We start from the raw sequence: 144,179 nt of genomic DNA, 5'->3' as shown, positions 1-144,179 counted from the left end.
ATAGTTCCCTATTCACAAGGGTGTCTGGATTTGTTTGAGACAAGAGCCATGGTGGAAATAAGCTTAATTCTTCTCAAGAGTGCCAATGGTGTCTTTCATTTAGGGGAAGGTGGAAGTGAGGGGTAGGGAAATTTTGTTCAGCATTCAAATAATGAGTTAGGTTTTTGGTTTTTTTAATGACTCCATTACACGGAACATAACATGTCTGCTCACACGAGTCTTAACCAAGATGTAAGGCCAACAGAAAGGAATCAATAAGGTTTCTTCTGCCATTGTCATTGTTTTGTGACCTCTGCCTAGTGACCTCACCTGTCTGTGCCTCAGCATCTAGAACAGGGGCAGGGCACCTTGTCCCCTACCTACCTCACAGGGATGTTGTGAGGACTAATATGCACTAATTTCTGTAACACACTTCATGACTTCTCAGAAGGGGCTTTTTGGCAGTGGGCACCCCTCTGTTTCTCCCTTCAAAGATGGGGGGAAGAAGGCTATTTACTCTAGCTCAGAGCTTCTCTCATTCACTTCAGTCTCACTCATGACTCATATGGAAAGTCAGACCAAGGGCTTTTGAAAACTTAGTCTGTTTCCAAACACTGTCAAAATGATTGAATGCAAAGGAGAAATACACTTACCCACCCACATAATGGTCAGATAAGCAATTGTACTGAATTTTTCATTGGATTGGCTGTCAATCAAATAATTTAGCACAACGTTAGGCCCAAAAGAAGTGCTCAGTAATTCTTTAAGATTTCATTTTCTTGCATGCAGATATCAGGGCAAAACAAATTCAAACAAAAACCCCAAAAGCCAATGCCAACTAATAACTGAGGCAGAACACAAATTCATCAATTAGGACTCTGTTTATATATCTATTGCTAAGGATAATTGTTTTTTAACTAAGGACTATCTTTATTAAAGCAATTGATATCTGTGTGAATAAATGATAACACATTTGATTTTCCACACTTGGATAAAAAGTATTTATAGCAGTAACTAGGTCTTACTTACTTTCCTAACAGAAATGTAAATTGAGCCCCATTCATGAATTTGTTCATTGTGCTTCCCTAAAGCCAGGGACCACTTTTTGGTCTTTAGCCATCCCCTAGAATGGGTCCAGAATATAATTTCCTTCCCCTAAACATCCAGAAACATCTGGATAAGAGATATGCTATATTGATTCTACCGCTTTAATGGAGAAATCCATTATATACCAAATGACCTGACTTTTTGACTCCAAACCCTGAGATCTTTACTCTTCCTGCAGCCAGGCATGCCAGAAGGGCTTGTAAGACCATAATCCACTAGGGCATCATTTCATTTCATGACACCCAGGGTGCAATTGGAAGCCACCCTGCCCCATATTACTGACATCTGTCTATATTCCCTATACTTGTTTCTCATTAGTACAAAATTTCTGCATGGTATTCCGAGTTATCAGGGCCTGTTGGATTCCTGAACCCAGTACCACAAAGAGAAAGATAAAAGCCCTCATGGAACCTAACTATAGTGTTGTGGCAACATCAGTGAATTTGGATCAATGACAGGTTACCATCTGCTACACTTCTGACCTAGGGCAAATAATTCTCTTCATTTCCTGGGACCTCAATTTTCTCCTTTGTAAGAGGAGGTTAGACCAGATGATCTCTAAGTCCTTTCCAGTTATAAAGTCAGTAACTTATTCTTTCCTTACACATTGCCACCTGAACAGAGATTCGATTAGCTCTCTTAGGAAGTCAAGTAATGTTCTTACAGTGGAAGATTGGTACACACTTGCATAATTTCATATCTGGGTATAAATGAGAAAGGCAGAGCCATATCTAAGAGTTGACTGTGTGACCTTGGGCAAATCACTTACCTTCCCTGGGTTTCAGTTTCCTCCTTTGTAAAATAAGTGGGATGGACTCAATGATCTCTGAGGTCTCTTCCACCTCTAGATTTATGACGTGAGGATGGAGCGCCTGGATCTTTGCCTCCAAGGGCCAAAATTTAGAAGGTGTGGAAAACACCATCCAGGAACATATTTATTCCCTGCCTCCCACCCCCTGGCTTCACCCTAATTAAACTACCTTCTTCCTCTCCCAAGTGCAAAAATTCCTAGTTATGGCTCTGGAGAAAGGGGGAAAGACTCTTGGAAACTGGTATGGCTTTTCAGAAACTGTTTTCCTCCCTAAATTCCCAAAGTAATAGTATATGAGGGAGTTCATGAGCACCAAATGTCAAACTTACTTTCTTGAGCAACTCAGTTATTAAGCATCCAGGGATCTTGGACATCCACTGGATTTTTTAGACTATGAGATCCTGATCCTAATTCCAATCCCCCCATATCCATTCCAGGACTATTTTAAGCATTTTGGAGCAAGGAAAGTGAACCTCATGGTCCTTAGGCTCCAATAATGCCAATGGCACTTGCCTTAAAAGACAAAGATAATTCACTGGCCCCACATCCATAAGGTTTGGAATGCTTTCTCTGATCCTGGAATCTGATTTGTGCTAATGAAAAAAAACGGCCTCCCTTGTCCCAGAAATTGAATGAGGTGAGCTCTGTCTTTCTGGAGAGCTGTGCGGCCAAAATGCCAGTTCTTCAAGTCTGAGGGGAGAGAATGAGTGGGTAAAGGAGATCAGAAAGGAGATCGTCGTGACATAAATTTGGAGCCAGAGGAACTGGAGCTGGTGATCATGGCTGCTATTTGTCAGCTGGGTGACCTTCTGGGCCTCAAAGCTTCCTCTGGTAAAAAAAGTAAAAATAAAAATAAAAAAGAGGAGGATTGGACTGGATCACTTTTAAGGTCCTCACCAGCCCTAAATCACTCGATCCTCTGAGCACCGGGAAGCAATCTATGTGTGTCTCTGGACCAAAAGCCATTATGATGGATGTGACCTGGATCTCCAAGTGTAACAAGGTGTCTGTATCCAGAAAAGGAGATGTGTGTATGGATGTGTGTGTTTCTGTATAAAGTACAATCTTCTTTGCCTGACTCCGTGTCCATCTTTGGAGAGAACGGGAATGATTTCTCAGGACAGAGAGAGACACTCATGAATCCTCCCAAGAGAAATCCACCTGGGGTCAAAGGAAAGTGATGTCACCTGCCCTGCTGAAATCCACTGGGTCACCAGGCTCTCAGTAGCCCCGTCTGCCCCGGGCTTCTGAATGCATCCCTTTGTCTACACCTGAGCTATCTCTTTGGCGTCCAGTGAGTCAGGACAGTCATCATCAGATGCCCAGCAGACCTGGCACCAGGAGGCCAAAAGGGATGACTCAAAGGTGTGGGTAGCACTGAAGACAGGTCATACTGTGGCCAACTCTGCATAGGTGACTGGGGAGGAAGGGGGAGTTGAGCCAATATTCCCACGGGAGCCCAGTCTTGGAAGAATTGCAGGGCTTAGCTAAGGAGTCAGAGATCAAGATGCAGTGACAGAAGCATGGAACAGGAAACATTTTTTAGCTATCACTATGTGCTAAGCACTATATTAAACACTGGGAATACTAATAGATGCAGAAAGATAGTGCCTGCCCTCAGGGAGTTTATATTCTAATGGATGAAGACAAGACATTTAAAAGAGGAGGAAAGGGAAGGAAGGGGAGGGGAAGAAAGGAATTTGAAAATGTGGAGTCAGGAGTGAAGCCCCCAAAGGAATAAAGATATGATTGGATTGAGCATTTTCCTCAAAATGGATTTTCCCCATCCAATCAGGTGACCCTCCAGGGCTAGAAGCCTAAGAGCAGAAGTAAAGTGTTAGATTTGAACCCAGAAAATCTTTTTTAGGAGTTCTATCTCTGCTGCTTGCTGCCCATGTGACTTTCCTTCTTCCTTCCTTCCTTCCTTCCTTCCTTTCTTTCTTTCTTTCTCTTTCTTCCTTCCTTCTTTCTTTCTTTCTTTCTTTCTTTCTTTCTTTCTTTCTTTCTTTCTTTCTTTCTTTCTTTCTTTCTTTCTTTCTTTCTTTCTTTCTTTCTTTCTTTCTTTCCTCCCATGTAACTTTGAGCCAATCACTTCCCTTTCTCTACGACTCAGTTTCCTGTTCTGTAAAGGAAGAGTTTAGATGAGATAAGCACAAAGGACCCCTCAACCCTGGAACAAGGGAAAGAGTTTTGCCTCTGATGCTTACTGCCTGTGTGACCTTAGGCAAATGACTTAACCTCTCTGGGCCTCAGTTTCTTTGTCTGTTAAATGAGAGGGTCTATTCTCCCATGATTAGGATTGACATAGTCCCTCAACACTGCTCTGTGGGGGAGGGGAGAAGCTCTAAAAATGGGCTCCAATGACAACTGGGTCTTGATATGTGAAGAACAGGTTTCCCCAGCTCAGCTTGAGATTCACTTGACATCTGGGGAGCCAGGACTTTGAAGGATGACATAGTTACTAGCCCCACCAAGCAAAGAACACCCTGAATTTCAGAGGCAAAAAAAAATAAAAATAAAAAACAGCGAGAAGACACAACAATCCTCATCACTCCTCATAACAAACTTGCTTTAAATAGAATTCAGGAATTTCTGACCCAGAAGCCTGTGTTTACTCCCGAGAAGGGGGACTAGGGAGGGGACAGAAGCAGCATCTAACTGTCCCAGCAGCTTCTGATAAGCAATGTCAGATGCCAGATGTTCCCAGGGACTAGGATCCATCCCTGCTGAAAAGCAAGACCTCTGGAGAGTTATCCTGTTCATTTTTTTTTTCTTTTTCTTTTTCTTCTTTTTTTTTTTTAGTGAGGCAATTGGGGTTAAGTGACTTGCCCAGAATCACACAGCTAGTAAGTATAAGTGTCTGAGGCTGGATTTAAATTCAGGTACTCCTGAATCCAGGGCCAGTGCTCTATCCACTGCGCCACCTAGCTGCCCCTATTTTTTTTCTTACTTTTAAAATTTTCAACATTTGTTTTTATTAAATTTCTAGTTCCAAATTTTTCTCCCTTCCTCTCTTCCCTCCCCCTCTCCCCAAGACAGCAAGTAATCTGATGTTAGGTTCATATTTTCTGACAGCCATCCATATCCTTCAATTCATTTAGTCATTGCCTAATCTACTTTGTTTCCCAGAATTCCTCATTTATGACAAAGGAATAACTTCCTGAAGGACCTTGGAAACTCTCCAACAGGGCAGATTTATAGCAGCTCATCACCAAGTCCAGTGTTGGTTATATCCATTTCTTCTAGAGTCTGTGGTTTTACCCACATTCTATCTGATTGAACAGGTTTTTTTTTAAATAATAAATTTATTTAGAATTTTTCCCAAGTTACATGTAAAAACAAATTTTCACATTGATTTTTTAAAACTTTGTGTTCCAAATTCTCTTCCTCCTTCCCTCCCTCGACCTCCCTAAGAAATCAAGCAATTCAATATAAGTTATACATGTGCAGTCATGCAAAACATGTCAGGTTGTGAAAGAAAACAGACAAAATAACTTTAGAAAGAGGAACTACCAAAAAAATTATACTTCAATCTGTTGCTTGAACAGTTTTTAAAAGTCATCACTTGACGATTAGTCCTCTGGTGATAAGCCTGAAGCAAGAGCCCCCGGTTTGGAATCAGGGGACCTGATTAGATACCTGTCTGGACACTTACTTACTACCCATGACTTGGGCAAGTCCCAAGAGAACAGGGAAACTGATGCCCAAGATAAACAAGGAGATAGTCATCGATCTTAGGGGGCACAAAGAGGGGCATAATTTCCAGAAAGTGGGAGGGGAAAAACCCCTGTGCTCTGTCCTAGTTAGACCCCATCTGGAGTTTTGGGCACCCCATTTTAAGATGGCAGCCATGATGATAAAGAACTTTGAGTCCGTGTTAAATTGCTGCTGTTGTTTGTCCTTCGTTCTAGAAGAGGACCATGACATGAGGAGGTGATATCATGACTTGCACTGAATTGGATTTAAGTGAGGGAGGGCTATGCAAGGTCACCAACTTCACTCTCTCCTCCAGAGCCATCTGGGCCCAGTGGCAAGATATGGATCAGGACAACTGGAGACTCCCCACCCCCTGCCCCAAGCACTATCAAATGAAGTGGGAATCTTTTGCTGGAGAAGAGAAGACTCAGGGGAAATGTGAGAGGTGTCTTCAAGTAGTTGAAGACCTCTCCTGTAGAAAAGAGATTAGACTTGTCCTTCCCCCCCACCAGGCATTAATAATCAATTTATTAATTAGGCTAGCCAATAATCAATAAATTGATGGTCAGTAGAGGGACTCTGAAATACCTTAAATCAGGTATATGCCTTCCGACAGGGAACTCCCCTGACAAGTGAAACTCAAACCTGATTGGTGGACATTTAATGAGGAGGTGGGTTAGAAACTTCTAGTCCCTCCCAATCTGGACCCAGAGTGCAGGAGCAGGAGCACAGGGTTACAGTTCCAAAGAGACCTATCTAGGCTTGATATTAGGGAAAGTTTCCTAACAACGAGAGTTGTCCCAAAGTGGGATGAGCTGTCTAAAGAAGTGGTGAGCTCCCCAGGCAGAGGCCAGATGTTTTCTTGCTAGGCATCTTATAAAGGGAATTCCTTTTGGGTATGAGTTGGCCTTGATGGAGCTAAAGGTCCCTTCTAACTCCAACATTCTGTGATTCTTCCAGTCTCTCTGGGCTTCAGTTTCTTCAACTGTAACAATAATGATTTTTTGGTTGTTGTTCAATCATTTCAGTTGTATTTGACTCCTCATGATCCCATTGGGGGTTTTCTTGGCAAAGATATTGGAGCAGTTTGCCATTTGCTTCTCCAGCTCATTTCATAGATGAGGAAACTGAGGCAAACACAGTTAAATGATTTGTCCAAGGTCACATAGCTAGAAAGTATATGAGAGGGGCAGCTAGGTGGTGCAGTGGATAGAGCACTGGCCCTGAAGTCAGGAGGACCTGAGTTCAAATCCAGCCTCAGACACTTAACACTTACTAGCTGTGTGACCCTGGGCAAGTCACTTAACCCCAATTGCCTCACCGAAAAATCCCCACCACCACCACCAACACCACCACCACCACCACCACCAACAACAACAACAAAAACCCCACAGCCTGGAGATTTTCTCATCATTTTAATACTAACTCTTTTTCCTCCTCTAATCTATTTCTCATTGGGGCACCCAGTGAAAAAGTAAAACTCAGGTATTGTTTTCATTCTCAACCTCCTTTCCAACTACTTCATTTGGGCCCCATCCTTGGGTCGGCTCTTGAAAGCCCCCAAGAGTCCTCGGTTCAATCCCAAACAAGCTATTTTTATTCTCTAAAATGCTGTTCTTTGTTCCCAACTTGCCTTACAGCATTCTGGGCATGCCCAGGTCTTATTACTCTCTCTGGATAATCATCCAGTTTCAGAAATTTAGGACACCGGCCAGGCCCTTCTCAGTATCTCTCAATTCTCTTAACTCTTGAGAAAACAAAGTGTGTTTTCACTAAACTGGTGTCTTGGACTATAAGTTGAGGAATCAATCTTCCAGGAGACTTATAGAAAATGGTACCTAGTGCAAGCTGCAAACAGTCGGTTAGGTCCCTAAGTATTGTTGCACTCCGCCCCTTTCATGCCCCCTCTTAAGAAGAGAACCCCAAAGGGGAGCTCAGCTATGGCTGTGATTCAGACAGAACCTGGCCTTATGGTTCTCATCATTGCTCCCTCCACACTGGGACATTCATGCATGTGTATGGTTGTATGGGGGGTGGGGAAGAGAGGAGGGACAGGTATTAGAAACTGAGCCATCAGGGGCAGTTAGGTGGCATAGTGGATAGAGCACCAGCCCTGATTCAGGGGGACCTGAGTTCAAATTCAACCTCAGACACTTGACACTTACTAGCTGTGTGACCCTGGGAAAGTCACTTAACCTTCACTGCCCTGCCCCAAAAAGGAAAGGAAGGAAGGAAGGAAGGAAGGAAGGAAGGAAGGAAGGAAGGAAGGAAGGAAGGAAGGAAGGAAGGAAGGAAGGAAAGAAAGAAAGAAAGAAAGAAAGAAAGGAAGGAAGGAAGGAAGGAAGGAAGGAAGGAAGGAAGGAAGGAAGGAAGGAAGGAAGGAAGGAAGGAAGGAAGGAAGGAAGGAAGAAAGGAAGAAAGGAAGAAAGAAAGAAAGAAACTGAGCCATTAACCCCAATGAAGATAAACACCAGTGCAAGCTGGCAGTGGTGAAGCACTTCTGTAATCCAGCCAGCAGGGAGGCTGAGGCTGGTGGATTGCTTGAGCTTGGGAGTTTTGAGCTTCAATAGACTTAAAGCCAATTGGATGTTTCTACTGAGTCCTCCATTAACAAGAAAACTGAGGCCCAGTGAGCAGCTGCTGCACTCCTGGCCTGGGTGAGATGAGTTTTTAAAAAACAACAAAGAAACAAAAAATCCTGTGTACAAATACTCTTCTCTTGCACTACTCCCCACCCCCACCCCCAACACTGTAGGAGCTCATGAGCTCCTAGCTTTCTTCACACACTGGCCCATCACACTTAGGCTTAAGTGTGCTCTCCAAAGGCAAACCTACCACCATTACCTCTTCTTCCATACCCCAGTACTCACTGCTCCCCAAATGGCTTCTAAGACCCTCTTGTGGTATATACCAATCTTCTACTTACTCACTGAGAGTCTGGAAAATGCCTGTGGCATTGCCACAAATCAATCCCACAATGGAGAGAGGCTAGGGAGGGAAGAGAATAGAGTTTTACATGTTTCCTTCTTTTTTCAGGTCAGCGGCAACCCAGTCTCCTGAAATATCCCATCCTAGGGAAAAGGCTTGGGGCCTATTCTCTATAAAACCATATTTCCTGGAGTGCCACAGTACCAGGAATCATCCAAGTGGTTGTACTATTAGGGGCTAGAGTCTTGACCCCTTCCCCCTCCCTCCCCCTTACTGGATCACTAGTTCTGTGGCCAGACTGGGCCCCTAAACTTGTGTCTCCTACAGTACATAGTCCAGACTTTTCTTCTACCTCAAAGTTGAATAAACTCCCAATGATAATAACCAAGATCTGGTATCCAACATGGCGACCATGACATCTCATTTCCCTCTAAATTCTAACCATCTTTCTGTTCGTAAACTCTCTGGAATTTGGCGTATAGAATAGGCTGACAAAGCACAAAAGCATAAAAACACTTAACTCACTCCCATGAGAATCCAGGTGCTGTGGCAGGAGACCTGAACTGGGAGTCAGTCAGAAGATAGGGACTCTCTTGCTAGTTCTGATACTAAATAACTGTGTGACCAATGACAAGTCACTTCCCCTCTCTGGGATTCAGTCTCCTTCATCTGTAAGATGGTGGGATTTGGATTAAAAATATTTTTAAAGCCCCTCTCACATTGTGGTTCTATTACTATATTGTCTCAAGTTACCTTTCCAAGTTCTAAGATCCTTTATTGCCTCTGATTCTGTTCCAAAGAAAGCAGACAAATTGGTTATAAGGTTATGTGAATTTCTTTCTGCTTTCTATACCTGACAATGATTTTTTTTGGGGGGGGGTGGGCTGGGCAATGAGGGTTAAGTGACTTGCCCAGGGTCACACAACTAGTAAGTATCAAGTGTCTGAGGCCAAATTTGAACTCAGGTCCTCCTGAATCCAGGGCCAGTGCTCTATCCACTGCATCACTCAGCTGCCCCTCTGACAATGATTCTTATGTCTTATAATAGTGCTTCTCGAGGTTTTTAGTCTCAAGACCCTTCTACAATATTGAAAATTCTTGTAGATTCCCCAGAAAGCTTTTGTCTGTTTCGGGTATCTCTATATTCACTGTATTAGTATCTTGGTATTTTTATGAAAAAGCATCTTAGGAAAATAGTTTTGACCTTGAAGACCCCTTGTAAGGGTCTCAAGGCTCCCAGTGAGTCCCCAGACTACACTTTGAGAACCACTGTTTACAGGTGACCAACCAGCTGGGGGGGGGGGGGTCTGGCCAACCTGTTATTCCTACATGAGCCACTAGGTGGGGGAGTGAGACATCACACACCAAGTAAGAGGTCCGCAGCTAGGACCCTTGCCCCGAGGTTTTCAATAACCTAGATTCTTAAACTGTGGGTCTTGACCATCATATGGGGTCATGTAACTGAATGTGGAGGTTGTGAAAAATTTGGCAACAATAAAAAATTATGTATACTCATTTTATATCCCTATATGCCTGGAGTTGCGTAAAAATTTCTTGGGCAAAATGGGGTCATGAATGGGAAAAGTTTAAGAATCCTTGTTCTACAAGGCAGTCTCCCTTTCAATCTGTGCCTGAATTTTCAGATAGTGATTAATGAATAATTATTTTTCATTAGAAGAGTTATTCATTGGACAATTTATAAGTAAGATTCCAAGAGATTTCTGAATTTCGAAGTCAATTTCAGTGTAATGCTAAGGAAATTTCATCTTAGATTCAGAGAGGAATTCTAGAAAGATGGCCATCAGAGCTGAGAGGGCCTTAAAACACAGAAAGCCAGAGCTGAAAGGGCCTTAGAACACAGGATGTCAGAGCTGGGAGGGCCCTTAGAACACAGAATGTCAGAGCTGGGAGGGCCTTAGAACACAGGATGTCAGGACTGGGAGGGGCCTTAGAACACATGATTTCAGGGCTGGGAGGGGCCTTAGAACACATGATTTCAGGGCTGGGAGGGGCCTTAGAACACATGATTTCAGGGCTGGGAGGGCCCTTAGAACACAGGATGTCAGAACTGGGAGGGCCCTTAGAACACAGGATGTCAGAACTGGGAGGGCCCTTAGAACACAGGATGTCAGAACTGGGAGGGCCCTTAGAACACAGGATGTCAGAACTGGGAGGGCCCTTAGAACACAGGATGTCAGAGCTGGGAAGGCCCTTAGGACACAGGAAGTCAGAGCTGGGAGGGCCCTTAAAACAGGGGTTAGAGCTGGGAAGGGCCTTAGAACACAATATCACACATGGGAAGATCCTTAGAACCCAGAATATCGAAGCTGGGAAAACGTCAGAACACAGACTATCAAAGCTGAGATAGTCCTTAGAACACAGGATATCAGCTTGGGAGGACCCTCAGAACAGAGGATGCCAGAGCTGAAAATGACCTAATAGCCCATCTAGTTAAAGGGTTCTTAACCTGTGGTCCACAGATCTCCTAAACCCAGAAGGCCCATGAACTTGCCTGGAATAACATTACTTCTTTTTTCATTGACCTTGGGTTTCCTTGGTAATTCCATCTTATTTTTATGCAAGCACTTAAAAAAATATCCCTCTGAGATGTACTTCATAGCCTTCACCAGCCTACCTAAGAAGTCAAAAGATAAAGAACATCCATCTAGTCCAATCCCCTTCATTCTTCAGATAAGAAAAATGGGGCCCAGAAGTGGAAGTAACTTGACCAAGGTCAACCCTGTAATTAGTAACAAAGCTGGGACTCTTAGCCCTGAGCTCTGCCCACTATACCCACCCCACCCCCATACTTCCAGAGCCAAGCAAAGGGGAAAGCAAGTCAGGATTTCTGGATTGAAACAAAGGACTCTGGATTTTTAATCAGAGAACTGAGGTTTCAGGGTAAGAAATGTAGTCAAATTCATGGTGGAACCCAGATCCTCACCACAGCAAGCCGACAAGTGACCGCCCGCCTTTGCTTGAAGGTCTCTTGTGAAGGAGATGGGAGCCTTCCTCCCTTGGGACAGCCCATTCCCCTTTGGAAAGGCTCCTTGTTGGAAAGTTTCCAAACTGAAAGGAGCCCCTTTGCAACTTCTTGTAAAATCAGGAACCCAGTTGCTCCTACTTCTGCTCTCTGGAGAGAATCAGAATAAACCTAATCCAATCAATCAATAGACATTTATTAAGCACCTACTATGTGCCAGGCACAGCTAAGCAATATCATAGTGCACAGAGCACTGGGGCTAGAGTCAGAAAGACCTGAGTTCAAATCCAGCCCCAAACACTTAGTAGTTGTGCGACAATTTAATGATAATTCTTCCACACAAAAGCCTTTCACTTATTTGAGGCCCACTGTCATATCCCATACACATCTTCTATTGTCCAGGGTAAATGTCTTCATTTCCTTCAGCTGATCTTTGGATAGCATGCTCTCAAGGCTCTTGAGGATCCCAGTCACTGTCCTCTCGGCCCTTTCCAGTTTATCTATCAGCATACATTACAAGATGTGGTAAAGATCTGCTCCCAGTATTGCAGATGGGGTCTGACCAGGGTAGAGTCCAGAGGGAGTAACACTTCCCTAGGGGATGCAAGGCCTCTCTTAATAATCACATTGACATTTTTGGGCATGCCATACTACTGACTCATATTAATCTTGTAATCCTTGTTCTCTGTCCTCACAGTGACCTTCTTTCCCTCCACACCTCAGATCTCTCCCTGGCCATCACCCCTGCACTGGTTGTGATCTGCTCCCTTTCTCTTGATGAACACATTCAAGTCAACATTATCCTCCACCCTGGATTCCCACCCCAACCCCTGGTCCTATCGCTGATCATTCCTTGCTGAGCCTTGTGGAAATTTATTTTGATTTGGGGACCCTACCTTTAGGCTGAGATTAGAAAGCCTTAGGCCCTCAGGGTCTCTCGCCCTCCTCCTCAGCTTCAGCTGAGCGGAAAAAGCCCCGTGGGCTGTGCAAGACGCCAGGTCAGACAGCTGGGGGGGAAAAAAGCCCCCAGCTCCCTCCGACCTGAGAAGAGCTTTCCAAAGATCCCGGATAGCCTGTGCCGAGGCACGTGAAACTTGGAGCGCACCCACACACACACACCAGCCACAGCCCTGGCTAGCGGATTAGCTTGGTCTGTGGGGGCGAAGGAAGCCCCGAGATTTGAATGGAGAGAAGAAAAGGTATATATAGAGCTGGGAGTTAGATAGGAGGGGGGACTAGATAAAGGAGACTTGAGAGACGGATTAGAAAAGGGAAGCTGACTAGGAGAGATGGACTAGATAAAGGACAGACTAGAGGACGGGCGGAGGACGGACTAGATAGACTAGAAGGGCTGCCTAAAAGAAACAAACTAGAAAAAGGAGGAAGGAGATGGGGAAAGAGACGGACTAGATAAGGAAGGAGACTAGGAGGGGGACGGACTAGATAGAGACAAGATTGGAGAGGGGTGACTAGAAGGGAGTGCGGACAAGGACGGAGCAGAAGACAGACTGAGCGGGAGGCAGCGGAGAGCACAGAAGCAGGTCAGCACAGGGTACAGGTTGGAGAAAGGGAAGATTAAGAGGAGTTAGAAGAAAGGAGCTGAGCAGGGAAAGTGGATCGTGCCCTGAGGCCAGAGGCAGCTAAGGCCCTTATTGTATTCAAGAAGTTCCAAGCACAGCAGGTGGGAAAGAGACGCAGTGGAAAGAGACCGCAGGAAAGCAGTCAGGTTGTGCACTTTATTTCCCCGTATTCCTAATTTGAAATAGTATTTCATAAATGGACTCTGTCTGCTTGGATTGTTTGGTTGAGAGGCTTCTTAGTCCTGTGCTTGTCGGTTTGGGAGTGGAGCAGTGTGGTGGAGCTTTATCAACGGCCCATATTAAATTAAACGCAGTCAGATAGCCAAGTAGTCAAAAGTCCCCAGATTAGTCCTCCAGTCAACTTCAGCCCCCAAAATTAGGCTAGTCATCAAAAATATTTCACAGCCTCAACCATCAAAGCAGCTGAATGAAGCTAGAGAAATTCACCAAATTGTGACTGACCCCACTACACATTTAAATTATCCAATCTCAATAGGGGCTCCCACTGCACCAAAGTGAGCCTTCTATTCCTCCCTAATAAATCTGCTTTCCTACTCTTCACAGGTTCCATAGTTGCTCATCTCCCCATAAGCCTCCAATGGCACCCTTTTCCCCTCACCCTTTCTGGGAGAAACTTGTCTGGAAAAATTGAGGACAGAGCACCGTCCCTGGATTCAGGAGGACCTGAGTTCAAATTTGGCCTCAGACACTTGACACTAGCTGTGTGACCCTGGGAAAGTCACTTAACCCTCATTGCCCCACAAAAAATTTTTTTTTTAAATTGAGGACATTCACTAAGAGCTTCCTCTTTTCCCCTCTTCTATATCCCACATTGTTCAGATATTTTCCCCTAGTATTCCTTTACTCCAGTCCAGATGAAGATGTGGTCCTTCTCTTTGTCAAGACAAATCCCTCTATATTCATAAGTGATCCCATCCCCTCTCAATTTCTCCATCTCCATTCTGTCTCTGTCTCTCTGTCTCTGTCTCTCTGTCTTTGTCTATCCTTCATCTTTCCTCTTTTACTTTGCATCTGCTTACAAATAGACCTTACAAAAAAGTATGTTCACTCCCTTATCTGTTAAAAAAAACAAAACAAAACAAAAAAACCCCTCACTTGATCCCAACATACTAGCTAATTATAATCTTTCTCTCCTCCCATTCTTGGCTAAACTCCTTGAGAAAGCCATCTACAACGAGCCTCTTCCCCTCCTCTCCTCTCATTCTCTTCTAAACCTGCTGCAATCTCTCTTCTGAAGTCATCATTCCATCTAACATCCTCTCTCCAGTTTCCAACAATCTGATTGCCAAATCCAAAGACATTTTCTCAATCCTTATCCTTCTTGCCCTCTCTACAGCATCTGACAGTGTCATCCACCCTCTTCTCCTTGGTACTCTCTCTGCTCTAAGTTTTCATGACACTTCTCTCCTACCTGTCTGACCCTTCCTTTCCAACTGACTGAGCTGGTTTTTCACTAAGATTGTGGCATTAGACCATATGACCTCTAAGGACCTGTCTCCCTTCTAAATCCTGATTCTATCATTTCAACCTCCAGGCTGATGGCTTGATTGACCTGAAGGTAGTTTCAAAGGAAACCTTACTATTATTTACCTTCCTCCTTGAGGTACTGGGGGCTCAATTAACCACCTTTGCCTAACACTGGACCATGAGAAATCAGAAAGGCACTGAGTGAATGCAAAGTATTTTTATGGTCCATTATTCTAACGGGCAGAAAGAAAACCATCAAAACCCTAATGAGACCAGCTGTGGGACTTTGAAAGACTCTGGTGCTAGAGAAGGAAGACAGCTTTTGTTCTTTTTGAATCAATTGATTTAGAGCTGGGAGCGGGGAAGAAATTTAAAATACAGAATACCAAAAATGGAAGGAAGAGGCTAAGGGAATATGGAATGCCAGAGCTCAAAGGGCTGTTAGAAAAAAGGGTGTTTAAGCTGGAGGTACCCTAGAATGTAGAATACTGGAACTGGAGGAATACCCAAAATATAGAATGTCAGAGGTGGGAGGGCCCTTAGAACACAGAATGTCAGGGCTGGGAGGACCCTTGGAACACAGAATGTCAGAGCTGGGAGGGGCCTTAGAACACAGGATGTCAGGGCTGGGAGGGGCCCTTGGAACACAGGATGTTAGAGCTGGAAAGACCCTTAGAACACAAAATGTCAGAGCTGAGAGTGCCCTTAGAACACAGGATGTCAGAACTGAGAAGAACCTTAGAAAATAGACTTTTAGAGATGGAAGAGCTAGACAGGGGTATTAGTATCTAGAATTTCAAGACTGGGAAGGAAATCAGAGATCTTTCAGTCCATGGACCCCTTTGACAGACTCCTTCTCAGAATGATACTTTTAAATGCATAAAATAAAATACATAAGTTCACAAAGCTTATGGGCTTAGCACAGTGCCTGGCAAAATAGTAAGTGCTTAATAAATGGTTAGCCTCACAAAAGAAACCAATTAAATTAAAATCTAGTTATCAAAATAATTGGGTTTTTTAAAGTTGATAGACCCCAGATTAAGGACATCTGCTCTAGTCCCCACCCCACCCCCTTCACTTTCCAGAGGAGGAACAGACCTAGAAACGTCAGGTGACTTGCTTTTCCAATCTCAGTAGCAGAAGGATGAAATCATGGGCTAGACAGTGGCAGAACAAGAATGTGAGATTCAAAGACAGCCATTTTTTCCCCAGACACATCTGTCTTTCTAGCATGTTGCTGCTGCCTTCCACCCTGGTCTGAATGCCCCAGGGCAGAGCCAACACTGATGCACAGTTGTGGAGGTCTGGAGGCCCTGTGAACGGAGGTCTTTGGGAGGTGGAGGTGAAGGAAGAAGGTCAGAGTTCTGTTATTTCTCAGTTCTCCCAGCATTCAAATGGTTTCACAGGAAGACTGGGCTCCCACAGTGACTGTTTCCATGATATGCCCATGGCCAAGAACTCTGTAACAATAAAAGCCCCTCCTTCTTATATTGGGAGTCACACTCAGCCCCTCTCCACCCCCACAGAGTGGATCCAATTGGGCTAAGGGCCTCAGGAATGTTCAGCTGCTGATCCAAGGGCCAGGGCCATGGTCCTGAGCCTTCTCTCCAATGACAGAAAGAAGACTGAGACAGAGTAGGTCAACATTTCCAAGGAAGTCTTCAAACAGTGTCCTTTTGCCTCTGCTTTCTTGACTCATCATTTCAAATGAATATTCCATATTTCTTATAGAGGTACCTGTGTGTGTGTGTGTGAGATCAATCAATCAATCACCTAACCAGTCATCAAGCATTTAAGAAATACCTATTAAGTGATAGGCATCATGCTAAGCTCATAAGCTTTGTGATCTTATTTTATTTTATGCATTTTAAGCACTGGACATACAAATAAGAAGGCAAGATGGCTCCTGCCCCTCAAAGACATTACATTCTGACTGAAGAGACAACCTATATATAAACACTATGGGTGATTCGATATTAGAGATAACTAAATAAATGCCATATCCTCATACTGTGAGCCCATGAAGGCAAGATCTAGAGTTATAGAGTCATGAATCTAGAGTTGTAGGGTCATAGATCTAGAATTGCAGTCGTTGAGCTAGAGATGTGGGGTCATAGAGCTAAAGTTATAGGGTCACAAGTCTAGAGTTATAGGGTTGTAGATTTTGAGTTACAGGGTCATGGAGCTAGAGTTATAGGATCATGGATCTGGAGTTAGAGGGTCATTGATCTAGAGTTATAGGGTCATAGACCTAGCATTGGAAGGACTTCAGAGGTCATGTAGTCCAATGCTTTCATTTTACAGATGATAAAACAGGAAAAGAGAGGGTGACTTGCCCAATATAACCCAGAGATGGGACCTGAACCTGCTTTCTTCTGACCAAAATCTTGTGTCCCCCCCATCACACCTTGCTGCCTACCTATAGAAGACAATGTCTTCTCTAAACTTTGTGTCTCTCAGTCCTGAGCACAGGGCTCTGCATAGAGCAGGACCTTAATGAATGAACATTATTAAATAATGTGCATTTGTGAGAAGAGGCAGCATGTTACCATAAAGAGAGAGCCAGCAAGGCCTGGGTTCACGTCCCAACTGGGACCCATACCAGCTGCATAACCCCAAGCAAGTGAACCTCTCCGGACTGGAGGAAACTCTCTAAGCCTATAAATTGCAGAGAAAGTGCCAACCTGTATTGGTGCAGAGAATTTCCTCACCTGGGAGTGACCAATACTAGTGAAATTCCAGGTGCAATACTGTCCTTGTTTACATTTGTGAAACAGCTGATGAGGAAGCATGATACATCGGACAGAAAACCAGATTTGGAACAGGAGGACTTGAGTTCAAATCCTGCCTCTCCTTTCTACCTCAGTAGGCCTCTGCTTCCTCAGATGTAAAATAGGAAATTAGACTCAATGATCTCTAAGATTCTTTCTATCTTTTAATCAATGATCCTATGAAATCACAGGTATAACACTTAGCTCTGAATATATCTGAAGGTGCATCATGGTATTCATGGATCCACCACTCTCCAGCTGTATGACCTTGGGCAAGTCACTGGTCCCTGGGTCTCAGTTTCCTTATCTGTCAATTGAGGGGTTTGGATTCGATGAGCCTAACATTTCCTCCATTGCTCCTCTTTTATGACTCACTAATCACTGCCCCCGGGGCCATAGTGTAGCCTCCTATCTTGGAATGTTTTCCTCCCTGAGCAATAAACATAAATGGGAAGCAAACCTGTGACCTTAGTCACGTAGCCCAGTGTCTTCATCCTGGATGGTGTCCTAGAGAGACATGCCTTGGTCACATGATGTCAGAGCAATCTTGTCAAGTCAGATCTCCCCAGTGGAAAAGCCCAATGCTTCAACATGGAAGCAGTGAGGCAGGGTGAAGAGAGCTCTGGACGTGGCATTTGGAGAACCAGGTTCAAGAACCAGCTATGCCGTTTAGGAGTCATGTGATCAAAGGCAAGTTGATGCACCTAGAACCATAACGAGAGTGGGACATTGGGGCTTTGTTCCAGCCCAGAACACTGTTAGTCACAGTATTTTTCCTGTTTCTAGAGCAACAACTGAGCTCAGCACTTAGTAGACAAGATAAATTAAAATAGGAAGTAACCAGATGGTGAACTTCCCTCCCCATCCCACCTCCTGCTGGAGCCATACCCCAGCCAAGTTCCTCTGGGGCTCCTCCTGCCCTACAGGGGCCAGCTTTTTGTAAAGGAAAGGAAGGTGGTTGCCTGAGGGGATTAGACAAGATGGGTGCTAGGAAGACTTCTCAACGTAAAACATCACCAAGCCTGTGCTATTGGTTAAAATGCCACACTGTGAGAACAGATCGGGACACTGTTATCTTGGGCATCATCATGATGGGTGAATCTCTGAACTAGGAGGATGGGAAGAAGGTGTGGGAAGAGAGACACAGAGACAGATATACAAAGAGAAGGGAAAGAGAGAGACAGAGAGAGAGAAGAGGAGGGAGAGAGGGGAAAGACAGACAGAGACAGATGGTTAAAAAGACAAGGGGGAAGGGAAGAGAAGAGAGAGGGGGAAGGGCAAAGAGAGGCATAGAAGGAGAGAGGGAAAGAGACAGGCAGAAGAAAGAAGGGAAAGAGGGTGAATGGAGAGAGGGGAGAAAGGAGAGGGAGAGAGGTTCGGGAAGAAGGAAGGAAAGATGGAGACAGACATTGAGAGATTCAAGTCTCAATTCGGTCAATAAATTGTTGTATGACCTAAGGCAAGTCATTGAACTGCTTCCTTCCTCCACCACCTACCACTCCATCCCTGGAACTTTATTTCCTTGGTTACCAAAATTGCTAGCTGCACATCTGCTTTCAGCTCTCTAATCCTGTTTCTTCTTCCATACAATGGACACAATCACACTTGCATGATCTACATCATGGGCTTGTGAGACCAGGGCTTTAGGCTGAAATGATTTGTCATTTTGATTAAATCTGAGTACCCCTTCTTGTGACAGGGGGAGGGGCTGGATGTTGGGTCAGTTACAAGGAGAGAGACAGGATCTGGCTAACTTTTCCTTCCTTTGATCATCCAGGTGGCATATTGAAACTCTGAGACTTCCAGTAAGTCTTGGGGGGGGTGGGGGAAATGCCACCAGTTGAACTTGGCCCTGGCACCCTGGCAGCTTTTTCCATTTTACACTTCTTTTGAGCACCAGCCTCAAAGGGTACAAGGAAGCTGACTGGTGCCAAGGGAAATCTCTTCACCAGAGAGGTTGTCCAAAGGAAAAGCCCCAGTTTACCAAAAGATACAGGCTTTGAGGAAGACAGTGAAGAACCAAGGTGAAACATAAAATGCTTAGTCATGAGTCCTACAAACTCTTTTATGTTCACGTAAGTTTTAAGCATCAGCTTCCCAGTAGATTGTGACAGTAGTTATAAGTTAAGTTACTGAATCCTATTTTAAGTTGTTTGGTCAATGCATGCTGTAAGTCTTTTACATTTAGCAATTCTTCTATGTAAAAGAATAAAACATCTGCCCCATAGCTATCATTGAGTACATTTCTGCTACCTTCTTTTAGGAGAGTTGTGCACAAGCTATAATCTTAGCTTTACATAATTTGTCCCTGGGTAACAAGCCAAAGAATGTAAGGAAAGTGAGCTTAGCCCCTCTTTCATTAGAGTCTCCCTAGGATTGGACCTGGAAACGATTGTGTGCCTGGGTCTCCAGCCGTGGGGATCTCTTAGGAAACGTTACCATTGGCCCACTGGTGGTTTTCAAATAACATTGAGATGAGGATCTCATCTGGCTTTTGAGGGGCTGATTCCAACTAATGCCCAAAGTTTAATCTCTTTTAGGAGCCTCACACACATTCAGAGCTTTCCTGAGTTTGTTTTCTTTCTTTTTGAACAAAAGCCTGCTGTTTATTCTATCATCTGGTGAATTTGGAACTCCATATACAGTGAGTACCCTTCCCAGGACTGAGCCCAGTAAGGAGTTTATGCCTAGGTCAAAGCAGAGGACCCTTCACTGGAGAAGAGAGAAGAAGCGAGTGACTTAGCCCATTGGGTACAGCAATGGTTTCTTAAATTTAGATAAGTATATATGAAACTAATTAAGTCAATTAATTTATACACACTTATTAAGTATGTTCTGTGCACCAGATGCTTGTGCCAATCACAAAAACTAAACAGGCTCTGTTTTCAAGGTGTTTACATTCTAATAGGAAGAAAACATGTAAACATATAGAACTTATCCAAATGTAAATGACACTGTGCCTATGAAAGGGACAATAACCTAGACTTCTGTCTTCCTTTGAGAAACTTGATTTGAGAAGGTCAATTTAAATTTGCTTAGGATTTTAGCTTTATTCTCCTGAATTCTGAAGGACAATAAAAATGGGATGTGGCACTCTGGAGGGCAATGATATGACAAACTAGTACTGAGAAAATTAGTTTGAGTTTCCATCTAGCCCTTTGGCCCAATGCAAACCTGTAGAGTTGAACCTTCTCAGTTTTCACAGTCTCAGGGAGAAATTATTTATTCCTGTTCTCCTACACAAAGAGACAACCAGATTGACCTCCAGTAAGTCACTCCAATGTGGTGTCTACTAAATCCAGTTCCTATTTTCATTTATTCATACACCAGGGGAACCAGAGGGGACAGAATCCCAATTTTCAGAGTTTGGAGGGACCTCAGTGGACAGCTAACTCAAGACAAAGAATGCCCCCATTCCAAGTTAATATCAATTCATTTTGAAAGGCATCTATGGCACATTGGAAAGAAAAATGGCTTTCAAGTCAGAATACCTGGTTTCAAGCACTACCTCTGTCACCTATAGCCTGAATGGCTTTGAGTAAGTTGTGACTTCTCCCAATCTCTATTTCCTTCCATGTGAAGTGTGTGTGTGTGTGGGGGGGGGAGGATTGGATGACCTTTGAGACCTGTTCTAGCACTAGCTCTATGAGCCAATGAAGATTCCTTGAAATGCATCATAGAAATCACCCTCAGCCAACTCAGCCCCACTCAGGCAGGTGACACTCACTGCACATGACTGTGCCTTGAGTCCTCCTTGTCTTTGTACAGGTAAGTTTCAGGTAATAATAAATCACATTTCTAGAGCATCTTGTAGCTAAAATAAACTTTACAGATATAGTCTGAGAGTTGTGGAAAGAGCACTGGGAGGGGAGAGGAAGGACCTGGGTTTGAATCAGAGCTCTCCAAACCAAAGGTCTTGTCATATTTGGTTAGCCCAGCCCCTTCTCTAAACTCACCAGGTATAAAACAGGTGGAGTGGTCTAGGTGTTTTCTAAGGTCCTTCTACCTCCCAAATCTACAATCCTACATACAATATATGGGACAGCTTGGTGGTACAGTAGATGGAGTACTGGTCTCAGATACTTACTAGCTGTGTGACCCTGGGCAAGTGACTTAAACATTGTTTATCTCAGTTTCTTCATCTGTAAAACGAGCTGGAGAAGGAAATGGCAAACTGCTACGATGTCTCTGTCAAGAAACTCCCAAATGGGGTCATGAAGCATTGGACACAACTGAAACAACTCAACAACAACAACATACAGTATATAATTTGATTTCATTTCGATCATATCAAGTCAATTAAGCACCTACTAAAGACTGAGAATACAAAGAAAGGTGAAACACAGTCTCTGGTCTCAGGGAGCTCACAGTCTTGTGAGAGTCATTTCACAACATGAAAAAAAATAGCTAGAGGTACAAATAGGATAGATGGATGGATGGGTGGGTGGATAGAAAGATAAACAGACAAATAGATATAGATATATATACATACATAGATATGCACACATATACCTGTGTGTATACACACACACACACACACACACAGGACATGCAAATAGATGATAATCAGTAGAGGGAAGGCACTAACATTAAGAAGGATGGAGAGATGTTTCTTGTAGAAGGCAGGATTTTAACTGGAACTTGAAGAAAGCCACAAGGCAGAGATGATAGGGAGCATTCTAAAGGGAGACAGCCAGTTAAAATTCCTAGAATCAGGAAATGGAGTGTCTTGTTTGAGAAAGAGCAAGGAGACCGGTGTCCCTGCATCTCAGAATATATGTATAAGGGATAAAAAGACTGCACAAGTGTGGGAAAAGGGGCAGGTTATAAAGGGCTTTGAATGCCAAACAGAGAAGTTTATATTTAGTCCTGGAGGTGATGGGGAGCTAGTGGATTTTATTGAATAAGGAGATGAAATGATCAGACCTGAACTTTAGGAAAATCACTTTCGTGGCTGAGTGTAGGATGGATTGGAGAAGGGTAAAAGTTGAGGTGAACAGACTGCTACCCCTCAGCAGCCATTGCGATAATCTAGGCATGAGATGATAAAGACCTATACCAGGGGATGGCAGTGTTAGATAAATGAAGGGGTGAGTAAAAGAGAGATGTTACAATGGTAAAAATCCATAGGTCTTGGCAACAGATAGATCTGGGGGGTGAGAGTGGGGAGGCAAGTGTGACACCTCGCTTTCCAGCCTGGGTGACTAGGAGAATGATGGAGCTCTCAGCAGGACTAGGGAAATTAGGAGGAGGAGAGAGTTAAGGGAGAAAGATAATGAGTTCAGTTTTGGATATGTTGAAGAAGGAGAGAAGTCCAGAGAATGAATTGAGTTTGAAGTGAATCAAGAGAGATGTTCATACCAATATTCTCCTAATGGTGCTTCCTGGTAGTGAATCCTAAAATACTAGTCTCTTGGAGCCCACTCTCCTATTGGTGATTCTATGGCAACATCATCATTTTATAGGGACTCCTCAATGAGCTCTCTCCTTGGACCACCCTGCTTCCCCATCAGCACTTCTGTCCCCTACCTTCCCCACTCCCCTTTATGCTTTGTCTTCCCCTATTAGGAGGTAAGTTCTTTGTTTTTGTTGTTGTTGTTGTTGTTGTTTTGTTTTGGCGGGGCAATGAGGGTTAAGTGACTTGCCCAAGGTCACACAGCTAGTAAGTGTCAAGTCTCTGAGGTGGATTTGAACTCAAGTCTTCCTGAATCTAGGGCCGGTGCTTTATCCACTGCGCCACCTAGCTGCCCTTAGGAGTTAAGTTCTTTGAGCCTAGGGACAGCCTTGTTTTTGTTTTGTTAAATATTTGCATTCCCAGTACTTAACACAGTGTCTAGCACGAAATAGCTTTAATTTAATAGATTTATCAATTCATCCATCTAGTTATTTATCTGTCATCTATTCTCTGTCTGCAATAATAACTCACACTTTCATATTGTTTTTAGCTTTACAAAGAGAATCAACACACTCGCATCTGAACATCGAAACCACTCTGGGAAATAGTGTTCTTATTGTTCCATTTGACAAAGGAGGAAACTAAGGACTTAAGTGACTTTCCCAAGATCATACAGCTAGTAAGTATCTGAGGCAAAATTCAAATGCATGTCTTCCTTTGCCTGAAGAAGCTCTTCAGATAGACCACGTGGGACCTGCTCAAAAAATGCAGCCTCACAAAGAGAAATCTCCCAGTTCCTGCACTGAGGCAAAGGGGAAAGTCGGTTCAAGTTCAGGAAATGCTGACCACATCTCTCAGCACTTTAACAATGGATTTCTGCTCTTCCCAAAAGGACTTGTTTGACCACGTGACAGGCAATGAGCTGATGGAGATTTCCTTTTTCCCTGCTAATGGGTGTTTCACTGATTTCAAGGGGGCAAGGGGGTGGGGTAGAATTAAAAGCCTTCAATGAGAGACTGGACTCAGATTGTGCTGAAAATGTTCTTTGGGGTGAAAAGGTGTCCAGGCTTAAACTCAAAGAATATCAGAGTTGCAAGTAGCCTTGGACAACAGCATATCAGAGCTGGTAGTATCCTTAGAAGAGAGAATATCAAACATGGGAGGGCCTTTAAAACACAAGATGTCAGAGCTGGGAGGGCCCTTAGAACATGGAATGGCAGAACTGGAAGGGGTCTTAGAACCCAGGATGTCAGAGCTGGGAGAGACCTTAGAACACAGAATGTCAGAGCCAGGAGGGCCCTTAGAACACGGTATGTCAGAGCTGGGAGAGCCCTTAGAACATGGAATGGCAGAACTGGAAGGGGTCTTAGAACACAGGATATCAGAGCTGGGAGAGACCTTAGAACCCAGGATGTCAGAGCTGGGAGAGACCTTAGAACCCAGGATGTCAGAGGAGGTAGGGACATTAGAATATAAACTATCAGAGGAGGGAGGTACTAGAACATAGCATTTCAGAGCCAGAAAGAGCTTCAGTGCTGGTGGTAATGATAACATTAATACTTTCTCACTTCAATGGATCTTTGATCTTATCAATGTAAGTCCTTTCTCATTAGAATGTAAGCTCTTTGAGGGCAGGAACTGTCTCAGTATTTTTCATTATTTGCAACACGGCACATAACAAAGTGCTTGGCATACAGTAATCACTTGGTAAGTGCTTGTTTTTTGAGTATATAAAAAATAATTTGACTCAGTAGGGAGAAAGCATAATGGAGTACAGTACAAAGGAATCAGCCTGGGGAAAACGAAGACAGGGCTGGTGGGTGGCCTGGGAATCCTTTTTAAATGGAGACTTGGGGAGGAGCTCTTTGCTCAGTACCCCAGCCCTCCAATCAGAGGGGAGACAGCACTGATTAGGTGTAAATCCTAAAGCAAGAGACAATAAACACAGTGAGATTCAACAGGTATTAATTCAGTGACTTCTGTGTTAAGCACTTTCTACAAATATTATTATCTCTAAACCTCACAACAGCCTTGAAAGGTGGGTGCTATTATGATTCCCATTTTACACTTGAGAAAACTGAGGCAAACAGAGGTTAAGTGACTTGCCCAGGGTCACACAGATTGTAAGTGGCTGGGGACAGATCTGAACTCGGATCTTCCTGACTCCAAGCCCAGTACCCTGTCCATTTTGCCACCAAAAGTAGAAATAGGGAAAGAGGGGGCAGCTAGGTGGCGCAGTGGATAGAGCCTCACTTACAAAAAAAAAAAAAAAAAGAAATAGGGAAAGAGTAAATTCCAAATATGAGGGATGACTAAAGCAAAGCTATGGAAACAGGAGGTAGAATGTCCTTTGTGAGGAATAGACAGGACAGTTTCACTGAATTACAGGAGTAGTATGATGTCCAATGACACTGGAAAGATAGGTTGGAGCCAGATTGGGTAAGGCTTTAAAAATTAAATAAGTTGGGGCAGCTAGATGGCGCAGTGGTTAAAGCACGGGCCCTGGATTCAGGAGTACCTAAGTTCAAATCCGGCCTCAGACACTTGACACTTACTAGCTGTGTGACCGTGGGCAAGTCACTTAACCCCCATTGCCTAAAAAAAAAAAAAATTAAATAAGTCTATATTTACCCTAGAGGAAATAGGGGCATAGGGAGCTCCCAGGGTCACAACTTCATATTAGGGGTAGAAGACTGGGCATTAAGTCTGTGAGAAATAATTATAAATAACCTGTATTTGGGGGTACCCAGTGATCTCCCCTTCTTTCTTAGTCCTTTCTCCCTAACCCCCATTCCAAGGTCTAAATTCTCCTTGAAAGTAAGATTCATCTGGGTCAAAGGATTCTTTGTCTAGATGGTTGAAGGACTTTACTGATGAAATTTGGCTTACAAGAACCAGTTTTAGGTGGGAGGCATTGTGCCCCCATCAGCTTGAATGGGGTCTAGATTTTTTCTCTGATGTCATTCTTTTTTTAATCATAAAAGTATTTTATTATTTTCCAGTTACATGTAACAATAGTTTTCAGCATTTGTTTTCATAGGATTTTTAGTTCCAAATTCTTCTTCCTCCCTCCCTTCCCTCCCCCCTCCTCAAAACAGAAAGCAATCTGATATAGGTTATAGATGTACAATCACACTAAACATATTTCTACAGTAGTCATATTGTGAAAGAAGAATCTGATGTCATTCTTACCAAGATTTAAGTGACCTGAGTCACATATCCCCAACTTAATTTTACTATAACACACCTCCAAATCATGTCAACCAATTAGATTTGATTGCTCTGTGATGGACATCCTACAGTTAGAAGGGTATATAAACTGAGACCCCACCACCATTAGGGGTCTTTGGTCTGAGAAAGATGGCCAAATGACCATCTGTTTATTTGCAATTTTCTGGACTATTACTAAAATTATTAAATTACCCAGAAACTATGTCTTTCACATTTTTAATCATCACAAGCCCAATTTTTATGAGCATGTGTGTAGCATGATCTGGTGATAAAGGTCCCATGTATATTTCAGAGCATGCATAGGAAGGAAGGAAGGAAGGAAGGAAGGAAGGAAGGAAGGAAGGAAGGAAGGAAGGAAGGAAGGAAGGAAGGAAGGAAGGAAGGAAGGAGAGGAGAGGAGAGGAGAGGAGAGGAGAAAGAAAGGAAGAAAGGAAGGAAGGGAGGAAGGAAGGAAGGAAGGAAGGAGAGGAGAGGAGAGGAGAGGAGAGGAGAGGAAAGGAAACAAAAGGAAACAAAAGGAAACGAAAGGAATGATCAATCAACAAGTATTTATTAAGCACCTACTATTTGCCAAGCATTGTACTAGATGCTAGGGATCAAAGTGAAGGAGGAGGCTAAAAAGGGTTAACAGAGGGAGGCAGCTAGGTAGCTCAGTGGCCCTGGATTAAGGAGGATCTGAGTTCAAATCCAGCCTCAGACACTTGATACTTACTAGCTGTGTGATCCTGGGCAAGTCACTTAACCCTCACTGCCCTGCAAAAAAAAGTGGGGGAGGGTTTAACAGACAACCTAATACCTAAGCTCTAAAAAGGGGTTAACAGATAATCTAAGATCAATAGTAGTTAAAAGGGTTAACAGAGAAACTTAGGTTTGTGTTCTTACAGTAAACAAGAGGGTTTGAGTCCCTATCAACCAATGCCATCAACAGAAACAGCAATCAGGGACCATTAACCATTAATAGCCATTAATATTCCTAGATGACAGAGCACCTAGAAACCAGATCTTAAGTAAAGAGATATCACAAACACAGCGACCCTCTGGGTCTGACAAGTTTAAGCCTGTCTTTAGGAACATGTGCAGAAAGGATCAAATGTGTCCTTAGGTTCACTTTATGACGTATATCCCCCAAAAACATACCTTCAAGGAAAAAGGTACCCACCTCGGAGGTTGTTTTAGGACCCCAGGATGTCCAAATTAGGATAAGACCTCCTGTGTACCTCCTTAAGGAAGAGATTAAGATAATGAGGAGATAACCCATTTTTCTCACTATAAATATAACCATTTTCATCTCCCTATTCGAGGCACCTATCTCCTTTGGGTTCTTTTCCCTGTGGCCTCACAGTATTTTACTAAAACTTAGGAAACTGAGTCACCAAGTCTTGTAATTCTTTTGGGATATTTCAAGATCAATTTGATCAATTAAATCCATAACTACTACTACTACAAACGTACAAAGAATGAAACAATCTTTACCCCAAACGAACTTACACTATTAATGGAAGAGACAAGTACACATAAGAGATATGCAGCATAAGTATAAAATTAATAAATACATATTATATATGCATATATATGTGTATATTATGACTATTAAAATATGATATACAGTTTCTGGGTAGTTTAATAATTTTATTAATAAGGGTTATTAATAAAAGGAGGTATATGGCCATCTCTCTCAGATCAAAGACCCTTCCTGATGCTCAGGTGTTGGTTCCTATACCCTTCCCACTGTAGGAGGTCCATCACATAGCAATCAAATCTAATTGGCTGACATGATTGGAGGTGGGTTATATTAATACAAAGTATGGGAGATGTGACTCAGATCACTCATCTCTTGGGGAAGATGACATCCCAGAAAGAATGTAAGACCCCCCCACTCAAGCTGATCAGGGCAAAATAGTTTCTACCTAGGTGTGATTTCATCTCATCAATTCTTCAGCAATCTAGACAAAAGGATCTGTCTCGACCCAAGATTCTTTGTAAGCTTGGGGTTGGATTGGGTTTGACCCAGATGAGGAGATTTGATGGAATCTCTCAAGGAGACCTTGCCTTCTAGTCTGGGGGAAGGGAGAAAGGACTAAGAAGGGAGATCTCTGGGTCTCCCAAGATATTTATTATTAATAATCATTTCTCACAATATACAGAAAGAATAATAGAGATGAGATTGATCTTAGAAGGTTCTTTTTTAATAATTTATTTTCCCCAATTACATGTAAAAAGAATTTTTAATATTTGTTTTTTAAAATGTTGAGTTCCAAATTCTAACTCCCTCTTTCCCTCCCCTCCCCTCCCCCTCTCATTGAGAAGGCAAGCAATTTGAGAAAGGTTATACATATGCAGTCTTGCAAAACATATTTCCATATTATTCACATTGTAACAGAAAACAGACAAAAAAAGAAAAATTTTAAAAGTTAAAAAAAGTAGTATGTTTCAATCTGCATTTAGATGCCATAAGTTCTTTCTCTGGAGATGGATAGCATTTTTCATCATTAGGTTCTTCAGAATTGTCTTGGATCATTGTATTGCTGAGAATAGCTAAGTGATTCACAGCTAGTCATAACACCATATTGCTGTTATTGTGTACAATGTTCTGGTTCTGCTCACTTCACTTTGCTTCAGTTCATATAAGTCTTCCCAGATTTTTCTGAAAGCATTCTGTTTGTCATTTCTTATAGCACAATAGTATTCCATCACAATCATATACCACAGCTTGTTCAGCCATTCCCCAATTGATAGGCATCCCTCAACTTCCAATTCTTTGCCACCACTAAAAGAGCTGCTATAAATATTTTTGTATATATAGGTCATTTTCTTTTTTCTTTGATCTTTTTGGGATACAGAGGTAGTAGTGGTATTACTGGGTGAAAGGGTATGTATGGTTTTATAGCCCTTTGGGCATAGCTGCAAAGTGCTATTCAGCATGGTGAAATCAGTTCACAACTCCACCAACAGTACATTAATGTCTCATTTTCCCCACATCCCCTCCAACATTTGTCATTTTCCTTTTCTGTCCTATTAGCCTATCTGATAGGTATGAAGTAGTACCTCAGTGTTGGCATTTCTCTAATCAGTTGTGATTTAGAGCATTTTCTCCCCAGATAACTATAGAAAGTTTTGATTTCCTCATCTGAAAACACCCTGTTCATATTCTTTGACCATTTACCAGTTGGAGAATGAGTTGTATTTTTATGAATTTGGTTCAGTGCTCTATATATTTGAGAAATGTTGTAATTCAGGTAACCCTATAATTTTCTCTTCAATCAGAGAAACTTGCTGTAAAATTTTTTACACAGTTATGATTACTGTTTTTCTCTCCATCCTATTTTTCTCCCTTTATCCTTCTCTCTCTCTCTCCTTTCACACCATCCCTCCTCAAAAGTGTTTTGCTTTGGGGCACCTGGGTGGTGCAGTGGATAAAGCACGGCTCTGGATTCAGGAGGACCTGAGTTCAAATCCGGACTCAGACATTTGACACTTACTAGCTGTGTGACCCTGGGCAAGTCACTTTGCCCCCATTGCCCCACAAAAAAAGAAAAAAGTGTTTTGCTTCTGACCACCACCTCCCCCATCTGCCCTCCTTTCTTTCAGCCCTCCCTCTTCTCCTCCTACTGTCCCTGTAGATTCCTATACCTGACTGAGTGTGTGTTATTCCCTCTTTGAGTTAATTCTGATGAGAGTAAGATTCAAATGTTGTCCACCCCACCCCCTCTTCCTCTCCACTACATAAGCTCTTTTGCACCTCTTTTATGTGAGATAATTTACTCCATTCTTTCTACCTCTCCTTTCCCTTTCTCTCAATGCCTCCCTCTTTCTCACCTCTTAATTTAATTTTTTTTATATCATCCCATCAAGTCAACTCATGCCCATGCCCTCTGTCTATGTACACTCCTTCTAACTGCTCTAATAATGAGAAAGTTCTTAGGAGTTACAAGTATTATCTTCCCTTATAGAAATGTAAATAGGGACAGCTAGGTGGCGCAGTGGATGGAGCACCAGCCCTGGAGTCAAGAGTACCTGAGTTCAAATCTGACCTCAGACACTTAACACTTACTAGCTGTGTGACCCTGGGCAAGTCACTTAACCCCAATTGCCTCACTTAAAAAAAATTGTAAATAGTTTAACTTTATTGAATTCCTTATTATTTCTCTTTTCTGTTTATGTTTTTATATTTCTCCTGAGTCTTGTATTTGAAAGTCAAATTTTTTATTTTGCTCTGGTCTTTTCATCAAGAATGTTTGAAAGTCATCTATTTCATTAAATATATATTTTGAGGGGCAGCTAGATGGCGCAGTGGATAGAGCACCGGCCCTGGATTCAGGAGTACCTGAGTTCAAATCCGGCCTCAGACACTTAACACTTACTAGCTGTGTGACCCTGGGCAAGTCACTTAACCCCAATTGCCTTACTAAAAAAATAATAATTATATATATATATATATATATATTTTTTTTTTTTTGCCCCTAAAGGATTATACTTAGTTTTGCTGGGTAGATGATTCTTGGTTATAATCTTAGCTCCTTTGCCCCCTAGAATATCATATTTCAAGCTTTCTGATTCTTTAATGTAGAAACTGCTAAATCTTGTTATCCTGTCTGTGGTCCATGATAAATAAATCACTTCAGATTTGGTTTGGTTTGGTTTTGGCTGTTTGCAATATTTTCTACTTCACCTGGGAGCACTGGAATTTGGCTATAATATTGCTGGGAGTTTTAATTTTAGGATCTCTTTCAGGAGATAATTTATGGATTCTTTCAATTTCTATTTTTCCCTCTGGTTCTAGGATATTAAATGGTCAGTTATCCATAATATTTGGGGGGGGGTGTTTGGTGGGGCAATGAAGGTTAAGTGACTTGCTCAGGGTCACAGAGCTAGTAAGTGTCAAGTGTCTGAGGCCGGATTTGAACTCAGGTCCTCCTGAATCCAGGGCCAGTGCTTTATCCACTGCACCACCTAGCTGCCACCAATAATTTCTTGAAAGATGGTGTCTAAGCTCTTTTTTTGATAATGGCTTTCAGGTAACCCTATAATTCTCTCTTCAATCTATTTTCCAGGTGTGTTGTTTTTCCAATTAGATATTTCACATTTTCTTTTATTTTTTTCATCCTTTGAGTTTGTTTTGTTGTTTCTTGTTGTCTCATGTAGTCATTAACTTCCACTTGACAATTCTAACTTTTAAGGAATTATTTTCTTCATTGAGTTTTTTTTAACCTCCTTTTCCATTTGGCCAATTCTACTTTTTAAGGAGTTTTTTCTTCAGTGAACATTTGTACCTCTTTTTCCACTTGGCTAATTCTGCTTTTTAAGGAGTGTTTCTCTTCAGTAGGTTTTTGTGCCTCCTTTATCATTTGACCTATTCTGTTTTTTAAGATATTTTCTTCAGGAATTTCTGTGCTTCCTTTACCAAACTGTTGAGTTTTTTCATGATTTTTTTGTATCGCTTTCATTTTCCCCCAATTTTTCTTCTACCTCTCTTACTTGATTTTGAAAATCCTTTTTAAGCACTTCTACAAATTGTTTTTGTGTCTGAGACCAATTCACATTTTTCTTTGAGACCTTGCATGTAGCTGTTTGACTTCATTGTCTTTAACTGATTTTGTGTTTTGACATTTCCTGTCACAATAGCAATTTCCCTAACTCTTAACTTTATGTTAAAGTTGGGCACTGCTCCCAGGGTAGTGGGGGCACTGTCCCAAACTTCAGGTTTTCCTGCTACTGTTTTCAGAGTTATTTCTGGGGGTCTGTACGTTTTCAGTTCTTCCAAAATGATATGATAATAGGAGAAGTACAATCACTACTCTCCTAGCCTATGTTCTGGTCTATAAGTAACCATGAATACTCTTCTACATTGTAGAGCTATGATCAGACTCCCTGTTCCCCCTGCAGCCACACACACTCTAGTGTGCTAGTACTCCTCCTCACTTTGAGACAATGACCCAGAACTGCATGTGGACAGAGTCCTGCACCCAGTACCAGCAAAGGGTCCCCTGTAATCTCCTTCTGACCAGTAGTCTGACCCCCTTACTATCTGTGGGTTGAGAGCCCCAGAAACCATTGCTACTGATTCAGTCACCCCCAAGGGCTGCCACTTTACTCTCATGCCAATGAGACAGACCTTTCCTACCAACTTTCTAAATTGTCACGGACTAGAAAATTCTTTCACCCCAACATTCTTTTGGTTTTGCCCCTCCAGAATATATCTTGGCATGTTATTTTAAAGTTGTTTGGGGAAAGAATTTGAGAGAGCTTAGGTGAGTCCCTGCCTTTACTCCATCATCTTTAGAAGGAAGTCCTAAACCTTTGTTTTATTCTGGGGCCTTTGTTTTTAAATGCAAAAAATACATAGGATTACATACATATATATTTGGAAGGATTACCTTCCTTCCTAAGGAAGGAAAACAATTGTGTTGAAATAAAATTATTTTTAAAAAGGAAGAAGTTCACAGGCCCCAGGATAAGAGCCTCTACTAGAAATATTGAATGTGAGACTATTGGAAGATAGAATAGAATAGGATAGAACAGAACAGAACAGAACAGAACAGAACAGAATAGAATAGAATAGCTGGGAGGGCCCTTAGAACACAGACTGTCAGAGCTGGGAAGGCCCGTAGCACAAAGAACTGAAGAATTCTACAAAACACTAGGGGATGGGGGCAACTAGGTGGCACAGTGGATAAAGCACCAGCCATGGATTCAGGAGGACCTGAGTTCAAATCCAGCCTCAGACACTTGACACTTACTAGCTGTGTGACCCTGGGCAAGTCACTTAACCCCCATTGCCCTGCAAAAAACAAAAACAAAAACAAAATACTAGGGGACCATGAAGTAGTCCAACCCCCTCATTTTACATATGCAGACCTAGAGTCTGTGTGGCAAAATCACACTTTTTTAGTTGCAAAGACAATGAGTTAGTTGCAAAGACTGGTGCTCTTGCCACTGTCCCACACTCTCTCCCCTATATGGCCGTTGCTCTCCGCAGCTCTGCCTGTGTCTGACCTTCTTTCTTGATGCCTTTTTGGGACATCAGCCTGTGGAGTAGAGTCCAGCTTTATTTCCAACTCTGCTTCCCTCTGGAAGCAGTACCCTTGCTTACCGACTGAAGGCTCCTTCAGATATTTTGGAACAACCCTGGGTCCGGAAGTGAAGAAGATCAGTAAACAAAGCAAAGTCATCAGGGGGGATTTTCAGATAATGGTTTGTCATTTCCTGAAATGGAGTTGCACAAGGCCCCAGGTCCAGCCAATGAGAAGCACCCAGTTTTCTAATGAGGACTGCATTCTCATAAACTTGTAAGGATACTTTATAGTTCTTCATAAGGCTTGGCAAGTGTTTTACATGTTTCCTGCTTGATCTCCACAACGACTCTGAGAGGTAAGCGTTATTTTCACCCCCATCTTACAGATGAGGAAACTGTGGCTGACAGAAGTTAAGTAGCTTTCCCAGGGTCACACAGATAGTATCTGAGGCCGTATTTGAACTCAAGTCTTCCTAATTCTCAGCAGCTAGGTGGCGCCATAGTGCATAGAATGCCCTGAGTTCAAATATGGCCTCAGACACTTACTAGCTGTGTGACCCTGGGCAAGTCACTTAACCCTGGTTGCCTCAGTTTCCTCATCTGTATGATGAGGATAAAAATAGCGCTTACCTCTCAGAGTCATTGTTAGCATGATCCTAAACTGAGAGTTATTGCAGTCTAGAGCTTCAATGATATATAGACGCTATATATAACTGAATAGGAAGTGTGCCTCTCTCTGCCTGCCGTAAAGTCGTGTATATATGAACATTCAAAACTTACCCATCCCTTTTTGCCAATTTAAATCAGCAGCAGTCTTGGATACACATCATGAGACATCATTGTTGATGGATATACATACATACATATATATATATATATATATATATATATATATATATATATACACACACTATATACATATACACATACATATATATACACATATACATACATATATACATACATATATATATATATGTATGGGATATATATATATATATCCCAGGACAGGATTCTGTCCTAGTCTCTTTTCTCTTTTCCCTCCAGACCAAAGCTTCGTAAACTGTGTGTCACGTAACTGAATGAGGGGGTCATGAAAAATTTGACAATAGTAAAAGGTTATGTATACCTATTTTATATACCTATATACCCAGGGTCACGTAAAAATTTCTCATGAGAAAAGAGGTTGAGAGTAGAAAAAAATTTAAGAAGCCCTGCTATAGAGGACAACACCACCCTCCCAGTCCCTCAGGCTCCCAATCTAGGTGTCATCTTCGACTCCTCCATCTCTGAGAGAGGGAGAAAAATTTGGAACTCAAAATCTTATAAAAACAAATGTTGGGGTGGCTAGGTGGTGCAGTGGATAAAGCACTGGCCTTGGATTCAGGAGGACCTGAGTTCAAATCCGGCCTCAGACACTTGACACTTACTAGCTGTGTGACCCTAGGCAAGTCACTTAACCCTCATTGCCCTGCAAAAACAAAAAACAAATGTTGAAAATTATCTTTACAGGTAACTGGAAAAAAATACTATTAAGATTACAAAAAAAAGCAACTTACAATCTAATGGGGAAGAGAACCTGTAAACAAATATATACAAATAAGCTATAGGTCTTAATAGTATTTACTTTTTCTCCCTCTCTCCTCCGCAAAATGGTGAGCAATCTGATATAGGTTATATATGTACATTGATCGTAAGTTTTTAGAAAACAGAAACTGTCTTTTTCCTCTTTTTCTCCAACACTTAGCACAGTGCCTGACACATAGTAAGTAGGTGCTTAATAAATGTTGATTGCTTGATTGCTTGATATCCCTTCTCCCATGGCCTAATGGGAATAGAACTGTGCAAATTGAAGTTTGAGGAACTAGTTTCAAATCCTGACTCAGCTGCTCACTACTTGAGTGATACCGGGCAAATCATTCCCCTCACTAAGTTTCAGTTTATCTGTGAAGTGAGGAGGTTGGACTTCCAGCTTGAAATGAATACTACTCAATCAAACAGCAATTATCGAAGATTAAAGACCATCAACAATCAGTAAACATTTATTAATTACTGTGTACCAAGTATCATGAGAACATAAAGAAATTTTGAAAATAGTCCCTGGCCTCAAGAAGCTAACATTTTTTTTTTTTGGCGGGGCAATGAGGGTTAAGTGACTTACCCAGGGTCACACAGCTAGTACGTGTCAAGTGTCTGAGGCCAGATTTGAACTCAGGAACTCCTGAATCCAGGGCTGGTGCTTTATCCACTGCGCCACCTAGCTGCCCGAAGCTAACATTCTAATGAGTTATTAAGTAAATTGTAAATTATAAATTATTTCCCTGGAATAATTTCACAACCAGGAAGGACAAAAAAACACACTTACTGAGCTTCTACTATGAGTGGGATCCTGTGAAGGTTAAAATTACTACTGTAAATCTCAATTCAACAAATATTTTTAAAGTACCCATTACATATGAGAAACTCTACCTAGAATGGTGAGATGCATAGACAAAATTGAAAATAGTTCCTGCCCTCAGGGAACTTAAATCTAATGTTTCAGTTGTGTGTCTGACTCTTTCTGACTCCATTTGGAGTTTTCTTGGCAGAGGTACTGGAGAAATTTCCCATTTCCTTCTCCAGCTCATTTTGCAGATGAGGAAACTGAGGCAAACAGGGTTAAGTGACTTGCCCAGTGTCTCACAGATGGCAAGTGTCTGAGGTCTGATTTGAACTCAGGGCTTCCTGGCTCCAGGCATGGTACTCTATCCACTGTGCTACCTAGTTGCCCACAAAGTATAAACATTGTAATAAAAATAATTTCAAGAGGGTAAGAACATTAACATCTGGGAAGAAAAGGAAAGGCTTTGGAAGGGAATGTAGCATTTGAATGAGGAGCTAAAGAGAGAAACCAAACCTCTTATTTTATAAATGAAAACCATCCGCAATCAGCAAGCATTTATTAAGCACCTACTATGTACAGGAACTGTGCCCAGCAATGGAGATACGAAAACAGGAGCTCTCAAGGATCTTATGTCCCACTGCTGGAGATAATAAGAGCTAATACCAGAGGACAAATTTGGGGAAGTGACTTGTCCAAGGTCACAAAGGTAATAAAGCACTAAAGGTTATATAGCACTTTTAGGTTTATAGCTCACTTTATTTTTTTATTTTTTAGTGAGGCAACTGGGGTTAAGTGACTTGCCCAGGGTCACACAGCTAGTAAGTGTTAAGTGTCTGAGGCCGGATTTGAACTCAGGTACTCCTGACTCCAGGGCCGGTGCTCTATCCACTGCGCCACCTAGCTGCCCCTATAGCTCACTTTACATATAATATTATACCGTTTGATCCTCACAACAATCCTGAGAAGGAGGTTTTATGGGCATCCCCCGCCCCTATTTTATAAATGAGGAACCTAAGGAAGTAAGGGTCTAAGTCAGGATTTTGGCTCCAGGCTGGAAATCCGGCACTTTCTGGTACATCTAAGCAAAGAGACTGCATGGGGTCAGTGAAAGGAGTTGGAGTTCCGGTACCAAAGGCAACTTAGACTAGCTGGGGGGAGGGGGAGGGGGATTTTAGTGTGAACATTTATGCCTCCAAACTAGCACTTGATTTGTTGTTTTGTCAATTACCAAATAATGAGAAAATGTTAGCAATGCAAATCGAAGTTAAAAGTGAATCATGGGCACATTTTTTTCCCCTGGAGAACCAGTTGTTAAACACTTAGCCACATCCTCCTACAGAGCCCTGGGCCTGAATCTGGCTTCACTACCCATGTGACCCTAGGCGAGTCACTTAGTCACTTCATTTCCCTGGCCTTCAGTGTCCTTATCCCTAAAAGGAGGGATGGCTGCGAAGGGCCCTTCCACCTGGCATCCTCTGCACTCCTCTGGGCTCTGATTCCTTCTTCTCTCGAAGGGAGAGCTGGGCAGGAGGAGGGAGGGGGCACCAGGGGCAATGAGCTCTCGGGTTCCTCCCACCTCTGACGAACTGGATCCTTTCAGTTCTGGTTGGGGGCCAGCTCAAAGCAGACTAGAAACAGAAAGTGGAAAAGGGCTGGAAGGAAGCAGCAGTTTCCAACCAGAGCTCCAAGGGCAGCCTTTCTTCTCAGGGTTTCTCTCACACAGTCTTTACACAAAACAGATTTGGAATCTAAATAAGGGGCAATTAACACAATGGTCTGGTTTTTCATATGCCCATCGCCCCCCCCCACTTCCCCCACCAGTCATGCTTGGCTCTGTAGCATCAGCCCTCTCTTAGCCCAATGTATGGCATGGAGCAGGTGCTTAATAAATGTATTTTCATTCATTTATTAATTTATTCATTCATTCACTTACCTCCAGTTCCTTGGCCAGAACTATGAAATTGCTTAGGGGGTCTAAAGCTTTTAGGCTCTCTCTGTCTCTGTGTCTCTCTCTCTCTCCCTACTCAGCATGAGGAAACCACAGAATTCTATAGAAGACCTTAGAGATCATCTAGTCCAATGCTATCCCCTTACTTAACACATGAAGAAACTGAGGCCCAAGAGTTTAAGTCAGTCAACAAGCATTTATTAAGCATCCACCATCTATCTAATTTTCTAAATCCTAAAACACAACATACAGTAAATGTGAGCTGTTATTCAATCAAGCTGTGTACCAGACTGGGGTTTTTTGTTGTTGTTGTTGTTTTTAGTGAGGCAGTTGGGGTTAAGTGACTTGCCCAGGGTCACATAGCTAATAAGTGTTAAGTGTCTGAGGCCGGATTTGAACTCAGGTCCTCCTGACTCCAGGGCCGGTGCTCTATCCACTGCGCCATCTAGCTGCCCCTTCCCAGACTGTTTTAACCTCCAGGAATACAAAGAAATGTAAAAGCCTGTCCCTAATCTAAAGGAGCTCACAGTCTGTTGGGGAAGACAACATGCAAACAACTGTACAAAAACATTGTATACAGTACGGAGCTATTCAGTAGAGGGAAGTCACTAACAAGGCAGAATGATTTGCCCAGGGCCAAATAGATAGATAATATCAGAAATGGTTTTCAAACCTAAGTTTTCTGATTCACAGATCACAGATTTAGAGTTCAATCTGGAACTCAGAGGCCAATCAGTTTTACAGACCATCACATTTTACAGAAGGAGAAACTGAGCACCTAAGAGATTAAGTGTCTTGTACAAGTTGATGCAGGTAAACACAGAGATGGGAGTTGAACTCAGGCCCCCCAACTTGAGAGTCTATCTCCAAGGCTAGCACATTTTTTTTTTCTAGTGAACTAAGTTTCATCCCTGATTTATGATGGACTTAGGACTCTCATCTTCACCATCTCTTCACCATCTCTACCCCAGATGTCCAACCGAGATGAAAAAGAAACACCAGACCCAGCAAGCCAACTTCTCTCTAGATCTTTTAAAAATATGTCTTATTGATGATTTTTGTCTTTCTACCATAATTATTTCCCATCCCCATAGCCTCAATTAATCCTCCTTTGTGACTAAGACAATCAATTAAATAAAAACATTTGATACAGAAAACATATCTAACAATAATGGAATATTTTGTCCTGGTCATTCCCTCTCTCTCTGCTGTGAGGAAAGTTTATTTCATTATCTTTTCTCCAGGGCTTTCACTGGTATTTCCATTACTCAGAGTTCAATTTCCTTTTGGAGAATTTTCACTTACATCATTACAATCATTGTGTATATTGTTCCACTGGTTCTGCTTGTTTTGCTCTGCAAAAGTTTGTATAAATCTTCCCAAGTTTTTTTCTGAATTCCCCGTATTCATAGTTTCTTGTTGCACAATTAATCTTTCATTACACATATAGACCATAGTTTTTGGGTTTTTCCAGAATTTCCCCAATCAATCGGCACCCACATCATTTCCAGTTCTTGCCACCACAAAAAAGGGTACAGTGAATATTTTGGTCTCTTGGTGTCTGTCTTTGATTTTCTTGGGGTATATGCCCAGTAGTGGAATTATTGGAAAGGATATGGACAATTCAGCCATTTTTTGTGCATAGTTCCAAATTGATATCCAGAATATTTGGGCTATGTCATGGCTTTACCCACTGGGTCCCTTGGCCATTGAGTAAATGACAGACTCCACAAGGGTGGTGCCAGCTCAGACAGAAGCTAAGGAAGCACTTCTGTCCCTAGGATTGACTCCCAAAGGTGAGATCTGTACACTGGTTAAAGCACCTAAGAACTGTAGTCATGGATTGTATGTTCAGTGAAACCTGAATTGGCTGGAAATGTTTCTGGGCTTCACTTGTAGAAGAAAGACAAGAATGGTAGGAAAACACTATAATATTAAGTATGGGGGTGAGACAGCTAGGTGGCACAGTGGATAGAGCACTGGCCCTAGAGTCAAGAGGACTTGAGTTCAAATCTCACCTCGGACACTTACTGGCTGTGTGACCCTGGGCAAGTCACTTAACCCCAATTGCCTTAAACATCCGGGGCCATCTCCAGTCATCCTGATGTATATTTTGCCACTGGACCCAGATGGGGGAGAGAGTGAGGTTGGTGACTTTGCACAGCCCTCACCCCGATGTCATGGTCCTCTTCTGGAAAACAAAGGACAAAAAACAATAAGGGTATGGGGGCAGAAGACCACTCTGGGGATCACCGTAGACTCATCACAGAGAAGAGGGGTAGGCCTTGGATTTGGAATCAAGGGATCCAATAGGTGGCAGTCCTAGCTCTTCCATTTAATGACTTGGTAACCTTGGGCAGATGGCTTTACCTCTCAGATTCTTCCTCTGTGAAATGAGAAGGATGACTTCTTCCTTCAGAGTTCTAAATCTATGATCCTAGGTGGCACAGTGGATAGAACGCTGGCTCTGGAGTCAGGAAGACCTGAGTTTGAATCCTGCCTCAGACACTTCCTGGCTGTGTGACCTCAGGCAAGCTACTTAACCTCCATCAGTCTCAGTTAGCCCATCTGTAAAATGGGGATAATATAGCAACCACTTCGCAGGGTTGTTGAGAGAATCAAATGAGATGAGATTTTATATATATATATATATATATATGTGTGTGTGTGTGTGTGTGTGTGTGTGCGCGCGCGTGTGTGTATATATGTATGTGTATATATGTATGTATATATGTGTATATATACACACACACACACACACACACACACACATATATATATATATATGTGGTGCTTTGCAAACCTTAAAGCGCTATATAAATGCTGGTTATGCTTATTCTCCCATCTGTTGCCTTCCTGTTGCATAATCAGTATAATTGGGGAATTGGGGAATTGGGGTGGGGGAAGAATGGGGGAAGTGAGAGATCATGTCTCCTGGAGATGAGTTAAAGTGTCTGAGAATGTTCTGTCCAGATAAGAAGCATATTTGGGGGAGAACATGATAGCTATCTTCTATTATTTGAAGGACTGTTAACTGATAGAGAGATTAGATTTTATTCTGCTTCACCCCAAAAGGCAGAAATTGGGGTGATAGACGGAAGTTGCAATGAGGCAAATTGCAAACTCAGTGCGTTGTCCAGAGTGACTCAGACTTCAGGTACACACAGGCAGTGTCCAAACCCTGTTGGGGAGGGGGTTCTGGATCATGAATTTTATTTTTTATATTTTTGCTGCTTATCTACACCTGGAATTACTTCAGTAAAATCTCTAACATACTAACAGTGTAAATTGTGTCTAGGTTTCCCCAAGTGTGGGTAAATAGATCCCACTGAAGTAATCAAGGTACCAGATGCTTATAGGGCACAGGACAGCCTTTAATTCAAACCACAGAAAATGTAATACATGCAAAGGACTCAGGAGAGCCCATAAACAGATGCTCAAACAGATAAAACATTCAAATAGTCCATCAGTGCCCCCCTCCAACCCAGTCCCCAAGAAGGGATTTGATCTTGCTTCCCTGAACAGTCTTTTAACATTCTAGTGAGTCTCCTTTTCCTACAGTCATTCACAGTCCCCATCTCAACCCTGTAGTACCATCCTGTGGTTTAGACCAGGGCTTCTTAAACTTCTTCCATTTGCAACCCCTTTTAACCAGAGAAATTCTTATGCAACCCTGGGTATATAAGTATATAAAATAGGTATACATAACCTTTTGCTGTTGCCAAACTTTTTTTACAACCCCCACATTTAGTTACACAACTGCATATAGGGTTTAAGAAGCTTTGGTTTAGACACTGCCTAGAGATTCAACAGACTGCGGGTTGCAGAACAAGCAATCCCCTCCCACTGGATTTACACTGTCCAAGGCTTTGCTCTCCAAGCAGAACACTTTGCAGGAACCCTAATTGTGATCTTCCTTCCCCAAAGAACAAACTGCATTAGAACATGCCATGTTTCCCCTAAAGGGTCTGATCCCCAAACTCTCAAATTTGGGATTACTCATGAGGCACTGGCCAGGATATATGTCTTCATAGATTCTAGGATCACCTGGCCTGGGGAATTTACAACCCCCTCTTCTCAATATAAGACTTTGGGGTTCACAGACATTGACCACAAAGAACCATCTCAGGCCTAGTGGGCACGTACATGCCGACATCTATCATGTTTCTCCAAGAAAATTATCAGTGCCCTGCTTTTGTATTTTACTTTATATATGTTTAGTTCAGACTTATGTGTATACATGTTGTTTCCCTCAATAGAATATAAACTCCTTAAAGTCAAAGATTTTTTAAAAATCTTTATCTTCATATTCCCAATGCCAACCACAGTACCTGGCACCAGACTTGGCACATAATAAATAAATTGTGAATTAAATAACTGATTGATTCATATGTTACTTCCGAGATGTCATAGTGGGTCTAAAGTGAGAAAGGCAGGTTCTAAGAGGACCACATTCCTGATCCAAATTTAGACATTTAATGTAGCCAATTACTTTTTTATTTATTTTTTTCCTGATAAAAGTATTTTATTATTTTCCAGTTACATGTAGAGATAGTTTTCAACATTTGTTTATATAAGATGTCCAATTTCAAATTTTTCTCCCTCCCTCCCCTAGGCAGCAGGTAATCTGATATAGGTTTTATATATGTGTGTGTGTGTGTGTGTGTGTGTGTGTGTGTGTATGTATAGATAGATAGATATAACATTAAACATATTTCTGCATTAGTCATGTTATAAGAGAAGAATCAGAGCAAAAAAGGAAAAACCTCAAAAAAGAAAAACAACAGCACCAAAAACAAAAGAAATAGTATGGTTCAATCTGCATCCATATTCCACAGTTCTTTTTTTTTTTTTCCTGGATTTGGAGAGCCTTTTCCATCATGAGCCCTTTGGAACTTTCTTGTACCGTTGTATTGGTGAGAAGAATCTAGTCTATCACAGTTGATCAACACATTAGCCAATTACTTTTAAACAGCTGGATGTGCTAACCAGGATACCAGTTTTAGTGACTCAAATGACATCACCTGCCCTACCCACTTCTCTGAGCCTCTGGTGAATTGATTCTGGTTTTCCACACTATTGGCCAGTGATGAAAAAGAAATAAGATATCTGTCAGTTCAGATCCTCAAGTAGCTCTGAAATACCTCTGGGCTCCTTCAAGTGGAGGTCTTCAAGAAGATAAAGTGCTGCATTGTAGTGGAAAGAGAACTGGTCTTGGGCTCAAGAAGCCCTGGGTTCAAATTCTGCCTCCTACATTTACTGACTTTGTGACCCTGAGAAAGTCACTTTCCTCATTTGTAAAATAGAGACAATAACAACATCTACCTAAAGCAGGCTTCGTGAAGATCAGATTAGATAATATCTGAAAACCACTTTCTGAGCAGAAAGTAAATGTAAAAGGCCAGGCTGGATGGCCACTTGGTGAGCACAGAATTTTGGAATTGCAGGAGACCTCAGTTGCCAACTATTTTGACAGGGATACAAAAAAAAAAAAAGAACTCTATTAACACATACCTAAAAATGGTCATTGGGAAGATGACCTACTTGAAGACCTCCCCTGAGAGAGATCCCACCATCCCTCAAGGCAACTTTTGGATAGTTCTAATTGTTAAGAAGGGCCTCTAGGTGGTGCAGTGGATAGAATTCTGGGCATGGAGTCAGAAAAACCCATTTTCCTGAGTTCAAATCTAGCTTCTGACCCTGGACAAGTTACTTCACCCCGTCTGCCTCAGTTTCCTCATCTGTAAAATGAACTGAAGAAGGAAACAGCAAACCGCTCCAGTATCCCTGCCAAGAAAACCCCAAATGGGGTCACAAAGAGTTGACCACGACTAAAACGAACGAACAATTCTTAAGACGCTTTTCCTTATGTCAAACCTCAGTCTGACTCTTTGTAACTTCCACCCATTGGGCCTAGTGCTATCAACCAGAGCCAAATAGAACAATTCTAGTCCCAGTTCTATGGAAGTTCCATTGGTCAAAGGGCACGCACAGTCCCACAGCCCTTTGGACATAGTTAGGAGCTTACATTCTAATGGAGAAAGACAACACATAAAAGGGCCATTGAAAGCAAGAGGGATAGAGGGAGAAGAAGGTATCTCTGGAGCAGAGCACGGTGGAGAGGAAAGGATGAATGAGCACAGCCTGCAGCCCAGGGTATTCCCTAAAAGAGATGTTCCTGGAGAAACTGACCAAGTAGAGGAAGGGGTCCCTAGGGCAGAGATCTTCCAGGGCAAGAAGGCAGCTGGACATAGTGATTCAGGAATGTCTTTATTGTCTAACATGATGGAGACCACATAGGTCACTCATCTGTCTCTAGCTTCACCGGCCCAAACCTACCTCATCCAATGGGCCTAAAAGCAAGTAGGTGCTGTGGGTTCCCCCCTCTAATCCCAGGCTTCCTGTCAACACAGAGGCTCTGAGTTCCCTTCTACAAGGAAGGAGTTGAGGAATCATCTTACAGCTAGGAGGACAAAAAGGCCTTGCAGTCTACCTTGGTGCTACTCCCTCTAGACATTCAGGCATGAATGCCTGGCCCTGCCATTCTCCCCAAAGACACATCCTAAGAACCACCTAGTCTATCCACCTTGAAGATGAAGCCTCCAACATGAGCTGTCTCCTTCACTTAGATGAGAGCTTCTTTTTTTTTTTTTAAAGTGAGGCAATTGGGGTTAAGTGACTTGCCCAGGGTCACACAGCTATTAAGTGTTAAGTGTCTGAGGCCGGATTTGAACTCAGGTACTCCTGACTCCAGGGCTGATGCTCTATCCACTATGCCACCTAGCTGCCCCCCAGATGAGAGCTTCTTGAGAGCAGCACCCTTTTTATTTTTATCTAAAATAGCAGAGTATTTGGTACATAGTTTTCACTTAATATTTCCTCATTCATTTCATTCAATAATGCTTAGATAGAATGACCAATAAGTCAATAAATAAACATTAAGTACCTACCATAGGCAGCTAGGTGGCACAGTAGATAGAGTGCTGGGCCTGGAGTCAGGAAGACCTGAATTCAAATCCAGCCTCAGATACACATTAGCTGTATGACCCTGGGCAAGTCACTTAATCCTGTTTGCCTCAGTTTTCCCCATCTGTATAATGAGTCGGAGAAGGAAATGGTAAACTGCTCTAGTACCTTTGCTAAGGAAACCCAAAAGTGGTCACAAAGAGTCAGACACTGTTGAAATCACTCAACAATAAATTTACCATGTGGCAGGCACTGGGGCTACAAAGACAAGAATGGAACAACCTGGACTTCACGTTTCAGAGCCCCCAACCTGAGCAGCCTTAGCCTTACCATAGCAGCCGCCCCATCAGCCTTTTTCTGCCAGTACCAGCTATTGCCTGTACTTTTCAGACAACTCTCTATCTCTGCAACCATCTTCTACCTTCTCTGGCAAGCCCCTCCCTCTCAAACCTTTGCCTCCAGAGCCATGACTCTGCCTCTCAGTTCTGCTAAAACCTCTCCCCATATAGAGGTTTCTTTTGGGGGGGGGATGGGTGAGGCAATTGGGGTTAAGTGACTTGCCCAGGGTCACATAGCTAGTAAGTGTTAAGTGTCTGAAGCCAGATTTTAACTCAGGTCCTCCTGAATCCAGGGCCAGTGTTCTATCCACCATGCCACCTAGCTGCCCCCATATAGAGGTTTCTGTGGTTGACTTCATTCACCTGCTTACCTGCTCCCTGCCAGCCTCCTACTTTTTGTCCCTGGGTCTCTTATTTCAGGATATAACGGTCCTTGAGAAATTATATGATGTAGCCAACCAAGTGCTGAATGGGGGGGTCAGAAAGACAGTTTCAAATCCTTCTTCAGGCATTAATATCTGCATCACCTCTCTGTGCTTCAGTTTCCTCATATGTAAAACGAGGGGGTCAGATTGGCCCCTTCAAGCTCTAAACCTATGATTCTAAGTTTGTCATGTTTCGTCCTGGAGCAGGCTTGCCTCTTACAAGAAGTGGAGCTGATGAATTGTCTCTGTGATATGGAGTGAGATGAGGGTGAGGCTGCTCAGGTTGGGTGTTCTGACAGAATGCTAACTCCATGAGACCAGGAGCTGTTTCGTGCCTTGTGCCTCCTTCTTGAGGCCCCCGAGTGTGGCTGGTTGAGTACTCATCTGAGACAGATCAATTAAGCTTGAGGCTGGGTCCTCCTTGAGGAGGCCTTAATTCAACCTCAGCCCAGCTATGGAATAAAAAAAAAAGCCAAGACAATAAAGGTTTTTGGTGACAACAAAGAAATACAGCTAAGGAGGGGGCAGCTAGGTGGTGCAGTGGATAAAGCACTGGCCTTGGATTCAGGAGGACCTGAGTTCAAATACAGCCTCAGACACTTGACATGTTCTAGTTGTGTGACCCTGGGCAAGTCACTTAACTCTAACTGCCCTGCAAAAAAAAAAAAAAAAGAAAAAAAGAAAAGGAAAAGAAAAAGAAATTCAGCTAAGGAAACTGAGGCAGAGAGATGTAAGATGATTTTCCCAAGATCACAGAGCCAAGTTTTGATCCCCCCAAGCCCTGTCTCCCTTCAGATACCACTCTGACCCTTATAAAAGAGGATCTGAAAGGTAATAACCTTTAATGACACCAATTGCCTGCTCCAAACAGGACAGAATCTAGTGAGCAGTTTTATTTTCTAGTGAGCAAGGTTGTAGAAGGCATGACAAGCATGGAGCTCACCTTAGGCTGTATCACCTGATGGGGGACTGGGCTTCCTTATTACAGGATGCCCTGTGGAAGATATTGCCTGGAGAGGTAGAGAGCTCGGGAATGTAGCCCCATCATCCGCTTAGGAATGCCTGAGCCCTGAGCCTTGCTTGGGAGTGTTGGAGGAGACCCAGGGGAACCCAGAAAAGAGGACAAACAGTAGCAACAGTGTCAGCATCAATGACCAATATCAACAATAGTAGTGATGATGACGATGATAACTTACAAATTTATAGTACTCTAATGTTCACAAAGCACTTTCCATGTAACACCATGGGAGAGGGGGCAGTGCGAGCATCCTTGGCCCCATTTTACAGATGGAGAAACTGAGGCTCAGAGAGCTGAACCTACTTTGAATTACAGGATTTTGAGTTTGAAAGAACTTTGGAGGTCACCTAGTCCAAAGCTTTTTTGGCCAGGCAATGAGGGTTAAGTGACTTGCCCAGGGTCACACAGCTACTAAGTGTCAAGTTTCGGAGACCAGATTTGAACTCAGGTCCTCCTGAATCCAGGATCGGTGCTTTATCCACTGTGCCACCTAGCTGCCCCCCAAAGCTTCTTAAACTGTGGGTCATGACCCGTTTTGGAGTCGCCTAACTGAAAGTAGGTTTCATGAAAAAATTGGCTACAGTAAGAGGTTATATATGCCTATTTTATATACCTATCTACCCAGCGTCACATAAAAATTTCTCTGATAAAAAGGGGTTGTGAGTACAAAAAGCTTCAGAAGCCCTGATCTAGTCAAACCATCTCATTTTGAATCTAGATTCTATTAATTAGTAGCTGTGTGACAGCCTGTCTCTGATGTCTACTTTTGAGTCTATGACTTCAATCCCAGTAGTCTTTGCATTACATCACATTGTCTCTGACTTGTTGTGACTGTTATAATTTGAATCACTTCAAAGGATAGAATTACCTCTAATTAAAATAAGTCAAAAAGCATTTACTAGGGGCAACTAGACAGTGCAGTGGATAGAGCACTGGCCCTGGACTCGGGAGTACCTGAGTTCAAATTCGGCCTCGGACACTTATCAGTTACTAGCTGTGTGACCCTGGGCAAGTCACTTAACCCCAACTGCCTAACTAAAAAAAAAAAAAAAAAAAAAAAAAAAGCATTTACTAAGCATTATGTGTCAGGCAGCTAGGTGGCACATTAGGTAAAGGGTCAGACTGAAGTCAGGAAGATTCATCTTCCTGAGTTCAAATCTGACTGTGGATACTTACAAGTTGGGTGACCCTGGGGAAGTCACTGAATTCTGTTTGCCTCAGTTTCCTCATCCGTAAAGTGAGATGCATGAGAACATGGCAAACTACTCCAGTATCTTTGCCAAGAAAACCCCAAATGGGTTCACAAAGAGTCAGACACAACTGAGAAATGACTAAACGACAGCAACAACTATGTCAGGCACTGTGCTAAGGGCTGATGATTCAAAAGGTGTGGAGGGGACTGGTCTCTGCTCTTGAGGACTTCACAGTGTGATGAGGGAGACAACCTGCAAACAGTATATAAATAAATAAATAAATAAATGCAAACAAGATATGGACGGGATAATAGTACTGGGAAGACAATAGCATTTGGGGGGGGGGTGAAGAAATTGGGGTTAAGTGACTTGGCCAGGGTCACACAGCTAGTAAGTGTTAAGTGTCTGAGGCCAGATTTTAACTCAGGTCCTCCTGAATCCAGGACCGGTGCTCTATCCACTGCACCACCTAGGTGACCCAAAGACAATAGCATTTAGAGGTGAATAAAGGCTTTTTTCAGGAGGTGGGATTTTGTCTGGGACCTGAAGAAAGTCAATAAAACTAGGGACCTGAGAGGAGGAAGGTGAGCATCCCAGGCATGGAGGACAGCCAACAAAAATGGATAGAGTCCAGACATGGGATGTCTTGTTCAAGGAATAGTAAAGAGAGAGAGGAAATAAGTACAACACCTAAGCTGTGAACCTTGGTGACTAGGAGGATGGCAGTGCCCTCAGTAGTAACAGGGAAGAGGGCAGTGAATCAATTAGGGAGGTGCAAAAGCATTGCCTTGTCACAGTTAGGGCCCAGTTGAGATTAAGTAACACATATTTGTATTGGACCCAGTCAGCACAGTTTCATGATTTTCTCATTTCATTCAGCAGAACATGAGAAGGAATGAAGCCAGCAAATGGTGGGAATAATTCAAGACTGAGGATTGCCAGGTCAAGATCTCTGAAAGGATGTGGGGCTAGAGAGAAGAGGAATGGAAGTGGAACTAAAACAGTGGAGTAAGAGGAAGAACAGTGTAGCTCACCACACCTCCTATGCAAAGATCTACCAAGCCAAATCCTGTTCTGTAGACTAATAGGAACTGAGTCCAACAGCAATCTACTACAACTCCAAGCAGGGACAAGCCCACAGGTATGTTGCTCAGACCCAAACCTAAGACAGGAATTTAATGAGCTCAGACAAGGAAGACAGTGATCAGACTTGGTGCTGGATCAGACCTCTTTAGGATCACTGAAAATTTATGGGTCCCCAGACCTGAGCTATCCTGAGATCCTGAAATAATACATACTCAATAGCCCAAGAAAGCAAGAGAAGGACTCAAGAGGACCAAAGTTCAACCCAGATATTCTCTTCTGAACTGTACAGAGGCCAGCACTAACATCAAGTTCAATTCAGGAAGTAGGCAAACAAGTGAGGGTGAGTTCATTCTATTCATTTACATTTAATTGTGTATTTGCCTTCATCTTATTCTCTTATACTTTTCTCTCTTTTTTGGTTATTGTCCTGTCTTTTTAAAGAAGAGGGTGGTAAGAGAGAAAGAATGTAGTCAGCACCAGTGCTCTAGGTTTGGTGCAATATGCTTCTGCTCCCCTGCCCTTCTTTGTCTTTTCCTTACCCCACACCCAACCACAGGTTCTTAACATTTCCCTCCTTAGTTAGAATTTGTTTTGCTTAGGACTAATCCCTCCCTTAATCTGTCTTCCTTCTCGTTCCCCCTTTTCCATTATTCCCTTTCCCTGTGGTTTCCCTTTTGAGTGAAATGTATTTCTATACCTACTATTTGTGTTTATATTCTTCTTTTATTTGATTAAAAAGAGCACAAGTTAATTGTTGCTTGCCCCCCTCACCAACTCCTCCTTGTTTGTATAGTCTTCTGTTTGCTCAACCCAATTGTGTGAAATAATTTTCCCCACCTTTCCTCTCCCTTTTTCTACTTAGTATATTCATTGCCTCCTCTGGTTCTATTCTTTTTTTTTTTTTTAAGATCACCCAAACAACAAAATCACTCCCAGTCTTTCTATCTTATTAGAACTCCCTCCTGGATCAAATGAGATCATATTTGGGTTGTTTTTTCACTTTCTTTCATTTTTTCTCTTATTCAAGTTTTCTTATACAAAATAACTAATATGGAAATATTTGACATAACTACACATGTACAACCTATCTCTAATTGCTTACCAATGTGATAATATTTGTAAAGCATTTAGCATAGTGCATAGCACATAGAAGACATTTAATATATACTTATTCTCCTCCCCTTAGAAGATATATGTATCGTCTCCCCATATTAGGATGCAAAAAGTTCATCCTTGTTTGGCCTCTTATAATGATTGCTTGCTCATGTTGACCTTTTTATGCTTCTCTGTACTCTTGTACCTGATATGTCAAAGTTTCTACACAGCTCTGGTCTTTTCATCAGAAATGCTTAGAAGTCTTCTATTTCATTAAAGATACATTTTTCCTCTGTAGAATTGTACTCAGTTTTTCTGGGTTAGTTATTCCAGGCTGTAAGCCTATATCTTTCTGAAATATTATATTCCATGCTTTCCACTTCTTTATGGGAGTGGCTGCTAAATCTTTTGGAATCCTGACCATGGCTCCTATGGACTTGAATTCTTCTGGCTGTTTGCAGTGTTCTTCTTTGAACTGAGACATCTGGATTTTTCCTATAAAGTTCCTAGAATTTTCATTTTGGGGTTTCTTTCAGGAGGTGGCATCTTTTTATTTCTTTGGTTCTAAGAGATCCAGGCAGTTTTAGGATTTCTTGAAATATGATGTCTAAGTACTTTTTTTTTTCTTGCCATAGCTTTAGGGTAGTCCAGTGATTTTTCTTTTTCTTTTTAGTGAGTCAGTTGGGGTTAAGTGACTTGCCCAGGGTCACACAGCTAGTAAGGGCGAAGTATCTGAGGTTGGATTTGAACTCAAGTCCACCTGAATCCAGGGCTGCTGCTCTATCCACTGTGCCACCTAGCTCCCCCCAGTGATTTTTAAATTCTCGCTCCTCGATATATTTTCTAGGTCATTTGTTTTTGCTGTGTGATACCTTACATTCTTTCCATTTTTTCAGCTTTTTAACTTTGTTTTAATGTTTCTTGTTGTTTTGTAGAGTCATTGATTCATTTGGTCCATTCTAACTTTCAGGGAGTTTATTTCATGGGTTAGGTTTTGCACCTCTTGTTCCAAGTTGTTAATTCTTTTTCTAATTCTTCTATAACTCTAATTTCTCTTCCTATTTTCTTCCTCTAGCATTCTCATTTTACTTTTTGTTTTGTTTTGTTTTGTTTTTGGTGAGGCAATGAGGGTTAAGTGACTTGCCCAGGATCACACAGCTAGTAAGGGTCAAGTGTCTGAGGCCATATTTGAACTCAGGTCCTCCTGAATCCAAGGCTGGTGCTTTATCCACTGCGCCACCTAGCATGCCCCCCTAATTTTACTTTAAAAATCATTTTTAACTAAAAAAAACCCTATTGATTCAACTCTCCTAGAAATTCTAGTTGTACTTGTTCCCAAGCTATGTTTAGCAGAATGAATTTGAAAGCAAAATCCAATAATGTGTTGTTTACAAGAAACACACTTGAAACAGAAAGATAAACACAGACTTAGAAGAAGACGTTAGAGTAAAATCTACATTTCACAGAATTTCAGAATAAGAAGGGACCTCAGTATTCATCTAGTCCAACACATTTCAGTAATAAGCATTTATGGAGCCATTAGCCTAGTGAAGAGAATCCTAGATTTGGAGTCAACCCCAAATCCTGGCTCTGCTACTTACTGAGTAGTAGACTATTTAAGCAATTCACTTGTTCTCTCTGGGCCTCAGTTTCCTTATCTGAAATGAAGAAATGGACTAAAACCAGGGGTTCCTAATATGAAGTCCATGAACTTATTTTTGTAATGGATTGGTAACCACCTCAATGTAATTGGTTTCCTTCATAATCCTCTATTATTTTGGGGGGGGGGCAATGAAGGTTAAGTGACTTGCCCAGGGTCACACAGATAATAAGCATCAAGTATCTGAGACTGGATTTGATCTCAGGTCCTCCTGAATCCAGGGCCGGTGCTTTATCCACTGTGCCACCTAGCTGCCCCTCTATTATTTATTTTAACGCATAGACTTTACCAGCCTAACTACAAAAAGGGGTCCATAACACACACACACAGAATCAAGAAGCCCTGGACTAGATAATCTCTAAGGTCTCTGAGACAGGCAATATGGCAAAGTGGATATAAGATTGGACATGAGGCCAGAAGACCAGGATTCACAATCCTACCTCTGGTACTTACTGGCTAAGGGACCTTAGGCAAGTAACCTCTTTCGACCTCAGTTTCCTCATGTTTTATAACGAGGAGTTGGACTAGATGGCTAAAAAGGTAACTTTCAATTCTAAATTGATGATCCTATGATTTTTTTTTCAGGGCAATGAGGGTTAAGTGACTTGCCCAGGGTCACACAGCTAGTTAAGTGTCAAGTGTCTGAGGCTGGATTTGAACTCAGGGAGTCCTGAATCCAGAACCAGTGTTTTATCCACTGCACCACTTAGCTGTCCCCTAATCCTATGATCTTTCACCCTAAATCTTATGATACTAACTCTGTTTGGTACTGGCACAAGTCACTGATATAAGGCAGAGATATTAGAAAGGTAAAGACAGTTGTAAATGTTTTTTTGTTTTAATAATTTTTTCCAATCACATATAAAAAAACAATTTTTAACATTTATTTTTTAAAAATTTGAGTTCCAAATTCTCTCCCTCCCTCCTCTCCCCACTCCCTGAGAAGATCAGTGATTTGATACAGATTACACAGGTGCAATCATGCAAACAACTTTTGTTGTTTTTCAGTCATTTTCAGTCATATCCAACTCCCATTTGGGATTGTCTTGGCAAAGATACTGGAGGGATTTGCCATTCCCTTTTTCAGCTCATTTTACAGATGAAGAAACTGTAACAAACAGGGTAAAGTGACTTGCCCAGCATCACATAGCTAGAAAGTGTCTGATGCCAGATTTGAACTCAGGAAGATAAGTCTTCCAGCCTCCAGGCCTAGCACTCTATCCATTTCACCAACTGGCTGTTTGGAAACAGTAGAATGCCTTGAATGCTAGCAGCATTTGGCAGGTAACCATTTGCTCCAAGAGTTTCCCTCTGGCTCCTTGAGGACAAGAATCCTCTTTCCTTTTTGTAGTTCTATTCCCCCCCCCCCCAACCCCAAACACACACACACACACACACAAACACACTCAGTTCAGTGCCTTGTGGGTATTTCATAAATATTTATTAGATTGGATTTCAGGTTGGATTGGACAGAGTTTCCAGCAGAGGAACCATTGACCCAAGCTATACCTTGAGGTATGTCTTAAAAGAGGGGGATGATGGGTGTTGGAGAATGATTAGGAAATTACTGTGATATCGTAGTTGAAGCAGGTAGAAAATGGATGTGTACCCAGGAGGGGGCAGCGGGGAGGGGAGCATTCAAGAGATACTACAGAGGCAACAGGAAATAATGGCTGCCTGGACAGGAGAGCTGAGCGAGAGACTGGTCAAAGCTGGGTGAATGGTGGCGTCCAATCTAACCTTCCTAAGTGCTTTGAATGAGCCGGCTTGCCAGCCTTGGTCTCCGATGAGGCCCAGACTGGCGTGTACAGAGCTCTTCTCTTCTCCCAGTGACTAATCCCAGTCACTCTAGGGTTAGGTTACAGGTACCCGAAAGTGACTTGATGTTGACAAGAACAGGAGTCATACAACTAAATATTGCTCACCTGCTCTTGGAAAGCTTAGCAGCTCAGCTACTCAAGGTGGGGATAAGGGCCTGAGAATCACTGGCTGTAAAACCTCCCATGGGGCACCTTCCTTGATCCTCCTGACATTATTTTTCTCTATTTCTTAAAGCCGGTTTGTATTCTGATGTAGCTTCTGTATATTTATTTATCTGTGTATGGGTCATATGGACCTCCCCATTCCCCCTTCTTTGGGGGGTGTAGGGGCCACGGACTATTTCTTTTATTTGCCCTTGTATGTCCAGCAACTGGCACAGTGCCTAGCACATTCAGTGCTTAGAAAATGTGGATTAAATTGAGTTAAATAAGAAGGAGGCTTGAGAACAAAAGGCTGTAAAGAGATCGTCCCAGTTGGGAAGACAAGAGAGCAGAAACTTCTATAGGGTACGATCCCACCCTGAATGGGGATACTTTCCTACCTTACCGATACTGGTAAACCTAGAAAACTGGCCCCTGGTGAATGACAGCTTAACAAGGGTTTTCGCTTAATAGTTCATGGACTTATAGACTATTGAAACTGGAAGAGGCCTTCAAGGTCGTCCAGCCCACCCAATTTCCCGCTGATTTTACAGATAAGGAAACTGAGGCCCAAGAGAAGGGAAGTGACTTAGGATCCCAGGATCACAGATTTAAAGCCAGAAGGGACCTTCAAGGTGATGTAGTCCAACCTCCCCCTTTGTTTTACAATTGTGGAAATTGAGACTCAAGCAAGGGGAAGTGACTCACTCTCTGACCTCATCTGTGGGGAGGGCAAGTGGATGAGACATTTGGGTGATCAGGTGAGTTAACTGATGGCTTGTTTCTAAAGTTAGGCTAAGTAAAAGCAGAATGAGCTACAGCAGAGGAGACTGAAGCATCTCTCCTTAGGAAAGGGTAAGTGTTTCTAAACCATACTTATTTTTGTTGAAAGTTCATATGGGATTCTTGTAGGAAGTCATGTTATTCATGACTTCACCCCTTGGCGATATGGGCTGGGTGTGCTTTTTTGGTCAGGATTTATTTATGGAACGTGAGAGCTGGCAGGGATTTTAAAATACAGAGTTTGAGGTAGGAAGGACCTTAGAATGAAGAATGTCAGAGCTTAGCAGGGGCTTTGGAGCACAGATTGTTTAGAATGTTAGGATGTTGGAGTGAGGGGGACCCTTGAAATATTCAAATATAGAAGATAGAATGTGAGAGGGAGAAGAGATATTGAAACACAGAATGTCAGTCAGAGTGAGGAGAGACCTTCAAACATAGACTATTGTTCCTGAAAGGCTCCTTACAAACTAGAACATTAGTACAGGAAGGGGTCTTAGAACATTGAATGTCAAATCTGGTAAGGACCTTCAAGCATAGGAAATCAGAGCTGGAAAAGGGCTTTACATACCTTCTAGTTCAGGGGTTCTTAACTGGGGGCCTGTGAATTTGCTTTTAAAAATATCTTGATGATATCATTTCAGTATAATCGGTTTGCATTGGAATCCTATGCATTTTTTTGGGAGGGGGGGTGAGGCAATTGGGGTTAAGTGACTTGCCCAGGGTCACACAGCTAGTAAGTGTCAAGTGTCTGAGGCCGGATTTGAACTCAGGTCCTCCTGAATCCAAGCCCAGTGCTTTATCCACTGCGCCACCTAGCTACCCCCGAATCCTATGCATTTTAAAACATTATTCTGAGAAGGGATACGTAGGTCTGGCCAGAAAGCCAAAAGGTACAAAGAAGGTTAAGAATCCCACCCCCACCCTCCTGTCTAATTCCCTGATTTTACAGTAGATCATGAAACAAGGTGAAAGAAGGGTAGTGATTTAGCCAGGGTCACATAGGCACAGCTGGGATAGGTCCCTGAGTTCCAAGTCCAAGGTTTTTCCTTGAAACTTGAGGGTGTGGCTGGGTGGGGGGCAGGCAAAAGAAGAGTCTAGGAGAAAACAGAGGAAATTGGAGGAGGAGGTGAGAAGGGAGCCAAGGATAAGCTAGCTTACTTTGCAGTTGTGCCCGGGGGGCCCAGCTCTGACTGGGAACTTGACCAGGCAGGGTGAGTCAATTTCAGGGAAACGATTTGAAGATGATGCGGGGAGATAGCCTTGACCAGTTGGGTTGGTGTTGAGCTGTGTAACTGGTGGGGTGAGACTTACAGCTGGAATCTTGGCATGGAAAAATACAATGCTCTTTGCCTGGGGACACTGGCTCAGCTTTCATCTAGGGTGCCATACCTACTCCTCCCAAATTAATCCTGAGCCTGGAAATGGGCCATATTCCTTTCATTCCAAGTGACTTGTCCCCATCACTCCTGGAATGCCTGCAAGCTTGCCAATTTAGTAAATTAGAAAGGCAGTTTGGTAGCTGAGGAAGAGGGGTGAACTTGAGATTCAGATCTCACCTGTGATAACTACATCATCTCTCCTACTCAGTAAACTCCAGTGGCTCCCTCCAGGGTCAAACTTACAGTCCTCACTTTGGGCCATTCCTTCCTTCAAAGCTTGGCCCCCTCTTCCCTTTCTGGTTTTCTTCTACTATTCTCCCCTCCACCCAGGCTACAACCCAGCTCACACTGGCATCCACACGTTCCTTATTCTAACTCCCTGAAGGTCCTCCAAGTCAAGAATTGTCTCCCTCCTCACCCCTTGTTCCTAATTTCCATGGCTTCCTTTAAGACTCAACTCAAATCTCCCCATGAGATGGTTGCATTGTGTTGAAACATTCTTTTCAGACATGTCCTACGCTTCATGACCCTGTTTGGGGTTTTCTTGGCAAAGATACTGGAGTGGTTTGCCATTTCCTTCTTCAGCTCATCTTACAAATGAGGAAACTGAGGCAAACAGGGTTCAGTGACTTAGCCGGGGTCACACAGCTAAGTGTCTGAGGCCAGCTAAGTAAGTGTCTGAGGCCAGATTTGAACTTAGGTCTTTCTGACTCCAGGCCTGGAGCTATACGCACTATGGCACTACCTCGCTGCCCCTGGGATTGCCTTCCATTTACACTGTACAGTTATCCTTTCTACATCTTGAGGGTTAAGGGCCCGGTGTGCAGCACCCCCCACCCCGACTCCCGCAATCTGGAAAATTTGTGTAAAATTTTCTGCACCTCCCTTCATACCAGGGAAGAAGTCTGATTTTTTTCTTTTATGGGGTGTTTACAGTACTTTATTGTCAAATTTGGGTGGCTATTATGCAATACTATACCCATATCTTAGGCATTTCTGAGTTTCTAAACTTTTTTCTGTGTCATCTGTGACTTTTGCAACTCCTCCCCTGCCCATTTACTTTCTTATGCCAGCCTGAGACATAGCAAAACCTCAATGGGGAGCGTGGTGATGTGGAAACGATTAACTGTATGTTGCATGTACATAGTTGTCTGTATGTATTGTCTCCTCTGTTAGAATGTAAGCTCCTTGAGGACAGGGACAATGTTTTTGGCTTTCTTGGTATCCTCAGTGCTTAGTACAGTGCCACACACACACTAAAAGCACTCAATAAATGCTCATTGATCATCTAACCAGCTACATGACCAGAGATATGTCTCTTAACCTCTCTATTTCCTCATCTGTTAAATAAAAGGATTGGATAAAGTAGCCTGAAATGCCTCCCAGCTCAACATCCATGGTCCAACCTAAGTTCCTATGAATCTAAATCATTATTTAGCAGTTTGACGATGGGCAAAAAACCCAAAAGATTTAAGTCTCGACACGGGGAATAACGTGATTGGCTCAGGCTAATATGGACTTTTACATGGAGCTTATAAAAAGGGATCTTTTTAGAGGGGTCTGCTACAATTTAGTTGTTTATCCTCAATGAAAAGGGAACACATCAAAAAATGCTCTGGCCCAGGGCACTTACTGCCCAAGTCCCATCCAGATATCCTCAGTCCTGTCAACAAGTATCGTAGGCATGTCCACTGTCCCCATGGGGAGATGTTATCAGAATCCTTCACATTTTACCAATAGGCTTGTACCTATCTCAGTGTATGAATCAGAATATCTGTTCTCACAGCCAAAGTCCTAAATAATGACCTATGACTTAAGCCCATTGACCTCACCAAAGCCTGACCATGGTTTCCTAATCAACCTTCTATATATTGTTGTCATTTTAATCATTTCAATCATGTCCAACTCCTTGTGACCCCATCTGGGGTTTTCTTGGCAAAGAGACTGGAGTGGTTTTGTCATTTCCTTCTCTAGCTCATTTTACAGATGAGGAAATTGAGGACAAGACAGAGAAAGGAACATATCCCAGGTCACATAGGTAGTTAGTTAACTCATTATAGGATGGGGTGGGCAGCTGGCTGACAGTGCATAGAGAAAGCATTGAGCCTGGCATCAGGAAGACCAGAGTTCAAATCCAGCCTCAGGCATTTCCTAGCTGTGTGACCCTGTGCAAGTCACTTCACCCTGTTTGCCTCAGTTTCCTCATTTGTAAAAAAGAGCAGGAGAAGGAAATTGGCAAACCACTTCAGTATCTTTGCCAAGAAAACCCCAAATGGGGTCACAAAGAGATGGACACAACTGAAAATGACTACAAAAAACCAACAAAATGTAGTAGACCACCAGGACTTGGGCTAGGTTTCGAATTCTATTCTTTTCATACATAGGGACAAGAAGGACAGAAAGCTACTGAGACCTCTTCTTCCCCCAAGAGCAGAGGATACACAGTAGCTGGACAGATAAATTACATACTTAACTGAACACCCACATTAACTGAACATCCAGTTAAAGCCTAGCTCTTGTATGGCCAGGACAGTCAAGTTTAATTGGGTCCCTTTGTCATTGTATTAGCTCAAAAGCACCACTGGAAATTTACTAAAATGTGTCAACATATGATGAACACACATAAATTATACAACAGACTCATAACTCATAAATTCCATAATAGACAATCGATCTGTCTGCCTTACTAACATCTTTTCCCATGAGCTTAGCACGGTGCCTGGCACAAAATAGGCTCTTAATAATACATGATTATTGACTAACTGACCCATGAGGAAATACAAGCTTTCATTCATTCATTTATTCTTTTAATAAACATTTATCTGATCACTGTAGTTATCACATCAATGAGCATTTATTAAGTGCTCACCGCATGCCAAGTCCTTTGCTAAATCTAGAGATATAAAGAAAGGCAAAAAGAAAACAACAACAACAAAAAAAGCCCCTGCCCTCAAGGAACTTACGTTCTAAGGGAATGAGACAATATGAATATAAATAGGTATATAGAAGATAAAGAGAGAGATGTTGATGGGAGAGATACAAAATTTAGATGAGACCCAGCCCCTGCCCTCCATGGGCATCTCTCAACCATTGCCCTCACTATCTAGTATAGGGAGAGAGAAAATAAAACACCAACCAACCTATGTAACTAAAACCAAAATTCTACCTGCTGATTGTTTCTAGAGATGTACAATTTTTACAGCACTTTGCAGCTTCCAGGGTACTTTTTATAAATTTTCTTACGGGATCCTCACAAGAACCTATAAAATAAGTGCTATTATCCCCATTTTGCAGTTGAGGAAACTGAGAATCAAAGAAGCACAGTTAGCAAGTGTCTGAGAAAGAACTCAAAGTTAGATCTTCCCAACTCCCAGTCCAGCCCTCTAGCCACTAAAATATGCTGCGTCTCCTGAGTCTGTCTCTTGTACAAATTTCATGCGTCTCTTATTACACGTGCCACCTAAATGCTGCTTTTAATTGGTTCTGATGAACCCGGACTTGGTCAAAGTGTTTCAGGAAAACAGTGCTTCAAATGAGAGGCAAGGTGGGATAGTGGGTGGTATCCTGGCCTTGGAGTCAGGAAGTTCCAGGGGATTGGGTCCCCATCCCCTACCTCAGATACCCACTAACAGGGTGATTGTAGGCAAATCTTTTCATCTCTTAGAGCCTTGATTTCCACTTTTGTAAAGTGGAGATTAGTAATTTTGCATAACTTATCTCACAGGGTTGTTGTGAGGAAAGTGTTCTGGAAATATAGACCACATAAGCTCTGAGGCTTCTCTATTCCAGTTACCATTAGTAGGAACCCTAGGTTCTAGGATAACCCTGAGGAATCAAGGGATAATTCTGTAATGACAATGGCTTGAGCCCCCACCAGTATGTTTCTCTCCCAGATTATCTGCTGAGACCCACTGAGTCAACCAGCTTTAAGTAGCTTTTAGAAAGGAGCATTTACTAAGGTGTTATAATAAGAGCAATTGTTTAAAAATATATATTCTCCCAAAAATCTGTGGGATACTATCCCAGAAATACATATATAGTGCAGGAGAAAGTGAGCTCAAGCTTACAGAGCGTGGATGTAATAAAGGAAGTAGCCCAGGAGTTTTCCTCTTCCATTCATGAGATGTTCAAGATTATTTGAAGCAGGCAAAATCCAGTCAAAGTGGAAGGGGAATAGAGATAGAAGCTGAGGCCTCTCCTCCCCACCTTCCAGGTGCTTCCTTCTCAGGGGTTTCAGCTAGAACTCTACACTCGCTTCAATTTCTGGAATTTCCTCCTTCGAATAACAACAGCAGCAGAAACAATGATAATAGCCAGCACTTATAGAGTGACTTAAGGTTTGCAAGGCACTTTACAAATTTTTGTTTTAAATTTAATCCTCACAATTTGAACTCATCTTCCTGACTCTGGGTCCAGAACTTTATCCATTGTGCCACTCAACTGATAACTCTCTACCCTTTTCTTTTTTCCTTTTTTTCTTTTCTTTTTTTTTTTTTTGGTGGGGCAATGAGGGTTAAGTGACTTGCCCAGGGTCACACAGTTAGTAAGTGTCAAGTGTCTGAAGCCAGCTTTGAGCTCAGGTCCTCCTCAATCCAGGACAGGTGCTTTATCCACTATGCCACCTAGCTGCCCCCTCTCTACCCTTTTAAATTGATAATAATAATATTTATATAATGCTTACTATATGCCAGGTACTATTCTAAGCACTTTCTAATTATTATCTTATTTGATCTTCTTTACAACTCTGTGAGGTAGGTGCCATTATAATCCTCATTTTACAGATGAGGAAACTGAGGCAAACAGGGGTTAAGTTCCCTAGGTAAATCCAGGGCCACACAGCTAGTAAATGTCTATGGTCAAATTTGAACTCATGTCTTCCAGACTCCTGGTCCAGGGCTCTATTCACTGTGCTTTCTATAGATTAAAGTTTCTCAAACTGTGGGTGGCAACCCCATATGGGGTCGTATAACTGAATGTGGGGGTCACAAAAATGGCAGCAAATGTTTGATTTGTATACTTATTTAATATATCTATATACCTGGAGTTGTGTAAAAATTACTCAGGTAAAAAGGGGTTGAGAGTGGGAAAAGTTTAAGAAACCCTGCAATAGATGATAACTGAACCATGATTGAGATTTCTCAGGCTTTTTTGCACTTAGTGTAGGGTCTTTTATATGCCAGGAGATGGACTGATTATTTTCAGTTTTCCTCAGGTTTGGAACAGGTTCAGTTTTATCTACAACTGAATTCCTCAGCAGAGTAATAGGAGCTCTCTTTGTAAGCACAAGGAAGAAGACAAATAACAGAATGAGAAATTTCTTTTTGTGTTTCTGCCTTTCCTTGAACCCCAAATACCACATGCTTTGAGGAGAAAAGCAAGGCAGCAGAATCAGGTTAAATGGATTCATTAAAGGAAAGACCTGAGTTCAAATCTCAGCTCAAACACAGTGTGTGACCCTGAGCAAGTCACTTCACCCTGTCTCAGTTTTCTCATCTGTAAAATGAGTTGGAGAAGGAAATGGCAAACCACTCCAGTATCTTTGCCAAGAAAACCCCAGACAAGTCAGACAAGACTGTAACAACTGTACAACAACAAATCTTAAAAGAAAAAGAAAAGGAAAAGGAAAAGGAAAAGGAAAAGAAAAGAGTTGTTAGAAATGGACTCTCAATTGAACATCTGTACAGAGGGGAATTTGCAAAGTTACCAAATATATGGATGTATGTGTGTGTGTGTGTGTTGGGGGGGATGTTATAATTTATTAATACATATTTTAGGCTCAGATCAAGCATTTACTTTCTACACGGGACCTTTCTTGATTCCCCATCCCCTTCAATAAAACACACACACACACACCCCGTTTTAGTTTTTACTTTGTATCTCTTGTTTTGATATGTCTGTGTTCAGGCTCTTTTCCACTGATAGACTGCAAGTACCTTGATAGCAGAGAAAGTCTCTCTCTCTCTCTCTCTCTCTCTCTCTCTCTCTCTCTCTCTCTCTCTCTCTCTCGTCTTTTGATCTTCCGTGTCTGGAATGAACACGTGGTCATTTAATAAATGCTTGTTGAATGAAGGACTAAACACAATCTATTGCAAAATTATTTTGGCTCCTTTCAAACTATAAGGAATTATTCATAACTGCTCCCCCACACTTAACAGATGAGGAGAGGGAAGTGACTTGCCCAAGATCACACGGCTCTCAAATATCATTGACAGAGCCAGAGCTCTTCCCACTTCCCAGGCTGATAGGTGGCCTGTGCCTGAGCCAGCTAGATGCCCTCCTTAAGGTTGCTTTCAAACAATTACAGCACATTCTCAGTTAGAGAGCTCCTCCCATCCTTAGTCCTTTTGAGGCAGGAGATCCTCGCAGCTGGTTTTGAACTTCAGAGTGTTGGCCACTTAGCAGAAGGAACATTCGGAAATGACCCCTCCCTGAAGCAAAGCTTGAGCAAGCCCAAACTTGACAGATGTGATCAGAAACAGTTTTGGCTTGGCTTTGGCTGTGGGCAGCGGTTCTCGATTTTCTTCATGTCTGAGGACCACTGTAATAGTCGTACTATTAGAAATTCATATTGAAAAAAATCTGCTACCATAAATTCAGCAATACTTTTTTAAATGATTTTTTTCCATTTTAATAGCTCTGATAGTACATTTGAAAAATAGCCATGTGTGTGCTAGGCTTATTATTTCATCAGAAAGAATGCTGATTTATTATATTGAGTCATCTTGAAGAGTTTGTTGGCACCAAATAAAGATAAAAATGACAATGTTTAGTGTACATAGGGAATCGAGGACCCTGTGCAATAGCCTTGTAATGAACAAAGAATAATAGTTTGCATTAATAGAACACTTTCGGGTGTGCAAAAACTCTTTAGGAATATCACCCTGCTTCTAAGTGTCTCCCTTCTCCAACCCGTCCCTCCACTAATTGGTACTCCTAAAGCTATCCTCATCGATCTCCTGTTCAATAAACCTCAGTGGCTCCCTATTATCTGCAGGATAACATTCCAATTCTTCTGTTTGGTATTTCCAGCTTATTTCGCTTTATTCTTTTCTCAATCTTCCAGCCCAAAAGGCCTGCTGGCTGATTCCATCGTTACCTCTGCCTCTTTGCTTGAACGTGAGCCTCAAGGAGTCAGAGAAGTGATAGGGAGAGAGTTCAATGGATTCAGGGAATATGGGAATTCTGCCTCTGTTCCTTATACCCTAGAACAGGTCATTTAACTTTTGGGGGACTCAGTTTCCTCATTCGTAATATGAGAAGATTAGGATAGGTTACTTCTAAGGTCCCTTACAGCTATTAACCTAAGGATTCCATATCCTGTGATCCTTATATTCATCTCTTCAATCCCTAGGGTGGTGCACTGTATAAAGAGCCAGGCCTGGAGTCAGGAAGACCTGAGTTCAAATCCTACCTCAGATACTTACTAGCTGTGTGACTGAGCAAGCCACTGAGCTCTGTTTGCCTGTTTCCTCATCTGTAAAATGATCTGGAGGAAGAAATGGCAAGCCATTCCAGTATCTTTGCCAAGAAAACCTCAAATAGGGTCATGAAGAATTGGACACAACTGAAAAATGACTGCAGCTAATTGGCACAGTGGATTAAGTGCCCAGCCTGGAGTCAGTAAGACCTAAATTCAAATCCTGCCTCAGACACTTACTAGCTGTGTGACCCTGGACATGTCATTTAACCCCTGTTTAGTCTCAGTTTCCTTCAACTGTAAAATGGGGATAACAGCACCTGCTTCCCAGCATTATTGTGAAGATTGAAAGTGCTTAGCACAGTGTGTGGTATTCATTCATTCATTCGTTTATTCATTTATTGATTGATTGGTTGCAGGGCAATGAGGGTTAAGTGACTTGCCCAGGGTCACACAGCTAGTAAGTGTCAAGTGTCTGAGGCCGGATTTGAACTCAGGTCCTCCTGAATCCAGGGCTGGTGCTTTATCCACTGCGCCACCTAGCTGCCCCCCAGTGCATGGTATTTAACAGGCATTATATGAAGGCTTTTTTCTTCCCTTTAATATTAAGTTTTCTTTTTTTTAAATTATGAACTTAAGCATCAACAAGCATGAACACTTCAACATAAAAAGAGAACAGGAAAGAGTATTGTATTCAATCTATGAAATTCTGTTATATGGGTTTTAAAAAGCATATATTAAGTTTTAATATTAAATTCATGAAATATTAATAACAAAATTAAGCATTAAATTAATACTTTAATATGATATTTGTGTATTATATACAATTTTAATATAATAAATTCATATTAAATATTAAATCTAACACAATAGTTGGCATGTATTAAGTCCCAGCTATGTGTCAGGCAATGTGCTAATTTCCTGGGGATATAAAGGTTTTTTTTAACTTCCCTGCCCTCAAGGATTTTACAGTCTAATGATAGAGACAACACGAAAATAATGATGTACAAACAAGATGCATACAGGATAAATGAAACACAATTGTTACAATCATAACAAAACTGCTCAACTTAGCAGCTCTCTTCTGTGTATTTTTTTAAGTTCCATTGTTGTTCTCTCCTCATCCCTCCAAAGTCACCAAAGTATAATAACTTATTGGCTAAAGAGCTAGCCTTGAATTAATGAAGCCCTGGGTTCAAATCCTGCCGTTGATCCATATGGCTGTGTGATCCTGGGTAAGTCATTTACCCTCTTTGTGCTCTTGGCAATTGTCTCAGAATATAAATTGCAGAGAAGGAGTTGATAAGCATTGTTAGAGCCTGTTTCCTCACCTTGGAGTTCCCTAAACCAGTGAAAGCTTAGGTCCAGTCCATAGACTGATCTTAGCATTACCCACCAATTCCCTCTCTTCCTCCAAAATAAAAGCTCTCGGGGCAGCTAGGTGGCGCAGTGGATAGAGCACTGGCCTTGGATTCAGGAGGACCTGAGTTCAAATCCAGCCTCAGACACTTACCACTTACTAGCTGTGTGACCCTGGGCAAGTCACTTAACCCCAATTGCCTCACTAAAAACAAAACAAAGCAAAACAAAATAAAATAAAAGTTCTCCCTTGTAACTAATAAGCAGTCAACTTTTAGCTTCCTGAAAAGCTCAGCCCAGATGCCGTCTTCCAGGGTGTCTGAGCTCCATCCCCAACCCCCAACTTCCACCCTTCAGTTCTCCTTTACTTTGTATTTGCTACATTCCCAAATTATAAACCCTTGAGGGTTAGGAGCCGCTTCCCTCAGTCTTTGAATCTCCAGTGACCAGCAGAGGGTCTTGTGCTTAGTAGGCATTTAATCAATTTTTTGTTGAAATGAACTGAACCGTAACTCTTCCCTGCTAGGGGCTCTTCGGCCACTGGGTGGGAACTCCTAGTCTTAACTGTCATTCAGTCATTTTCAGTCCTGTCCAACTCTTGGTGGCCCCATCTGGGGTTTTCGTGGCAGAGATACTGAAGGGGTTTGCCATTTCCTTCTCCAGCTCATTTGACAGATGAGGAAACTGAGTCAAATAGGGTTCAGTGACTTGCCCAGGTTCACATAGCTAGGAAGTGTCTGAGGCTAGATTTGAACTCAGGAAGATGAGTCAGGTCAGCCACTCTATCCACTAAACCACCTAGCTGCCCTTCTCCTGGTCTACTGTGTTCTATTTTGGGGCTCAACAGCTAGGCTTCCTCCTTCAAAATTCATTGAGGTGCCAGAGGGCTGCTCCTGGATAGAACAATAAGATCACATAATCCCTGAGTGTGCTGTGTGGCTATGGTGTCTCACAATTCTCACAAGTCCATTCCTCTGCCCTCTAGCAGAATTTCTCTTTGTTACAAGTTGTTCTCTTGTATAGAAATAACAACAACATGTATATAGCACTTTAAGATTTGCAAAGCAAACAAATATAATCTCATTTTATCCTCACAACAACCCTGGGGCAGTAGGGGCTATTATTATCCACATTTTTAATAGATGAGGAAACTGAGGCAGATAGCTTCAGTTAAGTGATTTGCCAGAGGTCACACAGTTAGTAAGTAACTATGACCAGATTTGAACTCAGGTAGGAGGGACATAAGAGATCTGGGTCCAATAATCTCATTTTACAAAGGAAGAAACTGAGGCCCCAAGAAGGGAAGCTGGATCAGGTCAGATCAGAAAAGCAACCAGGATGATGGGTGAATGGACAGGACACCATGCCATAGAGGTATTGGTAAGAGAGGGAAAGGCGAGACGCGAATAAGCAATTATATAGTACCTACTATGTGAAGACTTTGTGCAAATGCCTCATTTAAATCCAATTCACTCATAAATCAAGATATCATCCCATGATGTCATTGGTTCTCTTTGGAAGCAAAGGACAAACAACAACTATATGCCAAGTATTGTGCTAAGCGCTTTATGATTATTATCTTATTTGATCCTCCTGCTGTTATTATCCCCATTTTAGGAAACTGAGGCAAACAGATATTAAGCCCCTTGCTCAGGGTCAAATAGCTAGAAGTGTCCACGGCAGGATTTGAACTCAGCTCTTCTTGACTCCAGGCCCAACCCTCTATGCACTGTGCTCCCTAGCTGCCTCAATGAAGGAGGAACTAGGAATATTTAGGGGTAGATTTCAAGGGCTGTAGTTCTAGTGATGATAGGAACCCCAGAGACCATACAAGTCCAATCCTCTCATTTTGTAGATGAGGAAACTGAGGCCCAGCTAAGTTGAATGACTTGTTCAATGTCACCCTGGCGTTAAAGATCTTTCTCGGGGTTAATATTTGGGGCTGTATTTTAACTTGGGTTTACCTGGGGCAGTTATATGGCATTGTGGCTACATTCCCCAGTCCTGGAGTCAGGAAGACTTGAGTTCAAATCCAGATTCAGACACTAGCTGTGTGACTCTGATAAGTCATTTAACCCTGTTTGCCTCAGTTTCCTCATCTATAAAATGAACTCCAGAAGGAAATAGCAAACCACTCCAGGTTCTTTGCCAAGGAAACCCCAAATGGAGTGGAGAAGAGTCATACTCCACTGAAACGACTCAACAACAATAACTACTTCCTGAGTCCAAGTCTATCCACTGTACCAATAGCTGCCTAAAAGCTCTTAAGAGAGCTGCCAGTTGATGTTACCCTGGTGAAGTAATGAGTTCCCCATTATTAAGGATTTCCAAGCAATGACAGGGTGACCACTTTGGGGAGATGCTATCAATAGCCAGGAGGGCAAAGCCTTGGGTGATAGCATTCTCATGGAACTCATATTTTAAGAGGTCCGATGAAGGTATCTGGAATCCCAAACTTTCTCATTTTTACACCGGAGGAAACCCTAGAGGGGAAATGACTTGCATGAAGTGGCATTGGCTGTGTAATGGTGGGCGGAACCCCCACCCGCCCGCCCTTTCTGATCCCAGAGCATCCATTAACCCGCGGTAAATGCTTCTTGTATTGAATCGATGGGGCTCCCGATTAACTAGAGTAGGGCTTGGAAGATGTTGGAGGCTCCTTCCAAATCCGTCCATTCCTTTTGTCCTTGGTCCCTCAGGGACTGAGTTACCGGGGCCCAAATGCCAACCCTGTTTCTCTGACTGTAAATCCAGTTTCCAGGACCCCGAAGCTACCGCTAAGAGCTCCGCTAGGGCAGGAACCGGTTTGGAAAGGGGGCGGGGGGGGTGTTTTCGTTTTTCTTTGGGTGGCTAGCAACGTCAGGCACTTAGTGGGCTCTTACTAAATAAATGCTTAGTGAGTGCGTGAGTGAGCCAGCAAGTGAAGCGAGGACAGTTGACACAGGAGGCAGAAATGCAAGCAACTGCCTAAGGATTGTTACTAGGGTGGGCGTCTCCTGTGCCAGAGGGTTTCAGCTGATAGCCTCCGCTTTTGGGCCACTCTGCAAGGGGCCTTGCCAAGGGAGGCCTTCACCCCGGGCCACACATCCTGGTTTCCACCAAGGGGAAGACCCGAAGGAAGGATGCCCCCAAGATTCAGGGGTTCTCCCCTGCCTCCTCGTCTCCCCATTCATAGAGGAAGGCTCTAGGACCCGGCTAGGGTAGAGTAGGGTAGGGCAGGGCCGGCGGGGCGGTCCGGAGGCCCGGGGCTGCAGAAGGGGCGTGGGTCTGGGAGGAGGACGAGAGCAGACTCGTTTTATGTGTAGCTTCCTCCTTCTCCACGTCCTCCCATCAATCACCTCCCTTCCTCTGTCTCTTGCACACTTACACATCCACGCGGGCTCACTCCCCGCTTCCCCCGTTTCCATTGCCCCCCCCTTCTCCCTCCCCCCGCACCCCCTGCCAGCCGCCGAGGGCGGGCCGGCGGGAAGCAGGGGGTGGTCCGCCTGGAGGCCAGCCGCAAACTCCAGCGAAGGTGAAGGAAGGAGGAGGCAGCTGCGGCGGGGAGGAGGAGCCCGGCAGCGGACCGACCGACGGCCGGCCAGCCATCCCGGGAGCGGACCGGCAGCGCAGGTGAGCGCCCCGCCAAGTACAGCCCGCGCCCCTCCCGGCCCGAGCCGCCCAGGCAGAGCTCGCCTCCCCGCCCCCCGCGGGTTGCGGCTCCGCCTGCTTGCCTGGGGGTCCTAGCCGCGGGGGGTGGGGGGGGGCCTGGGGTCTCTGGGCTTGAACCAGGGCCAAGGCCGAGGTCTTGCCTCCCCTGCCCCTCTCCTTCGTTCGGGCTGCTTGGGGCTGGGGCTCTTCCCTTCACCTCCGAGCTGCGCCAGCCACGCCCCCCTCCGTAGCTGGCCCTGCCGGGGGGCTTCGGCGTCCACCTTCCTCCCTCCCTCGGTCTTCTCTGCGCCGACCACTCCCCCTACCCCGCGCTCCAGAGGTGCGGGCGGTTTGGTGGGGGGCGTCTCCTGGGGGGGGGGGCGCAGGCAGGGGCTCTTGGGCCTCCCCTGCTCCAGCTCCCGACTCGCCATCCAGTCCCTTCGCATCCCTCCTATCGCATCCTATCTCCCTGTCGGTCTGCTTTGGGGTAGCGCTCCAGCCCACTGCCAGCCTCCGGGCCAGGGACTTTACCCTCGGGCCGCCACCGCGGCACCGAGCACCCTCCCCACCCACCCACCCATCCCCCACCTTCTCCCCGCCTTCGGAGGAGGAGGAGGCGGCGGTTCTACTGGAGGGACCCGCCCCCTGATCCAGGGACCCGCAGCTGGCGTTCGGTCCTCCCCTTACTCCCTGCCCTCCCCCACCGGGGGATCTGCGACCCGATCCCCTTCATACACACCTAGCTCCGCCTGCAGCGCTGGTGAGTCCTCGTCTCTGCTCTTCTTGGCCTCGGCGTTGTCAGGAAGTTTCTGTTCGTTTTAAGAGGGCTCCCTGGGACTAGTCAGAGAAGGTGAGAAGTCCTGAGGCTCCAATAGTTAGTGGGGAGAGGGACAAACTGGATTAAGTCCGTTGGCCAGAGGAGCCTTGGGATGGCAATTGAGGACTGAAGGGCTTGAAAATCAATCAATGAACAAGCATTTTCTGAGCTCCAACAGCCATTGTCCTAGGCGCTGAGGCTGCAGGGGTAAATTGGAACAATCCCACCCTCTGTTCTCTGGAAGTCAGAGAACCGAGGATTGAATTCACTGCCTCTGTGACCTTGGGCGAGTCGATTCCCAGAGAGCCCTTTGTTTCCTCAGATGAGGTTATGATAGCTCTTCCAGATCGAAATCTGCCCATTTCGTCGGCTCACCTCACCTCTGGGTCTTGGCAACACAGGGGGCATTGTCTGAGTGGAAACTCCCCAGGGTCTGAAGGAACTCATCCTTGCCACGCAAGGGGCCTCAGTCACCGCAAAGGTTCGCTGCACGAGGGCAGATAGGTTATGCATTAATAAAACCCTGTTTAGGGGCCGGCCCTATGCTGGCACAGTCCCTGCCCTGTACTTTACAACCACGGTGCTTGTAACTTGTAGCTTGTAACTACTGCCCAGGACCGGTGTCAGGGCGCCCCAGGGTTTTTGGCTGGACTCACAAAAAACAAAAACAAAAGCAAAAACAAAACAAAACAACAAAAAAACCCCTATGCTTTTGGAGAAAAGATGTTTTCACAGGTGGTGGTTTTCAAAACCCTCCCATGAGTTTCAAGGGAACATCTGGACTCCTCTCTAGGGCACCTCTGGTAAAAGTGAATTTGGAGTCCGAAGGCCTGGGTTCAAATTTGACTGTGCTATAACTTACGTGATCTTATACAAGTCACTCTGTGGGTATCAGTTTGCTCTTGTGTAAAATATGGAAGTCGGACTTGACCTCTGAAGTCCTTCCCATCTGTAATTCTGTGAGTGTGTGAAATTCAGAGACCTACTACTTTAAGGGGATAATATTAAAACATACATTTAGAGAAGAAAGATACCTTAGAGGTCAGCCAGCCTTTTGTTGTTCTTGTTGTTTAGTCCTGTCTTACTCTTTTGTGACCCCACTTGGGGTTTTTTTGGCCAAGATATCAGGGTGTTTTGCCATTTCCTTCTGCAGCTCATTTTACAGATGAGGAAACTGAGGCAACCAGGGTGAAGTGATTTGCTCAGGGTCAAGTAAGTGTCTGAGGTCAGATTTGAACTCTGGAAGATGAGTCGGCCTGACTTCAGGCCCTGGTACTCTATCCACTTTACCACCTGATTACTCCACAAACAGGGGGGTGAGTCCTATTCTGAACCCACAAAGGGCTTGGTCTTGAACCCAGGGTCTCCACACTCGAGGCAGCAGTTTCCAATGGCACCCACCACACTAGCCCAATCCCCATCATTTTATAGCTGTGGAAACTGAGGACCAGAGAGGTGGTACTCCCCAAGGGCCCCACAGGTACTAAGTGACAGGGTCAGAATTTGAACACAGGGCTTTTGGCTCCAAGTTTGATGCCCTTTCTACAGTACCACCCATAAAAGAAAGGAACCAGCCCCACATGGTTTGAAAACTCTTGACCCTTAAAGGAGTCAAAGAAATGTCAAAGATTCAATCTCTGGGCTTTTAAAAAACACTTCCACAAGTGCTTCTGTGGGATGCTGTAACCAGTTCCCAAGGGGTTGGTTTCCCTGCTCCTGGCCACTGACATCCATCCCCCACGTCTGAGCCGTCACAATTTTGGTGAGTCTGATTTCAAGTTTTCCTCTTTACTAATGTGTTTAGCCCACAAGCTATTTCTTTGAAGGCTGGATCTAAGCTTTTTTGTTGTTGTTTTTTTCCAAGCCACATGAGTAGGAGCTGAGAGAACTCTAGCTGGTTAGTTTAGTGGGTGTAGCCCCAAGCAGGAGATAGAGAAGCAAGAAGGAGGGATTTCCCACTTGAACCGTCTTTGGACTTTTTCTTCTAATAGTTTGCCAACAGTGTTTTTAGTTTCATTTTTAGCAATTCTTAAGTCATTTCAACAGTTACTTCCAGGACATCAAGAATTCTTTTGTTTCTGAGATGGTTTGGGGGGGGTGGGGAATTTGCATGATGTAAAAGAGGGAGAGTGGTCCAGTGAAGGAATTTTGGATTTGGGTTCAGCAGACCTGGCTTAGGATCCTGGCTCTGCCATTGACTATCTCTGTGACCTTGGGTAAGTGATTTAACTTCTCTGGGCCTCAGTTTCCCCATCTGTAAGGTGAGGGGTTGGTGAGATCAGAGAATGTCAAACTCGAAGCCTCAATTCAGCCCCCTAGCCCAGGCATACTCAAAGCAGATGAAAAGTGTAATTGGGAAATATGAAACAAAATAAAAATATAACAAAACATAGATGAATATATCTTAAAACAAAGTCAACATCTGGCCCACTGGGATTCTAATGTCCAAGCTCAGTGGACTTCATTTCTTCTTGAGTTTGACATCACTGTCCTTAGGGACTTTGGGGTTCCTTCCAGTTCCAAATTTGTGACTCTGAGATCCCAGTAAAAATAGGCTTGATTCCATTTCAGGGGGGCCTTGGTAAGGATCCCGCTAATCTCCTAATATCTCAGTCACCTGTTTACAATTAGGAGAGGACAAGTATTTTTCATTCCATAATCTTAAAGAGAAGACTTAAACCACAAGTTGCCCATCCCACCCAAACAAGAAGCTTTCTAAAGTTGGAGGAGGCTGTGTAGGGCATTGCAAAGAATACCGACACTGGAGTCATGGGACCCAGATTTTAATCCTGACCTTTCTCCTTTTGCCCCTTGTGACTGTGGGCAAGTCACTTCCCTCTCTGGGCTTCTGTTTTCTCAGCTGGAAAACGAGAGGGTTGGATAAGGTGACCTTTAATGTTCTTGTTCCTGTGATGCTATAAAGGAACTGGTCCGTTGAAGTTCTGAATTTCTAGGATTCAGTTCTCTGAGTTTATCTTATGCTAAAATATACATGCCTGATACTGGGCCCTTTCTTGGGAGGAGAATTTGTGAGGGAGGAAAAGAGAGTTACCTTGCCTATCATAGGAGTAAGCATAGGGGCGGGCAGCTGGATTGCACAGTGGATAGAGCACCAGCCCTGGAGTCAGGAGGACCTGAGTTCAAATCCGGCCTCAGACACTTAACACTTAACTAGCTGTGTGACCCTGGGCAAGTCACTTAACCCCAATTGCCTCCAAAAAAAATGGCCAAATGTAGATACACTATGGACCTAAAAGAATCAATCAACAGACATCTATTAAGAAGATAGGACAAAGTGTGTTATTTGATGCAAAAAAATTACTGCGATGAAATAAATATTTTCATCCTTCTATCTCTATTTTATTTGCCTGATGCGTGAAAAAGTGTACTGTGTTGATTGATGCAGTTTGGTTCTTTGAGGTATTCTGAAATTCTAGTGCTTGTAGCAGGGAAGCAGCTCCATGATGCAGTTTATAAAGGGCCTGGAGGCAGGAAGACCCAGGTTCAAATCCAGCCTCAGACACTTCCTAGCTGTGTGACCCTGGGCAAAACACTCCATCCTGTTTGCCTCAGTTTCCTCATCTGTAAAATGAGCTGGAGAAGGAAATGGCAAATCATTCCAGTATCTCTTCAAGAAAACCCCAAATGGGGTCACAGAGAGTCTGACACAACTTAAATGACTTGAACAATGATGACAGTCTATACTAAGACAAAAATAAAATCATCTCTTCTCCCAAGAAGTTTGTTTTCGGGGGCAGGTGGTACAGTGGATAAAGCACCGGCTCTGGATTCAGGAGGACCTGAGTTCAAATCTGGCCTCAGACACTTGACACTTATTAGCTATGTGACCCTGGGCAAGTCATTTGCTGGGGAGGGTGGCGGGGAGGGGGGAGGAGAAGTTTGCTTTCTATTGAGGGAGACAATGTCCACCAATAAGTACATGCAAAATAAATACAAGGCAGGGAGGGCAATAGGAGCCAGTGGCATCGGGAAAGATGGAGAAGATGGTGCTTGGGTATTCTTGAAGGCAGAGAGAGATGCTAAGAGATAGAAGTGAGGAGAGAGCAATTTCCAGGCATGGGAGACAAGCAGTCCAAAGCCAAGGGCTTGGGAGAGGAGATGGAATGTTGTATGCAAGGGACAGCAATGCAATCAGGCAGGTGTGGAGGATTTGGTGGGAAGGGCGGGGAGCTAACTGTATTCAGACAAGGCAAAGCTGATTCCCTCAACTGATCACTGACTTAGGGCTGGGAGAAACTTCAGAGACCCTCTGACTAACCCTTCTTTAATAAAGTCTCTATTGTCCCTCTTTCTACAAATATTGCTCTTACTGTAGACATCAGACTTCTGGGTGGGGAAGAGCAGGTGGCCCCAAGGCTCCAGATATTTCTTCCTTCTAATGTGAGAGAACAGCAACAGGAGAGTTGTTTTAAAAGGATAAAGATGCCAATTGGAGAACTACTGGGCAGTGCCCAGATTAACATGCAGTGCTTGTCAGAATAATTCCCCAGAGGCTTGTCCATTGGAAAGAATGAAGTCAGGGGAAGGAGATTTGAATGCTGCCTCTGCCGGATTCCTATTTTTGTGGGACCTTGGGAAAGTCATTGTCTCTCTCCAGGACTCGGTTTCTCCCCATCTACAATAAGGGGATGAACTAAGGAGCCTTCTAGCTCTAAGTCTATGATTCTCGCCTTGGGCAAATCACTCTTTTTCCTCCGAGGTAAAATCCAGGGGGTTGCTGACGGTCACAAATATAGCAAGGCTCAGAGGCAGAATTTGAAACCAAGTCCTCCGACTCAAGCCACAGCTCTTTCCCATGAACCACCCTTCTTGGTATCAGGCGACCCTTGGCATGAATTTAAGCTATGTCACTGAGGCTAGTGATTTCACCTCTCTGAAAGCTGGTTTTTTCATTTGAAAAATGGGATAATCAGAATGTATTAACTCAACCCAGGAGCTCTTGGAGACTATGCTGGTGTCCAAGATCTGACAGGTCCCACTGACCTCCAGAGGCTTTGAGTGTGGGACTGGCAGTGGGCTGCTGCATGTCTGCCCATCAGCCAGACAACCAACCCAGCTGTGTTTGGAAAGCTTTAGCCTTTGGTTGGGTGCAAGGTGGTAAGATTTCCAGTTGCAGCTACTCTGAGACCTAGGTTAACAAAGAGACTCACGATCTGCATTGGTGGACAAACAAAGTAACAGGTACATGGAGTTGGGTATTGATGGTGATCACATGGCACAGGTGTGGATAGCAGTCAGTGTAGCAACAGCTCCAGTCACTGTGGGAAGGATCTTTTGGAGCATCCTTGGTTCTGTCCTGGGTCCAGGGGCTTCACAGTCCTCACCTGGATGTTACAATAACATTCTCCAAGCTCCCCTGGGCGCTCTATGGCTCGATGGCTTCATCCCTGCTTCAAACCTAACACTGCCCCCACCATCCTCCTTTCTTCCCCAAATTCTGGGACTTGGCTCAACTCCTCCCACAGTCTCCTCCATTTTCTCACTTATAACTTCCAATGCTTATAGCACAGTGCTTGGCACACAGTTTATTGAATTGAATTCTAACTTCTTACGGGCAGGATGGTCATGAGAAAGCCCCAGATTTAAAACCAGGGTACTAGACCCAATTCCTTACTAGCTGTGTGACCTTGGACAAATTAGTTCCCCTCTCTGGGCTTCATTTTCCTCCTCTGGAGGAATGGATTTGGACCAAATGACCTTCGAAGTCCCTTCCAGCTTTTGAAATCTTTGCACTTACAAAACTCTCGGAACCACACTTTCCTCTCCTGTAAAATGGGAATATCATCTATGCTACCGCCCTCCCAAGGTTAGCTGTTGAGGAGGAAGTGCTTCATAAGTCTCCAAAGCTAGAGACATTTGGGGCTGTTTAGTTTTGGATTAAATTGATGCAGAGAGCTCCTGGTGGGAAAACTTCTAACACCAATACAGAGGCGTCCTTGGAAATCTGTGGTCTTCCAGTTGCCCTGGGGGGGGGGGGCACTGAGAGGTTAGGTGCTTGGCCTAGGGCCACACAGATAGTGTGTGTCCTAAGTAGAAACTCAGGTCTGTGGAGGTGAATCTTCTGCCTGCTATGTCAGATTGTCTTTTATTTATGATAAGCCTAAACGTGATCATTTTCTCTTCTTTCTCAACCTCCAGTAACTCCCAGCAACTGAGCTCCAGCTTGCCTTTGAGCAGAAAATTGAGTGGAAGTGAAACCTGGCTCCCCCAGGCCCTGGAGCATTAAGGCCTTAGCTCCAATGGGAAGTTTCACAATTGACCAGAAAATTCGATAAAGATCAAAGAAGGGGCTAGAGATGGGAGCCCAGGAAGGGGGCTAGTTATCTTGTAAGGGGAGCTTGTGATTTGGTTGGGCCAAAGGATCTCCACTGGATTTTCCATGGATCTCTTGTTAACCTTGTTTTTTGATTATTCAATTGAAGGAATGCTTATTTCTCTTCTTGGTGGATTAGCTTTGACAATTTTTAACCTCATTCTCCTGTGCCCTCATTCAGTATTTAGGGTCAAGGATTGCAGCTGGAGAGGTGAAAAGGACCTTACAGGTTGTCCAGGCCAGATGAGTGGGGACATCTTTACAGATGGGGCCCAGAGGAGTTAACTGACTTATCCCAGTTTACACAGTGTCAGAGGAAGGATTTGAACCCCTGTCCTCTGACTGGAAATGCAATGCCGTCTCTGTCCAAATGAGTCATGATTAGGTAGAGTTTTTAAAAGTTATGAAAGAAATAATAAGCAAAACAGACATTTTTCATCTCATTAGCCCTTTGGGATTACTAATCCCCTTCCATTAGCATGGGCTTCCAATTCAAACTAGTAAATGTTAGGGCAGCTAGGTGATACCATAGTGAATAGAGCACAGGGCCTGGAGTCAGGAAGACTTATCTTCATGAGTTCAAATCTGACCTCGGACACTTACTAGTTGTGTGACCCTGAGCAAGTCACTTAACCTTGTTTGTTTCAGTTTCCTCATCTGTCAAATGAGCTGGAGAAAGAAATGGTAAACAACTCTAGCATCTTTGCCAAGAAAACCCCAAATGGGATCACAAAGAATCAGACATGACTGAAAAATAAAATGACTGAACAACAACAAAAATGTATATTAAACCTCATCTTCAAGGAAGGGCCGATACAAAGACAAAAAAATCTTTTTTAACAGGCTCTGTCCTTGACAGCTAGGTAGTACAATGGTTAGAGCATTGGATGTGTAGTCAGAAAGACCTGAATTTAAATTCAGCCTCAGATACTTACTAGCTATGTGAGCTTGAATAAGTCACTTAACCTCTGTTTGCCTCAGTTTTCCTCACCTGTAAAATGGGGAAGGTTGGCTTCTGAAGGCCCTTCTAGCTCTAAGACTTGCTCGGGATTACACAGCTAAGTGTCAGAGTAAGGATTCCAGCCTGAATCTCCTATCCATGAGTCCAGGGCTCTTTCCACAAGACCCTCCTTACTCTGGTAGGATGGCAGGGACCCCATGAACCCAGCAAACATTAGTAGGCCCTACTGAAGGAGGAAGAGAGTTATTCCAAGGTGGACATCACCAGCAAAGATCACTGTTCATCCATCAGCAGCAACAGGTTGAATTAGGAAGAGAGCTAGATTTAGAACCGGAGAATCTGGTTTCAAAAATCCATCCTCTGTGGCTTGTTATCCAAGTGATGTTGATCAGGTCACCTCCTTTCCTTGGGTCTCCATTTTCTTATCATGGGGAGATAGCCTAAAATGATCCTTGCTTTCATTCCTTTGAAACCCTTGTTATAGAAGGAAGTAAGTGGGCCAAAGTCCTATGGATGGAGAGTTGATACCTGGAAAGGACCTTAGAGACCAACTCCTCCTACCTTCTTTACTTCGGGGGGGGGGGGGGTGGTGGCAATGAGGGTTAAGTGACTTGCCCAGGGTCACACAGCTAGTAAGTGTCAAGTGTCTGAATCTGGATTTGAACTCAGGACCTCCTGAATCCAGGGCTGGTGCTTTATCCACTGCACCACCTAGCTGCCCCTATCTTCTTTACTTTAAAAAAAAAAAAAGGAAACAGTCCCAGAGAGGGGCATCAGCTTGCCCTTAGGCCCCTTGTCTCATGAGTAAAACAAGCTCAGGTCCTTGAGACAACAGTTATCTCTTCCACATTGTGGCTTTCCTCATTATGGATTCAGTATATCACGGGGTGGCATAAGAAATGAAATAAAAATGGGGGACAGTTTTTCAGAAGCCATAGATCTCACGAGAAGGCAAAGGCCAGCAGATGACACAGAGTCTGTGACCAAATATTTAGTCCAGATTTTATAATAAGGTACTGTAAACACCTCATAAAAGTAAGAGAAAAAAATCAGACTTCTCTGGTATGAAGGGAGGGACAAAAAATTGTATGTGGATTTTCCAGATTGCAGGGATGCTGCACCCTACACACACACACACACACACACACACACACACACACACACTCATCATGATGTGGAACAGATAACTGTATTCAGGCATTTGGTCTTAGGTAGCAAATGTGCTTTATTAGCCTCAGCCCATGGAGGATTTGTGTTCCAGGCCAACTTCACTTAGCAGTTTCCTCAATAATTTGACAGGGAATGCTGCCCCAAGGTTGACTCATGAGCTCTCTGGCCTTTGAGGTGATGGCCATCAGGAGATGGACAAGAGTGAGACAAGACAGGAACACTTATTTCCCATTCCTCTTCTTCGTGTGGTGTCATGGACAAAGAGCTCGTCTTGAAGCCAGAAACACCTGGCTTTAAATCCTGACCCTGATATTCTAGGCTCTGTGACATTTGAGAAGTCACCTAACCTGGTACATGCTATTCACTAACAAGTATTTGTTGACCAACACTGACCACCTCTCATTGCTCTAGGAAACCTTCTAAGGCTGTAAGTTGCAGAAAAGGTCCTGACCTATGTTGGTACAGGGAGTTATCTCAGCTGGGGAGTTCCTAGACTAATGAAATCAAAGGTTCAGTCCTTCTCCTTCCTTCATATACCTGGATTCCAGCCAAAGTGACCTGTATGCTTTTCCCAAAATTGACTTCCTGCATTTGACAGAAAAAGAAACCAAGTCCCCTTCAAGTGAGATGATTCACAGAGGACCACACAGCTAAATTGCAGAACTGAGAACAGAGCCCAAGACCCTTAGATGAAAAGCTCTCTGAGGGCAGGGACTGTTGTTAGAGGTGACTACATGGTCCGGTGGACCTGGAGTCAGGAAGACCTGAGTTCAAATCTGACCTCATTGTCCTTATCAGATTTGTGATCCTGGGCAAAATCATTTAGCTTCTGTTTGCCTCAGTTTTCTTATGTATAAAATAGACGTAATAATAACACCTACCTCCCAGGGTTGTGAGGATCAAATAAATGAGAGAATATTTGTAAAGTGCTTAGCATAAGTGTCAGGCACACAGCAGGTGTTTAATAAATGCTTATTTTCCTTCCCCCCCCCTTTTTGCTCAGATCAGTGATATTTCCCCATTTCCACTCTCTATATCTTGTATATACAATTTTTTGCATGATGTCTTTTTCCATTAGAATGTGAGCTCGTTAAGGACCAGGACCAGTGTTTTGCCTTTATATCCCCAGGGCTTGTGCCTGTTGCATAATATGTGCTTAATAAATGCTTGTTGACTGACTGATTGCATAGGGGACTGTAGATGGGGAAACTGAGTCTACCAATGCAGACCAGCAACTGATCTGCAATTTGTAGTCTTAGAGAGTATCCTGAATTTGTTCGTGGTGTTACTCTGAAGCCAGCTCTCTAACCACTATGCATACTGCCCTTCCTAAGAACTCAATGAATGCTTCTCGAATCTAAGTGCCCTGGCAGACACATGAGGCTGCCAATTCCCTTCCCTTCTCAGTGGCAGACTCTTAGGGTCTTCACTTTCCTTCGGCACTGAGCTCAGGGGCCAGAGCCAATGGGAAGCCTCTTCTGGTTCCCCCACCCCCAGCCCTCATTAGGGTTCTCTCCCTCTCGTATTCTGTATTGATTTATTGATTTATATTTTGTATCTTCCCACCCTCCACAAGACTGTATTTCCTTGAGGGCAGGGTTGATTTTTATTCATTTTTGCCTCCCCCATTAAAGAGATTACAGAGAAGATGTGAGTAACCCTGAAGAAATCTGTCTCCAGAGGTTGCTGAAGCTTTGCCAGTCCATGCTGCTCCAGCTCAGTCCATTTGAGCAAGGAGCAGTTTTCAACTCTGGACCTAAGCTCAGAGCTATCTGGATGCCAGAAATACAGAAAGACCCAATGGAGCTTCCAAAGATTCACAATTAATTGACAAATTAATTCATTTCTACTGTGGGCATTGCCTTGAGCATAGTAGGGACTTTACAAATGTTTGCGGGCTGCATCTTCAACCTTAGGGAGAATAGCTCTCTCTCCAAGGAAGGGAGAAGGAGATAGAAGGTCTGCCTTGGGTACCATAAAAACCAGCAGGCTCTTGCCTTTGGGGACTGGTGAATTTTTGCCATCTTGTGCCCAGCCAGGAAAGAGAGATGCCCAAACCCAAATTGTCACAGTGTGGATGTGGTTTGTTGACACGTAGTGGGGTCCAGTCACTCAAACTTCCCCCTTTTCGGGCTGGCATTGGGAGACCACGAATGGTATGACAGCGTGGCTAATTACAATTTGGAGTCTAGCACTGATGGTTTGGGATTGCCTTTGAGTAATTACTGTTTTGAAAACAGCCATGGAGCCTGACAAATACCAACACTTCAGGGTAAACAATCTCTCACCATCTGCCTCCCTTTTGGCTTTGCTGACTTTGATTTTCTTGGGCTGGAGGAAGGGAGGAAGGAGGGAGCTGAGTGTGTGGACTGGAATACTCCAGTATGTCAGTCTCTTGAGTACTTCACTTCAGAGGGGGATTCCAGTGTGGAAATTCCCTCCACCAAGCAGACCAGAAGCTTGTCTTCGAGAGAATTTGCCTGGAGACATTGAAAGGGTAAGTGAGTTGCCTTTGCCCCGACCTGGTATTTGCCAGAGGCTGGACTCCGACCCAAGTATTCTTGACTCTGAGACTCTTTGTCCACCAGGCCAGGATGTTTTTCTGAACTTCCAAAGGGCTTTAGAAATTAAGAAGTCACTTTTTAGTGGCAGGACTTTTTCAAAATCTCTGGGTCATAAGCTTAGTCCTTCCATGGCTCTGTCCTTTTCTACATATTGAACCCTTAAGTCTCCTTGGTCAGTCCTCTGTCTTGATGGTGTGTTTCCATGGACCCGAGTTGGCCTGGAGTACAGAAGGGACTAGTTTTTTTCTGGATGAGGCAATGGGGGTTAAGTGACTTGCCCAGGGTCACACAGCTAGTAAGTGTCAAGTGTCTGAGGCCGGATTTGAACTCAGGTCCTCCTGACTCCAGGGCCAGTGCTCTATCCACTGTGTCACCTAGTTGCCCCTTTGTCCAACTCTTCATGACCCCTTTTGGGGGGTTTTCTTGGCAAAGTTACTGGAGAGATTTCCCTTTTCCTTCTCTAATTTGTTTCACAAATAAGGAAACTGAGGTAAATGGAGTTAAGTGACTTGCCCAGGGTCACACAGCTAGTAAGTGTTTGAGGCTGTATTTGAACTCAGGTCCTCCTGACTCTAGGGCCAGTGCTCTATCTACTATGCTACATAGCTGCTCTCCAGGCTGCATTTCTAAACTTTGGAGCCTAAGGTTGGAGGGTTGGTAAAAGAAAATAAACTGAGAAAGCAAGTCTCTAATCATGTTCCATTAGAACAGGCATTCTTAACTTGGGATCCATGAAGTTATTGTTGGGTTTTGGTTTGGTTTGGTTTGGTTTTTACATGTGCTGATAACTATATTTCCATGTTATGCATAAATAATTTGCTTACCAAATTTGCAGGTGACACCCAGCTAGGTGGGATAGATAACATGCCAAAAGACAGAGGCAGGATCCAAAAGGATTTCAGTGATGAAAATGCAGGGCCGGATCTTTAAGTAAAACAAGGTTTTAATGGCTAACTGTAAAATCATATAAGTTGAAATCAACTCTACACATAAAAGAAATCAACTTTACAAATACATGATGAAAGCTGTGTGACTAGAGAATTTTTCTGGGAAAGGCATAATAATGACATGATTGAATTTATAAGATAGCTAGGTGGGACGGCAGATAGAGTGCCAGGCCCGGAGTCAGGAAGACTCAACTCCCTGAGTTCAAATCCAGCCTCAGATACTTACTAGCTGTGTGACCCTGGACAAGTCACTTTTGGAGAAGGAAATGACAAAGCACTCCAGTATGTTTGCCAAGAAAACCTCAAATGGGGTCATGAAGAGTTGGACAGGACTGAAAACAAGTCAACGACAACAAGAAAATTTATATAAGGCTTTAAGGTTCTCAAAGCACTTTACAAATATTATCTTATTTGATCACAACAACCCTAGAAGGCAGATACCCATTTTATACATGAGGAAACTGAGGCTGAGAGATGTTAAATGACTTACCCAGGCTCATACTGCTAGTGGCTTTAGGCAGAATTTGAACTCTGGTCTTGGTGACTCTAAATTTTGTATTTTTACCCACCATGACTGGGTGTGTTGGTAGACTACAAGCTCAGTGTGAATCAGCCTCATAATATGGCAGCACAAAATAAACCAGAAAAAAAGCTGATGTAACTGTGGGCTGCAATCAGAGGCTTGGATAAGGGAGGTCAAAGTCCCACTGCCCTTTGTCCTGGTCAGTCCACAGCTGCAGTATTGTGTTTTAAGAAAGACATGGAGATTGCCCTGAAGGGGTTGGCAGCATGGTGAAGGAGGAAGATCAGTTGAAAAAAAAACAACAGGGGCTCTTTCTACCATCCCAGTCACAACACTTACTAGTTGTGTGATGGGGAAGCTAGATGGCACAGTGGATAAAGCACCGTCCCTGGATTCAGGAGTACCTGAGTTCTAACCTGGCCTCAGACACTTAACACTTACTAGCTGTGTGACCCTGGGCAAGTCACTTAACCCCAATTGCCTCACCAAAAAAAAAAGTAGCTGAATTGTTATTCTTACAATAAAGGGATCAAGATTCTTACAATATTGTTATAAGGTGTTATTTTTATAATAAATCGTTGTGCTTACAACAAAAGAGGGTTAGGATTGGCCTGAAGGTGAGAGTTGGTGGCATTATCTAGAACCTATCTTCTTAAACTGTGGGTTTCAACCCCACATGGGGTCCAGTAACTGAATGTGGAGGTCGCAAATAATTCGGTAACCGTAAAAAGTTATGTATGCCTATTTTATATACCTATATACCTGGGGTCATGTAAAAATTTCTCAGGAGAAAAGGGGTTGTGAGTGGGAAAAGTTTAAGAAACCCTGTCTTACAGGAAGCCTTCCCTGATTTTCTGGAAGCTAGTACCTCCCTTACCCTGAAATTACTTTCCTTTCCCCCCGCCCCTCCCTTCTCTCATCCCTGTCTTCGATGCTCCTTGCTCTCCATTTACAGTATTCTCTGTGGGTAGGGAGAGCAGAGAACTATAAGGAGGCATATGTTAGCTTGGTATGAGGAAGGACTCTAAGCTGTCCTATTCAGGGGTTGCTCTAGAGGTGGTGGTGAGCTCCCAGTCCATGAAAGTATTCCAGATGAAGATGAATGAGCAAGTGTGGGCCATATGGTAGAAAACATTCCTTTGTTGGGAAGAAAGTTGGACTTTTAAACATTTAAGACCCATCCAAAGGAGAGAAACCGGCACGTTGAATGTTTAGGTAGTGAGATGACAGTTAGATTTGCAGTCAGAGGATCAGGGTTCAAATTCTGTCTCTGCTCTCTCTCCCTCTGTGACCTTGGGCAAGTCTGGTTTCTTTCTCTCTAGAGGAGAGGATTGGACTCGGTGACCTCCAGGGTCCCTCTCAGCTCTATACCTGGGAGCCCAAGATGGGGTCATAAGACCATGTCACTTATTGGGGGGGGGTAGCGGGATGGATTACTGAGAATCCTGCTTTGCCTTTTCCACCAAGATGAGTTAGTTGGCAACTGGAGAACCAAACAGATAAATTAAGGTAATCAGACAATTTTTCAGGATCCAAATGTCTTTTGATATTCTTTCCCTGCTGTGAAGATGGGCTGGTGATAGGTAGGTTGATTTTTGCCCCACTGACTGACTGGGCTCCCTGAGGAATAATGTTCCAAGCCCGGATGTCTTACAGCTAAGCTCTGGTGACATTCATTTTGGAGTTGGCTCAGTTGGGTAGGGCTCTGTACTCACGAGGCTCCCACTTTGCATTCTATCCAGTTTAGCCCATAGGCTCATATAAGTATTGACCTTTATCCCAGACAGCTAGCTATTACCTGAGAACAGGTAAGCTAGATTGGGAGCTAGGAGATCTGAGTTTGAGTCTTTTGTTTCTAGCTACATGACTGTGGCACAAGTTGGTTGACTGATCTTGCGGTCATGAAGACCTGAGTTCAAATCCTGGGTTCTGAAATGAGAGTCTATTGCTTACACCTGTAATATCACTGTCCTAAGCATGAACAAAGCTAACTCTCAATGACATTATAATGCTTTTCCCCATTGTCATATTGACATCTGGAATTATCAAAGTTTAGAAGCGCTCATGGGCTTTATAAAAGCCCTGTGTTTGATTATCAGTAATGTCTTTGGGGAAACTAGGTGGTCCAGTAGATAGAGTGCTGGGCCTGGAGTCAGGAAGATCTGAGTTCAAATTCGGCCTCAGACGTTTACTAACTGTGATCCTGGACAAGTCACCTGATCTGTATTTGCTACAATTCCTCTTCTGTAAAATGGGAACACACTAGAGAAGGAAAATGGCAAACCACTCCAGTGGCTTTGCCAAGAAAATTCCATGGACAAGTCCATGAAGTCACGAAGAATCAGACACGACGGAACAATAACAACTTCTTTGAGTGCCTATTTGATTGTGGAACAATAACTAGATAGGAGTTGAGACACCTGAGTCCCGAGGCAGCCCTTTCACCCCCACCCCAACTGACTTTGAAAAAATGTGTTTAAGCCACCTGACTCCTGGTACCTTCTCTGACTCCCCAGTGCTTACTCAGCACAGTGCCTGACACTGTACTTAAGAAATGCTTGTTGACTGACTGACTGACTGACTGACTGGGTCTATTCTTCCTCTATAAAATGAGGAGATTGAAATAAATGGCCCCTCAAATCCCTTAAAGTTCTGACATTCTCTGTTCTAAAAGCTGCCCCGCCCCCAGCCTCTAACATTGCTTGTTCCTGGTGCCCTGTTGGCCCTGGCAGCTCTAAAAGTTTTATATTCTAAGATGGGGAGGACGGGGTTCTTAACTGTTTTTGTGTCATGAGTTCCTTTGGCAGGTTCATGAAGCCTGTGGCCCTCTTCTCAGAATAACATTTTATATGCATTAGATAAAATACCAAGGACTCCCGAGGAAACCAATTATACTGAAATACAATTATCAAAAAATGTATAGGTATTTTAAAGCTCACTGACCCCAAGCTGAGAACCCCCATTCCCCGAGGACTTTCTCCAGCTCTGCCAATATTGTCCAAAGGTCCCCCCATCTCGAAGGTTCTATGTTCTCTGTTTATAGGAAATCAATTCTCACGATTGGCCCGTGTGCCAGAGCCATTAGCAGTCATCTCCAATGCTTTCTTAGTCTGGCTGTTAGGAACCTAAGGGCCCCCTTGATTGTCTTTGGTTTCTGCTAAGGGGGTTTTGCCTCAGCCAGGCTGATTTAAAGTTCACTCAGCTCCTTCATCCTGTACATTAACTGCTGATGCATTACCCTGATCCGTCACGGATGTTGCTATCTGTCTTTGAAGTCTTCACCCCGACCTGTTGTCTCTTGTCTGGTGTGAGCTCATCACTGGGAAATTCCTGGGGTTACTCCCTGCTGTGAACTTGTTCCCTCGAATGAAGGTTCATGTTGAAGCTGAGTAGGCTTTAAAGGGGTTGAAATAAATTCCTGGATGACAGACTTGTAAACAGTCCCTCAAGGAAGTTACGGTGCTTGGGGATCTCAAACCTTGCCCTTCTGGAATTGATGTGGGTGAGGACAGCCAGGCTGGTAGATCCCCCAAATTGTCCTTTTGTGCCTTTGTATGGTGGACCTCCAGAATGAGGAAATCTTCAACCTGTCTTGACCCTGTGATATATTTCTGTTTTGTTTTTTTTTGGTTTTGGTGTGGGGCATTGAGGGTTAAGTGACTTGCCCAGGGTCACACAGCTAGTATCAAGTGTCTGAGACTGGATTTGAACTCAGGTCCTCCTGAATCCAGGGCTGGTGCTTTATCCACTGCGCCACCTAGCTGCCCCTGGGATATATTTCTCACAGTGTTATACCTGGTAGGGAGTATGGGAGGCATGGGGAGAAAGAATACTATTTGATGTTTCTGTAGTGTTTTAAAATTTGTAAGGTATTTTACTTAGCATCATAGACCTAGAACCTCAGACACCATTTAGTCTAAAGAACCTTAACCTAGAGACCATTAGGGGGCTTTTGAATAGATTTCAGGGGGCCATGGACTCAGATGGATAGGAAAGTAGAGCTTCATTTTCACTGGCTTCTAACTGAAATTGAGCATGTCCTTTCATTATTTGAAATCGTTATTCTGAGAAAGGATCCACGGACTTTACTAACCTGCCAGAGGGAACTGTAACATACACAAAAAAGATTAAGAAGCCCTCCTGCAGTCCGACACTCTCTGTCTCTCTCTGTGGGTCTCTCTTATTCTGAACTTGACAGACCCCAGTAAGTGTAAGCATTTCCATATACAAAGAAGACTAAGAAAAGGAGGGTTGTATGTGAAACTGTGAAACCTCAGTGCTTTTCTTAAAACTATTTAACACATTTAGCTCATTGGTTTTCCTGCTTGTCTCTGTTTCCCTCTAAGCCTCCTTCTTTTCTGTTCTGACCACATTTTGAATGCTTCATTGACAGTCTTATTATTATTTTTTTGCATTTCAATCATTACCCTCCTTTCTCCCCCACACCCTCCCCAAAAAGCAAAACAAACAAACAAACAAACCCCAAACCAAACTTCTTTTTTAGCCAATTAGTATAGTGAAGGAAAATAAATTCACATCCCCAGATGTGTGCCTCTTTCTTTGTCTCTTAGTCTCTCTCCTCCCTGTTAAGAGATGGGGGGATGTATGTTTAATTGTCAGTACTTTAGCTCAGTGGGCGTCCAACTCAAATGGAGAAGGGGCCACTAAACCATACACAAGCATTCCCACTGGCTTAGACTTAGAAAAACATATATTAGCATTATCTATATTCTATTGTATTTTAATTTATTTTACTAAAAACCTTTCCCAATTATCTTTTTATGGGGTCAACCATACTTCGGGAGTGTTGGGTGCAATGTATGGGTGACATACTTTGCTTTAAAGTCATGCCCAACCCCCCATTTTACTGATGAGGAAAACAAGGCCCCAAAAGATGAGCTGCCTTGCTCAGGGTCACATTGCTAGTAACAGAGTTCAAATTCAAACCCAGACTTTGTCAGAGTTCAGCTCACCCTCCAAAGTGCTTGTGGGATGAGTGCCTGGGGCCAAGGATAACCAGTATTTAGTCCGACTTTGTATATGAACCCAGGGCCTCTGATTCAGGGCTCACACTCTCACATGTGTGATCTCATATTACTCAGGTGAGAACGGTTCAGTTTCATAATGCTTTAATTGTTATTATAGCACTTGTCTCACAGCAAGACTGTGAAATAAGGTGTATACATAATATTGTTATTCCTATTTCACAGATGAGCAAAATGAGGCCTGGTGAAATAAAGCATCTTGATGTAGATCACCCAGCTAGCATTCTTCAGATCAGGGATTCCAGCCTCCTGGACCTCATGACTCTTATGTCTGGCTGGCTCTCTTCCTCAGAATTTCAGTGAATTTTCACTGGCTGTCCCCCATTCCTAAACTGGCTTCCTTCAGAGTCTCATCTTCTATCTTTATTTTAATTCTCAGTTCCCAATTCTCTCCTTCCCTCCATACCCACCCCCCACCTATTGAGAAGGCAAGAATATGATACCCACTGGATATAAGAAGTCATACAAAATATTTTCCTTTTAAAATCCCATAATCTGCAAAACAAAACAAAACAAAAACCTTCACAACCAACTTCCCTTCCCTCTGAAATTATCTCCAAGTCACCCAGCATAAATCTTGTATGTACATAGCTGTTTGCATGTTGTCTCTCCCCCTCTTACTTCCCTGCCCCAGGCCCCCTTAGAATGGGAAGTCTTAGAAGGCAGGAACTGTTTTTGCCTTTCTTAGCATAATGCCAGGCACATAGTAGGTTTTTTTGTGAGGCAATTGGGGTTAAGTGACTTGCCCAGGGTCACACAGCTAGTAAGTGTTAAGTGTCTGAGGACAGATTTGAACTCAGGTCCTCCTGAATCCAGGGCCGGTGCTCTATGCACTGCGCCACCTAGCTGCCCCCACATAGTAGGTTTTTAATTAATGTTTATTGGTTGATTGTGACCCCAGTGCTCAGCATAGCACCTGGCACCTAGTAGGTGCTTAATAAATGATTATTGATTGATTGCGACCCCAGAGTTTAGCATAATGCCTGACAGAAAGACCCTTATTGTTTGCTGGACTGAACAAGAGCTCACATTGCCATGCTTTAGCATTCATAAAATATTCTCTGGGGCAATTTGGAACTATGCCCAAAGGGCTATAAAACCATGCACACCCTTTGATCCAGCAATACTACTGTTAGTTTTATATCCCAAAGACATCCCCCCAAAAGAGAAAAAGGCCTATTTGTACAAAAATATTTATAGCAGCTCTTTTAGTGGTGGATAAGAATTGGAAATCAAAGGAATGCCCATCACTTGGGAAATGGCTAAACAAGCTGTGGTATATGATGGTGGTGGGATATTACCGTGCTATAAGAAATGACAAACAGGATGATTTTAGAAAGATCTAGAAAGATTTATACGAACTGGATGTATAGCAAAGTGAGCAGAACATGTTATTTAATGAAGAACTGTGAATGACTTGACTTTTCTCAACAATACAATGATTCAAGACAATCCCAAAGAGCTAATGATGAAGCATACTCTTCACCTCCAAAGAAAGAACTGATATTGATTGAACACAGACTGAAGCATGCTCTTTTTCACTTTCTTTAATTTTTTCTTTTATTCAAGTTTTCTTGTACAAAATGACTAATATGGTAGTGTTTTACATAATTGCACATGTATAACCTGCTTACTGCCTGAAAGAGGGGGTAGGGGAGAGGGGGAAAGAGGAACGGAGGGAAAGAATTTGGAACTCAAAACTTTAAATAAAAATGTTTATTATTTAAAAAAATATATTCTCCATGAGGCAGGTGAAAAATCACAGATCCTGTAAGCTCCCTGCTCATTTAGCCACTACAAGGCCCCTCATTGTGGGCTCAAGTCTTCAAGTCCTTGGCAAGAGCTGGCTCATTTAAATCCCAGTTGAGGGGCCCCTTCTCTAGGAAGGGAGGTGAATAGATGCAATGGGAATGCCCCCTTGCCTTTACACAACCAACCTGTTGTTGGGGACCGCTTCCTAGGAAATGACCTGTTCTGAAATGATTTTTCATGAATGAATTAATCTAGTTCATGCATTTATTAAGTGCCTTCTATGGGAGGGACCTAGGTATAACAGGACCAGGTCCCTGCCCTCAAGGGGACATTTAAACAGGTCCATAAAAAAAAAAACAAAACCAAAAAACCAAAAAAAAAAAGTATAATTGGGGGCAGGAGAAAGCACAAGCAATTAGGGGAATTGGGAAAGGCGTCCTGCAGGTGTTGACATCTGAATTAAGATCTGAAGAAAGCTAAGGTTTCTACATGGTAGAAGTAAGGAGGGGATGGCATTCCAGGTAGACAGGTCTACACATGCAAAGACTCAGAGGTGAGAGATGGAATTCTGAATTCAGGGATCAATAAGACTGCTTGATTGGGGCAAGTTGGGGGTAGTGTGAAATACAGAGAACTGAGGCCACACCAGAGAAGGGCTTTAAGCTCTAAACTGAGAAAATTTGTTTGTTTATCCTAAGGGCAATAGGGAGCTATTGAAGATAGTCATGAGCCCCCTGGGGGTGAAGCAGCCAGACCTGTACTTTAGGGGAATTATCCCGGCAGGCAGCTGTGTGGAGGATGGGTTAGATTCGTAATGCTTCATCCTTTTATCTGCCTTCTATACAAGCATCAGGGCACCTGCCAGTTTTCTTCTTCCGAGGCATATTTCCTTCATTGATAAATGGTATAATTAATCCACTTTTATAACACTTTACAATGTTAAACTTGTCCTTGTTAATGAGTTTAATCTCACAGCAACCCTGTGAGGCAGGTTATGAAGATATTATTATTTTCATTTTACAGATGGGGAAACTGAGGCACAGAAGGTTTGTTTATGTGTGTGTGTGTGTTGGTTGTTGGGTTTTTATTTTAATTTTAATTTATTTATTTTTAGTAAGAAAACAATATGGTACAGTGGGAAGATCTCTAGATCTGGAGGCAGAGTTTCGGGTTGGAATCCTGGTTCTGCTGCTTGCTACCTTGCTTGACCCCGGGAACATGTCACTTTACCACCTATGGTATACTCTAGATAGTTTCTCCACCTGTAAAATGAAGAGATTGGATTAGCCGGTCTCTGAAGTCACTTACAGCTTGAAATCTGTGCTCTTGAAGTGATACGATGACTAGGGCCACCCCGCTGGTCAGTGGCAGAATCAGAACTTGAACCCAGCTGGTATTGCCTCATTTCTGCATTCTATTCTACATTTGATTTGTTCTCTACATTCCAAGTCCAACTTAGCCATTTATGGGGGGCCTTGGACAAGTCGAGGCATCACTCGGGGCCTCAGTTTTCTTATCTGTCAAATGAGAGGGTAGGAAGAGGGTGTTTCTAAGCTCTAACCCTTTGACTCCTGATGTGATACTTTGGCTGAAGGAGGCTGGTGATTCAGACTTGCCATCTGTTGCCTCTTTGCCGTGGTCTGTAAGGTGACCTTGGTGCCCAATATAGTAGAGTGTGTAGGCCTCCCTATTAACAATTTCCTATTTATCTTATTTATCTCTTGTTTATATATATTTGTTTGCACGTTGATTCCCCCATTAGATTGTAAGCTCTTTGAACTCTTTTTGTATCTCAAGTGTTTAGCACAGTGCCTGGCACATAGTAGGTGCTTCAAAAATGTTTATTGATTAATTGAGAAGAGTAGAGCTGAGGGGATGGGGGTGTCTTCTTCAGCCTTAGAATTCTGGCCACAGGTGGGCTTGAGCTTTGATAAAGAAAAGCTTTGAATGTTTTTGGATGGAGGAAGGCAGGTGAGTGTTTACCAACTTTCCCTGATTCTTTTTGTTTTGTTTTGTTTTGTGTGGGGCAATGAGGGACAAGTGACTTCTCCAGGGTCATACAGCTAGTATCAAGTGTCTGAGGCTGGATTTGAACTCAGGTCCTCCTGAATCCAGGGCCGGTGCTTTATCCACTGTGCCACCTAGCTGCCCCAACTTTCCCTGCTTCTTAAAACACTCTTTCCCTTCTGGTGAATGGTATTTTGTGTCTCCTATCCCTGACTATTGATATATCCAACAATTTCTGGATGGCATAGGTGAGTTAAGGATCCATCCCTACTACATACCCCTGTGAGCTTCCTAGGGATTTAGAGTCAGAGGGACCAGGATCCACATACTGGGTTATCTTTGGCAAGTCACTTCACTGGGTCTCAGTTTCCTCATCTGTAAAATGAGGACATTGGACTTGATAATTTCTAGGATTCTGCTTGGCTCCAGAGGACAAAACTAGGAACAAGTTATAATGTGGGAGTTACGGGAAATCAGATTTTGGCTCAATATGAGGAATGACTTTCTGATAATTATAGGACCTAACAATGAAATGGGCTGCCTTGATGAGTAGCGAGCTCCTCGTCACTGGAAGTGTTCAATAGAGGCAGGATAACCTAGTCCCAGTCTTGGGACTAGGGGTGGTCTGGGAACTTGGCTTTTAAAAAATATTTCAATGAATAGGTTTCAACGTAATTGCTTTCCTTTGTAATCCTGTGTGTTTTATTTTAGACATTTAAAAACATCGTTCTGACAAAGGGGACTGTTGGTTTTGTCCCTTTTTTTTTGACCAAAGGACACAAAAAAAGGTTAAGATCCTCTGGATGAGGGAGCAGTGAGATAGACTACAACCTGCAGCACAACACAGGCGGGGAGTATGCAAGGAAGGGTGTTTCTTTGATCACTTTTATTAATCGTACATATATATATATATATATATATATATATATATATATATATATATATATATATATATATATATATATATAATTTTTTTTTTGCAGGGCAGTGAGGGTTAAGTGACTTGCCCAGGGTCACACAGCTAGTGTCAAGTGTCTGAGGCTGGATTTGAACTCAGGTCCTCCTGAATCCAAGGCCAGTGCTTTATCTACTGTGCCATCTAGCTGCCCCCCGTACATATTTTTAATGCCAGAAAATTCCATTCCACCGGACAGGCATTTGGGAATTGGACAGATTAAATTTCCTAGGTATTTATGAAGCATTCCCCAGGTGCACAGAGAGCTTTGTCTGTGCTAGACACAGGGAAGAAACAGAAAAAAAAATGGTCCCTGTCTTCATGAATGGAGCATTTCATTCTTTCAAGGAAAGTTACTGTTTTTAAGTGATTTTCAGTCATGTCTGACTTTTCATGACCCCATTTGGGGTTTTCTTGGCAATGATACTGGGGTGGTTTGCCATTTCCTTCTTTACTTCATTTTACAGATGAGAAAACTGAGGCAAATAGGGTAAAGTGACTTGCCCAGGGTCACCCAGCTAGTAAATATCTGAGGCTGGATTTGAACTTTGGAAGAGGAGTCTTTCTGACTCTACCCACAGCACTCTATCCATCCCCAAAGCCATCACTGAAGATAGCAAAAGGACCCAACACAACATACCCCTCCGCATCTAACCCCAGCCACTGAGCCACTGGATTAGATAGAACACTGCCCCTGCCTTCAGGAAGCTCACATTCTAATTGTGAGATCTAGGGAAGGCACAAAGCCCTTAATGGAATGTTAGCATAACGGAGGGAAATCAAGCACTATTTTTCAGATGAACCCTGCCAGGTATTGCATTGTCTTTGGCTCCTCCTTAGGCAGAGGGAAGAGGGGAGGCCTGCACAAGGTCAGGCTTTGGGTAATTTTAAGGGCCTTTCTAACCCACCACCTATGATTTTTGCTTTTGTTTTTGTTTTTTGTTTTTTGTTTTTTTTAGTGAGGCAATTGGGGTTAAGTGACTTGCCCAGGGTCACACAGCCAGTAAGTGTCTGAGGCCAGATTTGAACTCAGGTACTCCTGACTCCAGGGCCGGTGCTCTATCCACTGCACCACCTAGCTGCCCCTATGATTTTTGATACTGAAATGGTCTTGGCTCTCTGGCTCAGACCTGACACGTTCAGCTGAAGACTAGACATGTTTTGTTTGTTGGGGCCTTCTCCACTAGCCTTGTTTCCTGTAAACAGACTTTTGCTATTCCTTATTACAGTCTGTGATCCTCTCACCCCCACCTCAGTGCCTTTTCCCACTACTCCCTCCTGACTCTTCTGTCTGCTCTTACTTAAAACCACAGTGTGCTGCTTTCTTGCCCCAGGAGTCTTCCCTAGGAAGCTTGGCACATTACAACTGGTTCTCTAGCTCATTCTCAGCCAGCTTCTTTCACTTGGATGCTGGGCAGAATTGTTTCAGCCTGTGAAGGAGAATTCCTTTCCCAGAGAACCCCTGCTGTGGGCCTGGGATAGCAGCAAGCTGTAATCCTGCGGTCCAGTTATTCCAAACATCATCCCATCCATCCTCTGTGGGTTGGTTAACCAATCTGGCTTTGAAGGTTGACTATGACCTTTAAACAAGAAGGAAATTCACATCTCTATCACAGAGATTTGATAGTTTGGGTATGTTTGCGAGGGGGGGGGGGAGGCACTCTACAAGGAAAGAATCATCCTTTCTTTTGGGGAAAAAAACAACAACTCCTGGGCCTGGATTTGGAGAACCTGGTTCCATCTTCTGTAAAATAAAAAGGTTAGCTCTGGAGTCAAGAGGACCCGAGTTCAAATTCAGTCTTGGATACTTACTCATTGTGTGACCCTAGACAAGTCACTTACCCCCAACTGCCTCCCCCCCCCCAAAAAAAAAATTAAAGTGTTGGATCGCTAAAGTCCCATCCAGCCCTAATTGTAGCATCAGAAAGTTTGCTGTGGATGATGAAAGCCAAGACCCAGAGACTGGAAGGGCCTTACCCACAGTTGCACAGCTTTGTAAGTCTTGGAACTAAATTTGCATCCAGGTCTCCTGACTCCAAATGCAGAGCCCTTGTCATTAATGCTATGTTGTCTTTCCTATAGTATTCACATACACAGGCATGAATGACTGGAGCATTTGTTATGTGTGCCAGATTCTGGGGACACAACATCAAAAGTGAGACCACCTCTGACCTTCTGGTGCTTCTGCCCCTGAGCTTTTAGGTGGCATAGCAGTCAGGGAAAGGTGTCCAAAAGGGCAGAAGGATGGTGACTGGAGTCAGAGGACCCGCCTGATGGGCATAACGATGGTATTGGTTTGATTATTCTTTGCCCAGAATAAACACGTTTGACCAGAGTAATTTACATACAAGTATAGAGAGCCATCTGGGAAGGTAGGCCAAGGTCAGATTATGCAAAGTCCTGCATACTAGGCTAAGGAATTTGAAAATTATCCTCTAGGCTATTTTGTTCAGTTGTGTCTGACCCCATTTGGGATTTTCTTGGCAGAGATACTGGAGTGGTTTGCCATTTCCTTCTCCAGCTCATTTGACAGATGGGGAAACTGAGGCAAACAGGGTTAAGTGACTTGCCCAGAGTCACACAGCTAGCAAGTGTCTGAGGCTGGATTTGAACTCAGGAAGATGAATCTTCCTGATTCTGGGCCCCACACTATGCCACCTCGCTGCCTTCCTTTAGGGTATGAGGAACTATTAATGGCTTTTGAGCTGGGGAGTGAAACTGAGGTAGTATTTTAATCTGCCAGAGAGGCTTTTGGAGTAGACCTCAAATGGGCTAATAAAAGTCTGAAGAAGAGAAGCAGCAGGAATGGAGAGAGCTTCTTTGAGGGACACCATGAAGGCTGAATCAGTAAGATACTGTGGCTGAAGACAGTGATGAAGCTGAGCATTTTGGTCAGTGTTTGGTTTTTTTTGTTGTTGTTGGGTTTTTTTTGTTTGTTTGTTTGTTTTTTTAGTGAGGCAATTGGGGTTAAGTGACTTGCCCAGGATCACACAGCTAGTAAGTGTTAAGTGTCTGAGGCCAGATTTGAACTCAGGTCCTCCTCACTCCAGGGCCGGTGCTCTATGTACTGCGCCACCTAGCTGCCCCTTGGTCAGTGTTTTGAAGAGTTCCCTTCCCTTTGAAGGGGAAGCAGAGGCCTGAGGCCCACTTGTCAGATATGGGGGAGGGGAGAATCTTGTCTGGTTATTGGATGAACTGGATGGTCTCTGATGTTTTGTGATGCTGGGTCTGGGTAACTGGAACAGTGCTGGCACCATGAACAGCAAGCAGTCGGTCAATAAACATTTATTAAGCACCTACTATGTGTCAAGCACTGATAAATGCTGGGGACACATTTTTCAGTCAACACTTCATGACCCCATTTGATGTTTTCTTGGCAAAGATACTGGGGTGGTTTGCCATTTCCTTCTCCAGCTCCTTTGACAGATGAGGAAACTGAGGCAAATAGGGTGAAGTGACTTGCCCAGGGTCACACAGCTAGGAAGTGTCTGAGTCTGGATTTGAACTCAGGAAGATGAGTCTTCCTAACTTCAAACCCATTCACTATTCCACCTATCTGCCTACCTGGCCCCAAAGGGCTCACGATCTATTGGGGAAGACAACATGCAAACAAAAAATATACAACTAAGCTATATATTGGATAAGAAGAAATCATTAGCAGAGGGAAGGCACCAGAATTAAGAGGGAAGAACATGGAATCTAAAGAGAGGAGACCAAGGTTCGAGCCTCAGGGATGCTACTTATCCCCTCTGTTACTATGGGCAAGCCACTCGGCCTCCACAATCCTCAGTTGCCTCATCTGTAAAATAATAAGTGACATTTCTATATTGCTTTAAATGTCTGCAAAATGCCTTACCTATATGATCTCCTTTGGTAACAATAAGTTGGTAATACAGGCTCATTAGACCAGCTCCTTCACTTAGACAAGGGTTGGGAGGTACATCGGGAGATAGCTTGAGTGACAGATTAATGTACGTACATGAATGTTGTTCCCGGGTCCAGAAGAATTCTGCCCATTCCTGTGCTCAGCCTTATCTGCAAGCCTGAAGATTGACACTTTTGTGAAAGGTTCCAGCTCTTTTTGTCGGCTTGGGTATCAAACTCCACAGACGCTTAACACCCACGGGCCGTCCAGAACCAGGTGACAGCTTGGACTGAGTGAATCTCCTGGGATTCATCTCCTGAGGGCCACCGAGCCCTTCTCAGGGCTGCTCATCACCTCTGGTGTCCACCTGTCAGCCAAGGCTCGCTCACGGCTCCAATAAGCTGTAGCATGAACAGAGACCACACCCTGGTAAACCCATCTTGGCAGAGAGGCTGAACCAGGTTGAGGATAACCAGTGGGCCTCAAACCTGTCAGTAGGTTAGGGGGATGTCTACCCAAGCATGGGAAGCTTTCCCCACAGTGGAATGGGCCGATGAGAACAATTTGTTCCAACAGCCAAGAAGCAGGTCCTGTGGAATGCATGGAGCTTGGTCAGATATAGAAGCCACCAAGGTCATTCACTGCACTGTAGGTCATCACCAGTCATCCAGACTTTTGTCCTGCCAATGGACTTTCTTTCACAAATCTGGAAGAGAGGGTGAGCCTGAGGACTCTGTGCAACTCTGCCTCCCTTAAATCCAATTCATGTGGAATGTGGAGACATCACCCCGTGATGTCATTGGTCCTCTTAAAAAATGAAGGATGGGGGCAGCTAGGTGGCGCAGAGGATAGAGCACCGGCCCTGGAGTCAGGAGTACCTGAGTTCAAATCTGGCCTCAGACACTTAACATTTACTAGCTATGTGACCCTGGGCAAGTCACTTAACCCCAATTGCCTCACTAAAAAAAAAAAAAAGAAGAAGAAGAAGAAGGATGAACAACAACTATGGGAGTGAATTCATTTCCCCCACCAAGAGAAAGTGTGGACCTGGGTATGGCAGTGAGGTGGAGAAGACACATGACATGTTATTTTTGTACCTGTGTTCTACTTGATCATGTTGTGGTGTGAAAAGAATGCTGGTCTTGGAGTCCTGGGTTCAAGGCTTATCCTGGCTGGGTGACCTTGATCTCAGGGGGCCTCAAACCAATCTCTTTGACTATATTACAACGACCTTGCTCAGTTGCCTCAGTGGAGGGGCAAGGAGTTAGTTTCCCAGACCCACCCCAAAAGAATAACTATAATCCAATAAGCCTTGTGGTCAGTTTAAGGTGAGTGTGGCTGCATCTCCATTTCTCAATTAAACTCGATCCTTGTGTTGTGAGAAAAATGCTTTGTAAACATTAAAGTTATTTAGAAATACACATTGTTGTTGTTAATGATAATAGTAAGAAAGGAAAGTCAGAAGGAAAGCTGATTGGGGTTGGGGGGAGAGGCCTCAAAGATGTGGGTTTGGGTCCTTATTCCCTACCCTAAGCAAACCAGTCCAATCTGGTCCCACCAGCTTGATTCCAACAGTGGTTATTAGCTGATGGAAGATATGTCGTTAATCAGTGACAGATGGCAGTGATTGGATCTGGAGACTGGAGCTGTGTTGCTCTTTGGTCTCTTACCCACTGGGGCATGATACCCAACCCTAGGATTCCTGAAAGCCCCAAGGCTCCATTAGTCAGTCAAACATCCCTACTCGTGAGCTCTCCCTGTATGTGCAACCAGCCTTAGGAAATGGCAGAAAACACCTGAGGTTAAGTTCCTGTTGTCAGAGGGCCCACAATCCTAATGTTTATTCCTGGACACAAGTCTGTATTTAGACTCTTCATGGTGATACTGATTCAGCATCAATGAATGAGGAAAGAGGGAAAGACAGTCAGGAAGAAAGGAGAAAACTGTTCAGGGTAATCTTAAAAAACAACCACCTAAAATCTTGTAAAATTTAAACTGAAAGGAGTCTCAGAGGCCACCGAGCCCAACCCAGACCCAAACAAAATGTCATCTTCATCATCCTCAAGAAGTGGTCATCTACTCTATGCTAGAAGACCCACAGGGAAGGGGAAACCTACAACCCTTTGAGGCAGAGATCACATCTCATTGTTTGGGAGTACTTCTTTATAGCACTGGGAAATCTGCCTTGTGGCAACATCTGCCCGGTGCTCCTAATTCTGTCTTCTGAGGCCAAGCAGAAGTAGCCTCTCTCGGGGCTCTAAGTTAGAGCTTCACAGTTTGGGAGAATTACACAAGGATTTTCTTTTCTTTTCTTTTCTTTTCTTTTCTTTTCTTTTCTTTTCTTTTCTTTTCTTTTCTTTTCTTTTCTTAAGTGAGGCAATTGGGGTTAAGTGACTTGCCCAGGGTCACACAGCTAGTAAGTGTTAAGTGTCTGAGGCCAGATTTGAACTCAGGTATTCCTGACTCCAGGGCTGGTGCTCTATCCACTGTGCCATCTAGCTGCCCCTTACGCTGGGATTTTGATATGGCTTCTTCATCTTGTCATAGCAGTGATAGTGTGTATGTGTTTCTATTGATGGTAGGTTGCTTATCAGATTAAACTGGTGTCCCCACCTTTAGCTGTTTTTCTGTCAATGGAATTATAGGTTTCATGTCACACAGAAATGTTTCATTGATCTCTTGTGTCATGGTCTGAATGATTAGATATTACTCGGAGGAAGCTTGCAAAAGTTATAACTCTTAAAGAGCACTCTTCAGTGACTGTTAGAGACATTGCTGCAGTTGTTGGTCTGGGGGAAGTTAAGCATTTCAAGAATAATTCAAAGGCACAATGACGGGATAAATTGTGCCAAAAAGCAAAGGAAAATGTGATTTAAAATGAAAAATAACACAAGAACTGACAAATTATTTCTATAAAACAGCCTAACTAATCCTCAGAAAATAAGCAATCAACCTCAGAGGGACATGGCAGTTCGTGGGAGGGACGGTGCTATTATTGATGAATTCACTCCCATAGTTGTTGTTCATCCTTCATTTTTATTTATTTATTTATTTATTTATTCATTCATTCATTCATTCATTCATTCATTCATTCATTCATTTATTTATTTTAGTGCAGCAATTGGGGTTAAGTGACTTGCCCAGGGTCACACAGCTAGTAGGTGTTAAGTGTCTGAGGCCAGATTTGAACTCAGGTACTCCTGACTCCAGGGCCGGTGCTCTATCCTCTGCACCACCTAGCTGCCCCCATCCTTCATTTTTTAAGAGGACCAATGACATCACGGGGTGATGTCTCCACATTCCACATGAATTGGATTTAAGGGAGCATGTTGAACATGCCCCCAAACCAGATTAAAATGTAATTGGGGGGCAGCTAGGTGGCGCAGTGGATAAAGCACCAGCCCTGGATTCAGGAGTTCCTGAGTTCAAATCTGGCCTCAGACACTTGACACTTACTAGCTGTGTGACCCTGGGCAAGTCACTTAACCCCCATTGCCCCGCAAAAAAACCAAACAAACAAAAAAAATGTAATTGGGAAATAGTTAATAAAATTACATTAGAATGTAGATAATGTTAATATGTGATTTTTCTAAGTCATTATATAGCCCTTGTGGATATTTACATATGGTTTAGTAACCCTTTTTCTATTTGAATCTGACATGACTGCTCTACAGTATGGTATAGGCTTATTGAAAGAACCATGACAACATTGATTAAAAAAAAAAAAAAAAACCAGACCCAGCTACTCATCATTGCTGGAGAGGGGTAACCCAAAACCTCTTATCATAGGCAAGACAATACAAAGACTGGAGCATTGAAAACCAGAAAAATGTAATTATTACTTGGAAAATTCACTTATTCAATCAAAACTATACCAAAACAATTATTAGGAAAAAAAATCTTGATGAGCCTGTAAGATCTATGGATTTTTATTAGACTGTTAAAGATACATTCAAAAAGAAATGTTTGAGGGGCAGCTAGGTGGCGCAGTGGTTAAGGCACCAGCCTTGGATTCTGGAGGACCTGAGTTCAAACCTAGCCTCAGACACTTACTAGCTGTGTGACCCTGGGCAAGTCACTTAACCCCAATTGCCCTGCGCAAAACAAACAAACAAACAAACAAAAAAACCCAAAAAGAAATGTTTGAGAGGAACCTTTTTTGACTCCTAATAGACCTGGAAGCCCTGTCCCTATTGAGGCAGAATTCTTCTAGTTTTATAGAAATCCTTGAATGGAGATGGAATACTACAACACAAACTTGCACCATGTCACACATCAGGAAAGGTTAAAAAAATTATCTAAGACATAGAATAAATATGCTTCAAAGGCCTGGGGAATTTACCTGATTTGAAATCTCATTGAAAACCTCTAGACTATAATTAAGCCTACACTTGGGAAAATGGACTGTTCATCAAAGATGTTTAAGATCCAATGGGAAGTGTGGTTTCATGATGAAGAAGTAAAGAATGTGGGTCAAATTCTTGTGGAAGTAACAGCAAATAAAGTCCAAAAAGGGATTGTAGCCAAAGGACATTTAAGATGTAAAAAATATTGTAAGGGTTATTGTATAAGACAATGAATTGCTTTACTTTGTTCCAAATGAATCCCATTCATACCACCATGCATAACTGAAGGGGATTACTGCCCCTATGCTGATGTAATCATAGGTTATCCCCTAAAAAAAAAAAAAAAAAAAAAAAAGCTATGTCTCCCTAAGTCGTATCTGGGAAGCTATAGGACATTCTAGGCAACATCCTCCCAAACACTTGTTTAGAGGCAAAGTAGATAGATATATCTTTGAGGTACATCCTTGTATCTCATAGAGGAATCTTCAAATGGATGTCAGAGGATCACTCAATGTCATGTGTGTACTGGTGCCTGCATTCTGTCCCTCATCAAATCTTGAATATCTCCCAAGAGTGTAGCACTCTACTTTTTATTCAGGAACAGTAGTGTGTGGGATCCAGGCTCAGTTCAGCAAACATCAGTCAGTCAATGGAGCATTTATTAAGTGCCAAGTGTGTTCCTGTACAGAGCATTTATTAAATGCCCACTGTGTTCCAGGCACTCTACCAGGGTTTGAGATATTTAAAAAAAAGTGAGGCTATTCCTTTCCTCAAGGAACTTCCATTCTCTTTGGGGGATACAATAGAGAACTGGATAAGTAAATATACAAAGAGATTAGAGAAAGGCCTCTTGAAAGAGACAGCATTTGAGCTGAGACCTAAAAGGAATTAGGAGTTCTGAAAGGAAGAGGTTAGAAAGGAGAGTATTCATGGGAGGGGGGAAAAAAAGCCTGTGCAAAGACATTGAATGTCCTGCAGCACACAGAACTACCAGTCCGTTTACCCCTTCCACATCTCGGGGGTCAGGTGCACATCGCCCCTGCGATTTATAAAATCCTCGTGAATTTTCTTGGCCCTCCATTCATACCAAAGAAATGTTATTTTTTTTTTCTCTTATGGAGTATTTATAGTACCTTATTGTAAAGTTTGGGTTAAGTAATTAGTCATAGGCTCTGTATCATCTGCTGGCTTTCACGTGTCATCTGCGGCTTCTGCAAAAATCCCCTCAAATTCCTATTTAATTTCTTCTGCCCACCCTCGATCTCTCGAACCCACAGTGGGAAAAGCTGAGATGTGGAATGGATGACTGTAGATCAGTTTGGCCGGAACATAGAATGGAAGGCACCAGGCATTCAATCAAAGACAGTTTACAGCAGTTCCCTTCGGCATCTGAGGGGAGGGATAAGTGGGTAAAGACTGTTAGAAGGGAAAGTGAGAAAAGTAAGAAATCCTGCCAAACGGCCAAAAGATATTTGAAGGGAGAGGTCACTTTCACTTGGGGAGGGGAGGTCAGAGCAAGCATCAGAGAGGAGACTGCAATAGAGGTATTCAGTGAAGGTAGCTCTGGAGTTGTATTAAGCTCAAACCCTTCTAGGAAGTGGTCTCCCAGAATACTTCTGAAATGTTTGTGGTCATTGATATGGGAAAGGGGGGAAAAAAGCCTTTTGAAACCACATCCAAAGTTGGCAGAGGTCTAGTGGGCAATAAGGGTTTTCTCTGGATCCTCCAGCTCTTAAAACCAAACCACCCACTTGGTCTTCATTCCATCAGCTTCTAATTAAAGAGAGGGCTTGCTTTCCTTTGGGGGGTTGCTGGTGTGAGAGTTACTCTAATGTACCTTGTTTTAATCAAGGAACTCACCTGCTAGGCTGGCACCATATGAGGGAATCATGGGGGGAGAGGAGGGGAGGGATAGAGCAGCTGGTAGATTGGCAGAAAGAAGGTGGGAACTCGACAGACCGGAGCCCCGCAGGGCTAATCCATAGACCTAGGGCTGGATTTCCCATAGAGGTTTTGTTTCTTTTGGGTAAGGAACTGAGATCTCAGATTTTTGTCGGTGACTGCTTGCTGTGTTGCAATGTGAAGGCTGTGTTTCAATGAATGGGAAACTTAGCAATGAATCTTTCTTTTTCTTTCTCATTTTTTCTCTTCTTTCCTTCCTTTCTTTTTTCTTTCTTTCTTTCCTTCCCTTCTACCCTCCCTCCCTTTCTTCCTCCCTTCCTGCCTTCTTTTCTTTTTTCTTAAGATCCACGCAGAGGATAGAAGCAAGGGCAGGAGACGCATAAGATGAGTCCAAAAGCATCACGTGGATCTGTATGAATAGTGTCAGGAGGAATAGACTGAGATGCTGGCCAGGGAAGCTGAGGACAACAAAGACTTAAAAAAAAAAAAAAGCCCTGCCAGGGAAAAAGAGGCTCAAGCAAGGATTAGAATTTTTGTTTAGGGCAAATGGGACCATCAGAACTGACAGCTGAGGGAAGGCAGAGCTGCTCAATTCTAATTTTGCTGCCGTTTCCTCTGCCAAAAAGGGTTCTTTGAACTAGAGAGAACGACAAAGAATGAGCTAATAGAGAGTTAAGATAACTTAAGAAGCTCAAGAACTAGCATTCTTAACCTTTCTGTGTGTCATGGATCCTTCTGGCCATGTGGCGAAGCCCACAGACCCTTTATTTTAAAATACATAAAATAAAATATACAAGATTACAAAGGATACTAATTATGTTAAAATACAGTTATCAGAACATTCAAAACGAGCTCGTGGACTAGGTTCACAAGTGATTTGTAGAGCATTCACTGCCCTCGATGAGTTTAGGGTACCAAGCTGAGAGGAACCTGGTGTATCCTTGGGTTCTGAGAGAACTACCAGATGTGCTTGCTGAGCTTACTGTCAGTGGGTTTTTAAAGATCATAGAACAGAGCAGCTAGGTGGCACAGTGGATAGAACACCAGCCCTGGAGTCAAGAGGACCTGAGTTCAAATCTGGTCTCAGACACTTACTAGTTGTGTGACCCTGGTCAAGTCACTTAACCCCGATTGTCTCCAAAAAAAAAAAAAGGCAAGAAAAAAAGTAAAGATCATGGAACATGACAGAGGTTCCCCCCCAAAAAAAGACCTATTTGTAAAAAGGGAGGAGAATGGAGTCTGTAAACTATAGCCACTAAGATTACTCTTGATGCCTGACAAAATTTTAAAACATTAAAGGGGTGGCTAGTGAGCACTTAGAAAAGGAAGTAGTAAGAACAAAGAACCCACTTGGCTTCGACAAAATCGTCATGGCAGGTTGACTTTCTTACCTCTTTCCATGGGGTTACTAGACTGATGGATCTGGGCAATTAAATAGATACACAAAATATTTTTTCAAAATTTCTGACAATATCACCATTTTATATAATAGGAAGATAAAAGTAAGGGAAGTGTGATTAGGTAGATTCAGAGGCATGAAAATAATCACTGATGGTCAGTTGGGGAATGCTTGAACAAGTTATTGCATATGATTATGATAGGATACTACTGTGCTATAAGATATGAGCAGAAAAACCTGGAAAGTCTTACATGAACTGATGCAAAGTGAAGTGAGCAGAACTAGGAGAACATCGTACAAAGTAACAACAATATTGAACAGTGATGAACTGTGAATGACTTAGCTATTCTCAGCAATACAATGATCCAAGACAATTCCAAAGAACTTATGAGGGAAAATGCTATTCACATCCACAGAAAGAAATTATAGCATCTGAAGGCAGATTGAAGCATACTATTTTTTTTTTTTTTTGCTTTGGCTTTTGGTGGGGCAGGGGGAAGGGGACCTCTATTTTTTACAACACGATTTTTTTTTTAAGTGAGGCAATTGGGGTCAAGTGACTTGCCTAAGGTCACACAGCTAGTAAGTGTCAAGTGTCTGAGGCCAGATTTGAACTCAGGTACTCCTGACTCCAGGGCCGGTGCTCTATCCACTGCGCCACCTAGCTGCCCCACAACATGATTAATATGAAAATATGTTTTGAATGACTACATATGTATAACCTATATCAAATTGCTTGCCACCTCAGGGAGGGATAGGAGGGAGGGAAAAAATTTGGAACTCAAAATATATTTTTTTAAAAAGAATGTTTAAAGGTGTTTTTACTTAGAAGTGGGGAAAAATAAAATATTAATAAGAACCTTTAAAAAAAGACAAGTAAGAATTCACTGGGCCAAAAAATTGTGTATGTGTGTGTGTGTGATTGAGGGGTCAAATTTAAATAATTATTGATGGTTTGGCATGGCAAGAAACCACACTGTTTGCAATTTAGGAGCCAAGGCAGAATGAAGCCTCCTTTGGCTCACTGAGAAGGGAAGTCTCTGTGGGGCAAGTGGACTTCAGAATATGAGCTCCATAGATGAAGCTGGTCTATCAAAAACATGGGTCAAGCTACTTGTTAGCTAGAGGCCTTGGGGGGGGCAGCTTGTTGTATTTCAGGGGAGAGGATAGAGACTTTATAGTCTACTAGTCAGTCATTGGCTTCCAGGGCCTGAGACAAGGTGGACAGAGTCTTTTTTTTTTTTTTTAAGTGAGACAATTGGGGTTAAGTGACTTGCCCAGGGTCACACAGCTAGTAAGTGTTAAGTGTCTGAGGCCGGATTTGAACTCAGGTACTCCTGACTCCAGGGCCGGTGTTCTATCCACTGCACCACCTAGCTGCCCCAACTGAGTCTTTTTTTTTCCTGTCTTGGGGACTGTCTCCACCATTAGACTTGACTCCATGAGAACAGGAACTGTTATTTGCCTTTCTTTGTATTCACAGCACTTAGCACAGTGCTTAGAACATAGTACACACTTAATAAATGCCTGTTGACTGGCTCAAGATTTCAGGTAAAGGAAGGTTAAAAAACAAAAACAAAAAAACACAGGGGTTAGAGGTAACTCCATTTATGCTGAAATAGAGGTTCATTCTCAAATGGAATGACTGATGTCAAGAAAGGGGGAATATGACACTTACTAGCTGTGTGACCTTGAGCAAGTCACTTAATCCTCACTGCCCCCCAAAAAAAAAAAAAGAAAGAAAGGGGGAATACAGCACCCCCTTCTCTCTGCCACCAAAGTCTCAATGTTAACTTGGAAGGAAGTTTCCAGTGGCCTTCCTCAGGGATCTATGCTTGACCCAAAGCTGTCTAACCTTTTTTTTTTTTTTTGGTGAGGCAATTGGGATTAAGTGAGTGTCTGAGGTCAGATTTGAACTCAGGTCCTCCTGAATCCAGGGCCAGTGCTCTATCCACTGCGCCATCTAGCTGCCCCCTGTTTAACCTTTTTAATAATGATTTAAAGCTACAGATAGCATGATGATCAAATTTTCCTGTGATACAAAGCTGGGAAGGAGAGATAACCCTGCGGATGACAGATTAAGCAAAATACTTTTTAAAAAAATTCTTTGTTATAATTCTCTTTCTCTGGGAGGGGCTACATTGGGAAATAGAGGTGATGTGAAAACAAAATTCATCGATAAAAATTAAAAAGAAAACAAGTGAAAAAGTTAATGTCATTTCAGGCTTTATTAAGGAAGGTATCAGATCCAGGAATAGGGAGGTGACAGACAGGCCGAAGCTATTTTATGACTGGGTCAGGCCACATCTGTGTGTTCAGGTCTGGGCAGCCTCCCTTAGGAACCTTGGTTGCAGGAAGTAGAGGTTCACCCTGGAGAAGAGAAATGGGGAACGCTATAGCTATGTTCACCTAGTTGGAGGGCTGCCCAGTGGAAGAATGATTGGACTTATTTTGCATGTCTCTGGAGGACAGCCCCAAGAGCCACAGGTGGAACTTTTGAAATGGGCCAATTTGGGTCTGATTTAAGGGGAAACAGCCTAATCAGCCATTTCTAAAGTGGAACACATTGCCTCAGGAGGTAGTAGGCACAACCTCACTGGAGGTCTTGTCGGATATAATGGAGATACAGTTCTTATTCATGTATGGGCTGACCTAGATGGGCATGTTGCTTCCTTCCGCATCTGAGATTCTGATCAGATAATCAGAAGGATCCATCAGTCTCCAAGCATTTATTTTGTTTTGTTTTGTTTGGTTTTTGCAGGGCAATGAGGGTTAAGTGACTTGCCCAGGGTCACATAGCTAGTAAGTGTCAAATGTCTGAGGCTGGATTTGAACTCAGGTTGTCCTGAATTCAGGGCTGGTGCTTTATCCACTGCACCACCTAGCTGCCCCCTCCAAGCATTTATTAAGAGCAGACTAACTATGGGCTAGGTCTAGACAGAAATGTAATGGTGCCTGCCTTCAAAAAGCTTGAGTTCTCCTGAAGGAAACAACACACATAAATGCGTAGTTACATACAAAGTAAATCTGTTTAGAACAAATCCAGGGTAGTTAGGGAGGGAGGGTACTAGTAGTTGTGGGAATAGGAAAGGCTTCATGAAGAATTTGGACCTTGAATTTCAATTTAGAGAAGGAGAAGGATGCTAAAAGATTGGCGATGAAGGAGTTCCAGACATTAGGGATAGCCAGTACAAATGCTTGGAGATGGGAAAGAAAGTATCTTATGTGAAGAACAAATAGAAAACTAATCTGCCCTCAGACCCTTGACACATACTAGCTGTGTGACCCTGGGCAAGTCACTTAAGCCTCATTACCCTGCCAAAAAAAAAAAAAAAAAGGAGAAGGGGGAGGAGGAGGAGGAGGTGACCAATCTGGCTGAACCATAGAATACTAGAAGGAGAGTATCCTATGAGGCTGAAAAGGTATGATAGGTGCAGGTTGTGAAGGGCAGTAGGGAGCCAAGGACAGCTTTTATCAAAGAAGTGATGGAATGAATGAGTGAAGTAATGAAAAAGCATTTGGGCACTGAGCTAAGAATACAAATAGAAAAGTAAATATAGGGCTTGTCCTCAGGGAGCTTATTTTCTCATAGAGATAGACAACAAATATGGGGAGCGATGGTTAGGGAAGTATCTAGGGAATCATAAATTGATCCATAGGGCAGTCGATCGCCACACCCTTTCCAAGAAGCAATAATACTATCGTTTCATTGCTGTGTCTAGAACAAGAGGTAGACAGCGGGGGAGGGAAAGGTGGAAAGTGGCATGTAAGAGAGAAGACTCTAGCAATGGGTACAGGTTGGATTAGAGGCTGAAAGGGTAATTAGGAAGTTGTTGAAGTAATCCAGGCATGAGGTAATGAGGGCCCAAACTGGGTGGTGACCAGAGCTGATGGAGGGGAAAGACCAGAAAGATTGGGGAGAACCACATGACCGGGTGGTGAAGGAGAGGGAGGAGACAAAGATGATGCTAAAAGCTGTAAGCCTGGATAACCCAGAGGATTATTAATTAACCAAAATGGGGAAGTCGAGCAGAGGAACTGGCTTCCACGGGAAGTGATGAGGAGGGATGGAAAGTGGATAGTTCACTTTAGGTGTTGAGAGGCAAGACAGAGTGGTTGATAGAGGGCCAGTGTCAAGGCCAGGAAGACACTGGGTTCAAGCCCCCTCTCTAATATATACTGACTGAGTGGCCCTGTGGGCTTCTCATGGCACTAAGTAATTCTCTTAAGATGATAAGTTGCAGAAAAATGGCGACATGCAATGGTAAAAGAGGTTTCCTCAGCCTGGGAGGGAGGATCTTGCTTCACATCCCTGTTCTTCTGTTTGCTTGGTTCCTCTGGGGGCTCACTTCCTGGTCCTGACTTTCTCCATCTTGGGATGGCAACTTTCTCACCCTGGGAGTTCACTGGGCCCTTGAGTCCCCTTCCTCTGATTGGCGGTTCCTCCCAGAACCTCCATTGTAAGGAAAGTGCCCAGGCAAGCCACAGCTTCATTCCTCTCTAGATTCTACTCACAGGTACCTTCTCCCTTCCCATTCCTCCTTCCATATTGTCTCCCCCTTCAGAATGTAAGCTCCCTGGGGCAGCTAGGTGGCGCAATGGATAGAGCACCAGCCCTGGAGTCAGGAGTACCTGAGTTCAAATTCGGCCTCAGACACTTAATACTGTGTGACCCTGGGCAAGTCACTTAACCCCAATTGCCTCACTAAAAAAAAAAAAAAGAAGAAGAAGAGTGTAAGCTCCCTGAGAGCAGGCACCTTCTTCCCACTTGTATCCATATTCCCAGTGCCTGGCTTATCCTAAATGCTTTATAAGTACTTATTGGCTTGGTTTGATACTCGTGTGATCCTCTGAGAGCAATTACTGGACTTCGGGTTTTCCCTCAATTTTATTTTATTTATTTTATTTTTTTGGTGAGGCAATTGGGGTTAAGTGACTTGCCCAGGTTCACACAGGTAGTAAGTGTTAAGTGTCTGAGGCTGGACCTGAACGCAGGTCCTCCTGACTCCAGGGCCGGTGGGTGCCCTATCCACTGCAGTACCTAGCTGCCTCTTTTCCTGCAATTTTAAAAGAATTCATTAATGATGGTGTAGATTGTTTTGCCTGCCTTTATTGGCCTGTGTGCTCCTCACAACAACCCTCTGAGGTTAACACTGTTCTTATCACATTCTACAAGTGAGGGGCATAAGATTAAATTGCTCCAGGGTCACACAGCTAGGAAGTGAAAGAAGTGGGATTTGAACCCAGGTTTTCCTGGCCTTTAAGTGCAACAATTTTCCCCCTGCACCACAAAGCCTTCGCACCTCAAATCTATGTTGTTGACTCACCTTGTGACACAGCAACCCTTTCACCCATGGCCTGATTTGTTTGCTTATTTATGTACATAGAACGTACAATAGGCCCCAAAGAACTCTTGGGAGGCATAGCTATTGCGTCAGGCTGACCCCACCCTCGTCCAAAAAAGAAGAGAAAGGAGCTGGTGCCCCATGGTTCTTTTGACAACTGCTCTCACGTCTTCTAGCTGCCAAACCAGCCGGTCCAGTCCAGCCACCAAGCTCATTTATCCTGTCCCTCCACACTCTCGAACTCAGTGCCCTTTAGTCTTGGCCTTTCATAGGCTTATAGGCTTAGACAGCTCTCTCTCTCGAAGTCATATCATGGATCCAGAACTGAAAGGAACCTCAAAGGACACTGAATCGGATCTTTTCATCCTACAGAGAAGGAAACTGAGGCCAAGAGAGGTTAGGGTATTTGCTAAAGGTTATATATGGTCACACAGAAGGAAGATTTGATTTGAGAGACTGTATTTTTCCCATTTTATTATGTTGTATTTTTATCAAATACTCAACTTTTCATTGAATGCTTTAGTTTCCAATTTTCTCCTCCCTCGTCTTTTTTTTGGGGGGGGGGGCGTTGGGAGCGGGGGGGGGGGAGGTGGGGGGGGTCTCCTTCCTTAATCCAGGCTGGAAACACAGAGGCCACTCATAGAACTTGATCCCAGTACTGATTGTCATGGAAGTTTTAACTGCCTTCATTTTCACCTCCCCTTAAGCATCAATGGTCCTCCACCACTGGGAGCTCACCATATGGCTACCAGGCTTAATGTAGTCACCCAAACAGCTATAGCTCAGGATTCCCAAAGTCAAGGTAACTACCAGCCTCAGCCTCCCCAGTGGCAGGGATCCTGCCCAGCCACCATACCTCAGGAAGGCAGTATGGGCCAGTGGAAAGTACACTGGCTCTAGAATCTAGGGTTCAAATCCTATCTCTGATGATCTCTGCAAATTTAGACAAATTACTTCTCTCTGGGTCTCAGTTTCCTCATCTGCCAAATGAGGGAGTTGCACTATGAGAAATATCTTATAACTTTTTTTTTTTGGTGCAGGGCAATGAGGATTAAGTGACTTGCCCAGGGCCACACAGCTAGTAAGTGTCAAGTGTCTGAGGCTGGATTTGAACTCAGGTCCTCCTGAATCCAGGGCTGGTACTCTATCCACTGTACCACCTAGCTGCCCCATAACTCTTGATCTATGATATTTCTCTAGTTTTTTTTTCCTTAGTCAATAAACATTTCTTAAGCACCTACTGCGTGTATCAGGCATTGTGCTAAACACTTTTCACTCTGTCAAAAGCAAGCTACTAGGAATACAATACAATAAACATTAAGCACCTACTATGTGTCAGGCACTGTGCTATATGCCGTGTGTGTAGATAGATAGATAGATAAAGATATTTGCACCCACATCCACTTCAGTAACTGTATTCCATCCATACAATCATAGGATTTAGCACTGGAAGGGACATTAGAAAATGTCTAGTCTAATCTCTTCAGTTTGCAGATGAAGAAAGTGAGACCGGAAGAAGGAAAGTGACTTACTCAAGGTCACACGGGCAGCCAGGACTTAAACTTAGGGTCCTCTCACTCCAAATTCTTCCCCTTGTGCCACAGCTGCCTCTTCTCACATCTCTCCTCTGCTTCAAACCCTTCAGTGCCTCCCTATTACATGCTAAATTCCATTCAAAGTCCTTGGCCTTGCATTTGAGGTCCTCCACAACTTGGCCCTATTTTGGGGGTCACTTTCCCTCCCCAGATACTACAGTCCAGCCAGATTGGGCTTTTGAGAAGCATCATTGTCCAATGCGGGGGAAAAATCAATAGATCTGGAGTTGGGGAACCTGGGTTCAAATTCCACCGATGGTGGAATATTCACACATTGGGCAAGTCACACAAGACTCCTCTCTGGTCTCAGTTTCCAGAGGGGGTTGGATTGGATGACCTCAAAGGTCTTTTCCAGCTCAAGATGCATATAAGACTCCATTCAAGACCCCTTGTGCATACCCCACATTTTCCTTTCTCTGTGTCTTACACCAAAAGTTCCTCTTCCCATATTTATTTTTTGTTCAATACTTTCAGTTGTGTCTGACTCTCCATGACCTCATTTGGGGTTTTCTTGGCAGAGATACTGGAGCAGCCCATGTTACAGATGAGGAAACTGAGACAAACAGGGCTAAGTCTATAGACTAGAGGCCTTAATTTTTTTGTTGTTGTTGTTTGTTGTTTTTTTAAGGAAATTTTTTTGGGGGCGGGGCAATGAGGGTTAAGTGACTTGCCCAAAGTCACACAGCTAGTAAGTGTCAAGTGTTGAAGGCCGGATTTGAACTCAGGTCCTCCTGAAGAGGCCTTAATTTAAAAAAAAAAAACCAAACAATTATACCTGTTATTTTTTACAACATTGTTTTTTTCCTTGCTATCTCACTCACCCCTCTCCCAACCTTTCTTCTACCCAAGAGTTTAACAAAACTAAGACAAATGATAGCATCTGATGCCATATGCAACATCTACAGTCTTCTACTTCTCTATCGAGAAGAAGGAAGGGTATCCCATCACTGTCCTCTTGGACTAATTACAATCAATCCATTCCAACTAATCTCAGCTCAGCTACCTTTCAGTGTTTTCATTTATATATTATGGTCATTGTGTCTAAACATTCTGCATGAGTTATACATCTCTCTGAATCACTCACATTAATAACTTCTTTTTTTTTTTTTTTTTTTGGTGAGGCAATTGGGGTTAAGTGACTTGCCTAGGGTCACACAGCTAGTAAGTGTTAAGTGGCTGAGGCTGGTCAGGTCCTCCTGACTCCAGGGCCAGTGCTCTATCCACTGAGCCACCTAGCTGCCCCATTAATAGCTTCTTACAGAGTGATGCTATTCAAACACACACTGTTCAGCCATTCCACATTTGTTGGACACTCACTTTGTTTCCAGGGATTTCCCCCCACCCTAAAGTTACCATAATGAGCACTATTTCTAGGGACCTTTATTTCTAGGGAAACTTGGTAGCACAGTGGATAGAGTGCCAGGTCTGGAGTCAGAATTCAAATCCAGCCTCAGACATTTACTAGTTGGGTGACCCTGGGCAAGTCACTTCACCCTATTGGCCTCAGTTTCCTCTTCTGTAAAACAATCTGGAGAAGAAAACGGCAATCCGCTCTAGTGCCTTTGCCCAGAAAACCCCAAACGGGGTCAGGAAGAGTCGGACATGACTGAAACGACTGAACAAATATTTCTAGAAGTCTTTACTTGTGGTATCCACCCAGTAGTGGAATCACACTGGGTCTAAGGGTATGGAGATGTCAGTGTACCTCCTCCCTCCATTCCAAATGCTTTCCAGAATAGTTGGACTCAGTCACAACTCCACCACCGGTATACTGGTGTGCCTGACTTCCCACAGCTGTCATTCATTGTCGGTGATGATGAGGGGAAATGTTTGTGTTGGCAAAAATCCGATTTAATCTGGGACTAGAGTGCTCAGTAAAGTCAGTCACTTGCGGTTCTTTAAACACAACACTCCGTGACATGCTGTGCTTTGGCTGCTGCCCCCAAGCCCGAAATGCTGTCTCTCCTCACATCTCCCTCCATCAGGAATCAGCTGAATTCTTACTTTTCATGGGGAGGCTTTTCCCAGGCCTTCCCCTTATAGATTACAGTTCATTTATATTCTGTATATATTTTACATGCAATTTTTGTGTGATGTCTGCCCCACTCAAATGTAAGCTCCTTGTTGTCCAGCACCATGTCCCTAGCACGTAGTATTGGGTCGTTGAGTCATTTCATTCATGTCCAACTCTTCATGACCCCATTTGGGGTTCTCACATATTTTTTTCAATACTTTCAGTCATGTCTGACTGCGTAACCCCATTGGGGGTTTTCTTAGCAGAGATACTGGAGTGGTTGGTCATTTCCTTCTCCAGCTCATTTTACAGATCAGGAAACTGAGGCAAACAGGGTGAAATGACTTGCCCAGGGTCACACTGCTAGTAAGTGTCTGAAGCTGGATTTGAACTGAGGAAGATGAATCTTCCTGATTCCAGGCCCAGCACTCTATCCACTATGCCAGCTAGCTATCCCATTCCCTTGGGTTCCTCCAATTCTCTGGGCCCGTTTTATCATCTGTAAAATGTTATAGAGATGGCTTTTGGGGGTTGGGGTTAGACTCTCTGCCAGCTCCCAAATTTCTAAGCCTCCAAATCCCAGCCAAGGAAAGTGAATCCAAACCAGATAATCCTTAATAGTTTTGGCTCTTGACGTTTCACCTGCTAGAAAGGGGTGGTTGGGTTTTAAGTAAGCCTTTCACTTGATAAGGGATTTCCTTACAAGGGGACTGGGAGGGGTCCGGCCTCCAAGCACTTTCTGACTTATTTGCATTGACATAAAACTAAAAAGTGTCTATCCAATAAAAGAGGCCTATTCTGTCCACTCAAGGCTCTAAAGTGGAAGATTAGACTGAGCTATTATATGACCCTAAATTCTGGACTCCACCAGATGACCCTCAGGATCCTAGGATTACGTCTACCCGCTAAACTCACCCTGCCTAAAATTTCTCTATTTCTGTCCAGGTTTGCAATCCTCGGTTCTTCCTCTTCCTCACCCCAACATTCAAGAGTCAGCAAGACTGGAAGACCTTTACTAGTGTCTGCAATGGGTTCCTGTCCCTAATCCAATTACTTTTCATCCCTTGCCGGGCCAATTTCTAGAGGTCATTAAAAGAAAGCATCCTGGGTATTGTGAACTGAGTGAACTGGCCTTGGGGGTGGAAAGAGCTAGGTCAAAGTCCCAGACCCCTTCTTATTGCTCAATGGTGTTTGACAATTTGTGATCCCATTTAAAGTTTTCTCAGTAGAGATACTGAAGTAGTTTTCCATTTCCTTCAACTCATTTTACAGATGAGGAAACTGAGGCAAACAGGGTGAAGTGACTTTCCCAGGGTCATACAGCTAGAAAGTGTCTTGATGCTGGATTTGAATTCAGTTTCCAGACCTAGTACTCCACTGTGCCACCTAGCAGTCCCCAGCCTAGACACTTGGTTAATTCCTTTTTGAGATTTGAAAGGCCTCCTGGTACAGTGAAAAGTCTACTATATTTGGGGTACAAGGATCTGGGAACAGGGCCTGGCAGATAGTAGGCGCTCAATAAATGCTTGTTGAAATGAATCCAATTATCTGCATGACTTTGAACAAGTCACACTCTTTGAAACTCAGTTTCCTCATCTGTCAAATAGGGGAGAGGGGTTGGATTAGATAACTCCTAAGGTCCAGCCCTAAAAAACATGATTCTACCATCCTCTGACACTGTTTTTGTGACCTTGGACAGAAAATTAACCCCTCTGAGCCTGAGTCGGTGCTTTTTATAAAAGGAATAATAACAGTACCTGTGATGATTATAGATCATGTGTATCTATATACAGTGAGAGGAACACTGACTAGAGTCAGAGATACAGAGTTCAAAGTCCACCTCTGACCCTTACCTGTGTGACCTCGGGCCACATCATCTCCCTGGGCCTCAGCATTCTCCTCTATAAAATGAGGGGGCTGGACTAGATGGTCTTTGGGGTCCCTTCCAGTTCTAGGCCAAGGTCCTTTGATCTACAAGACTCCATATAGGGGCAGCTAGGTGGCGCAGTGGATAGAGCACCGGCCCTGGAGTCAGGAGTACCTGAGTTCAAATCTGGCCTCAGACACTTGACACACACTTACTAGCTGTGTGACCCTGGGCAAGTCACTTAACCCCAATTGCCTCACCAAAAAAAAAAAAAAAAAGACTCCATATAAGTGTGAGCTACTATTCTTATTACAAGATATACTAAGAGGACCTGAGTTCAAATCCGGCCTCAGACCCTTGACACTTACTAGCTGTGTGACCCTGGGCAAGTCACTTAACCCCAGTTGCCTCCCTAAAAAAACAAAACAAAACAAAACAAAAAGATATACTAAATATTATTTATGACACCTAGCCATGGTTATTAGCTTCAACAGTGGATTGGGTTTGGTTTGGGGGTTTTTTACATCATCTAAATTTTAGCCTATATTCTTCCCTTTCTGCCATTCCTTAGAAAGAAGGAAGGAAGGAAATCTGATCAACAGGAAAGATTCTTTCTACAAGTATCCAAGCTAAGCATAGAAAAAAGAAAATAAAATTTAGGTGATAACCTTAGGAATAGCAGGTTGTACATAATAGGTTTGCAATTTCATGTGTAATCATCTTATTATGTTATGGAAATGCTCGTTTTATCCCATAAATTAAAAATAAAATAAAATTTGAAAAAGAAGTTAAGCTACATACCAATGACCAGAACTACCCTATAATGTTGGATTGGGTATTTTTCTCTTATTTTTCCAGGGAGGGTTGGTCAACTAAGGAGAGAGGGACCCAAAGCCTTGTTTCTTCTTTTTAGTTTTAGAGAATGAAACAGCCAGGCCTGGGCTTCTGGGTCCTGCCCTGTTCCATCGAGGGGCAAGATGAAAACAAGCTAACAAAAAGCCAGGGTGTCAGCTCTCTCCCGCCCAGGCAGAAGCAGTCTGGCCCAAGTTCTACAAGGCCTTTGAAAGTGTTGTCTTCCTTTCCCAGGGACAAATACCTTGCTTCAGCACTACCAGGAGCAAGTTAAACAGTAGAAACCCAGGGTGGACCAGGAAATAATCTGGCTAATCTCTCCTCCAAGCTGGGCCTGTGGTTGAGCAAGACTATAAGAGGCTGTCCACTCTGCCTTGCTGCTCACCTCTTTCTGGAAAGCAGGGAGGGCCTGAAGCTGGAAGGGCTGGAGCAGCCCCAGGATTTAACTTGGAATGTAGAGTTGGAAGGCATTCAAACCACCCAGCCCCTTTATTTTTCTTTTATTTTTCTTTCTTTCTTTCTTTTTTTTTTTAGTGAGGCAATTGGGGTTAAGTGACTTGCCCAGGGTCACACAGCTAGTAAGCATTAAGTATCTGAGGCCGGATTTGAACTCAGGTACTCCTGACTCCAGGGCCGGTGCTCTATACACTGCGTCCCCTAGCTGCCCCCAGCCCCTTTATTCTTCAGAGGGAGGAACCCGACACTTGGAAAGAGATAGCAGCTTGACTGCATAGCTCTAGCTAGCAGAAGAGCTGGGATTTGAACTCAGGGACACTGCCTGCAAGTCCGGTTCTCTAGAAGGGACCCATATTGTACTTTAGGGGCAGCTTGCTTCTATAGGAGGCTGAAGCCCTCAGAAAAAGAGATCAAGATTCTGCTCCCTCTAACTCAATCTTCAGCCAATGACTATTTCCATAGCCCATCAGAGGCTACAAAGAATCTTGGCAGCAATGGTCTAACTATGGTGTGGCAGTTAAATACGTGCTGCCCGAGAACAGGGATTATTTGGGGTTTTTGTATAGTCATGTCCAACTCCTTATGACCCCATTTGGGGTTTTCCTGGCAAAGATATTAGCATGGTTTGCCATTTCCTTTTCCAGTTTATTTTTTACAAATGAGAAAACTGAGGCAAACAGGGGTAAGTGACTAATCCAGGGTCACAGTGCTGGTAAGTGTCTGAAGCCATATTTGAACTCAAGAAAATGAGTCTTCCTGACTCCAGGTCCAGGGCTCTATCCACTGCACCATCTAGCAGCCAGTAAGCAGATAGTATAGCACGTTTTAAATTATAACCTTTAGGAGAGAAGTGGTATAATGGATGAAAAGATAGTGGACTGATCATGAGGAGAGAGCAGGGGAGACCATTTGGGTAGTCTTTTTTTGTTTGTTTGTTTGGGGTTTTTGGGGGGTTTTGGGGGGGCTTTTTTCTGGGCAATAAGGGTTAAGTGACTTGCCCAGGGTCACACAGCTAGTAAGTGTCAAGTGTCTGAGGCTGGATTTGAACTCAGGTCCTCTTGAATCCAGGGCCAGTGTTTTATCCACTTCGCTACCTAGCTGCCCCCCCCCCAACTTGGGTAGTCTGTTGAGAGCCTAGAGAAAGCAAGCAAAAAAGGCTTCTCACCTGTAGAGCTGTCAATCCCTGGGGAAGAATGTATCAATCAATCAATCAATGCTGATTAGACAAGACCTGCACAGGATGAGAAGGGGAGGGGGCAGGATTGGGGTCTGTCATTGAAGATCAGTTCCCACATCACTGAGATCACAGCCCCATCCAAGCATTCCTTACAACAACCATGCAAGTTAGGTCCCAGAAATAACTCCCCCATTCTACAGGTTGGTAAACTGAGGTTCAGAGAAATAAAGTGATTTGGTTCGAGTCACACTACCATCAGTCAGTAAGCATTTATGAAGCTCCTCTATGTCAGGCACTGAGTGAAGTGCAGGGGATATAAAGAATGAAATCATTTTTGCTCCCAAGGAATTTGCATTCAAACAAGTAAAGTGGGATTTGAACCCATGCCTTCTGATTCTGAGGCCAGTGATATTTCTACCATCCCACTCCAAGACCCTCATCCTCAGCCAAGGTGCATTGATCTAGGCTGTTGAGAATAAACCCTTAATAGGAATGAGCGCATATCACAGCCTCTTGGATACATCCACCCTTTGGTAGGGAGATTCAAAGGCAAAACTACTGCTATGTAATAGCTCAATGCCCCCATCCCCTCGGGTGATGCCACCCAATAATATCTCTCTCAATGGCTATTTAGGGCTTCACGATTCCATTTTAAGCTCAAGTATTTGTGGATTGGAGGGGCCAGCACAGATTTACACTCGGCTCCCTACAGAAAGGAATTCCGTGGTGAATCCTCTGCTAACTAGAAAAATCCTTTTGCCAAGTGAGTCACCACCACCCTGCTCTGGCTTGCCCAAATTCAGATGATGGTACACTTGTGTTTCGCACAGTGAGGCACACCCGCAGCTCCAAATGATAAGGCACTAAGTTACCAATGAGCAAAGTCAGGCCTCGGGCCCGCCATCTTATTTGTGGCTTCCCCATCCAAATGCCAGCTGCTGACTGACCCTAGATACCCCATTAGGGCAACCCCAGAGACGCCATCCTCTTGGTACCCGAGTGTTTTTATAACACTGCCCCAAATTACTCACCTATTGTTTTGTCATCACAGACTCAGAGTTGGAAGGGCCCTTAGAAGTTCTTCAGTCTAACCCCCTTCATTTTTAGGCATCTAGTTAGATGAATAGAGAAGGCTGGGCTTGGGATCTGGAAGGCCTGAGTTCTAATCCTGACACAGATGCTTATGTGTTGTGTGACCCTGCTTTCCCACCTTCAATCTCCTCATCTGTAAAATGAGGCTAATAATAGCACCTAATTCCCAGGGTGGTTGTGAGGATAAAATTAGTTGTTAGTAAAGTGCTTTACAAACCTTAATGCACTATATATAAATGCTAGCTATTATTACTGTTATTTTATTTTGAACAACTTATCATACCTTTATTAATGCCCACAGTATAAGGCAATGGGGGCAGCTAGGTGGTGCAGTGGATAAAGCACCAGCCCTGGATTTAAGAGAATCTGAGTTCAAATCCACCTCAGACACTTGATACTTACTAGCTGTGTGACCCTGGGCAAGTCACTTAACCTTCATTGTCCTGTAAAAGAAAAAGAAAGTCTCTGCCCTCAAAGATCTTAGGGTCAGGAGGACATTCTACAACTATTTTAGGATTCTAAGCCAATGCAAATAAGAGCAAAGGAGAAAATCATGCAAAATAGAACCCCTCATCTTAAAGTTAGAGAAAGACTACTGAGAAAAGAGATATGTGTTTGGGATTATAGGCATTTGGGGGGCAGCTAGGTGGCACAGTGGATAGAGCACCGGCCCTGGAGTCAGGAGGACCTGAGTTCAAATCCGGATTCAGACACTTGACACTTACTAGCTGTGTGACCCTGGGCAAGTCACTTAATCCCAACTGCCTCAACCATTATATTATATTGGGATTTAGGATTATAAATTTAGAAACAAAAGGGACCTTAAAAGACCATATCTATAAGTCAATCCCCTGCCCTTCCCAGTCTACAGATGAGAAAATTTGTGTCCCATAGAGGTAAAGTGGACTGTTTGAGGTAATCCTTTAGAACCAACAGGATTTGAACCCTGGTCTTCTGAATACTATGCTCATTCCACTTGACCATTCTTGCTTCTAAATAACCACTGTAAAGCTATCCATAAAGCCCAACAGAACATCACACTCTTCCCCTCTTTGAGATTCCAGCATTAAGATCTGTCCAGGTAGTCATTGATCTCTCAAATCCTACTTTCTGGCCTTCTTCCGTCCCCACAGATGCTAATGCCTTCTCCTGTGAGATTACCTTTCATTTATTCTGCATATATTTGTGTGTCCATAGTTTTTTGCATGTTGTCTCCTCCATTAGAATGTAAACTCTGCGAGGGAGGGGAAAGTGCCCCTCAGTCCCAATTCATTGTATCCGCAGTGCCGTACAATGCTTGGCACATATAAGCACGTTATATATGCCTGTTGACTGACTGACTGACAGACTGACTGACAGTCCTTTTTGCTCTTAAACCATGCCCAGGAAGCCAAACCTCTGAGTCCCTGGGTAGGGATGTGACAGGCCTTAATGGGAAGCCTGGTCCCAGCCCCCAGGCCACTGAAAAGCCTCCTGATCCATAACAGAGCCCCTGTTTTAGCTTAAGCTACTTAAGAATTGGCCAGACCTGCTAGTTGCAGTAAACACAGCAGAATAGCTAATGAATTTATCCTTCGCAGACACAAAATCCAGCCCACTCAGACAGCAAGGCCCCCACAGCCAGAGCTTGGCACTCCCACATCAGGCTTGGGATCTGACGAGCCCAGAAGGCAAAACAATACTTTGTTCTTTGGCTTCTGTTCACTGGTCCCTGAGGGGAATCATTGGTGTGTGTGTGTGTGTGTGTGTGTGTAAGGCAAACATCCATCAGTAGGGCTTGGGGTAGTGTGTGTTTTTCCAAACACTGTTTTTTTTGTTGTTGTTGTTGTTTTCATTCATGATGAGGGTTGACTTTGTCATAATTCGTTGAGGTTTGCAAAGCACTTTTTTCAAGTTCTTAAGGTCATTAATCAGCCAGCTACCACTTATTTAGTGCTTACTACATGCCAGGCACAATATGCTGAAGATAAAGAGAAAGGCAAAAGACAGTCCCTTTGCTGAAGGAGATCACAGTCTAATGAGGAGACCACTTATAAACCACTATAAGCTAATAAGATATAGACAAGCTAAATTGAGGATAGTCTCAGAGGGAAGGTGCTAAGAGGACTAGGAAAAACTTATAGAAGCAGAGATTTTAGCTGGGACTTGATGGAAGACAAAGAAAGTAGGAAGCAGAGATGAAGCAGGAGAGTGTCCCAAGTATGGGGGATGGCCAGGTTTCTTGGGAGCCATCTAGATTAATTTCTTCATTTTGCAAATGAGGAGGGGGATTAACCTTGCTTAAGGTTACAGAGTAAGCAACAGAGGCAAGTGTACTGACTACCATTCCATCATCCCTTCTACTGCTCCATGATATTTCCATTATCTCTTTTGATCCTTGGAACAATGAGATAATACTACAGGTACCTCCTGGTGAACTGAGGTGATATAGGTAAAGGGATCTATAAACATAAAATGATAGGTAAATAAATGTTTTATTATCATGATTATTGTTGTTATTACTGTTATTATTATAGATATTATTTTTATCTGTATCTATAATTGCATTGATGTTGGAAGCTGACTACCACCTTAAACTCCCTCCAAAACAGTAAAGTATGGCTAATGCTCTGCATGGCCTAGAATGAATGAGTAACTGAATAAACAAACGAGCATGCATTTATTAAGTGACTACTGTGTTCTTGGCACTGTGCTACACACTGGGAATACAAACCTAAAAAAGAAACTGTCCATGTCTTCAAGAGAGAGAGATGAGTCTACATCAGGGACTGAGAATCAGGGAAGGAAAGTTTTGTCTTGGAATGACAAGGATTGACAGAGTTGTCATGCAGAGATAAAAAGGAAAGCGGACCTGCCGTCATGGACTCTACCTGGAGAGGCAATGTAGGTATATAAGGTAATTTTGTGGGTGAGCACTTACAGTTGGAGACAGAAAAATTATAGATGGAAAGTAGAATGTCCAAGAGGTAGAAATGACCAAGAGGTAGGTCTGGGGAACAGTCTGCAAAAGTCTGAAGATGGAAATAGGAGTGAGGGACAAGAAGGACAGTTTGGCTGGACTATGGAGTATATGAAGAGGAAAAATGATCCACAATAAGCCTGAAAAGTGGGCAGGTCACAGGTTGTGACCACTAGAAGAGTTTCTTTTCTTTTTCTCCTTAAGGGATTTGGGAGTCACAGAAGTTCATTGAGCAGGAGAGTGATGTGGTCAGGTTTGTGCTTTTGGAATATCACCCTACAGAGGATGGTTTGGTTTGGTTTGGGGTAAAGATCTGAGTCAGGGAGACCAATTAGGAGTCCCCTGAGTGCTTAAAAATATCTGTGATTGGGGCAGGTAGGTGGCGTAGTGGATAAAGCACCAGCCCTGGATTCAGGAGGACCCGAGCTCAAATTCGGCCTCAGATACTTGACACTTACTAGCTGTGTGACCCTGGGCAAGTCACTTAACCCTCATTGCCCACCCCACCCCCCAATTTTTAAAAAAAGATTTGTGATTTTGTTAGTGTCAATAAATACTTCCTCTGCCCACATAGGTCAACAATATCCCTCTTAACCTTAGTAGACTTTCTTCAAGTGCAGTAAGTAGAGTGCTGGGCCTGGAGTCAGGAAGACCTGAGTTCAAATTTGACTCAGCCACTTACTAGCTGTGTGATCCTGGGCAAGTCACTCTCTGCCTCAGTTTCTTCCACTTTAAATGGGAATGATAGTAGCACCTACCTCCAGGGGTGGTTGTAAAGATCAAATGAAAATGAACTGTGTACACTGCCTGACACATAGGTGTTTAATAAATGTTGGTTCTTCCTCTTGTTACCTTCTTGATTTACTATGCCCATTCCACTTCAGTCTATGATTCATATAATAAACCTCTGAAACTTGCCAAGCTCCTTTGGGGAGGGGGAGGGAAAAGGGTTATTTTTCCACTTTTCTCAACTCTGAGAACTTGTGAGTTTATGTAGGGGGTGGGAGGGAGTGCTAATATGAAGGGGGTAGTAGATCTTATTAACAAAATGAAAATGTCCAATGATAAATTAACTTTGCTTCCACCCCCCACCTCCATTTTTTTGATTCTTAAAAGTTTATAAAGTGTTTCACAAGAACCCTGCAAAGTGATACAAATATTCTTATCTTCCAAATATGTTTTGCATGACCGTACATGTATAATCTAATCTATATCTGGGAGGGAGAGAATTTGGGACCCAAAATTTAAAAAAAAAAAACAAAACGAAAGCGTAAAGTTGTTTTAATGTGGAATTTGAAAAAAGTAAACATTTTCATATTAAAAATATTCTTTTCCTCATCTGTAAGATGTTTCATTTCCAAGAAATGAGTTCATCTCTTGGTTCCAGGAAGGGTAGTGCCAGGTGGAGAGAGAATTGGGGTAAGGGCAACCATAGTCTGATCATTTCACAACTGCAGTATATTGAAAGTATGTTGGCACAGAAGCCCAGAAAATTTGAGTTCAAATCCAGCCTCAGACACTTCTGAGCTGTATGACCCTGAGCAAGTCACTTAATCTCTGTCTGCCTCGGTTTCCTCATCTATAAAATACGGGATAATAACAGCACCGACCTCACAGGGTTGTTGAGAGTATCAAATAAGTTAAGAATTGTAAAGTTCTTAGCAGTCTCTGGTGCAAAATGAGCAGTGTATAAATTTTAGCTATTATTAATTAGGAATTTTAAATCCTGGATTTGAGTCAAAATCACTACCATTTACCAGCCATACGACCTGGGACTCAGTTTCCCCATCTATAAAATGAGGTGATTGTACTAGATTATCTCTTAAGGGTTTTCCCCTCCAGCCCTATGACCTGGGTTTGAGTGCCTGCTCTGCTACTTTCCATGTGACCTTAGGCAAGTCACTCCCTTACTTCTTAATCGATTCATCTCTAAAATGAAGCTAATGACACTTGTAGCTGCCTGGCTGTTTTGAAGGTCAAAAGAGATAGTATGTGAAAGATTTTTTTTTTAATTTTGGTAAAGCGGATGATTATTATCCTATTCTGAGAAGAGGCAGGATGGTATCAAGCAACAAGCATTTATTAAACGCCTATTGTGCGCCACATTTTATTCTAGGTGCTATGGGTACAAAGGCAAGAACCAAACAATCCTTAAGCTCAAGATGATTATATTCTATTGGGGGTGGAACAGTGTGTACCTAGACGAGGTAAATACAAAATATGTGTAGGGAGTTTGTTGGACTGGGGAAAAGGAGCTGGCAGCTGAAGGGATTAGGAAGGGCCTGAAGTCTGGAAGACTTGGGCTCAAATTGAGGCTCAGACACTCTCAGGATACAGACTGTATGACCTTGGACAAGTCTCTAAAGTTCTCAGAGGCCTAGGCAAATCTCTCAGAATGTGAATTGTAGACAGTAATCTCATCTGCATCAAAGGAAGGAGTTTCCACCCCACTGATAGTTAACAAGACAAGTCTGGACCAAAAATCACTAAGAATGAGGAAACTCTGCAAAGGGTTTTCCAAGCCAGAATTTCCTTCTTGTTCCATCTGTGGGCAGTCCAAATTGTTTAAATATTAAAAGGTGAGTCTGGAGAAAGGGAAACAACTTCCTTCTGTTTGGAGAGAAAGAGAAAGTGTGGAGCAGAAAGCCTGGAGTCCTCTCTCATTTCCTTCCTCCCTGGGTGGCTTTGAACAAATGAGATACCCTCCCAATGAAGCTGTGGACAGTTCCAAAGTCAGATGAATAGGTGGGGTTGTCAAGTGAGTCTGCCCCCTCTCCTCTCCCCACCCCCAGTGAGTGCCTGTTTTATCATCAAGCCCTCCAAAGTCAATCATTGACAGCCAGGCCAGATGCATGTCAGGCTTGGAGAAGGCTGGGAGACTCCCAGGATGGCCCATAGAGATGGTGGCAGGGATTTGAACCCAAGTCCTCAGAGTCTGAAGCCAGCACCCTCTCCTGGGCACAACACTGCTTCCCTGTGATTCCACTCAAGTCACACAAGCTGGTAAGTGCCAGGGCCAGGGTTTGAACCCTTGGAACTCTTAACCATGAATCCAGAATTCTTTCCACCTTGGAGGCCCCATTGCCTCCATTAGAGTTTTTACTCTATGCGGGTTTTTGTATTCTCAGTACTTAGCCCAGTGCCTGGTACACAGCAAGGGCTTAATAAATGCTTGTTGGTTGGTTGCTTGATCAATTGAACAAATGACTGCACTGAGAGAGGGACAAGAGAACTGATCACCGATCACCTTACTGTCTTTGCTCCCCTAATCAGGCCCACCCCTACTAAGGTGTATTCATTTCAGTGCTATGTTTTAGGAGGCATACTGAGAAACTGGAGTGTCTGGAGAATGGTGACCAGGAAGGTGAAGGGCTTGGGAAGCCCATGTGACACAGAATGAAGGAGCCAGGGATGTTTACCCTGGACAAGAGAAGATCTCTCAAGGTCTTTTGGGTGAGATTTGGGAATCCATGATTGCTTTGTTCAAGTATTTGAAGGGCTGTCTGGTGGAAGAAGGATTCTCCTTGTTCTCAGAAGGCAGAATGAGGCCCAATGGGTGGAAGTTGGAAAGCAGAGAAATGTCATCTTGATACGATGCCAAACTCTCTGACCACAAAGGCTATTCAAAATGATGGCCCCAAGAGGTAGTCAAGTCAACAAACAGTCATTAACTGCCAATTCTATGCCAGGCACTGTGTTAAAGAGGAAACATCATTGGCACCAAAGTCATAGGAGCTGGGTTCAATTCCTGTCTCTGATACTTACTCCCCATGTGAGCTTGTGTACTTTCCTTAATCTCTATGAGCCTCTGTTTCCACATCCTGAAAATGAGGAAGTTGGACTAGATGCCTCTGTGGTCCCTTCCAGCTCTGTATCTATTGGTAAATCTTTTGCTTTTATATTGTATTCATTTCTCAGTCCAAACACACACACACACACACTCCCAGAGAGCCATCCCTTACAACAAAGAATACAAAAGAAAAAAAGGGAGAGGAGCAGAGAAGTCACTAACCTGCACAGGGTGTCCAGAAAAGCTTTATCAGCTATTTTAAATTGCGCCAAGACTTTTGGGAACACCCAATGTATGCAGAATTCCATGTCCATAGTTCTCCACCTCTCCAGAGAACAGAGGGAAATGTATTTCTCATCTCTCTCCTTGGGGATCAGGCTTGGTCATAATGACAAATCATTCAGTTTTGTAGTTGCTGTGGAACAATGACTGGCACATAGTAGTCACTTAATAAATGCTTATCGACTGATTAATCATTCTGCCTACTGTTTTCCTGGTTCTGCTGACCACACTCTATAAGCCAAAAGACTTCCTATGAAGAAAGTCATGCTTCTCTGAATTCTTCATACTTATCATTTATTATGGTCCTGTAATATTCCATTACATTCATATACTACTGTTTGTTTATAATTATTTCCCAATTGATGGGCATCCATGTGCCTTGTTTTTAGTTATTTAACATAACCAATAAAAAGCACGACTCTCGCTTTATTGGTATGTATAGGACTTTTCTTAATGTCCTTGGCTTCCATGGAGAATGCGACTAGCAGTGGCATCTCTGGGTCAAAGGGCATGGGCATCTTACTTTTTTTAGTCACTTTCTTTATGTGATTCCAGATTGCTTTCTAGAGTGATTGAACCAATTCACAGCTCCACCAACAATGTATTAGTATGCCTGAGATGGTGACTTTTCAACAATATTGAACAGAGAATCCTTATTCAAGTACAGGTTGGATTAGACATCCTCTGATGTCCCTTCCCAGGCTGAGATTCTCTGATTTGTCTCAAGTTCTGGGCCAAGAAAGTGAAAAGAAGCAACAAATTATCATTAGAGAGGGCTCACAGAGACTGGGTTTAGTGTTATGTAGGGACAGACTTCAGGATCAGAGAAGATTTTTACAGGAAGACAGGAAAGTCTAGGAATGAGGTCATGAATACAATCAAGGATCTATCATTTTGTCCAGATGGGTCATCCTCTCTACCAAAGTGAATTGGGACTCCTCTGGGACTTGGTAGCCAGTCTGCAAGAGTTATTGTTGTTCATTGTTGTTCAATCATATCTGATTCTTTGTCATTTGGAGTTTTCTTTTTTTTTCTTTTCTCTTTTTTTTTGGGGGGGGGACAGGGCAATGAGGGTTAAGTGACTTTCCCAGGGTCACACAGCTAGTAAGTATCTAGTGTCTGAGGCCAGATTTGAACTCAGGTGCTCCTGAATCCAGGGCCAGTGCTCTATCCACTGTGCCACATAGCTGTTTTCTTGACAAGGATACTGAAACGGTTTGCCGTTTTCTTCTCCAGCTCGTTTTAAAGATGAGGAAACTGAAGCAAACAGGGTTAAGTGACTTGCTCAGGGTCACACAGTTAGTAGGTGTCTGAGGGTGGATTTGAACTCAGGAAGATGAATCTTGCTGATTCCAGGCCCGGCACCCTAGCCACTGCTCCACCTAGCTACAAGTTTCCATGGCCTAAAAATTCATCAGCCTGCTGCTAGCCAGGTGGTGAGCATGTCCAAGCTTTAAGGCTGGTGCTTGGGCCAGACACCCAGTCCATCACTGGGCCTGTGCTCTGAACCTTTCCCATATGGTATAGACCCCCAAAACTTGTCCTCTTCTGGCAGAGTCTCTGAGAACCCCAAGCCCCTTGAGTCGCCTCCAGACTGAATGAGGCATTCGAGTAATCACCACCACCACCACCACACCATCATTGCTAGCATTTATATAACATTTTAAAGTTTACAAAGTACTTCACACACACTATCTCATTTGGCCCTCACAACCCTATGAGGAAGGGACTGTTATCACTCCCATTTTACAGATGAGGGAACCGAGGCTGGAAGCGGTTAAAGGACTTGTCCAGGGTCACACAGCTTGTAAGTATCTGAGGCAGAATTTGAACTCAAGTCTTCTCAACTCTAAGCCTAGCAACAGTAATAGTAATATCTGACTTGATGTCTATCCTCAGTCTCAGGCTGACTCTGTGTGGTGGTAACACAAACGCATTTTACACATGAGGAAACTGAGGCTCACTCAGGGAAGAGACTTGCCCAAGCCTATGTAGATAAGATGAGGTGATTTTAGGGCTCTCCCCACATCATTAAGACCACCGGAAGGGGCAGCTAGGTGGCTCAGTGGATGGAGCACCGGCCCTGGATTCAGGAGGACCTGAGTTCAAGTCTGGCCTCAGACACTTAACACTTACTGGCTGTGTGACCCTGGGCAAGTCACTTAATTCCAACTGCCTCACTAAAAAAAAAAAAAAAAGGCCACCAGAAGAAGTACAGGAAGGCCGGCTGGGTGGAAAGACAGTTAATCTGTCTCAGTAGGACAGGGGTGGTGGAATGGGGGTGGGGGGTAGGGAGGATGGGATACCAAAAGGGCCTCTTGGCAGAAAGTTTGGGAACCACTCTTGCTAAAAATGAAAGTTTCCAGATTTGGGCGAGACAAATCGTCTCCAAGCAGGCACTGGTCTTCAGAATTAGCGTAGACCTAGTGGACATCTGGGAAAGGGGAGGGTTTTTATGCTCAAGGCTTAATGGGTCTGAAAACCCCCCTCCTCTTCCCTCTCCCCCTCTCCCCTTCTCTTTTCAGTGGAAAACACTTGGGGGAACTATAGTTTATAAAACAAACTTGGCCCTTGTCACAGTTTGACCCTAGAAGAAAATTGAGCATTCTCTTCTTGGTAACCTAAACATGCCCCTGAGTTGGTTTTCATCCAGGCAGATTTTGAAGACTGGACGGATTCCTGGTTCATTCATGGAATGATCATTTAAGATTCAAATAGAGTTATTGGGGGAACTAGTTTGTGGAGCCTGGGTTGGACCCAGGAATAAAATTTGGAACTCAAAACTTTATTTGTTTGTTTATTTTTTTTTAATGAGGTAGTTGGGGTTAAGTGACTTGCCCAGGGTCACAGAGCTAGTGAGTGTTAAGTGTCTGAGGCCGGATTTGAACTCAGGTCCTCCTGACTCCAGGGCCGGTGCTCTATCCACTACGCCACCTAGCTGCCCCCCCGAACTCAAAACTTTAAATTAAAATGTTCATTAAAATTAAAAATGAACAAATAAATGCTTGTTGGCTTGAATCCATAAAGTAGGGATGATAATACTACCGTTACTACTTACCCCACCAAAGTGGAAGGATCCTGGATTGAGAGCTAGGAGGCTGTCTAGTCTAACTCTCTCTCTCTCTTTTTAACTGAGGCACAGAGAGGTGAAGTGACTTCATGCAGGTAGTAAGTATCAGGCCTGGGATTTGAACCCAGGTCCTCTGACTCTTCCACTATCCGTGGTTTTTGGTAATGCAACAGGATTTCACCCTGGTGTGGTGATCAAATAAGATTGAGAAAGGAAAAGAGTTTTGTGAAGCTTACGGTGCTTGGTAAATGCTGAATGTTATCATTCTGTAGAAATGAGGGGGTTGGCTTTACTATTGTCTAAGATCCCACCAACCAGACAACAGGGACCCTGCCCCATTTCCAGACTGCCTTCTGACTTGGTTGAATGAGCTCGCCAACAGCCAGGAACACAGAGGGAGGAGGTAGGGACTGGTTCCCCCTCCTGCCTTCCCAACACCCCCATTCATTCCATGCCCTTCTGAAGTGTCCCTGCATATACTTATAGACAGTAGCTTTCTCCTAGCCCTTCTTCTTAAGCCTTTGCCTCGGTATCTGGATAGAATTTCTCATGAAATCGAAGTGAAAAGAAGGTAGAAAAGTCAGGTTAGGACAAAGCAACATCCCTGGGGAAGTGGACTGAGGTTCTAGAGAAAAGGGGACATCACATGCCTCAAGTGCCTGAGACTGGCATGCACGGTGAAGTCTGGAGCTCAAGACCTGGGTTCTAATTCCCCTCTGCTACTGGCCAGCTGAGTGATATTGATTTACTCCCCCTTTAAAATGAGGAGGAAGAACTAAATTGACCTCAAAGGTCCCTTGTAGCTCTCATGATCCTAGGAGAGTCTGATGGAAGAGTGCAGCCCACTTTAGACTACCCAAGCATTTCCTGGTCAGAGAATCTGATTCATTAACTTCTTCCCTTTGATTACCCGAAAGGTCTGTAATATTAAATTACCTTCCTTAAAGTCTTGAACACCCAAGCAAATGAATTCACCAGTTGGAAATGCCTAATCTAATATACCTTACCCATTAACAACTCTGTTTTCTAAGGATTGGGCTCTTTCTCTTCTCTCTGCAGTGTGGCCAGAGGAATTTATTTCAAGGTCCAGCTGTGCCCTTTATTAGCCACATGACTGGGCAAGTAATTTCATTTCTCAGAGTCTGTTTGTCTGTCTGTGAAATGGGGTCAGCACCACTCACAGGTCCCATCTCACAGGATGCTTCAGGGATCAAATGTGAGAATGGATATGAAGTGACTTGTAAGATGGAAAATGCTAAATGAAGATCAAACTGTTATTAGTGGTTAGAGGGTCAGCCTGGGAACTCTGGGAAGACTGAAGTGCAAATCTCCCCTCTGACACCTACTGGCTGGGGAACCCTAGACCAGACACTTAATGTCTCAGGGTAGGGAATTTTCTTTCTCTCTCCTCTCCTCCTCCCTCCTCTCTCTCTCTCTCTCTCTCTCTCTCTCTCTCTCTCTCTCTCTCTCTCTCTCTCTCTCTCTCTCTCTCTCTCCCTCTCTCTCTCCCTCTCCCTCCCTCTCCCTCCCTCTCCCTCTCCCTCCCTCTCCCTCCCTCTCTCCCTCCCTTTCTCCCTCCCTCTCCCTCCCTCTCTCTCCCTCTCTCTTCCTCTCTCTTCCTCTCTCTCCCTCCCTCCCTCCTTCCCTCCCTTTTTTGAAATAGGACTGAGCAACTTCTCTGCAGAGGAATATATATGTATGTGTAAATGAATATATACTTGTGTGTTTATGTGTATATTGTGTGCATATATACATTAGAAAGAGTGAGAGAGGGAGGGAGGAGGGAGGAGAGGAGAGAAATCATTAACTTGCTTTAGTAGAATGATTTTCCCTATCAGGGAGTTCCCTGTGTGAATGCAATTACAGATCCAGAACCTTATCCCATTATCATTTATCTCATCCATTTTACCTAGTTCAATGAAATTTAAATAGGAACAGTCATAGAATAAATCACAAGCCTGTTATTTCTATATTTAACATTATATAACCTAGGCCACAGGTATAGAAAATAAGTGTATTTTTGTAGCCAAATAAAAATGTTAAGATGTGAGTTCATCTTTCTGTAGGGTCACTGAGAGCATCCTTGGGACAACTGTATTAGCAGATAGGACAGCCGGGATGATATGTGTCTCATCCCAGCTAGTCCCATAAAGTTGCTATTTCTTCAACTAGGTCTCTGTATTTTGTAGCTTGGAGATTGAGTTTTTGGTATGACGACATCTATTAAATGCTGTTCACACGGATTTTTTCCTCCTGGTGATTGCTGGCAACAGTTTGGTCTGAGATGATACTCTAATGAGTTCTGGCAGCTTATTGTTTGAGAGCTACAGTAAAGTTTGAGGTCTGTATTTGTCTATTTCTCTTTCCACGGTGTCACTTAGTTGCCACTAACATTCCATAGATATGGTAACGCCTAGAATTTGTCAGACAGGAAACCACTGAAAGCTACCTTCCTGCTCTCTTCTCTACAGAAGAAAGGGGTATGGAATATTATATAAACTATCAAACTTAATTGACATGTTCGCTGATTTCGTTAAACCCTTTTTCCTCTTTCTGTTTTCTTTATTACAAGGGATAGCTCACTAGGTGAGGGATGGGCAGACATGTTTAGAAATGAAGGTGATATAAAAACATAAGATGTCAACAAGACAACCAAACCCGTTCATTCTTAGCTTCCTATTAGTTAATAAGTCGGATATGACATGCTATAACAGAAGGAGTACTGAACTGGAAATCAGAAAGCTCAAGTTGGGCTGGTCTCTTCACTATCTACCTATGTGACCTTGCCCACAGTTAACTCTTTCAACCTCTTTCAAATGAGAGGGTTGGAGGAGGTGATCTTTAAGGGCCCTCTCAGCTCTAACATGCCATAGGTATTCCAAGATCTCTCCCAACTCTGACATTCTAGATCTTAAATCCTTCCATTTCTGCTCTTCTGAGTTCTTTAAAAGTACATTTATTTATTTTTATACATATTTACAATTTTTAAAATCCTGCTCACAAATGTGCTTAATACTCACAGGGGTGTTCACCTCTATCCTGTTTGTTTTGTTTTGGTTTTTTTGCTGGGCAATGAGGGTTAAGTGACTTGCCCAGGGTCACACAGCTAGTGTCTGAGGGCAGATTTGAACTCAGGTCTTCCTGAATCCAGGACTGATGATTTATCCACTGCACCACCAAGCTGCCCCCAACGGTGCTTCATCCAACAAAATTAATTTCCACATTGACCATGACTGAAAATGTATCTATCTATCTATACACACATATGTGTATACATACATATACATAGAATTTTATAATTTTATATATTATATATATATATATATGTAATATATACATCTCACTCTATATCTTTCTGGCAGGAGGTGAGTGGCCTGTCCCAACTTTGGTCTTCTGGACTGATGGTTTATCATCACATTGCTCAGATTTCTAAAGTCTTTTAAAGTTCCTTTTCTGCATAATATCGTCATCATGATATAAATCATTCTTTTAATTCTGCTCCCTTTACTGTGTCACATCATCGAGGTCTTCCTCTTTTCCCCTGAACTATTTCAGCATTTCTTATGTCATGATAGTATATTCCTGTACATTTTCTATGCCATGATTTATTAAGCTTTTCCCTAAAAGGGGAAAGGCAATCACTTAGATTCTATTTGGGGGGGGGGGGGTCGGGGCAATGAGGGTTAAGTGACTTGCCCAGGGTCACACAGCTAGTGTTAAGTGTCTGAGGTCAGATTTGAACTCAGCTCCTCCAGAATCTAGGGCCGGTGCTTTATCCAGTGAGCCACCCAGCTGCTTCAATCCCTTAGATTCTAAATTTTAGTTTCTGTGAAATCTGACATTCTCTATTCTAAGGCCCTTTCTGGCTCTGATATTCTTTGTTCCCAGGAGCTCCCTGAGCTCTGATATTCTGTGTCTTAAGGTTCCCTTCTTCTCTAACATTCTATATTTTAAGGTCCCTTGTAGCCGTGATACTAGGTAATTCATCTTTTTTTTTTTCTTTCAAAATTACAGCCTGGTCATTTCCACCCCACTCATGATGTCACACACTTTGTGGCTCTGGCTGCTGGGCAGGGTCAGAGAACTGCCTGCTCTCATTGAGAGTATGGGCCTCTTTGGGTCATCCGTGGGGAATGAGACCTTCTAAGTGGAGGCATCTCGCCTTATAGAACTGCTTGCTTCATTTGCCCTTTCCCTCTGCCACCCTCCACCCAGAGGGATCCCCCCTCCCCATCCAGTTGCCATTCTGAGTCAGTGATCGCATATTTTCTGAGGTCCCTGTCCCCACCCCTTCCCACACACTGGTTGAAAGGCCCCTCATTGTTTCTCTGAAACAGAATCCTGCATCCCTGTGAACTGTGATCTGTCTGGATGTCATCTGAAACTCGCCATGAAATGGCCCTGGCCAGCTCGGGGCATTCATCCTAAGTCCCCACTTTGCATGGACCTGGGACTTGGGGACAAAAGTGTTTGTGGATTGAAACTTGGCAGGTCCCGGGGCCCCTGTGAATTCCTCCTTTGTGTGAATATAGAACAGCCAATTTCTTTCCAACCGAACACAAGGGATATCATTCCCAATTATGCAGCCTGGCAGGCAGAGGTGTGTTTAATAGAACAGTTAAGAAGTCTCTTTGTTGTGGAAGCCAATAGCGCTGCCAGACACCTAGCTCTGTGCGTATCTCCAGGAAGCTGGAACAGTTCAGGAGCCTCAATTCCCAGTGTTAGGAACAAATCTGGTACACAATGGAAAAAGAAATGAGCTGAGAGGCAGGAGACTCTGGGTCCCAGTCTTGAATCTTTAAGCCATGACAACTCAGTCTGGTACAATGGAAAGAACTCTGGATTGGAAGCCAGAGGATCTGGATTCGAATCCTAAATCTGTCACTACCCGTGTAACCTTTGACAAGTTCCCTTTTTTTGCTTCCCTGGGTCTGTAAAATGAGGGGTCTGGTCTTGGTGACCTTAAAGGTCTCCCCCAGCTCAAAATCTGTGATATTAATTCATTACACGTCTCTGGATCTCAGTTTCCTCATCTAGAAAATTAGGTGTTTGGGTTTGATAACTTTAAAGTCTCTTCTAACTCTAAACCTATGAAAGTATTCTTCATGTTCTGATCCTTCATCTTCTCATCTGTAAAATGAGAGAGAATATTGGATTTGGAAAATCTAAGTTCATATTCTAGTCCTGCCACTTACTGTCTATGTGATAGATCCTCCCTATGCCTCAGTTTCCTTGTCTGGAGATCTCTAACGCCTACCAGAGACAGTCTCCCTTTTCTGCTGGTCTCTTCTCAGCTCCTTCCAACATTCTCTGTTCCAAAGGCCAACTCTAGACACTCTAGAAGTTTTTCTGGGTTTGGATCCAGACCCTGTGCTAAATGTGTTGTCTGAGCACAGCCCCAGGCCTGCATTTTCTCACCACTAGGAAAGCTTGCTACTGTTCTCAGCTTCTCAAGGACATGTTAGTACAGGGCAAGGTTATAGAAATCCAGTAAAGGTGGGGGACTGGAGCATCCAAGGGGAAGAACATTAACTGCTCCCTCTGCTGTGTTCCCATCCCAGGGGGCGTCATGCCTACCTGGGGGATGTTCACAATCTGTGTCTTACCTCTTGGGGTTCTGGTTCCCAGCCCTTGGATGAGTGAGAATAGGGTTTGCATTTACTCTGGGCACTAGGCCTAGGGTGTTTTATGATCTCTATTTGTGTACAATTAAATTATTTGTATGTTGGGAATCTCTGGGTGAGCCTGAGCCTTTGTTCTCTTAGGGCCTCTTAACCACCTGTGCTGATGGTCACTGTACCCCTCCCCCCAGCCCCACCCTGTGCTAACCTTTCCTACTGCCTTCCTTGTCCGCTGCATCTGAGACGATGCTGTGCAATGCTGTGAGACTACCAGGCAAAGAATAACCTTTTAATATGCTTTTAAAAACGACAGATGGAGAGTCTCGACCCTTGATTAAGACGCCTGGTTCTGTGTGCTCTGTTGCAGGTGAACCTTGAACCCAAGACTTTAGCATGAAGGGCTGTTGGAAGGTGTCCCCTGAATCCCTTCTGGTGACAGCTGGTAGGTACCAGGCTCTGTTGGGTAATGCTCTGCACCTTGAGAGAGTCACGGAGTGTCAGTGGGGGAGAAACTGTCATGATTTTGCCTATGAAGATCCCTAATTTTAAGCACAATGCCTAACACATAGTAAGGAGTGGGGGAAGGGAACAGGCATTTATTAAGCACTTACTATATGTCAGGAATGGTGCTGAGCACTTTACAGATATTTTCATTTGATCCTTATAACTCTGGAAGATAAGTGTTATTATGGTCCTTGTATTACAGATGAGGAAACTGAGGCAAGCAGAGGGTAAGTGACTTGCCCAGGGTGACACAGCTAGTAAGGCTGGACTTGAACACAGATCTTCCTGACTCCAGATCCAGCACTCTGTGCACAATGGTGCCACCTAGTGCTTAACAAATGTTTATCGAGTAATTGGCTCATGGGATCATAGATAGGGGCAGCTGGGTGACACAGTGGATAAAGCATTGGTCCTGGAGTCAAGAGGACGTGAGTTCAAATCTTACCTGAAATACCTGTGTGACCTTAGGCAAGCCACTTAACCCCAATTGCCTTAAAACATCCAGTCATCCTGATGTATATCTTGCCATTGGACCCAGATAGCTCTGGAGGAGAGAGTTAAGTTGGTGACTTTGCACAGCCCTCCCTCACTTCAGTCCAAGTCAGTGCAAGTCATGACATCTGTCATGGCCTCTTTGAGAATGAAGGACAAATAACAACAAGGATCATAGATCCTGAGCTGGAAGGGACATCAGACTGAATGATGTGACTATCTAGTCTAGCCTCTTTATTTTACTGAAGAGAAGAATGAGGCCCAGAGAGGTCCTAAGTACAAGTGGCAGAGCCGAAATTTGAACTCAGGCCCCTAGGTTCCAAAGCCAATGCTCATCCAACTGTCACACATTATTTCCCACTGAGGCAGAGGGATGCAGTAAATACAGAGCCTGCCTACAAGTTAGGAAGCCCTGAGCTCAAATCCAGCCTCTGAACACATGCAGGCCATATGACCTTGGACAAGTCACTTGCAGTGACCCAGGGAATTCTTAAAGACTATATGTTAGCAAGTAGATTTAGATATACAATAGGAGAGGAAGTTTCCGAACCAAAAGTTCCCTAGACCAATGAGATCATAGATCTGATCTCTTCCCTCCCACCCCAAAAAGCTGACATATATACTGTTTATTAAGGTTTGCAAAAGGTTTTGTATCCATTCTCTATTTAAACCACAGTTCTGTGAGTTAAGTTTTATCCCCACGTTAGAGATAAAGAAACTGAGTCTGAAAGAAGCAGAACTGCCCAAGGTCATCTAGCTAGCAAGCATTTTGTTCTTCAGTTGTTTTTTCAGTGGCATCTGACTCTTTGTAAAAATACTGGAGTGGCTTGTCATTTCTTTCTCCAGCTCATTTTACAGATGAGGAAACTGAGGCAAATAGTGACTTGCCCAGGGTCACGCAGCTAGTAAGTGTCTGAGGCTGGATTTGAACTCGGGAATATGAATCTTCCTGCCTGCAGGCCCAGTGCTCTGTGCACCCCCTAGCTGCCCCTAGGAAGTATGGGAGGTATAATTTGAGCCCAAGGCTTCTTGAGTCCAACTCCATGCCTTCCATTATGCTGTACTGCCTCTAACCATGAAGAGAGAGTTTGGTGTAGTGGATGTCCTGGGGCCAGGGCCTGTTGGCTTTGACCATTAGGAGCCTTGCACCCATGGTTGGGTCACTGACCTGCCTTTCTCAGCCTCAGTTTCTTCAGTTGTCAAATGGGTAATAACCCTTGCTTTCTGCCATCTCATAGGGTTGTTGGGAAGGGAGCACTTTGTAAACTGGGAGCTAGGAGGAGGAAAAGGAAGAGGAAAAGGAAGAGGAGGAGGACAACGACGGGGTCCTCCAGGATGTTTTGCCTGGACTCAGCCATCCTCCACATGCCTGAGGTTGCAGAATTAGCCCCTTTCCATCCGTCCCAAAAGAAGGGAGCTCAACACTAAGTTTAGCTCTACTGGGTGCTCTGTGTTAGCACAAGCCCAAGAAAGAGCAAAGCAGGAGACTGGGGTGGCTGGTCCCCCCTCCTCAGTCCCAGGCTCCGATAGGAAGATGAGCATCTGCACATGCTTTCAATCTATTCCAGGACCTGTTTGGGGAACCAACATTGAAAGCAACGGAGTGAGTGGGAAACACGTCCATACAGTGGCCAGTCTGGACTCCTTTCCCTTTGGTCCCATGGCGGGGAGCACCAAGATGGGGCAGGGTATGAGGGGACAGAGGCATTTGAATCCATCAATCACTCGATCAATCAAGCTTATTAAGCCCCAACTGCGTTAAGCAAGGATGCAAATACACCCAGGTGATGAGCCTTCTTTATGGAACATACAGTCTGCATCAGGAACCCCTCCTTCAATCCCATAGAGGCAAAGCTTATTGCTTTTTTCAGCTTTCTATCCTTGGTCAGCAGAAATTTAACCACGGTGGTCAGCTGGCACATAGTAGGCATTTAATCCTTTCTTATCGAGTGAGGTTTTGTCACAGCCTAAATTAGAGTTGATCAGAGAACGGTATGTGCTGACCCCTTGGTCTGCCCATAAGAATTTGAGCTTTAAATAGCATAGCCCAAAATACCTTAAAAAACACACACACACACACACACAACTATTTTTAAACCAAGGGACGGATGTTGATTCGCCATAATTATCTAATGAGAAAATGCCTCTGTGGCACCGGGGGTTCAGATGGCAGGATAAGTAATCCCTGTTTTGAGGACTGGCAGGAATGCAGGATTAAAAGCAAGACTGTGCCCATCTAGGGCCCAAAACTGTGTCCCATGGATGCTAAAAATATGATTGTCCTGAGGCGATGAGAACCATTACCTTCCCTGGGCTCCAACCCTCTTCTGACTCACGCTGATTAGCCCAAGCCAGCCTGAGCTTCTAAATCAACAAAATACTTTTTGAGGGTCTGTTTGATCAAGCACCGGACTGAGTGCTTCCTTCCGGGCAGGGGTACAAGGCTGATGCCTGCAAAAAGCAGCACTGTGAGGACTTGGGCTAGGTAGAACAATGGATAGAAAGCACCAGGCCTGGACAGAGAAGACTCATCTTCCTGCGTCGACATCTAGCCTCAGATACTGACTAGCTGTGTGACCCTGGGCAAGTCACTTCACTCCGTTAGCCTCAGTTTCCTCATCTATAAAATGAGCTGGAGAAGGAAATGGCAAACCGCTCCTGTATCTTTGCCAAGAAAGCCCCAAATGGGGTCCCAGAGACTCAGACATGATTGAAAAATGACTCAACAACAAAAATCAGGAGATGGGCTAGATCGGGACTTCTTAAACTTTTTTTCCACTCATGAGCCCTTTTGGCCCTAGGTAAACAGGTATATAAAATAGGTATACGTAACCTTTTGCTATTGCCCAATTTTTCACGACCCCCATATAAGGTCACGACCCACAGTTTAAGAAGCTAGGGAGTAGATGACCTCTGGGGTCCCTTCCAGAACTAGATATAGGATCTGGTGCTCCTGAAATTTCTTCGAACAAGTTGTCCCGCTAGGCTGGAATACCAGCCCTTCCTCAATCTCGGAATCCTTCGCTTTCTTCTCTGAGCTCAGCTTGTCAATGCACCTCCTCTGGGAAGCCTTCCCTGATTTCTTTATTTGTTAGCTCTCTCTCCCCTCCTTCTTTCCTCCCATGGGACACCCTTCTCCACCATAGAAACCCCTTGAGGGCAGAGACCGTTTTGCTTTTTGTCTCCATCTTCCTAGCACTTTGGAAATCAACGAAAGGATCAACTAACACTCACTAAGTGCCTACTGTGGGAGAGCGTGAGAATACAAAGGTGGAACAGTCTCTGATTTCACACGCACACAGTAGGTGCTTAATAAATGCTTTTTAGATTAGGCTAAAAATTTTAATCCATCAATCAACAAGGTATGGAGAAGCATTCCCCCAGTGTACACTAGAAAAATCAATAGAAGGTGGAGATTTTTAGCCAGGAGAGGAAAAGACTTAAGAGAGAAAGGATAATTGTTTTCTAGTATTTGAAAGGCTGTCACCTAGAAGGGAGGAGGAAGGGAACAGATGTTTATTAAGCACCTACTATGCACTAAGTATTTCACAGATAGCATCTCATTCCCTGAAGAGGGAACAAATTTTTCTCTTGGCCCCCAGAAGGCAGAACTAGGAACAACGGTAAGGAGTTGTAGAGTAACAGATTAGGCCTGGAAAGCAAAATACAGATTTACAAAATAATAAGGATGATGGCTATTATCAACAATAACAACCATCACAAATCACCGATAATAATGACTGACATCATCGATAACATGACAACAAATAATATTGTCAATAATAATGATGAGCATTATCGATAACAACAATTATTAGCAATAATAATGATGGCTATTATCAGGAATAATGGTGATGATTATCCATAATCATGATGATTATCCATAATCACAATAATCCCTAGAATTGTACAAATATCATCTTATTTGTTCCTCACGGCAGCCCTGTGAGGTAGGGGCTATGATTATCCCCTTTTTACAGATGAGGAAAAGGACAGTGCTAGAATTAAGAAGACTTGGGGAAAGCTTCCTGTAGAAGGTGAGACTCTGTTGTTGTTGTTTGTCCTTCATTCCTGAAGAGGACCATGACACTGGGGTGATGTCATGACTTGCAGTGAATCAGATTTAAGTGAGGAAGGGCTGTGCAAGGTCACCAACCTCACTCTCCTCCAGAGCCATCTGGGTCCAGTGGCAAGATATACATCAGGAGGACTGGAGATGGCCCCAGATGTTTTAAGGCAATTGGGGTTAAGTGACTTCCCCAGGGTCACACAACTAGTAAGTGTCTGTGGGTAAGATTTGCATTCAGGTCCTGGGAATTAAAGGAAGACAGGGATGAGGAGTGAGAGCATTCCAGGCATGGGGGAGAGCCAGCACATAAATTGACTGACTCACCAGTCCTGTTGCCTCTTGAGGTTTAGTTTACTCATCTGTAAAATAAGGGGGTTGGGGGCAGCTAGGTGGTGAAGTGGATAAAGCACTGGCCCTGGATTCAGGAGGACCTGAGTTCAAATCCAGCCTTAGACACTTGACACTTACTAGCTGTGTGACCCTGGGCAAGTCACTTAACCCCAATTGCCCCGCAAAAAAAGGGGGGGGTTGGAGTGAGTGGCCCTTCTGGCTCTAGGTCCATGGTCTTAGAATCTTAATCAGGAGGAAGGTTAGGTCAGAGGAGAGCTGAATATAACAGTCACCACCAGTAATGGAATTGCCATGCTTGGCTTCATATTGCCTGCCTCACCCCCATCCATGCATCCATCCATCCATGGACACCATCCCAGATGAATCTAAGCCCATCACCTGCCATGATATTTTGCAGGTACAGAGTCCCTCTGGCCTCTGGAAGGGGAAGATCTTGTTTTGGGGTGGAGGCAGGATAATAACAAGTCGGGCGTTTAAGAGATGAGTCAAATCAGCACCTCAGCCACCTGGTGTGTGACCGGGCAAAGACCCGGGAGCTGCATTTCCTGACCAGTCACTTGTTGAATAATCATGATAATACTCTACAAGCCCAGTCCACTGATGCCTCATGGGCTGTGCAAGTGCCCCTGACTATTCAGATGCCCTGCCCTCAGAGCCTGGGTTCGGACCAAGCTGGAGAGTCTTCCCCTCTGTTTGCCCACAGAGACTCTGAGAAGCTCAAGATCCCCAGGTTGCTTCAGGGTGATAGGGTGGTTCAAGTCAGAACAACAAGGAAAAGCTTGTTCTTTTTTTTTTTTCCGGGGCAATAGGGGTTAAGTGACTTACCCAGGGTCACACAGCTAATAGGTATCAAGTGTCTGAAGCCGGATTTGAACTCATGTCTTCTTGAATCCAGGGCCGGTGCTTTATCCACTGAGCTACCTAGCTGCCCCCCGCAAAGGCTTGTTCTTAATAATAATAATAATAATAATAATAATAATAATATTTCTGTTGAACTTTCCATGTGAACAGTTGCTTAACATACTACTTTGTGACTGAAGTGATTCTTATTTAATGAGCTCTCTGTGCCTCAAGTTTCCTCATCTGTAAAATCGGCATAACAGCCCCTGCTCCCCAGGGTTCTCATGAGGCAGGAACAAGTGAAGTGGCATACATAGTCTTAAAGCAACATAGACGATGATGAGATCATGGCATCGTAGTGTTAGAACTTGGAGGGGCGGGGGGGGGGGGAGGGGGGGGACTTAGATGCTGTTGAGTTCATTTTCCTCATTTTACAGGTGAGGAAACAGGCACAGAATTGTTAAATAAATGGCCCAAGTAGTAAACAGCAAAACCCACAATTGAACCCAAGTCCTCTCCTTCTCAATCTACCACACTGTATTCCCTCCCCATAAATTTGAGTTATTATTTTGGTCATAGAAATAGGAAGAAGGATTGACCTGACTTGTGTAGAGATCTTTCAGTGAGAAAACTCTCTACAGATCAGTCAGTCATTCAACAAGCTTTTATTCAGTACTTAGCATGTGTAAGGACCTGTGCTAAGTGCCAGGGATAGGAACAGGGACGGGATCTGTGAGTGAGGAATTTCTGCCAATACAGGTAGGTCCTTTCCTTGTGTCTTAGAGCAAGGATCTCAACCTGGAGTTCATAGACTCCTTGATTTTTTTTGGGGGGGTGGGGGGTGAGTAAGGGCTGTGACTTTGGACAAGAAAAAAATTACATCCAGATCTCAACATTTATTTCCTTCATATTCATATTTTATTTTATGCACTTAAAAACATGGTTCTGAGAAGAGGACCACAGGCTTCAACAGATACTAAGGAAGGGGTCCTCTGAGACACCTACAAAAATGAGGAAGAATCGCAGGCTTAGAGAGTTGCCAAGGACACTGAGAGATTCCGTGATTTGCCCACAGTGACACAGCCAAATAGGAGACAAAGGTGGAACTTGAACCCATGTGTTCCTGGCAACCTCTCTCCACCTCTCAATAAAGAAAGAGAAAGTGAAGACATTCCCTGTCCTCACGGACATGAGGGTGTATACACAAGATAGATACACAGAGATGGAAAATTACCTTAGAGAGGCACAGACCAGCAATTCTCTAAAGCACATGGTCTTAGGGGGTGCTAGAAGCACTGAGACATTATAGTACCCTCGGACTCTGCGTTTGAACCCATTCTCCCCAGGAGACTGGTATGTGCAAAGGGAGAATGTACCCCCATATTGAGGGAGTACAGGATAATTTTTTTATGCCATCAGCACTGTCTAGCACGTTGTCTACTGTGTGTGTGTGTGTGTGTGTGAGAGAGAGAGAGAGAGAGAGAGAGAAACAGAGACAGAGAGAGATGGGAAAGACAGGTAACTATATATATATAGCTAACTACATATATACATACATAGATGTATATGTATGTATGTATATATCTGTATGCATATACATACACACATATGGAAGGTATGTATATATGTGTGCAGGTGTGTATATATTTACACACATATATGGAAGGGTTGTATGTGTGTATGTATATATCTGTGTATATATATATGCATATACATATACACATGGAAGGTATATCTATATGTGTGTAGGTATGTATATATCTCTGTGTGAGTATTCATACACATATATGGAAGGATTGTGTGTGTATATGTATAGAAAGTAACCTTAGAGGGGAAACACCTGGGAGGATCGGGGGGGGGGGGGGGAAGACTTTCTACATAAGTTTTGATAAGATCCTTTTCTTGCCCTCAGGGAGCTTATAGTCTAATGGGGAAAGGATAAAATCTATACCCAGATACATTTCATACAAATGAGATTATGATGGCGGCATGAGAGGAATGGAAAGTACTTTGAGATCTGAATTAATTTCCCTCTTCCCCATCTGTACCTTCCCTTCAGATCTTTGGGTGACGGTACCCCAGAAGAGAAGTTCAGGATTCGGCAGGAGGATTCTCCAGGTGGTCCCTTGAGAGCCGACTCCACGCATTTGTTTTGCCTTACTTTATAAACAAACACACCAGCCAACTTCTACCTGCTCAGTGTTTGTGGCGATGATGGCCCAATCCAAGGCCAATGGCTCCCACTATGCCCTGACCGCCATCGGTCTGGGGATGCTAGTGCTGGGGATCATCATGGCAGTGTGGAATCTCGTCCCGGGATTTAGCCACGCAGACAGACCGTCCATATATGGGAACAGCAGCAACCCCAGTGGCGGGATCCTCAAGAGCAAGACATTCTCCGTGGCCTATGTACTGGTGGGTGCTGGGATCATGCTCCTGCTCCTGTCCATCTGCTTGAGTATCCGGGACAAGAGGAAGCAAAGGCAAGGAGAGGAAGAGATAGCTAGAATCCAGCACAATGCAGCTGTTGGATCTCAGACCCAGGAAGAAGATAGGTAAGCCAGTGAGCGGCAAAAGGAAGCTGTGGGCTTGGAATTTTGTGGGAAGGAAGGGAAAAGAGTTCTCATTAATACACAAAGTTTGACTCCTGGATTTGTCCTTCAGTGTGTCATTGGACACACTGCTCTTTCCTTATAATATTAAGAGTCTGATGCTCTTCTTTGTCACCTCTGTGGGCCTGGGTGGCCTGAGCTAATGGGATGCCTTGTATTTGCTTTATTACAGCCAAGAAGAGGAGGAAGAATCCCACTCAAGATATTATGTCCCCAGCTATGAGGAAGTGATGAACACCAACTACTCAGAGGTGAGAGAATTGGACCAAAACCCCGGCATGAACATGTCTCTCCCCTCTTACGAGTCCCTGACGGGACTGGACGAGACAACTCCCACCACAGCCGTGGCTGACCCGGAGACCCACCCACCAGACAGACAGAACTCCAGGCTGGCAAAACGCCTGAAACCCCTGAAAGTGCGAAGAATTAAGTCAGAAAAGCTTCACTTGAAGGATTTTCGAATCAACCTGCCAGAAGGCAACCTGCCTCCTCCTACCATAGAACCCTTGACTCCTCCCCCACAGTATGATGAGGTCCAAGAAAAAGCAGCAGCGGACACCCGGCCACCAGCACCAAACTGAGCCCCCGATGACCCGGGACAGTGTTGGACAGGGCTCCGTTTTGCCAAGAGACTCCAAATGAGCTGCAATGGCTTAGAGTTCTAAAACTGATGGACCCCAGATACATGTGTGTATTATATTAACTTTGGTGGGAAGTCAGGGCAGAGGTCAAGGATGGGGATCAAGAATACTAAGCCAGATTGACATTCCACAAAAACGTACCTAGCAGAGATTGGAAAGAAAGACACATCTTAGACATCTCTATCTCTCAATGGAAGTTAAGGGCGCCTATTGCCTATCTTCAATAGTGTCCCTTCTCGATCCGACTTATTAGCAAGGATCACTCCGCTTTCCATCTAGGAAAGGAAAAGTTGTATTTTTTGTTTTGTTTGTCTTTGAGTGTTTGTGTGTGTGCTCCTTTTCCTGGTAGAAATGTGATTTTTATTTGTTTGTTTGTTTAAACAAGAAAAAGAAATGTCTCTGCCTTCACAAGCTTTTTGAAATGTTAGCAGGGCCACACGAGGGATTATTTTGTCAACAGGTTCACCTAGCAGCAGCATAAAAATGGCCTGGAACCCAGTGATTGGTCTTGGGAAGCCGATGAAGCTCTCAATTCTTTGAGGGCCAAAGGTCCGCCAGGCTTCCAACAATGGACAGGTGCTGGTCTCCTCTCCCTTATACCATTGAGAGGAAAAAAACCATTATTACCAAAAGCGTATATAAGATATCTGATGTTTTAAAAGGTTTCTTCTAAAAATTGTGCAACTGAGGTTTTTTTTTTAATAATAAAAAAATCATTTTGTATGTAGTATACCTGTGTCCTAAACTGCTCACCCAAAGAGCTCGGAGGCCTTGTACAGCTGAAAGGACATTGGTTTGTACTCAGAGGTTCTGGGGTTCGAATCCTTGCTCTCTCACTACTACTTACTACTACTCATATCATGTCTCTGGGCCTCATTTTCCTCATTTGGAAGATGAAGGGGTTGTATTAATGTTCAGTATTGTTTTTTTTTTCTTTACCACACCTATTATTTTTCCAGGGTAGAAAACTCCTAAGGAAGAACCCCCTCCCCTCCTGCCCCCAATAGTTTAGGTGGGCACCTTCTTTGCATCTCATAGTCCTAGAGTTGCCTGATGACACTGCGAGGCTTTTACTTGGCCAGGGTCACAGAGCTAGTCTGTGTCAGAGATGAGATCTGAACCCAGGTCTTTGTGAATCTGAGGCCAGTCCTAACCATTATTCAAGGCTGCCTCTAACTGTGAGATGAAAGGGATAGAGGGCAGCTAGGTGGAGCAGTAGATAAAGTACTGGCCCTGGATTCAGGAGGACCTGAGTTCAAATCCAATCTCAGACACTTGATATTAGCTGTGTGACCCTGGGCAAGTCACTTAACCCTCATTGCCCTGCGCCCCCCCCCCAAAAGGGTTAGAGACTGCACCTATGATCTCATTGAATAGGGAACTCCTGGGCTAAGAATAGTAAGTGCTTAATAAATGCTTATTGACTAAGGAAAATCCCTCTACCAGTCAGTCAGTAAGCATTTATTAAGCACCAGGTGCTATACTAAATGCTTTATAAATATTATCTTAAGTGCTGCTCTCAGTACCATCTCTGCAACTTAGATCCTCAGAGAGTTGCTGGGGGGGGCGGGTAGTAAGTAAGGGGGTTTACCCAGGTTCACATAGCTGATATGTGTGACCTGAAGGCAGTTCTTTCTGACTGTAAGGCTAGTTCTCCACTACCTCAATGCCTGCTTCTCTCCTGAGCTTTTAAGAATACTTTTTTTTTTTTTTTGCAGGGCAACGAGGGTTAAGTGACTTGCCCAGGGTCACACAGCTAGTAAGTGTCAAGTGGCTGAGGCCAGATTTGAACTCAGGTCCTCCTGAATCCAAGGCCAGTACTTTATCTACTAACCACCTAGCTGCCCCCAAGAATACTTTTTTGTTTGTTTGTTTGGGGTTTTTTTGCAGGGCAATGAGGGTTAAGTGACTTGCCCAGGGTCACACAGCTAGTTAAGTGTCAAGTGTCTGAGGCCGGATTTGAACTCAGGGAGTCCTGAATCCAGGGCCCGTGCTTTATCCACTGCACCACCTAGCTGCCCCCAAGAATACTTTTAATAAAGCATTTCATTTTAAAAAATTAAAAGAGCTAACATCTCTTTCAGACCTCCAATCTTAAGATCCTTGGATACCATTTATAAAACATCCTCCTTACAAAGACCCTGTGAGGTCGGTGGCACAAAAATCAGCCCATTTCTACAGATTAAAACACAGACTCGGAGGGGCAATGGGTCTTCCCTCTGGTCACTTATCTGGGAATTATCAGAGTCAAATTTGATACCATCTCTAGGGTACTTTTCCACTACCCTTCACTGCCTTCCTTTGCCATGCTAAGAGCTCACATTTTCCCAGGACTTTTAAG

At 43.5% G+C, this 144,179-nt stretch overlaps 2 protein-coding genes across 6 annotated transcripts in view; both read left to right on the top strand.

The window, feature by feature from the left end:
* KAZN (kazrin, periplakin interacting protein) overlaps positions 1-2,975 on the top strand; it is a 1,448,845-nt gene extending 1,445,870 nt beyond the window's left edge. For all 4 annotated transcript variants that reach the window (XM_043992483.1, XM_043992482.1, XM_043992485.1 and 1 more), the window contains one exon: positions 1-2,975. This exon is cut by the window's left edge and continues 1,912 nt beyond it. The gene's annotated coding sequence lies outside the window, so the exon portion shown is untranslated.
* A 64,288-nt stretch (positions 2,976-67,263) lies between these two features.
* Positions 67,264-142,521, top strand: TMEM51 (transmembrane protein 51). Of its 2 annotated transcripts, none has more exons than XM_043996182.1 (4): positions 67,264-67,604; positions 132,697-132,771; positions 140,645-141,140; positions 141,370-142,521. In XM_043996182.1, exons 3-4 carry the CDS (start codon positions 140,797-140,799, stop codon positions 141,776-141,778), a joined length of 753 nt encoding a protein of 250 aa, XP_043852117.1. In that variant the 5' UTR covers positions 67,264-67,604; positions 132,697-132,771; positions 140,645-140,796; the 3' UTR covers positions 141,779-142,521. The 2 variants fall into 2 exon arrangements, with proteins under 2 accessions (XP_043852117.1, XP_043852118.1); XM_043996183.1 differs by lacking the exon at positions 67,264-67,604 and adding an exon at positions 68,380-68,472.
* The last annotated feature ends 1,658 nt before the right edge of the window (positions 142,522-144,179 follow it).

The sequence above is a fragment of the Dromiciops gliroides genome, chromosome 3 (genome assembly GCF_019393635.1).
Source record: "Dromiciops gliroides isolate mDroGli1 chromosome 3, mDroGli1.pri, whole genome shotgun sequence".
NCBI classification, from domain to species: domain Eukaryota; kingdom Metazoa; phylum Chordata; class Mammalia; order Microbiotheria; family Microbiotheriidae; genus Dromiciops; species Dromiciops gliroides.
The sequence above is the reverse complement of the archived record's forward strand: the minus strand, read 5'-3'. Positions and strand labels throughout refer to the sequence as shown.

What these genes read in the sequence shown, in the direction of transcription:
- TMEM51 (XM_043996182.1), top strand. Translation starts at nt 140,797, where the DNA reads ATGATGGCCCAATCCAAGGCCAATGGCTCCCACTATGCCCTGACCGCC. An exon ending in CAGACCCAGGAAGAAGATAG is followed by an intron (nt 141,141 to 141,369) that starts GTAAGCCAGTGA and finishes GCTTTATTACAG; the next exon opens with CCAAGAAGAGGAGGAAGAAT.